We start from the raw sequence: 144,179 nt of genomic DNA, 5'->3' as shown, positions 1-144,179 counted from the left end.
TTCCTCAGTGACAAGGGGGTGAGAGAGAGAACGCCCCACTGACCCAGAGTCAAATCAGGGTTGAATCCAGGAGGGAAATCAGGCTTTTGTGTCAAGTTGCACAAGACTTGACTTTGGATCTAAGCTATGTACCTATTATCTGCTTACCTAAATGGAGCACCCTCTTTATTAGACTCTCTCGTGGTGACTGTGGATACTATTATTGTTTCTTTAAGAGGCAATCGAATCTTGAGAGACCTCTGGTTCTACAATCTTTATGAAAGAAGTCATTCAAGTGGAAGAGAATGAATATGATTTGTGCACCATGGCTGGGAGAAAGTGTGATTTCAATGGTTCCCTCTGCTAGAGAAATAGCAAGGAAAAAAAGAATAATAGCTCATATTCATATAATGTTTTAATGTTTGCAAAGCTTATTATACACACACATAATCTCATTTTCGAACTCCAAATAGCTCTGCCAGAAAGATTATTATCCCTACTTTAGACATGTCCAGGGTCACAAAGCAAGTAATACTACTATGTACCATTTATAGAACACTCTAAAATGTGCAAAGTATATCACAGATAATGAGGAGGAGGATAATAATAATAGTTAGCATTTTTATAGTATTTTGAGGTTTTCAAAGTGCTTTATCATAGTTCTCTCATTCGGCTCTCACAACAGCTCTGGGAGGTAGGCACTATTATTCTACCCATTTTATAGATGAGGAAACAAACTGAAAGGGGTTGTGATCTATCCAAGGTTATACCCAGAGGCATACAAGATGATCTCATTCGGGCCCATGTAGTTGATGGGGGGAACAACCTATCCTGTTTCTTGGAAGTAATGAAGTGAGAAGGTAGTGACTGGAAAGATTGGGCAAGCCCCTTCTTCATATGTCTTTGAATATATTTATGTAAAGCTTGTTTTCCTTAATGAGTAAATTAATCTGTACCAATAAGCAAAATTTACATGGTTCCTCAAAGTTTACAAAATGTACCACAGACATTGAGAGACAGTATAGGATGGTGGACAGATACAGGAAGACCTCAGAAATTTAATAGCTGATTCCTCAGACTTTAACTTCTACAGACCTCTGTCTTCTAGCTATAAACAGGGAAGTTTGGAGTCATTGTTTTTGTTTTTTTTTTGCTGAGGCAATTGGGGTTAAGTGACTTGCCCAGGGTCACACAGCCAGGAAGTGTTAAATGGCTGAAGCCAGATTTGAACTCAGGTCCTCCTGACTTCAGGGCTGGTGTTCTATCCACTGAGCTACCTAGCTGCCCCTGACTCATTGACTTCTAAGGCCCTTCCCAGATCAAATACTATGATCCTTTGATCTCATCTGAGATCTCATTTAAGACTAAACTAATCCCATGAAGGCAGTGCTACAAGTATTATTATACCCAGTTTCCAGATGAAGAAACTGAGGCTGAGAAAATTAAGTGATTCTTAATCACTTAATAAGGTCATAACAGGAAGAATTCACACCCATGTCTTCCTAAACACAAGTCCAATACTCTATGCCACATAATGGAGTAAACATAATCGTAAGCCAAAAGTTACTGGATAATTGATTTGTGACTCAGTACCTCCAACAAGTCTTCAGTGAGGATCCCTTTGTCCTCCCCCACAAAGAAGGCCCCATCTCTGAAAGTGAAGTTCTAGCAGCCTCCTGGGTCTACGAAGGATCGTCTCCCTCTGGGGTTCCTTTATCTCTGAAATTCTACGATCTGTGTAGTCCCTTCTTGGCGATCCTGTATGAAGATGGCCTCCACTGGATGCTGCTTTTATTCTGCCCTTCTCTGTGGCCCAGAGCCAAATGAGCAGCTCCATCTTCTTGTCTACAACATGGAGGTTACACAAGTAAAAAGATAAGTGAGAGAGTGTATGTATGTAAAGCACTCTGTAAACCTTAAAAAGGGGAAGAAGGTAATAAGCATTTAGTAAGCACCTACTGGGTGCCAAGTACTGTGTGAAGTGCTTTGCAAATAGGATCTCATTTGAACTTCTGTGACACAGAGGCATTTTACAGTTGTGGAAATTGAGGCTGATGAAGGAAAAAATGAATTGTCCAGGGAAGTATCTGGGACGAGACTTGAACTTTGGTCTTCCTGACTCCAGTCCCAGCAGCCTAGCTGCTACACCACCAGCTGCCTTTAAAATAAATACAATTCAATTTAAATGGTGATTGTGATTATTGTCGTTGTTGCTATTGTCTGCCCTCTTACCATGGTGCCTTGGATAGGATGATCACTGTGGCAATGTCATTGTAATCACCCCGATGAAACGCAAATGTTTCTGAGTCTAGGGAAGGGCTGCTGGGCCCATTAGAGGAATAAGGACCCTAGATCTGTGGACCCAGCCATTTTGTCCCACACTCTCAGAAACATCCCCAACCTAAAAGGACAGAGGCTTAGAGAGTAAAGAGATCAGAGATCACCTCTCAGAGGAACATCTTATTACATAATCCCCTCATCGCATGACTGGCCTCCAGTCCCTGGGGAGATGTGAGAAAAAAAAGGGAAAGCACCTAAGATACCCAGAAGAGGAGCATTTAAATATGATTCACCTTCCCAAGAATCAGTGTGCCAAAAGAGACTCACCGGAACTTGCCCATATTGGAGAAAGCTCCCTAGGAGCCCACCTGGATTTGGTAGCTCTCCAGGAGGCACGAATCTGCTAGAGGGCTACAAAGCAGCTCTTCCTCCTCCTTGAATCCTTCCCCTTATGCCATCTGCTGTCCCTAAGGCAGCACCATTTCACTGCTCAGCCACAAGGGGCTCTGCTCTATCTCTTGCCAGAACGCGACCCAGCTTCCTCCTTTCCCTTTTACTACTTCTGGCCAGGGTGCTGATGGCAGGATATGCTGCTGAGTAGTCCCTGGTTGCCCTTCCTCACTCCTTCCATTGCCTCTGCAGTGCTGATGATGTCGGAGAGACATGCAACGGCACGTGCTTGACTGTGACTTTTCCCTGTCACAGTTTCCTTTAAGAAATAGCTTCTGTGGAGCAGGTGGGTGGTGCAGTGGATAGAGAACCAGCCCTGAAGTCAGGAGGACCTGAGTTCAAATTTGACCTCAGACACTTAACACTTCCTAGCTAGGCAAGTCGCTTAACCCTAATTGCCTCAACAACAAAAAAAAAAAAAAAGTAAAAAAAAAGAAAAGAAAGAAAAAAGGAAGAAAGAAAGAAAGAAAAAAGAGAGAAAGAAATAGTTACTGTGCCTATTAAGTAGGGGGTTGTTAAACAAATTGCTGTAATAGAAAATTACTATATTGGAAGAATTCAGAATAATGATGGGAATCTCACCTGTTATGCAGGAGATTGGGGGAATAATGAAGACTTAGGGCAGCTAGTAATAGAGTGGATAAAGTGTTAGGTCTAAAGTTCAAATCTGGCTTCAGACACTTACTACCTGTGTGACTCTGAATAAGTCGCATCACTAGGTTTACCTCAGTTTCCTCATCTATAAAATAAGCTGGAGAAAGAAATGGTAAACCATTCTAGGATTTTTGTCTGAAAAATCCCAAATGGGGTCAGGAAGAATCAGACAAGACTTAAATGACTGAATGGCAATTACAAAAAGAATTCAGAGAAGGATGTGGGGATTTTCATGGAGAGAGAAGCAATATGAAATAGTGGGGAGAGGGCTGAATGTGGGCTCACCTCTTTTTTCAGACATTATCTAGGCACTAAGCACTAGATGTATGAAGAAAATAAAAAACAGTATCTGCTCTGACACTGATTAACTATGTGACCCTGCCAGGCACTGTTCTAAGCACTAGACATATGAAGAAAAAAAAAATAGCCTCTGCTCTCAAAGAGCTCATAATTTAATGGGGATTGTAACCTATATACAACTGTGTACAAAGAAGATATTTCAGTTATTTTTGCTTATTCAGTTTCATTCATGTGTTCATGAAAAACCACTTAGGATTTTCTTAGCAAAGATGCTGGAATAATTTGCCATTTCTTTCTCCGGCTCATTTGACAGATGAGGAAACTGAAGCAAACAGTGTCCAGGGTCATATAATTAATAATTAATGAGACTAGATTTGAATTCAGCATCTGCTGATTCCAGGCTCAGCACTCTACCCACTGTGCTACCTACCTATCACAAACAAGGTACAGGAAGGATAAATTGAAGATCATGAACCAGAGAGAAGGCACTAGTGTTAAGGAAGATTGGGAAAAAAAGTCTTACAGAATTTTAGGATTTTAACTGGGACTTGAAGAAAGCTAGGAGATATGGGGAGAGAGAGAAAGCAGGTATAAGGAACAACCATGAAAATGTCTGGGGCCAGGATATGGAGTGCGTTACTTGATGAACAGCACAGAGTGTCATTCCTTGCCATTGTCACTGGATCATAAAGTGTGTGGGAATGACCAAGGGTTAGGAAGGCTACTAAAGCAGGGAGAGTTAGTTTTTGCAGCTTTCAACAGCAGAGGAAATTTATACGTGATCCCAAAGATATTACCAAGAAACAACGGGACTTTTTTGAATAGAAGGGTTACATGATCTGATTTACTTTAGAAAGATCAATTTGATAGCTCCAGTGAGGAGAGACTTCAGACAGAGAGACCAACCAGCAAACTATATCAACAATCTGGGAGTAAGATCCCCAAATCATGGGGATTTGCACTAGAATAATGACCATGTCAGAGGAGAGAAGATCTGATAAATGTTACAAAAGTAAAATCGATAGAAATCAATAATAGATTAGATATGAGGAAGAAGGATAAGGGAGAATGAAATGTTCAAGATGACATTTTAGTTATAAGACTGGGTGGACTGAGACGTTGGGAGCATCTTGGACAGTAAAAAGAAACATCGGAAGAGTTATAGGTTTGAGGGGGAATGAGCTCATTTTTAGATATGTTGAGTTTAAGCTGTTAATAGGGAATAGAACATTCAAGACTAGAGTAGAGAAGAGAAATTAGGGCTAGATGAGTAGCATTTGGTGGCAGCTAGGTGGTATAGTAGATAGTGCATCAGGCCTAGAGTTAGTAAGATTTGAATTCAAATTCAACCTTAGACACTTAGTACTCTAGGCAAGTCACTTTACCCTGTGTGCCTCAATTTCCTCATCTGTTAAAAGAGAAGGAGAAGGAAATGGCAAACCAGTCTAGGATCTTTTCCAAGAAAACCCCAAATAGGGTGACAAAGAATTGAACATAAAGAAATGACACAACAACAGAGCAGATTTGAGAATAATTAGCAGAGAAATGATAAGTGAATCCATGGGAAATGATGATAACCAAACAAAAAAGAAGGAGAAGGAAATGGCAAACCAGTCTAGGATCTTTTCCAAGAAAACCCCAAATAGGGTGACAAAGAATTGAACATAAAGAAATGACACAACAACAGAGCAGATTTGAGAATAATTAGCAGAGAAATGATAAGTGAATCCATGGGAAATGATGATAACCAAACAAAAAAGTTTAAAGGGAGAAGAAAAGAGGGCCCAAAGAAAGACATGGATGATGGACATCCACCATTAGTAGACATGAGCTGGATAAAGATCCAACAAAGAAGACTGAGAAGGAGCATTCTAATAAGTAGAAGAAGAACAAAGAGAGAGCATGGTCATACCCAGAGAGGGAAATATTAAGAAGAGAGTGATCGATAAATATACTTAAGAATCAATTTCCAAAAACAGCCAGAAATTGCTGGATGATTTGTTTGCTTCAGCTAAAAGATTCAGCATCCATGGGATGAGCACCATCTGACTTTGTCATGATTGGAATTTTTATACTTGACAGGAATTCTGCCTCAAGTTGATGACATCAAAGAATCTCAAAGAATGAGAGGGAAAAAATTAGTCAAAGTGGATGTCCCTCAATTGGGGAATAATTGAGCAAATCATAGCACCTGGGTGCAATGGGGTGCTAGCTTACCATGAAAAAATGATTATGAAAAATTCAAAGAGACTTGAATTAGAATTAAGTGAAAAATCTGCACAATGGTCACAATGTTAAGGAAAACAAAGTGAAGAGACTTCAGAATTCAGATCGATAAAATGAAGAATTTTGATTCTAGATGAGAAATAATGAAATATATCTCTAACCCCTCAATAAAGAGATGATGGACTGCAAATGTGAAAGGAAGGAAGGAAGGAAGGAAAGAAGGAAGGAAGGAAGGAAGAAAGGAAGGAAGGAAGGAAGGAAGGAAGGAAGGAAGGAAGGAAGGAAGGAAGGAAGAACTAAGCACTTATAAGTTTCTATTATATGTCAGACACTGTGCTGAGTGTTTTACAAATAATATCTCATTTGATTCTCACAACACTGCAAAGTAATTGTTATTATCCCCCTTTTACAGTAGAGTAAACTGAGACAAACAGAGATTAAGTCGCTTCCCCAGAATCACACAACTAGAAAGTATCTGAAGCCATATTTGAGTTCAGGTCTTTCCGACTCCAGACTCATTCATTTCTTTATCCTGTACCATGAATCTGTTCCATACTGTAAAATGGTCTATGTTTGGTTAGACATTGTCAGTCACTGTACCAATTGGTTTTGCTTAACTGTTGTTGTACATTGTTGCAGGGAATGGTTCTTTTGAGGGAATCTTTATTGGAAGTGTGGAAATGATAACAACATTTTTTTTTTAATCCACATCTAGTACCCAGGATCCCCCTCTTCCATTTGTCCCCCAAAACACTACTCTTGACTCTAGGCAATTTGTAAGTCAATATCCTCTCCAAAAGAATATCTCATGAATCCCCACCAATGTGGTTAGTTTTGCTAACAATAAAGAAAATATACAGGTCCACAAAAAGGCATTTAAAGAAATCACATAGTAATTAAAATAACAATGGCACTATATAAACCTATAAACTTTAACTTACTCTCCCATGAATTTCCCCATTAAACTTTAAACTCACTCTCTCCACTCAATGAGAACAATAGATATGCTCAAGGATCACTCATGAGATTATAAGTACATACATACATGTTATATGTCTGTATAAATCCACACATATACTTACAGACACACATGTATACTTGTGTAGTTAGTAAGCCCTTTCTGGTAGGGAAAGACTACAGCTTTCTCAGTCAGGCAATAGCTAAAAAGTTTATCTCATAAATGAGACTGCAGTGAGAAGATAATAAATATCCAAACTAAGACACCTTTTCTCTTTTAAATCTGGTCTTTTTCTTCCTTCTTCTCTGATTCCTTCAGTTCTTATCTCATGAAACTTATGGCCAGAAATTTATTTAACTTCCTATTTTTTAAATTTCTTATCATACTAATAAGCTGAAGTGAATATGTCTAGTATCCTGCTTTCTTAAATAGAAAAGCAGAAACTGTATTGGGGAAACTAATTTCACATACACACATACACACACATATACACACACACATAAATGCACACATCATCATGATCATCATCACATTCTTCTGTTCTATAAAAAAGAAAGGTCTAGGATAGTGCGGATCTTTGTCTCACTTTATCCCAACAAATTATATCCTGGTTTTCTTATACATCAATTAAAACTAAGAAAATGCCTTCCCCCCCAAAAAGGACACCCCCTCAATTCTCTTGGTCTGACTTTTTGAGACCTTTCAAAACTAACCCATCATTACAGATAGTATTGGTTACACCTGGCAGCTACGTTATTATTCCATCCACCTCTATCAGAAGAAAGCCGAACCCCAGAACAACAATAAAGGAGACGAGGATATACAACTCCTCACTGTACCTTTTGGCCATGGGTCAGTACTACTATCAATGAATGGTAGTAGAAGTAATTAAGCCTATGACTCTTGTTCCTTGAAATCCCTAAATAGACTGTCATGGCAAAGGTTACATTTGTCCATTCTGCAGAAAAGCAAAGACATCACCACTTTCAATACATATGCTGTCATAGTAAAAAGGGAATTATAAAAACAGGAAGTCAGAATCCAAAACCAGTGTTCCCACAATAAAAGCACGTGTCCGCAGATGCGCAAACTTTTCAGTCTTATGTAGTCTTTGTTAGTCATTTTACACATAAAGGATCATGGAAAAATTCGCTTTGTTTGTGGAACGTTGTTGATTAGTCTTTAGTTCCCTACGCAACTTGTGATACAAAATGAGGGTGACAGGGAGAAGGAAATACTTGAAGACTAAGACCTGGAGATTCCCACAAACACTAATTTGTCCATCAGAAAACTGTATTTATATCATGCCATCATTGGTCATAGCTTTTTTCCGTGACTGGATAGGTCAGTTGGGTAGAGTATAATAACAATAGACCCAAGGCTGAGGATTAAATCCCATGTGCGTCAAAAAACTTGAGATAGTACTGCTCTCTGCTCCTGACTATGGCCAGAGCTCCATTCTGAGGACCCATTTTTTCCCTTACCTCTCAAGAGTAGGAGCCTAGGACAAGTTTAATTAGCCACCTCCCCTACTTTCATTCACTTATTTATCTTAATTAAATGTTGCATTAAAAACTTAATACTTAACAGCAATACATTGAATAAAACGTGCTAAGTAGCTGTTTCCCTTAATTAAATACAAGGTGTGACATTTCCAAAATTCTTTCCTTCCTCTAAATTAGGAGTTCTTAATTTTATGTGTCCTGGATTCCATCAGCAATCTGACGAAGCCTTTGGATCCCTTCTTACAAGAATGTTTTTAAATGCATAAAATCAAGTAATGAGATTACAAGGGAAATTACAATTACAAAATATTTTTGAAAATAAGTTTATGGAACCCAGGTTAAGAATCTTTGCAAAGTCCTCAACAGGATTTTCTTCTCTTTTTTTCTCATTAATTTTTCCTCATTACTCCAAAATAATAGTCTGAACTAACTCTTTTACCCTCTTTAAAAGTCGGTTGTTGAGGTGGTTAGAAGATGCAGTGAATAGACTAAGTTCTGGAGTCAGGAGGACTGAAGTTCAAATTTGACCTCAGCTACTTAATATTTATTTATTGGCTGTGTGACCTTGGAGAAGTCACTTAACTGTGTGATTGCTTCACAACACACCCCAAAAAACAGCCAATTATTTTTTTTTCACTTATTATTAGAAAAGTGAATAAAAAGAACAAGGGGAAAGATGGGACCTGTGGTTTCCCTGACCATGGAATTAGGTCAAGAACAAAAGGTGCTTGGTTGAGTCAACAGCTGTCTCCTCAAACTAACAATGATGCTAACAGAAGGAAGAAGTGTTTCATACTTCAGTTGATCAAAGGAGCTCTTGTAGTTACCTTTGATCAGTTAGAAAAAAGAATTCTTAAGGGCAGTGGATAAAGAGGGATTGATTAATTTAATTCTTTAATTCTTCAGTGTATACTGACATTTTAAAAGATTGAAATCTAAACTCTGAACTCTTGCTTAATCTTCATTGGAATTTTTCCTATTATTTGAGAATATTATAAATTGTGACTCCAAAATGGTTTATTTTAAAGAGATTTTTCAAAAGAATGGGCTAACTACCCACATCTGGACTTTTCTCTAAGCAAAAAACCTTAGAATTAGCTTAATCTAAATGAATAAAAATTACTTTTGGAATATTTATGTCTGAAATGAAGAGATTAGCTGTTGTGAGAAGTAAAAAATGCATGGAAGACTGGCTTGTCTAAGGAGGGACCAATCAGCCCAGGTCAGAAACAGAGTAAGTCAAAAGCTCCCTGCCAATCAATAGTGAGATTGGAGTAGTGAAAAGCCTCTGAACTTTCAGTTTAGATGAAATAAGTAAACTCAATCTTTAAATCAGAGCAATAAAAAACATTTTTTTAAAGATGGGTTCAAGCTTGTGTCTCAGAGGCAACTGGTTCAGGGCCTTTTCTGATAATTCATGTGCACCTATGAATCATTTGTGCCAATAATAATGGATCTTAACTATTCTCGTTTCCTTTGTACTAAAGATACACAAGCTTTCAGTTTCTTTTTTGTTCTTATTTCTATTTTTATTATGCTTAACTTCTTATGACCACATAGCTCTGACATTTTCCACCTCTTTCAATTTTGATTTCTTTTCTTCTTAAGCCTCTGTAGTGAATTCTCTTAAGATCAATATCAAATGGTTTATTTTGTTCTTACTACTTATTTTACCTTAAATTTTATTATTTTATTCCTAACTTTAATACCAAGATAGAGCATTTTCACAAACATTGTAGAACACAAAAGAGAATTATATATGAAACCACATATTCATTTTATATTTTTTGCTTTTTAAAAAGTATATAATAAATTCCAAAAGTTACTTTATAAACTTTCCTACTCACTTCTCTTTCTTTCTGAACTTCCTTTTGGTGTTTTTCCTTCCATACACTAAAAAATATCTATCTGCAGTGTCCCACTGTTTTTTACATCATTATTGCCAATCTCTCTCTTCCCTCCTAGATCCCTTCCAATTAAAAACCAAAAGAAAGAAAAGAAAATCCTTGTATAAACCTAGTCTTTCTTACATGAAATCTTTTAATCTATAATAATTTTTTATATTGGCCAATGCTTTCTTTGACTTATTCATCTTGCCAGGTTTAGTTTCTGAACTAAGATGTTGTACTAGGGTTAGGTTCTATTTCCCCTCCCCACCCTAATCCCTACAGCTCTTTTGGGTGGAATGGTAAGTTCTGTTTGGTCTTCTCTCAGATCTCTTGGGTTCCTATAATGAAACTGAACTCTGGTGTTAGACTTCCATGGGTTTTTGAGGTTTAGAGTACTGAATCTCCAGGGAAGTCTGTGACATCTCAGGACAGATTTGAGTAGGGACAATCAGCAGCTCTATGATGTCCCATCTCTACTTCTTAGATTCATAGAAATGATTTAATCACACTAGGTAGAGTATTTCCCAATCAATAGTATCAACAGAAATTGATTGGCTAATATTTTAGTATTTCTACAAATCTTTTAGAGCTTCCGTAGCAGATTCCATGAACATAGAATCCCCACTATACATGTGGCTGGAATTTTCTTTTCCAATGTTTCTATTTTCTCTCCTGTTTGGGTCCCTAATTTGGATAATAGGCTGAACTTTAAGGGGGCCTTCACCATTATCATTATCATCCTTATCACCAACACTTTGAGTCTTCATATTATATCATTTGACTTGCCCCTAAGTTTATATCCATAGACATCAATTTCTTGGAGTTAAAAATATGTTTATTTGTAAAAACAAACATTTGGAATTATTTCCTGATGCAATTCCTTAATTGTTATGACTAGATTATCTTGTCTACCAGTATCTCCATTCTAACTTTCGACTGACTATCACACAAATCGATTTCAGTGTTTCCAAAAAGGGCTTAAGAGAGACAATGTCAATATGCTCCATCAACTGAAAGGTACCACATTATTCTTGCATCTGTGATGGCTTAGAGAACAGAATCTTTGTGCTACTTTTTACATAAAAGCAAACATCTCAAAGTTGGCAAAGCTAACTAGGATTGGGGGCTGGAAGAGTAGATGGGAAAGTCTGGGGGTAGGGAGAAGCAGGACTCCATCCCTAGTTACCACACTGAGCAGTCATGGCAGAGGAGATTATACACTTCTCCAGATTGCTTCAGCCAATCTACACTTTTGAAAAACAACAGTTGCAGATTGAGATAAGTAAAGAGGAAGTGGTATACATACTCATCGACATCCAGACCTTTTGAAGGAGGCAATTTAAGAGAAGCAAAACCCAACTTCCACATAGAAATGCATGTGTCTCGATTCTGAAAAAACCTGACAGATTCAGATTACCCGTGTTAGTCATTCAATACACGAAAAAAATATTCTCATCTGGGAACATAAAAGGAAGTTTAGTTTCATAGTATGTCTAATAAAGAGATTCATTTCCAATCAACAAATTTCCAATCCATACAAAATAAGGCACTTATTAAATGCCTACTGTGAACAAGGCAATGTCCTTGGCACTGGAGATACAAAGACAAAAATAAAACAATCCCTCTCTTCAAGAAGTTTACATCCTAAATCATTCGTGTCACACTTAAATACAAATAGGTGCTGCTAAATTGTACATAAGGATCTCTGTGGACTATATGTTGATTTAGCATTAAAATATAACTATGATTATATTTTTATTTCATTAAATATTTCCCAATTATAATATATATTATATATAATATAATCCCAATACAATATTTACCAATTACTCTGGCTTGAGATGCATTAAGGAGTATGGTGGGCAGCATACAGCTTACAATCAGAGGGCTTGACACCTTTAATTGATGTGCCCGAAGATAATTAAATATAATGTGCATACAAAAGTAATAGCTAAGTATTATGGTGTACATACAAGGGATGTACAAGAGGATATATGAATGGAGAAACCAACCTGTCCTGATGGATATACAACTGGGGTTGGTGTCAGGAAGAGTGCAAGCCATATCGTTTACACATATTGACTGTGGGGCCCTAAGCAAATCACTAAAGACCTAGGTTCTCTAGGATCCAGATTCTTGAATTGGGGCTCACAGCCCCATGTGGGATCTCAGAACTGAATGTAGAGGTCACAAAATTATTATTTATTAAATCTTTGATTTGTATTCCTATTTTATATACTTATGTAACCAGAGTCTTGTAAAAATTTCTTGGGTGAAAAGGGGTTGTGAGTGGGAAAAGTTTCAGAAGCCCTGCTCTTGGGAACCCTCAAAGACTGTATACATTGCAAAACAGATACTAATCTGCATTAGTAAAGGGAGGTTCTATGCCTGGAAACTCCCAGATCAATAACATCATGGTCAAGGCTAAAAAGTAACGTTAAAAATGCAAAGTAATTTCATGACAAAGAGGGCATAAGGAAAGGATGGCACCTCAACAGTGTCTTAAAGGAAGCAAGGTATTCCAGGAGGCCAGCAGAGGGAGGAAATAAAACTTACTTATGGTGGACCAGGTGCAAAGCTAAGAAGAGAGAATATGAAATTCAGTGCCCAGAGAGATGGGAGAAGTATAAATAAAAATAGGTTCAAGATATGTTTAGCTAAATCCATGGGTGAAAGATTAAATAATAGATTGTTAAAGGAAGTAAGATGTATTTCTTTCTTTCTTTCTTAAAGGTATGTTTCTTTGAAAGACATTTTAAAATTTATTTGTCATTTACACAGTAAATTCTGTAAAATGTGTTAAAAAGATGAACACATTTAGGTGATTTAGTGGAGAGAATACCTAATCTAGGGTCAAGAAGACCTGAGTTTAAATTCAGCATCAGATACTTATTAATGTATGGACCTGGGAAAGACAATTTAGCTGCTCTTTGTCTCAATTTCCTCAAGTGTAAAAAAAAATAAGAATAGCATCTATCTTGCAAGGTTGCTGTGAGAATCAAATGAGATAACATTTGTAAAATGTTTTGCAAAACTGAAAAAGTTATGTAAATGCTATTAGCATTATTGTTTTTATTATTATTACCATCACAGTGCAACATAGAGTATGATATGCCCCCATGAGAAAGATTTGAACTAAATGCTTTGGGAACTGAAACGTTTCATGGAATAGGCTGCATTTGAACTACGTCTTGAAGGATACATAGATAGAAATACAGGCAGAAGAGCATGAGAAAAAATTTGGAGGCAGGAAATCATGTTCCGGGAATAATGTATCATTCATCATTGACTGGATTACAGGAATACATTTAGGAAGGTAAAGATGGAGAGGTGGGGTAGATCCAGATCATGGAGATTCTTATACATGAGTTTAATGAGTTTGGACCTTACTTTAGAGGCCCTGGTGAGCTATTGTGTGCTTCAGAGGAATAACGAGATCTGAGCTGTGCTCTAGGAAGATTAGTCTGGTAATGATGTGAAGCAATATAGAATGACAAAATGTCAAGACCAGAAGGGACTTCTGAGGTCATTTAATAAAGATGGGAAGTGTTCTGTTTTGAGAATCAAGGTCATCTGTCCGAGATTTAGGTATATCCTGATGAAGGATAGTTTTTGGTGAAGAGTTTATTTGCATAAAAACAGATCAAACAAAAAGTTGTTTTGTTTTTTTTTATTTCAAATATCTAGTGATTCCTGCCTGAATCAGGCCACCAGATTCCCTTTAGCAGAAACAGAAAGAGGAGGAGAAAGAGACAGACAGACAGATAGACAGAACAAGAAATAGATTTTCTACCAAAATTTAAACCACTGGGTGATATCTTTTATCTAAGATCCCGTGTCTGAACTGTTCCCCAAACAAAGAACTTAATTTCATATAAAAAGAACTGTTCTGAATAACAAGATGAAAGATACTCCAAGTAATTAATGACAGATGCAAATAAAAACAATCCTGAGATTTCACTGTACACCCAGCAAATTAGCAAAAAAAAAAAAAAAAAATTAGAAATACAGGTGGGAATAGTCAGTTTTGATAGGGTTTTTAAAAAGACATTATTGTATTGTAGAGTTATGAATTGGTACAATCATTCTGGAAAGGAATTTAGAATTATGAATATAATTTTTTGATCCAGAAATTCTACTATTGGAATATGCCCCAAGGGGGTCATGGACAAGAAAAAAGTCCCCAAATACACCAAAATATTTATAGCAGCCTTTGTTGTTGTAGCAAATAATTAGAAACACAGTAGACACCAAATGAACAGGGAATGGGCTAAGCAAATTGTGTTACATGAATCTAATGGAATAATGTTGTCTTGTAAGAAATTACAATTACAACAAATACTAAGAAACATGGAAAGGCTTACACAAACTGATACAGAGGCCCAAGAAACAATGTACAGGGTAATTACATGGATACAAGAACTGCAAAATGATACAAAATAATTGTTGCAAAATTAGAAGATTCCCTCAAGAGCAGGAAGACCATCAGGCAGCATAAAGTGGGATAAACTATGCCAGGTCATAAACAGAGCAGGTCAAAGCTTCTGTGCCAGCCATTAATGAGATTAGGTTCATGAAATGCTAAGATAGGGAGATCCAGCCTCAAAAAGCAAAATGAAACAAAAAGGAGTGCCAGAAACTAATCAAGATGTGAGGTCCCAGGTCCAGCTTTTTCTAATCTAATAGATACTGTAAAAGTCTCTGCTATTTTTGGCAATTTCAAGGAGCAAGGGTCTGATGGGGTGCAGCTTCTAGGGAAATGTCACAATAACCCAGAGGCCCCTTGAACTTAGAACAAACATTGCTGACAGTCAGATAAGCAATCTGTTGGTCAGTGATAACAAAGTTTCTGCATCAATAGACCACCCCTCAAACCTACATGTAAGCCATAAAATTAGCAAATAGCTAACATGAGGGTCCTAGTGTCTCTAATTTTTTCCTATTATTTTGTCATCTTGCTCCTGATTCTCTGCTAAATCCTTTTGGAACTTACTCTGATTCAACTGGAGTTACAATTGTAATAATTTGCTCTTTTACTTGCAGATGGGTTCCAGTGGGCAAATTCCTTTGAGACATCTCGTGATACCGGTCTAAAATCCCAACCTTTTGGGGTTTCCTTTGAACTCAACATTTGGTGGTCCATATAGGGTGAAGCCAGAGGGAGACTTCATCACTTCCTTCTCAAAGTAAGCCCCCCATTTTTTCTCCCTCGATCCTATAGTTGGGACACCCCAAGGCCCTGGGAAGGCTTATCTAGATCATCTTGAACTCCACACTCTAAGTAAACTTCCCTTGACTGGGGATACCTGGTCTTGGGAATTGCAATTTTTGATAAAGTTCCCTCCTAATTAGGCAACCTTTGCCACTTTTTCACCCTCCATGGGATGCTGGAGGAGATGACGCCCTATATGAATAGTAATTTTCTGGCTTTTGACAAAGATTGACAGTTCTCTTCTATGTCATTTTTATCTTTATCTACATTTCTGTGCAGAACATCCGTGTCATGTTTCATCAGTGAGCTAGATTTTGCTACTTGGAAATATTTAAAATTCAGCCAGCAAGGAAAAAAAAAAAAAAACTTCCATGCCATTGTTAGAATACTGGGAATGATTTCTTGACATTCTTGACTCCCACCTTAAAAAAGGACTTGACTTTTTTTCCTGTGGACCCCAGTTCTGGCCAAGCTGGAAGCTATAGAAATAAAGTTAGCTGATTAAAATCATAGAACCACTAAAATAACAGCTTAGCAGATTCTCAAGGTTTTGAGAGAGATGATTAGGGAGTTTATTAATTAATCATTTTTAAATTACAAGAAAAAAATTCTGAAACATTGGGGATAATTCCAGGAATTTATCCCATTCTGAAAGAAGAAAGAGAAAAAAGTAATTAGGTAAATAGCAGCTTTTTGCTAACCCTTCCTTAACTCCCGTATTGTCCAGAGTTCCCTTCTACTCCACTGGGAAAGGAAAATATGGTTCACTCTATCTAAAAATTAAAGTAGATGCTGAAAAGGGAAAGCCCCACAGAAAGTATTACAGGACCCTCTCCACTTCCTGATCACTCAGCATGTTCCTCTCCCCAGAGTTCTGAGTGTATTTCAGTTATGGGGATTGCTAACAAGATCAATATATCCCATGTCCCTATAGTAGCCTTTCTCATGTCAGATCCGATTAAGAAAAGAGAATGCTAAAGGAGTGTAGGGGAACTCAAATTCTGCCCACCTGTAGAAATGGGGGAAGTAGCAACAATAGTAGGGACCCACAAATTTGCCCAAGCACCTTCTCAGTCCAGCTTGGAGATATGGGGATATACTGGGAGTCGGGCCCCATGATCAGTATTCCCTGAGCCATGGCATCTGAAACTACCATCAAAGGTAAATCCTGGCACCAACCACCCCAACCTTCAGTGGATTCTGTCCATTAACTGCCTAAGAAGAATCCGAGTGCCCCTGGCAGCACCAAGCATGGCAATGTGAGAAAACCAGTCAGTCTGAATTTGGTAAGCCTACCATTCTCTGTTTCAGCTACAGAAATAATATATTAGCTATGTAATTTATGGCACATTATTTTATTTTTGCCTAGTTTTCTATTTGTAAAAAGAAATAATGATGGTTGTTCTAAGATCACTTGACTGCAAAAGTACTTAGCAAAAAGCAAATACTATATGAATGTTATATAATTGCTTCATATTTAATAACTTTATACGGATTTTTAAGACATGACCAACATACAATATCAATATTGAGATAAATGATTTTTATGTGTGTTATGAAGTCATTTGGAAGCAAATTCAACTAAATTAAGGTTACCATGTCTGGGGTCCCTAAGATTAGAAGGATAGTGTATAATAGAAAGAGAATATCTTTCTCTTTCTTCCCCCTTCCCTCCTTCCCTGATTGCAGCAGGAATACATGGGTGGAGGGATGAGAAGGAGAGGAAGAAAATATACTCAGTTCAGTGAAACTTGTTAATTGATGTATGATGGTAAAAAGCAGTTTTAAAGGAGTTTTAATCAAAGCCTACTAAAGGGATATGTAAATTGTAATCTATTTTCACTGACAGTGTTAACAGAACATTTAAGAGTCTGAGAACTTTAGAGAAACAGAAAAGCAATTTGCTGCTACTTTAAAAACTCTGGCAATAAGCAGACTGCTTTTGCATTATCTGAAGTCAAATTGGGGGTGGAGGGGGAGGGTTGCCAGTAAAAACTAGCACTTAACCCTTTCCTGGCTCACAAAAGAGAAACAAGTTGTGTGGATTGGAAAATGACCAAATGGCAATTCAGTTTGTCTGGAACATTTAATTATAACTTAGGGAATCTCCTAAAGTAAAGGTAAGTCAATTTTAAAATAACTTTTAAAATGGTGTGTATGTTAAAATTAGAAATTTAATTGTAAATTACATTGGACTCCTATTTATTTTTGCAATAGGTTCTATTCTGTCTCAGCTTTAAGGATTATCTTGTTTTCTCTCTAAAACAAAAGGGAAAGTTATTTAAGGATGGGGGAAGCTGGAATCCTCCCTGAGAACTTCCAAAGCTGCAACAGCTTGGGAAAGAATAAACTGAACAACAAAAGAAGGTGAAAAGTTTATTTGACCTTGCTAATCCCATTTTATTATATTTTATACATGTAATTTGGGGAATTAGGTAGTTTCACTTTTGCTAGAAAATTAAGAGGAAATTACAGCTAAGACTATCTGGCTATTAGCAAAATTCTAAAATTGTTAAATAAGATATTTGCAGTTATTGTCTTCATGTTAAACCTAAAATTGGTCATTTCTATTTGTGAAACAAGAGCGATGAGGGGAAAGCCTTCAAGTATGAGCAAGTACAGCACCTTTTTCTGCCTTTACAGAGTTGGGGGAGGAGTTATTAAGGAGGGTGCCATTCTGCACTGTCACAGGTCGTTTGTCTATCTGGACAAGAGCTGGGAGGATAACTTTAGCCTCTGCTCAAGGTCAGATTCTTCTGACTCAATATAGAATTGTTATTGCATGATTGGTTGTTAAAAAGAGCTAAGGATGCTTTATCCAATCATATATGTGCTCTTAGGCTGAAGCCTGAGAAACCTGTTTTGCATGCTATTACAATCATGTCCCTGCTTTTTCCTTTTATAGAAAAATTTTATAATCACAGCAAATGGTCAGAAGAAGCCATGACCATAATCCAAGTATGTAAGATCTAGCTGTTTTCAATCTGAAAACATGTAGTCATTATATCCTAAATAATTAAGTAAATGTCTAGATATACACCTGTATGAAATTAGGCCCCTAAATTAATACCCTATCTATGGGACCTAACTGTTATTCTATTGATTATTGAAACAAAATCTGAAACATCTTTGTTATGGTTTAGATCTTGTCATTCCTTGAACCTGCCTCAAAGAAACAACTGTGTACTTTCCTAAGCATGGCTATTCAAGGCCCTGACACATTTCCCTGCACTGAGGCTCTGATCAGGCTGAGGCTTTTATGACCCTAACAGCAAAACTAACCTCTGTGGGGCATTAGCCTTACCCCATTTAGAAAAGCCTTTTATTCTATATGTTGATGAAGAGCAGAACTAGGTTTTAGGGGTCTTGATTTGGTGCCTTGGACCCGATCCCAGGCCCCTCACTTACTTCTCAAAGCAGCTTAATCTGTGTCCTTGTATGACCCTCCTGTCTTTGAGCAGCAGCTGCGGTGGCCTTTCTAATTGAGGAAGCCTCCAGCTCACCCTTGGCCAACTACTGGAGGTTCTGACATCCCTCCGGGTTCAGAGGGTTTTGGAAGCCAAAGGGCACCAGTGGCTTGCTAGTGAGAGGCTTACTAGCTATCAGGCTCGCCTGTTAGTCACCCCCAACTTGACTCCCTGGGTGTGTCACACTCTCAGTCCCACCACCTCTGCTCTCTGTCATTATTCTCATCTGGGAGGAAGCTTGAGATTCCATCTACTCCAGGTCACTGACTTGAGGGATATTCCTCTCACAACCCAGATGTTGAATGGTTTGCTCTCGGTCCAGTTTTCTTCAGAATGGGAAAGGAAGGCAGGTTACTCTGTGGTGAGCCTCCATGGCACCTTGGGGGTTAAACCCCTGCCCCTTAGGATCTCTGCTCAGAGAACTCATTGCCCTCATCAGAGCTTTGGAATTGGGGAAGGGCCTCCAATCCCTTATGAAACCTATTTTCACTGGTCACAAGCTGGGAGAAATAATTATACTGGTTACTGTCTCTAATAACCCCCCATGCTAACTCCACTTTTGTTTATTCATTTTTTTTTTTTTTTACTCATTTTTGGCACCTCCATTTTAAATCTACTTGTGAAATTTGCTTCTTCAAGACTCTAAGCCATGAACGTCCAAATACTTGTTCAACCTGAATATTACCTGCTACCTGATTCTGGAACTCAGCACCCCCTGGATGCTGCTGCTGCCCCCTACAAGTCACTTGTCTCCCCTCCTCAGTCTGAACCCCATGAGGCGGGGTCAGCTCTTCGCCCCTGGTCAGCCTGAATCAGCTCCAGAAGATGAGACCTTTGTCTCTTTGACCTAAAGAATTTGGGTCTCAACTGCTCCAGGGGGAAATAATGGGGTACAGCTTCTAGGGAAATATCACAATAACCCTGAGACCCCTTGACCTTGGGACTAACACTGCTGACTTTCAGATAAACAATCTGTTTGTCAATAACCTTAAGGTCTCCTGGCCTTCGAATGTTATAGTAATATAGTTATATATTTCTTCTCCTAGCTTTTAGGGAAGATATAGAAATAACCCTGATGTCCTCCATCTTTAGGAGTACTATAGTCCTTCAAACATTGCTGACTGTCAGATAAACAATCTGTTGGTCAATGATAAAGTTCCTGAGACATTAGTGAATAGACCACCCCTCAAACCTACCTACAAGGCGTAAAGGCACCCCTATAATGGTTCCTTTATAATGAGTTCCTTCAGAAATGTATCTCCTTTTGCACAGCTATCAGTGGCTCCTCAAGTAGGAAGACTGGTCAATCTCCAGAATTCAGTCAGGTTCTGAGACCCAAGCTGTGTCATTCTGAGTAATAGCAGATCCCTAGTACTGTAGGGGAGAATAGAGACCAGGATACATGCAAGGCTATATATCTGTATTCTCATTACTTATTAGCATCCTCTTTGTCTCCTGGATCATTGGGTCAGAAATAAAGGGACATCTATTGTTACCTTTCATCAGTACTTCTCTGGGGGTATTTCACCGTGCTGCTTACTAGCTCTGAGGCACCCAGAGATGGGTTCCTAAAAAGGATGAGTCAATCCACTGCAAAATGTGACTAACTTGACCAAAATGCTCCGCCCTGACTACTTCTTTTTACTTATTAGGATACGAAATTCCTGGGGGGCAATGACTTATCTTTCTTTTTTCTATTTATGTCCCCAACACTCAATGCAGTACCTTATATGTAGTAAGTACTTATTATGGACTGATGAATGGATAAATTAAAGTATGCATAGAATGATTTTATACACACACATATTTGTATCTAATGGTAGCCATCTCTAAGGAGGAAGGGAAGGAAAAAAGAGAAATCCACACAATAATTTTATTATATATTACAAAGGAATAGCAAGTTATATATGAGAAGTATAATTTCATGAACAGTCATCTTTTTTATCATACTATATTATGGAAAAAATTAATAAAATAAATCTTTCTTTTTTCCTCCTTCCCTCCATCTTTCTTTTCTTCTTCCTTCCTTCCTTCTTCCCTCCTTCCCTTCCTTTCTTTCTTCCTCCCTGCCTCTCTTTTTTTTCTTTCCATCTCTCTGTCTCTATATGTCTTTGTCTTTGTCTCTCTATCTTTTTTGTATCTCTCTGTATGTCTTTGTCTCTGTCTCTGACTCTGCCTATCTTTCTCTCTCTGTGTGTGTATCTTCTCTTTTAGGAATCCTCAAAGTTTTACTAGAATTTAGGCAGGAAAGCCCTACAACCACCCACCAGAAGACTATGTTTAAGTAGAGTTGCCTAATGGCCCAAACATTTCCCAACCTGAATGATGACAAAGTACATCCTGACTTGTTAAATATAGTAACTGACACTGATATAGCATTTTCCCTACATTATTTCAATTGAGTTACATGGCAGCCTTTTGAGGTAGACACTATGTCTCATTTTATGGGAAACTAAGGATCACAGAGGTTAAGTGACTTGCCTATGGTCATACAACTAGTGAATCTTAGAGACAGAAACACATTTCTCTTTCTAACTTCCTGAAAAATCTTCAATTTCCCACTCTCCTTCACCTCACATATCCAGTCAATTGACAGATTTTGGCATTTCTTTCTCCATAAGATCTTTCCTATATTCCCTCCTCTCTCCACCACTCAGAGCATCAATACTCTCATTCAGGCCTTCATCACCTTTTGCTGGACTACTCATCAAATTTCTTCCTAATGCAATTATACCCTACATAACTTGCAAAGTGAGTTTACTAAAGCTCATCTCACTCTGTGTTTCTGTTTCTGTTTCTGTCTCTTTGTCTCGTCTCTGTTTCTTTGTCTCTTATCTGTATCTTTCTAGTTTCTACTTCTCTCTGTCTCTTTGTCTCTGTCTCTCTGTCTCTGTCTCTCTTTTTCTGTATCTATCGCTTCTCTATCTCTTTCTCTCTGTGTCTCTTCCTCCCTTTCTTCTTCCCCTTCCTCACATATCCACATACAGACCACTGAATAAATACCTACTTGCGGGATCAAATATAAAATCCTCTCTATGTATTTGGGATTTAAAGCTCTTCATAACCCAGCTTCTTCTTCCCCTTCCAAATTGCAGTCTTCTTACACATGTCTCCTCAACACATCCTGAAGAGTCTAACTATACGTAGTATCTTTCACATGATCCCCCCCCCTCCCATCAACATGCCTCCTCTACCTCTTAGAATATCTGGCTTCCTTCAAGACTTAGCTCAAAGACTACCTCCATAGAAAATCTTTCCCCCTACTCTAATAGCTTTCCCTTCTTGGATTATATCTTACCAAACCTGGATGTACCTTTGTATTCATACACACACACACACACACACACACACGTATGGATGGATTTATATGTTACCTCTCCCATTAGAATATAAGCTTCTTGAGGCCCCAGGGGCTGTTCAATCGTTGCCTTTATATCCCTAGGACTACAGTCCTTATTAATTGAGAGGCTGATTTCAGGCCTCTCAGCCCTTCAAACCACAATTCCATCCAGAGAGGGATCTGGACTAAAAAGTGGATGTCCAAGTTTTTTGAGACCCCGATAAAGCACCAAGTTTATAAAGGGAGGAAAAGAGAAGAAGCTCTCATTGTCAATTGGTATGCAAATTATTATTTGTAGGGCTGGGATCTTTGAGTGACATCCAACCATGAGAGCCTTCATTCCCACTAAAATGACACAAGAAGATTCTCCTAGAATGTTACCGTCCCTGTGAAGAATCACTAAAGTGAGTGGAAGTAAATGGTGTTGTCACGTTCCAGGATATTTAAGGTCTGCTATGAACTATTCCCCCCACACACACTTCCAATAAATGTACAACATATAAAATGCACACACAAAATATAGCACACATAACTCATACAACACACGCACACCACACACAGATTTATCATAAGCACTTTTCCCTCTAAATGCAATATCTTTTGCTCAGTTGTGTTTCAGGTGTGTTCACCCCCTCCCCCTTTTTTTCTTGTTTTGTTTTTTTTTTTTGGCAAAGATACTGAAATGGTTTGCCATTTCCTTCTCCAGTTCATTGAGACAAATAGGATTAAGTGACTTGCCTAGATCACATACCTAAGTAAGTTTCCAAGGCCAGGTTTGAACTCAGGAAGTGGTATGTTCCTAACTTAAGTCTGCAACTCTATCCACTGAGCCACATAGCTGTTCCCAAACTGTCATCTATCTGATACCCTAATCCTGCTTGGATTATGTGCTACTCATTCTTTCTCCCCTTCCCCCAAGGAAAGTTTTTACTCAGGTGAGAAAAAACCCAGGTTGTATTTAGATACAGCTCTAACTCATTCTTTTCTTTCATACATTCTCTCAACAAGTAATCAAACACTAGTATAATAAAAATGACAACACTACCTAATTAATTTTTTTTCAGTGTCATGTCAATCAAATGACACAGAATTGTTTTATAGAGCTAGAAAGCATAATAATAAAATTTATATGGAGCAATGAAAGGCCAAGAATCTCAAGGGAAGTAATGATAAGAAATGGGAAAGGGGCCTAGCAGCACCAGAGCTCAAACTATCCTACAAAGCAATGATTACTAAAATAATTTGGTTCTGGTTTGAAAAAAGAGTGTTTGGTCTTTAAAACAAGTTAGATACCCAACATACAGAATCAAACAAACTCAGGGGTTAATGTCTTATAAACCCAAAGACCTTAATTACGGGGAAAAGGACTTGCTATTTGGGGGGAAAAACTACTAGGAAAATAGTCTAACAGATATTAAGTATAGACTAATATCTCACATACCAATATGAATTACAAAATGATGTATAACTAGGCATAAAAGTTGACATCATAAGAAAATTAGAGAAGAAAGGAGGAATTTACCTTTCAGATCTATGTATATGAGAAGTTTTAATGAAAAACTAAAAGGAGTCACAGAAAGAAAAACAGACAATTTTGACCACATGAAATTTTAAAAATTTTGCATAAAAACTAAGGTAATTAAAATGAGAAGAAAAACAAGTTATTAGAAAAAATGCTCATAATAATTTTCTTGGATAATCATAGATTTAAACACGTATATATGTTTGTACATATATGTTTGTGTGTATGTGTATATGCTTATGTGGGCATATATTTAATTGATTCAAATTTATAAGAACAAGAGCCATTCCCCAGAGGTTAAATGCCCAAACAATTTTCAAGGAAAGCATTTTTCAAGAAAAAAATCCAAGCAATTCACAACTGAAGAAAATTAATATTGGATTTCCTTATTTAATAGCCAATATTTCTATATGATCCTTCCTCTTCTTCATTTTGACAGACTCCATATCTAGAGGAAGTCTGATTAAGGTGATTACTTCTAGTCCCTCAATGCATCCAGTTCTCAACTTGAGAGGGCCCTCTTGTTTCTGTTACCCTGTAAACAGAAGCCAATTTGAGTTAAAGCCAATAAATTTGTAAAAATTTAACATTTAAAAAATAACTAATCCACCAAAATAATGGTTCATGGCCCTAGCTAAACACTCACACAGAAGCAGTCACCAAGGGTCTACATTTGAATATAATTCTTTCCAGCCGAATACGGGCCCACCTGGAATCCAGGACAATGCCAGCATAAACATTTAGGGCTGCTTCCTCCCTGATTGCCCAACCCAAAGCTGGGTCCTTTAATTGGGCTCCACTCATAAGTGCCTCCCTTACCTCCACCAGGGATGTCAGGAAGTTATGTATGTGGAGACTGGCTTATGGATTTGGTGGTAAGGAGAGTTCCTATAGTACACATGAGGTCAGGAAGGCAAAAGGCCTAAAAATGGTATCCATGATATTTGGACTTAGGGTCCTTTTCTCTTTTATGTTTCTTTGCCTGCTTTTGTGTCCATTTGAGGATGTGACTCAGTGCCCACGTAAGAAATATAACAAAATTGGGAATGTGGGTGATGAGTAAGCTTCAGTCAGACCTAGCCCAGAGATGACAATTGTGTTCCCTCCTAACTCCCTACTCCTAGAGAAAAATATTGGAAATGGTAATATAGGGCATCTAATAACCCAAGGTAATATTACCTTTCAGGGAGAAAGAAAGGAGAAGAATCAATTAAAAATCTAAAAAAACTTTCATGGTATAAAGGACATACAGTACAGAACTATACATAGTGTGCTAGAATTACATCTGGAAGGACCATCTATTCCAATCCATTAATTTTTAATGCAGATAAAGAAATTGAAGAGTAGCAAAATTATACACAGATCAAACCCTGATCCTCTGACACCAAAGTCAGGCCTCTTTCCAATAAACCTTACTGTTTTACAGAGTGAGGTCTGAAATGTAGCTTATGAAGAGAAAACTTCACTTCCTATTAAATTATGGAGAAGCTCTTTTTTTTTTTTTTTTTTTTAAAGAAATACTAGTATCAATCCACTTAAAATTTTCTGCAAAAGTATTACAGTCTTTGGCCTGGAAGTAGTTGAGTCAATGGCAGGTATATTTATTTATTAATTATGACAATTAAAAAGGTTTGAGAAACATAGCTTTTTGGTAATTTAATCCATTTATTAATAAAATCACTATGTTATTAATAAAAGAAAGGTTATTTGTCCATCTCTCTCAGAACAAAAACAATAATGGAGAAAGGTTCCCAGTTCACATACCCTTCAAAAAGTAGGTATTCTGGAGGTAATCAACTCTAACTGGATAATGCAATGGAAGGTGATCTATATTAAAATAAAGGACTCGAGAGTGGCATTCTATAGCTTTGGACAAAGAAACTGTTTCTATACCAAACCACCCACAGCTTTGGGCTACCTAAGCCTGAGCAGAACATAATAGCTTCCACCAGAGTTGGGGTCTTCACCAAAAAAGTTAGTCCAATACTTGAAGTGACTGAAATTTTAAAAATCAGGACTTGGGAAGGAGGGGAAAGTTCTGAATCTCTCCCTAACTATTGGTTATTAATGATCCCTTCTCTAATAATATATTCAGTACCTTAAAATGGAATAAAATGGTCCATAATCTGTGTCTAGCAGAAAATTTGGGGTTCTCTAACTAAAGTGATACAATTCCCTTCAGATGTGATATTAGCTAGTCATGAAATCAGAGATATAGGTCCATTCTATTAAAAATTCAGGTATGCTATCTGTCTAGATAGCAAATGAAACCTCTCAGCAGATTTTTAAAATGTCCTAAATTCTAGACTTTCCAGTTTCACACAGACCACAGTTTTGTATAATTATATTTCTAAAAAGTTTCTGTTTAATTGGTGACATTAGTGAAACAGGGTGCTAGCCCTGATCGCCAACAATAATCTATGGCTTTTATCTTGAGACTATGTCAGCATCCTAAGCCATCCAGCTAAAGACTGGTTGGTCTTTAGGGAACAATCTCTGGTGAATCCCACTCTAAGATGTCACTCACACAACTCACAGCATGTCCCAGGTGGAAGGTAGCTCCGAGGCAGGCCATCTAGTCTTGGAGTTTAGAAGCTAAATCCCTCAAAATTATTGGCTGGTGTTGTGAGGTGTCTCAAAAGAATCTGTAGGCTTAGACCATCTCCAAATCAAGAGGAAAAGATTTTATTATTATGCCATTGTGTGGTAGAATAAATACCAAAAGAAATTAGTAAAGTAGTGGGGAGCAAACTGTATTTATAGAGGTAAAAGCTTTTTTGGGGAGAGGGCTTAAGATATTAGTTTTAAAATATGAATTTCTATGGTTTAAACTCACTAGTTATAAACTAAAATAATCTAAAGATAAAATATAATATTCCTAAAATAGACATCTTGGAGTCAAAAAGTATACACTTAAGACAATCTAAATGATCATTTAGTGTATAATCATACCAACTACAGAAGAATGTCTCAGTTTATGACCAGGATATTGGCTTTTTGCTCCAACTAATCTCTGTCGTAAAATTAGCTTATCAGTAGATATACTGGGACTGATCCATTAGCATGTCAAAAGCTTCCATAAAAATCAACATATGGAAGGTTTTCCTTGAAACTAGTGAGTTTAAACCATAATATTTTGGGGCCCTATTATTATCATAACCTTGCACAAGTAGTGAAAAGAACATTTCTTTCCCAGGCAAAGCCCATATCATGACTATCTTAGAGGTCATAGAGACATCCTTTCTCCGTTCTTTCTCAGTATCCTATTCCTATGTGTAGGTTCTGCATCCCAGGAACCACATTTTCCTACATAAGCTATCCTTTGGTCCCCCCATCCTTAGCCCGACCCTACATCTTTGCTCTCCTTGTAGACTCCCATGTTAGACCCTGTTAGACTCTACTAGACAGCCCTGCTAGACCTCCTTTGGTCATTAAATCTCTTCCTGGCTACAAGAATACCTCTGTGGTATTTTTCATATTCTGAACCACTCCCCAATCTAATGTTTCATCACCCCAGGAAAGTCACTTAACTGCTATCTGCCTCAGTTTCTCAAACTGTAAAATGGGGATCTTTATAACACACACCTCCCAGGGTATTGTGAGGATCAAGTGAGATAATATTGTAAACTACTTAGTGCCTGGAACATAGTAGGCACTTAATAAATGCTTATTTCCTTCCTTCCTTCCAGCTCTATCCTCTATGGTCAAATGGTCTTATTTCATGTTCAGAGACCTGAAACTGTCTATTATCTCACCTTTAATCTTCTCTTCTCCAGGATGCACCAGTCAGTTCATTAACAAGACACTGTAATCAAAGATAGCCCAGGCTTTAGTACCCTCCCTTTCCTGGCCACCCTTCTGTGGATGCACTTCAGTTATTCAATATCCTTCCCCAACACTGAGTAATAATCTAGATTCAGAAAGAGTGCAATTCAGTCCATCCCCTGTGCCTGTTTTGATAGCTCTTTTGGCAGCTCTTTTGACTACTTGTCATAAGTACAATTTGAGACTTTATCTGATCGACTCAGGCAATATTTAGAGGTAGTGATGGAGAGAACACCATAACTCCTCTAGGTATAAGCTTGAGTTCAAATCCAGCCTTAGACATTTAATATCAGAGATGACCAAGTCATTGAATCTTTCTGCCTGCCTCATTTCCTCATCTGCAAAATGTGGATACTAATGAGGGCACATATTTCCCAGGGTGGTTGTAAGGATAAAATTAGTCATTTGTAAAGTGCTTTGCTAGCATGAAAGAACTAAGTAAACATTCACTATTTTTTAAAAAATTGCCCTTGCCTTAGCTTTGAGGAAGTAGCTTTCTCCTTCCAAGCCTCCATTTTCTTATCTGTGAAAATGGGTTGGACCAGGTAATCTCAGAAGTTTCCTTTAGCTCTAAGATAGCACATTAGCTGCACAAAGGATTATACATATTGAGATCTGAAATCTCACAAGATATCTTGGGATTTATGGGCTAGATTTCTTTTTTAAGGGCCATGGCTTAAATTCAAATTACTCCAGCTCTCACTGTTTGACCAACAATAAGTCCCAGCCCAAGCCTCACTGGGTTTGAGTCCTGATGACTCAGAGTGAGTCAATAGCAATTGTTTGTTTTAGCCAAAAAATCAGAGGATCTTCCTCTTCCACGTTGATTTTTTGTTTTGTTTTTCACTAGGTAAAAGAGGCCATTCTCTGCGTCATTTCTTACTTAGCCTTAATCATTTAGTGGATTTTGCTTCTTGAGACCTGTTAAAGACCTGAGTTTAAAAAGGCCAAGGTCTCCCACTGCATCTAGGGCCATCTCCACTTGTCCTGATCTATATCTGGATCCAGATGGCTCAGGAGGGGAAAGTGAGGTGACCTTGTACAACTCTCTCTCACTTAAATCCAATTCATTTGCTTGTCAAGACACCACCTGCCCATATCAAGGTTCCCTTCAAGAATGAAGGACAAACAACTGATTAGATTCAATGATTCTACAGAGAAACAATATAGCAGAGAGAATAGAGGGCCAGTCTCAAAGTCAGAAAGATCTGAGTTCAAATGCTGCTTCTAACAGATTTTGTGACCTTGGCCAAATAGCCAAGTTTTAAGTTACAAATGGATTTCATTTGTATTGGCGGAGGTGGTTACTACAAAGTTCCCTATGCTGATGAAATCACTGGTCTAGACTGAAGGGGGCTGGGGGAAAGATTGTATAATGAAAGCAAGAGAATTAGAGGAATGCCCAAGTTCCTCATGATTTAATGGAAAGAAGATTCGATTTATAGTCAGGAAACCTGAGTTCAAATCTAGGCTTTGCCGCTTGATCACTGCTTAAGCTTAGAGAAGCCATTTCACATCTCTGGGCCTCAGTTTCCCCACTTGTAAAATGAGAAGATTGGACTCTTGGGTTCCTTTTGACCCTAACCTCGATGTTCTGACCTACAAAGAGGTCCTGACAACCTGGACTGCACAACCTTTGGATGACTTGAAGAAGGTGCTTCTCAGAAGGAAAGTTGCTCAATGATGTGTCTGCCCCTAAGTCCTGTGGTCCATTGGTGTCACTGATGATTTCCCCAATGACTCAATATGTGGTCTGAGTGTATGTGCATGTACAGCTGACACCTGATGGAGGACAAACATGGCCCTAAATTGGGGGGGAGGGGAGTTAGGGGGCAGGGAGAAGTTGTGTAGCCCCATGAGATTCTCCATAGCTCATGTAGCTAATCTCCTTCTATGCCTTTGTGTTGGCACCCTGAGGGTTCCAGTGGGGAGGAGCAGGACAAATAATATTTCCTGAGCCTCTAGATCAATGTCTTGGGGATCCAAGGCTTGGGAAGGCAGGCTTGGCTAGAACCGTCCACACCCTCAAACCAGCAAGACCCACATACATACACAAGGTCTCCTCCATCAGTCTTGTTTCTATGCCTTCCCAGGAGAAGGGAGAACATGACCTATTTCTGTTCACAAAGATAAAGGGAGGAAGTAGAAATGGCACTGGATTTAGAATGAGAAGAATGAATTCTGCGTAATCTTGAAGAAGTCACTTATCTTGTTATGTCTCAGTCTCCACATCTAAAAAAGTGAGGGGTTTAGACTATTTGACTCTTATAAATATCTAAATAAATTAACATATGAAGGAAGATATCTGCATCCAGAGAAAGAACTGATAAATAGAAATAAATATAGAATGATACATAGAGTGTGTGTGTGTGTGTGTGTGTGTGTGTGTGTGTGTGTAATGGTAAGGGCAGGAAGGAAGAAAAAAAAAAAGAAAAATAAGTAAAATGAGGAGTTTAGGCCAAGTGAACTCAGAGAGCCTTTCCAATTCCATATCTGTGATCCAATGATTCCAAAAGGAAAAAAAAAAAAACAGGCTGCCGTTCAGAGATGTGGGTAATTCTAGTCTCATATTATTGTTGCTTTCTTTTCCCAACAGCATCATCTCATCAACTTTCATGATGTAAATAAAGAGCTTTTGATGTGAAAACAGAAGACCTGCATTTAAATCCATGTTTTACCATTTAGTATCTATGGAGAATATTTGGATATGTCACCTCAATAACCTAGTCTCTCCATCTGTAAAATGAGAGGATATAAGCATGATCATCATGATGTCTTCTGGTTCTAAATGCTATGACCATCATCATCACAGTGAGCCTTTGTATAGCACCTACTGTCTGTCAGGTACTCTGCTAAGAGCTTTACCAACATTATTTCATTTTATCTCATGAGACCTCAGGAAGGTTTTTGATTGTTGTTCAGTTGTTACAGTCATATATGAATCTTCATGACCCCATATGGGATTTTCTTGGCAAAGATACTAGAGAAGTTTCTCATTTCTTTTTTCAGCTCATTTTATAGTGGAGAAAACTGAGGCAGATGTTGCATGTCTTGTCCAAGGTCACACAGCTAGATCTAAAGCTGTGGTCCTCCCGATTCCAGCTACCCTTACTAGCACTGTTTCTGTGTGTGTTCAGATATGAAAATTAAGTGAACCCAGTAGTGTGTGGTATGTGTCTCTTAGCTGTGTATAGGGAGGAGATGCCTTTACTTTAAAATTTTAAAACTTTGAACTTTAAAATTTTTAAATGAATTTTAAAACTTAAAAAAATGAGCTAGAATACAACTAATTCATAATATCAAAGATTTAAAACTAGGCAAGGCTTTCAATCTAATCCAGTCCCATCTTTTTACAAATGAGGAAGCTGAGGACCAGAGAAGGCAAGTGACCCATCCAAGATTACACAGACTAAATACTAGAGCCAAGAACTGAAATCAGAGCTTCTACCTCAAAGCCTAGCACTCTTTTTACTCTCTGGTTTGTCTTCCTAAATCTCAACTGAGCCTCCTAACAATTCTGTGAGGAAAGTACCAGAGATATGATTAATTTCTCTTTATGATTAGAAAGGTTAAGCCAAAATGACTTTGTACGTCCATAATTAAGGTGAGAAATAGTGTTCAAATCCACACCTTCTTAATTCCAAATCTAGCACACCGGTTAAAGCAGCAAGGTAGCGGAGAGGGCAGAGTAATAGACCTGAAATCAGGAAGATCTGTATTCAAATCCAATCTCACTCACACTTCCTATCCATGTGACCCTCTATTTGCCTCAGTTTCCTCAACTACAAAATAGTAATAACAACATAAAGTTGCTATGAGAATAAAGTGTGATATTGTAAAACTCTTAGTACAATACTGGACATTTGGGAATTGTTTCATTCCTTCCCTTTTCTACCACTACGCTCTTTCTCAGTTATCCCTTGAGAGTGAAGGTGACTGACTTCTAGTCCTCATCTCAGCCATAATTCACTGGCAGGACCTTGGTTTTAACATCTCTGTGCTTCCAATTATTCATATGTCAAATAAGAATAATAATTCCTCCCCACTTGCCTTCTAGAATTGTTGTCAGCAGGGATTCCTGCTCAAATATAATTTGGGTGGATGAGCTCTGAGACTCTTGTGGTTACAGCAAAGAATTGGAAATCTAAGAAGCTAAACTCATGGGCAAGATTCTCTTTTGGGATCCTTTGAGGGAAGAATGATTATCACAGAGCTCACAGGACAGCACTATTCTCTGCCTTTAACCCTGTTCAAATAATGGAAGTAAGATATTGTTTCATCCTTTATACATACATATATACATATAATATATATATATAATAGCCCATTAATAACCAGTCCCCTCCTGCCTTTCAGCCAATTTTTTTTATTTCTGAGTTATTACTCCCACATGATGCCCTCAGACTCAAAGCTTTAGCGATGGCCAGGACCTGGGAGACTATCTACTGCCACTCCATTATACAGATGGGGAAACTGAGGCTTTGAGAAGGAAGTAGTATGGGTCCAGCACAAATGTGGCTAATTAGGGATAGACTTTATTCAAAGAAAGAAAAGGAGTCAATGGTGAGAGGCATATAATGTTAAATAATAATAAGATATTCTTGACCTTTTATTTTTCCAGATGAATTTTGTTATTATTTTTCTAGCTCTATAAAATAACTTTTTTTGTAATTGTGATTGATATGACACTGAACAAGTAGGCTAATTTAGATAGAATTGCCATTTTTATTATTTAGCTAGACCTACCCATAAGCAATCGATATTTTCCCAGTTGTTTAGATCTGATTTTATTTGTATAAAAAGTGTTTTGTAATTGTGCTCATATAGTTTCTGGGTTTATCTTGTCAGGTAAATATCCAAATATTTTATTTTGTCTACAGTTATTTTAAATGGAATCTCTCATTCTATCTCTTGCTATTGGGCTTTGTTAATAATATATAAAAATTGTGATGATTTGTGTAGGTTTATTTTATATCCTGAAACTTTGCTAAACTGTTAATTGTTAGCAGATTTTTGGTTGATTTTCTAGGATTCTGTAAGTATACTATTATATCACCTGCAAAGAGTGATAGTTTTTTCTCCTCATTGTTTACTCTAATTCTTTTAATTTCTTTTTCTTTTCTTATTGCTAAAGTGACATTTCTAACACAATAACAAATAATAATGGTAATAATGGGCATACTTGTTTCACTCCTGATCTTATTGAGAATTTGTCTAGCTACTCCCCATTACAAATAATGCTTGCTCATGGTTTTAGATAGATGTTGCACTAATATGATATTAATAGAAAGAAATCTAAAAATGAAAGAAAAGAGATAGTATGGTGAGCATTTGGGCAAAGTTCAATGGAGACAGAAGCAAAAGGAAAATTGCCATGAAATCAAACCCAGATCACCTAGACAGAAGACAAAGATAAGATCCATCAGCTTCTCTCTGTCTTTCTGTCTGTGTCTCTGTCTCTATCTCTGTATGTCTCTGTCTCTATCTTTTTTCTCCATCTCTGTGAGTATGCAAGTCTCTGGCTTTATCTTTCTATCTCTAGCTTTCCTAACTCTTTCTTACTTTTGGTCTGTCTGTCTGTCTCTCTCTCTCTGCCAAAAACAAAGTAGCCAATAATTTTTTGAGTTGCTTTAGTGATAATTTCATCCTTCAAAAAGTCAAGCAACCAAAAAGGGGAAATTTCACACTGGATCTCATTCTCACCAACAGGAAGAAAATGGTTATTAGGATAAAAATTATGGTAACCTTGGAAGGATGAACTAGGAAGTGACTGTTGCTTCTATGATAGAGAAGAAAGCCAGGAATCCTCCCTAGATTTTGGGAGGACAGATTTTAGAGAGGGATCACTAGAAGCCACAGACTTAATTTGTACAGAAAAAGTTGGCATAAGCAGGTTGGCAAATCCTCAGGAGATGAATTTTCTCACTGTCTTTGCCTCCCTATGACCTATCAAAGTACTTTGCCCATAGAACATTCCTGATGGATCAAATTAGAAGAGAAAATTTAATGGGTGTATAATAGTTGCATTAATTATTTGAAGGACTAGTCACCTATGATAGTGTGTGAACTGCTTAAGATTAGCAATAATTTTGATGTGGTTTCAGACACTAGGCTGATCACAATCTAACTTTGACTAGACAAAATTGAATTCAGCAGACTTTCTCAACTAGTTAATTCTATGGCAGTTGAGTTTGGGTTTGCTCTCTCTCTCTCTCTCTCTCTCTCTCTCTCTCTCTCACACACACACACACACACACACACACACACACACACACAAACACACACACACACTTCATTATTCTCTCATATTTTTGATTCTGTGGTTATTAAGAATGGATGTTACTTCCAGGAAGCATGTAAAAGTCATCACTCTGAAAGGATACACTCCAATGACTGTTAGAAATACTGTAGTGGTTATTGGTGTGGGGAAATCAAGTGTGTCAAAATCACTAAAACCCACAATGAAACCAGATCATTCACCCAAAAACACAAAGGAAAATGAAGTCTAAAATAAATAAATAACCAAAAACTGACAAACTCTTTCTGCAAGACAGCGGAATTCAACTAGAAAACAAGTAGTTCCATTAGGGTAATATGGGTTGGGGGCAACGGTTTTAGGTGTAAATGGAGGAACCATATCCTGCTCATCTATAAAGGCTTGTTGCCAATTGCCTCAGTGGAAAGAAACTGGCTGGTCCCCAAGCACTGGTCCTTCATTATCTGCATCAGCCCTTGTGAGCCTCAGTGGGTTTCAGACAAGGACCATCTAAGATGTGTGCAGTATAACATCAAATTTGACATCATAACAAGAAAGTATCATTGATGTCACTGTGGTGATCAATTTCAGTGACAAATTTCAGCAGCAAGGAAGTCTATTTTTGCCAGGCAAAAGCGAGAAGGATCTGCTTCTGTATCTCAAAAAGATGGTTTTATGACAAATAATTTTAAATGCTCATTCATAAAGTTATCTTCTTTATTAATAGTAGTCACTTCAGAGAAATCCAAGGAGCTGACTTGTCTCCTTTTCAATAATCAATTATTCCTGCTTGTTCAGAGCCAAAGTCCTTATGCATTTGAGTAACTCAAATTTCAAGTCTTCAAATACTAACCAGGGATTCTTGGAGGAGGCAATATTCAAGCCACTGGAATGCATGAGAGTTGTCCTAAAAGTTTTAGGGCAATTTAGAGATTGAATAATTTCAGAAATATAAATGATACAAAGTTACCAAAAATAACACTTGAAAGGTTAGTTGTTAAAATTTTAAAATATCAATCTGTTTAGTGTATTCTTAACTGTAAAAAAAAATCATCAGTTAATGATCAGTAAACCAATTATATTTACAGCTCTATCCTTAAGATCATCCAATGAACAAAGTTTAAGATATTCATGACTGTTTTGATGTGACCCCCACAAGAAAAGAAGTCTGATGGAAATAGGTCAGGTGACTAAAGTGGTCAAGCAAGAGGATCTCCACTATTGATCCACCAGGAAAGTGACATTCAGAAATTGTGGTATTTGTAATGTTTAATGCTAAGATGCTCAATCTTGTTCAAATTAAAATTTAAAATTTACTATTAAAAGTTCCCCAAAATTAAGCATACAAAAATTTAAACATTTAAACTTTAAGTGATTTTTTTATGTGTGTAGCATTTATTTTTCTATAGTTATTAAATCTTAAAACTGAATTAAGGATATGGGGGACTTCTGCTCAAGATGTCAAAGGCTTAGTCAAGCTCACTACCAGTGAAGGTTCTGTTTGAAACAAACAACTATTAGTCACCTGCTTGATATCCATAAATAAAGCAATCCAACTCCTCTTTGAATCCTGGGACCAAAGATCTTGAAAGGGGGTTTCAGAAGCTTAAAACAAGATGCTTAGACCCACAGTCATATATTAGCTACAGTAGAGTTTCCCATATGTTCACAAGCAATTAATTCTAATAAGTACTGGGAAATGGAAGTAGTTGGGGGGGGGGGACAGTAAGAAATTTGCTGGTCAAATCCAATGTATTTAATTTATTTACTTTTATATTTACTTTATTTTATTTAAGTTTAACATCAACAATGAATATTAATTTAATTATAAATTAATATAAATTTAATTTATTCATTTTAACACCTTAAAAGTAACTTTACATTTGATTTTATATACTTTATTACATGGATAGTTGTTAATAGCTAATATTTATGTTATCTCACTTGAACTTCTACAACAACCCAGAGAAACAGGTACAATTAGTAATCCATTTTATAGCTAAGGAAACTGACGTTTCAAGTAAAATGATTTGCCTAACATCACACAGATAAGTAACTGGTCAGGATTTAAACTCAGGTCTTCCTGTCTGAACCTAACACTCTATTCACTATGTCACCTACTTATGTAGTACAAGCTGAAGAAGAATCTGTCAGTGGGATGCTAACAAATGTTTAACAATCAACTCTTTAAAAAAAAAACATATGCCCCCTCATTTTTAAGCTAATCTTCATTATGGACATTTTCTCTATCACTGTCTTAATCTAGGCAACTAACAAAACAATAAACCAAGTCTTGGTTTGTAGTCTTTGCCAATTTCTAAGGAATATGCTCACATTAAAAATTTTACAAGAGACTCTTTGGATTCCATTGAAGGTGGCACCAGAATACTTTTGAATCTGACTCACATACCTATCAACATAATAGTGTTTTAAAGCATAATCTATGTACTGTTTACAAAATCTATGTTGGATTTATTATAGAAAACTAATAGGCTTTTTTGCTGTCCCTCTCCTACCCCTCTCCTTTTCATTCTTCAACAGAAACTAGAGTTTGTTTATAGAAATAAATAACTCAGAATTTTTCTTTGTATTTAGACCTGATATATTCTGATTTTGAGCTATGTTTTTACTCTGTCATTAACTGGACCTGAATAAACTTTTTCAGTGGGAAAGTTTGTAGCTTTTGTGACTCAGAGCTTATATCTTTTATACTTTATACTTTTATACTTTTTCATCAGCATAATTATATAACACTTTATAAATTATTAAACTATTTAAAAACTATTTTGAAAATTTTAAATGAAAAATACATAAAAATATTCAGAGGGATGAGGAAGCTGAGGGAGGGGAGCAGTTAACTGATTCCCCTATAATATGGTATAGAGTTCTTGGAGTTGAAAGAACAATGAGAAGACCAGGGACCAAAAAAACAAAAACAAAAACAAAATCTCAGCAACCTAATTATTGCCATGAAGAAAAAAAAAATGCTTCTCATAGGCAAGGTAATACAAAGACTGCACCACTAAAAATTAGAAAATGATCGTTTTTACTGATGAAATTTTGAATGATGATAAAATGTGAATTTTTCATTCAAGGCTTAACCAAAAACAAAAATTAGAAAAAGTCAAGTATGTTTGTCTCCTCTAGATATCTTTATCAGAATGAAAAACATCACAAAAAATGTTGGGGTATTTTTCTTTTATTTCCATGTTCTTGAATGCCTTCCCATTGAGGCAATGATGAAATTTGATAAATATGTTGATATATTGACTAGAATCATTCTGAAATTTCAAAATTCCCAAATAAATGTGGAATTTTTCCATATGAATTAACACCAAAACACATATCAAAAAAGGTCAGGATATTTATACAAGAGATAGAGATAAACATGATTCAGTGTCCTGGGAATATGTCTGATTCAAATCCCATTAGAAGCCCATAGATTATATTTAATCAAAGCTAAAATTAATAGTAACAAACTGAATAATAATGATATTCATTTGAAATAAATGGGCTGTTTGCCCATTATAATCCCATTTTACAGATCATGACACATGAAAATTTTGAGAGAAATAGTTTCTAGGTAATTAATTATTTTATTAATCATGCTAGTAATAATTAATAAAAGGGTCAGTGATACTCTTAATTGCCAAAGACCCCTCATGGAACTCACTCAACATTTATATGTCCTTTCATCTCATTATCCATCCTGCCCTTCAGAGAACCAAGTTTTGTTCTAATCTCCAAATGTGGAAGGGAAAAAAAATCTTACTTAGATTTTATATCAGGGAGAACTTCCTAACAATTAAGAGCTTTCTAACAACTTAATGAAGCTACCTAAACTGGAATGGGCTTCCTGGAGAGGTAGTGACAATCCATTAGGTTGTATGCTCCTTGAGGACAAGTTATCCCCAGCACTTAATACAGCTACTAGCACAGAGTAGCTACTTTATAAATGCTGAATAAATGAATAAATACAGGGGCTTCATGTTCAGGCATGAGTATAAACCCGATAATCTTTGGGTTTCCCTCCAATTGTACAGTTCCATAAAATGCCTTGTCTGAGTTCACAGAGATCACCTGTAGTTAGCTGAGGCAAGAGTTAAACCCTAGGCCTCTAACTCTAAATTTAGAGTTCTTCCTCTAATCAGCATTGAAGAGAAGCTCAAAGATCCTTCCATACAGCTCTCCCACTCTTTACAAATGAGGAAACGGACCCAGAGAGGTGGTCTTGCCTGAGATCACACGGCCAGTTTCACCACAACAACCTAATGTCTCAGCCCTGTCTGGAAGTCCAGAGCCACTGTTGCTCCAGCCTATGTGCTTCCCCTCCAGCACAGAGGGGAAACCCAAAGCTTCCTACAAATTGGGGTTCCATTTCTAGTGTGCTGCTTATCTGAGGCACCTTCTTGGAATGGGGCCTCTGTCTTTACATTTCCCAAACTTTAGCTAATTCACTTGGTGTGACCCAATAGAAAGAGAGGGGTCCTTGGTTTACATTCTAGATTTGTCACTTACTGGCCACGTGACCTTGAATAAATCCTCACCCCTCTAACCTCAGTTCCCTCATTTGTAGAAAAGTATAAGCACACACTCACTAGATAACATCAAAGTCCCCAAATCGTCTGCTCAACATTTAACAAAGAATCATAAAATTAGAGTGGAAACTCCTTGGAGAAGGTCTGGTTCAATCCCCTTGTTTTAAAGATGACACCTAGAATGAAGAAGTCATTTGCCAAAGAGCATGCAACTGTTAAGTAAAAGGACTGAAATTTGAACCTTAGATATCTGACTTCAAATCCAATGTTCTTTTTTTTGACTACTGCAATTGGGGTTAAGTGACTTGCCTAGGATCACACAGCTAGTAAGTGTTAAGTGTCCAAGGCTGGATTTGAACTCAGGTAAGGGTCAGTGCTTTAATCACTGTGCCACATAGCTGTCCCCCAATGTTCTTTTTTTTTTTTTTAATAGCTTTTTATTTACAAAACATATGCATGGGTAATTTTTCAACACTGACCCTTGCAAAACCTTCTGTTCCAACTTTTCCCCTCCTTCCTCCTCTGCCTCCCCAGCTGCAGGTAGTCCTATACATGTTAAAGTATACGTTAAATACAATATATGTATACATATTTATACAGTTATCTTGCTGCACAAGAAAGATTGGATCTAGAAAGAAGGTTAAAAAAAAAAAAACCTAAAAGGAAAACAAAAATGGAAGCAAACAATAACAAAGAGTGAAAATGCTATGTTGTGATCCACACTCACTCCCCACAGTTCTCTCTCAGGGTGTAGCTGGTTCAGTTCATTACTGCTCTATTGGAACGGATTTGGTTCATCTCATTGTTGAAAAGAACCACATCCATCAGAACTGATCATCATATAGTATTGTTGTTGAAGTGTACGATGATCTCCTGGTCCTGCTCATTTCATTCAGCATCAGTTCATGTAAGTTTCTCCAGGCCTTTCTGAAATCATCCTGTCGGTCATTTCTTACAGAACAATAATATTTCATAATATTCATATACCACAATTTATTCAGCCATTCTCCCACTGATGGGCATCCCCTCAGTTTCCAGTTTCTGGCCACTACAAAGAGGGCTGCCACAAACACTTTTGCACATGTGGGTCCCTTTCCCTTCTTTAAGATCTCTTCCTCAATGTTCGTTTAGAAGACACATTGTCTTTTGGGAAAGAGAAATAGCTCTGAGATCAGAAGACTGGGGTTCAAATTCTGCTTCTAATATGTCCTGCCTATGTTGCCTAGATACATCATTTAATATCATTTGGCCTCAGTTTCTCTATGTGTAGAAATGATGGCATTGGAGTAAATAGCTTTTAAAACATCGTCTAGTTCTATAACTATGACCTATTAGCATGAAAATAAAAATAAAAACAATACACATGTCCCTATGCTCCATTCTGTTGCTATATCCCAAACAGTAAAACTATAGGAAGGATTCCCATGTTCACTGACCATTAAATTGTGAGCTTTTGGAAAGTAGGAACCATCTTTTGTCCTTTTACCCCCAATGCTTAGTACAGTGCTTTGTTCAATCATTTTTCACTTGTGTCTGACTCTTCTTGACCTCATTTGAGATTTTCTTGGCCAAGATACTAGAGGGATCTGTCATTTCCTTCTCCAGCTCATTTGACAGATAAGGAACCTAAAGCAAACAGGGTTAAGTAATTTGCCCTAGCTAGGAAGTGGCTGAGGTCAGATTTGAACTCAAGAAGATGTCTGAGGTAGATTTGAACTAAAGAAGGTGAATCTCCAGACCCATCACTCTACTCTTTGTGCCATCTCTCTGGCCCTCTTGAGCCGCAATAGTTGCTTAACTCTTATCCCCAATGCTTTGCCCAGTGCTTGACACAAACTAAGTTGTTATTGTCCTTTGTACCCAAAGAGAACCAAAATGACATCAGTGTGTCAGGTTCAACACACAGGGTGCCCAACTGTAGCTGATTAGACCAAGACGAGCTTGGAAGTCTCCATCACAGGTTGGGCACAAATAACTCATGCGAACATTTGTCTCCTAATTTGTGCACCTCAGGTTCTTTTGAGGTACTGAACTCTTTCTTTGCTCACAGAACACAGCAGCTCCTTTGAGGCAAGCTTGCTGTGCTGCATGGTCCTGTGCCAGCTCTCCCATGTCACACAATCAATTCCTAAGTTCTTCAGAGAGACCTTGAGAACATCCTTGTATTGATTTTTATGACTTCCACACAGACCCTTGTCTTGTGTGAGTTCCTTTTAGCCAAATGTGCACTTGCCATTTAGAGAATGGGGCCAGTCCATCAGAATTGTGTTCTTTGGAGAAGAGTTTGAATTCTTGGCAGTTCAACTGGAAAAAAGGACCTTATCTTGCCAGGTGATCTTTAGATCTTCCCAAGACAGTTCAAATAGAAATGATTCCATTTCCTGTCATGGGGCCGGTATATTGTCCAGATTTCACAGACATTGAATAATCAGGTCAACATAGCATCGTTGTGAATTTTCACTTTGGCAGAATTAATACCTTTTCTCCCCCACACTTTCCTTTGAAGCCTCCCAAACACTGAGCTCGCTCTTGCAATGCATGTGACAACCTCATCATTTATGTACCCATCCCTGGAAAGTATACTGCCAAGATAAGTGAATTTACCTTCAATATTTCTCCATTTGCTGTAGCTGATGTTTCCATGGTGCCAGGCGTCGGAGAACCTGTTTTCTTAGTATCATCAAATCAAAATTAGCTCCAAGGAGCAAGAGAATCTTTCCATATTCTTTTGCCTCTCAGTCTCAAAGGCTACATTGATTGAGTGCACAATCATCTGTGAATAAAAGTCTTGCACCAACACTCACTCCACTTTGGTCTTGGCTTGTAATCTTTTCAACTTAAATAATTTGCCTTTAGTGTAATGTATGGGACAAACTGCTGAAAACATGCTAAAATGCGTGGGAGCGAGCACACAGTCTTACCTCAAGGACTGGTGACTTGCAAAATGTGAGAGCATTGTCTGTTACCCAGAACCCCTGTAAGCATGCTGTCACAAAAATAGTAGGTGCTTAATAAATGCAAATTGACTGACTCCTGAATGCTGAAAGACTTAGAAGACCTTCTATAGAAATAATTTAAAATAAAGGATGCCATACCTTAGATGCAATAATAACCTGTCCATTTGTGTCATTGTGGTTTTTTCCCAAGGAAAGGGAATGAACTTTCACTAAGCTAAGGCATCCAACATGCATTTATCAAGCACCTACTATATATCAGGCATTGGGCTAAGCATTGAGTGTACAAAGATAAGAGAGAGTTTTTGACCTTGGGAAGCTCACAATCTAGTAGGGGAGAAAACATGAAAGTACTAGATGTACTTAATACAAGCTAGACAGAGGATAAATTGGAGAGAGTCTAGAATTAAAAAAAGATTGACTTCCCAAGAAAAAATTAAGACTTCCTGCTGAAGGTGGGATTTTTGCTAGGTCTGAAGGAAGCCAGAAAATCAGGAAGTGGGGATGAGGAGATAGAGCATTCCAGGCATTGGAGATGGTCAGAGAGAATGCTCAGAGCCAAGAGCTGGAGTGTCTTGTTCACGGAACAGCCAGGTGGGCAGTGTTACTAGCTCAAAGCGCACAAGATGTACGAAGATTGGAAAGGTAGGAAGGGGCTGAATCAGGAAGGACTTTGGATGACAAAGAGAGGATTTTGTAATTGATCTTGGAGGCAATAGGGAGCCACTGAAGTTTATTGAGTAGAGGGTGCCAGTCAGGAAATTTTTAGGAAAATCATTTAAATAGGTGAATAGAGAATGAATTGGAGCAGAGCATGACTTAAAGCTTGGAGACCCAGAAGCTGCTATTGTAATAGTCCAGGTGTGAGATGATGAGGATAGGAGCAGTGTCAGAGAAGAGAAAAACCTGAATTTGAGAGATGTTGAGAAGGTAAAAAGACAGGCTTTGGCAACAGCTTGTTTATGGAGAAATGAGAGAGGATGAGGAATCCAGGGTGACTTCTAGATTGTGAGCCTGAGAGCCCAGGAGAATTGTTGCCATCTGTAGTAATGGGACATGTAAGAGAGGGTAAGGTTTAAGGAGAAAAATAATAAAATTATTATTTTATGCTGCAGACATGTTGACTTTAAGATGTCCATTGGGCATCCAGTTCATGATGTCAGAAGGCAGTGAGAGATGGGAGATTGGAGGAGATCCTCAGAGAGACTGAGGCAGGAAAGGTAGATTTGAAAATCATCAGTGTAAACTCTAATGACTGTATTACCTAATTAAATTTGTTAGAGCTTCCTTTTTTCCACAGGGGAAACCAGGCAATGGACTAACACAACAACGAGCTAATCAGGAGGACTTCTGTAGCCCAGAATTGCTTGACGTACCAGTGATCCTTTGAGAGTAAGCTTTAGCTGACCCTGGAGATGCCAGAAAATCAGGCTTGGAAACCAGACTTGACCAGCTCAGAAAGAACAGCAAATATATTGCTTTCTGATTTATCTAAAGAACAACAAACATCCTGCTTCCCAAGGTAATGTTTTTATAAATGTCTTCTCCCTAGATCCCCACTTCCTACTTGACTTCCCGATGATATTTCTCCCTTAACCCTCCCTTAGCCATGAATATCTCAAATAGTCACAAATACCCCAAATATGTATGAACAACTCAATCTTTTCCCACTCCCCTTTGAGCAACTGAAAACTATGTCTCTGCTTCAGTCTGAAAGCTTCTTTTCGGGCAATGCATCTTTTTTATAATCTTCATAAAATACGATCAGAATCTGGCTCAGTTCAGAACCCCCTTTTGGACCCAGGGTTTCTTCTGTTTTATCAGTAAACAGGGGATCTTGTTTTATTTTCAAGATAGACATAGTATGCTCAAAGGGCTATCAAACTGTACAAACCCTTTGATCCAGCAGTGTCTTTACTGGGTCTGTATTCCAAAGAAATCATAAAAGAGGGAAAAGGACCAACATTTGCAAAAATGTTTGTAGCGGCCCTTTTTATAGGGGTAAGGAACTGGAAATTGAGTGGATGCCCATCAGACGAGGAATGGATGAATAAGTTATGGATTATTATTATTCTATAAGAAATGATCAGCAGAATGATTTCAAAAAGGTCTGGAGAAACTTAACATGAACTGATGCTAAGTGAAGTGAGTAGAAACAAGAGAATAATATACATAGCAACAAGAAGTTATGTGATGATCAATTCTGATCGACTTGGCTCTTTTCAACAATGAGGTGATTCAGGCCATTTCTAAAAGATTTGTGATAGAGAGAGCTATCTGTATCCAGAGAAAGGAGTGCCAGGACTAAATAGAGATCACAACACATTATTTTCATCTTGTTGTTGTTATTGTTTGCTTGCTTATTTTTTTCCTCATTCTTTTTTCCTTTTTGATCTGATGTTTTTTGTGGAAATATATTTAGAAGAATTGTACATTTAACCTAAAAAAAGATAGACATAGTAATTAAATTCATAGGAGTTTATGAGATCCCCAAGTGAAATATTATAAGAGGAAGAAGAGAAAAGAACCCAAGATAGATATTTTTGGGATAATACACACTCGAGTCTATCTCTTCTTATCATTGCCATAGAATTGTAAGGTTTAAGACTCATATGAAGTGTTGAAATAGAGCAAAATTTTCTCTTTCCCTTTAGTACTCTTTGTCTCTCTGGCCTGACTCTTTCTTTTTTCTTTTCTTTTCTTTCTTTCACACACACATACACACACACACACACACACACACACACACACCCAAACACAGCAGAAAAAGAGTCTGAACCTTGGCCTTGCTGAACTGTGACATATCCGGCACCCAGCAACTCATCAAGTCACAGAAAACAACCCAGGACAGATTGTTCTTCTATTCTTCTGTCTCTGTGGTTGCAGAATCCCCTGCCTGGTTCATGATGCAACCACAGGTTATAGACCCAACACTAAGCATCCTGGCAATGACTGTGAGCCAGGAGAGCATTTGGATCTCAGCCCTAGCCAGGCTTTCTGAACATACTCAGGCCACCTGGTCAGGGCCAGCCTACCTTTGTCCAGCTGACAAATGGAAGCCTAATTAACTGACTCGGGAGAATCTGGAATCTAGAGGTTCCCTAGTCTTATTTTACAGATAGAAAAGCTGAGGCCCAAGGAAGTTAAATGATTTACCTAATATTACATAGGATAGAGACAGAATCTGAATCCAGGACTTCTGATTCTAAATAATATGAGCAACAACAATCACTTGTGTATAGAGGATGGTCTGCAAAAAAGTTTACATATATTATCTCAGTCTTCATAACAACTGTATGTGACATAGGTGCTTTTATTACCCTATGCCATGTTACAGATATGGAAACTGAAATAGAGACATCTAATGACTTATCTAGGATCACACAGCTATCAAATAACTGTTCAAGATGAAATACAAACTCAGATATTCTTGAGTCAAAGTCTGGCTCCTATCCATTAGGGTATGTTTTTCCCCTAAAGCAGAAGGATTTAAGCAATTTGTCTATGCTCACAAAGTAAGTCCCAGGGGCTATTCTAGTCCAGATTTCTACCTAAGTCCAAGGCTGGAATTTTTCCATCATATCTCTCAGAGCTTGGCATTAGAGGTGAGGGTAGAGGTAGGGGTAGTATATAGAAAGGAGACAGTCTGGGAACATTTTCATGATGCTGAAAAAAACCAAAGTTTGTTGGCTAACTCTTCCAGTGACCTGATCTGCTGCTAGCCTGAGGATCAGGATTGGTATTTGGGGGGGTTAGATGAGATCTGCCTCCCTCCCTTCCTTTCCTCCTCCCTTCTTTCTCTCTTTCCTTTCCTCCTCCCTTCTTTCTCTTCTTCCTTCCCTCCTCCTTTCCTCCCTTCCTTCTCTTCTACCTTTTTCCCTACCTCCCCTTCCTTTCTTCCCTCCCTCCTTGCTTCCCTCCTTCCTTCTTTCCTTCCCTCCTTCCTTCCTTCCTTCCCTCCTTCCTTCCTTTCTTCTTTCCTCCCTTCCTTCCTTCCTTCCTTCCTTCCTTCCTTCCTTCCTTCCTTCCTTCCTTCCTTCCTTCCCCACATTTCCTTCCTCATTTCTTACTATGATATTAAAGCTGAATTTGCCATAGGAGCACAAGGTAGGGCTAAAGCACCCAGGTCATATATTCTGAACAGTCCCAGGAATTCTACATAGGACGAACTCCAAATTCTCTTTTGCCTCAGGGTCATTGAGGAAATGTGAGACTGACTTTAGTGTGTTCTGGGGTTGACTGGGTTTTATAAAGTACCTAACAGACTCCAAAACATGAGTCTAGGGATGTTATCACTCCTAGGATGAGTTTGATTTCCTGAGTTATAGAGAAGGGAACTAAGGCTCCAAAGGAGAAAGTGAGGAGAGAAGGAGGGAAGTTGTGTTCAGAAAACCTTTAGTAGTTCTTGGGTAAGGCAGAAAGCCTTAGCCAAGTATCCTGAGTGAATTGAATGACATCCCTGGAATGGAGCCCTGGGTGTTGACTGGGGTCCAGGACACACCCAGGGCTGGGCTGAGTAAAGAACACTCCCAGTGCCAGGCCTGACTGGCTCCCACCTGGAGCCTAGAAGTAAATTTGATCTTGGCATTCCCCTACCCAAGCCCTAAAATCCATTAGTGGCCCTTTGCCCACTGTTGACAAAGGAAAAATTCCTAAAGCCACTTTTCCCATGTGGCTTCCAACGTTTGGGCACTCTGGGGCTCAGCCAAACCGGAGGCCACTAAAGATCCCTCACTTCCTCCCACCTGGGCCCTTACTCACAGCGGAAGGCTAACTAGGAATTCTTGGTGGGGAGGCAGAAAATTGGGAGGAGGAGACTGGGAGATAGACAGCCCCCACCACAGGTGTAATGACGCCAAGAGAAGAGGCTGCCCATTCCCTAGAAAGTCTAACCACTACCTGGATTTGGGAAGAGAATGAGAGTTGAGGGACAAATGATGGGACTCTGAAGCAATCAGTCAATCAATCAGTCAACAAGGTTTTTGTTTTGTTTTGTTTTTTGCTGAGGCAAATGGAATTAAGTGAGTTTCCCAGAGTCACTTAGCTAGGAAGTGTTAAGTGTTATAGCTGAGACAGAAATATTTAGAGAGTTATCTAGGATCACTCAGCTACCAAGTCAGTGTTCAAGGTGAAATACAAACTCAGATATTCTTGATTCAAAGTCTGGCTCCTATCCATTAGGGTATGTTTTTCCCCTAAAGCAGAAAGGTTGAAGTGATTTGTCTATGCTCACAAAGTAAATCCCAGGAACTATTCTAGTCCAGATTTCTACCCAAGTCCAAGGCCAATTTTTTCCATCATGTCACCAGGGGTGGGAGTGATTTGGACTCAGGTCCTCCTGACTTCAGGACTGGTGCTCTATCCACTCCACCAACTGGCTGCCCCCTCAACAAGTATTTATTAGTCACTTACTGAATCCCAGGATCTTTGCTAAGTGCTGGGCTTACAAAGACAGAAGTGAAATAATCCTTATCCTCAAAGAGCTTATGGTCTCTCGGGGTTGACGTGAACATACAGAAAAACGAATGAATGAATGAATCTGTTTTGTTTATATATTCTATGCATATATTTGTTTATTCACATTGTTTATATATATAAATGTATACATATATATGTGGTATCTATGTGAACTTATATGTATGTAATATATATGAATCATATTCATCTATATGTGTATATGTGTATTGTGTGCATATTATATGTGAGTGTATAAATAATGAGCACACACATAGACAATAACACAAGGCCATTTGGGGAAAGCATTAGTAGTTAGATCAAGAAAGACCTCATGTAGACCTTATTACTCATGTAGAATATGACACTTGGCCTGAATCTTTCAGGAAAGAGTGGTGTGACCTGACAGAAGGGAGGATCTGGGAAAGGAATAATCACAGAGAAGAAATGTATCTTCCTCCCTTGGTTGTCGGCATCCTGAAAGTAAGCCCTGTTTGCTCCTCAGTAGTTGCAGTTCTGATTCCTGGAATTACCATTACCCCTTCTTCCCTCTCCACCCATATTGAATTCCTATTCATTATTTGTTTTGATTTTTTTCTTTTTTGGAATCAAACAGGGTTAAGTGACTTACCCAGGTTCACACAGCTAGTAAGGTTCTGCCGCTAGATTTGAACTCAGATCCTCTTGACTTCAGAACTGATGCTCTATCTCCTGTGCCACCTAACTGTCCCTTGTTAATTTTTTAAAAGCACAATTCACATGCCATTTTTGCCCACCCTGCTTCCCAGCCTCCCTAGATGATAATGGTTCCCCAGTTGTTTATACCTCTTAGACATATTTAGCATGTATTATTATTATTATTATGCTTTAGTTGTTTTCGTGTTTCATCTCCCTCTCCTAGACTTTAGGCTCCATGAAGACAGGAATTACATCTGATGTGCACTTTCTGATTCTCCTGCACCAAGGCCTGAGTTCTGGAAGCCTTGAGATGGGCAGGTATTTCTTTATCTTACAGGTGTTAAATAAACAAACATATATATGTATGCAAATGCATATATACATATATTATATATATGCACACACTCATATACACGAGGCCATATGGGATCTAGAGCTCTGATGTTGGAGTTAAAAAGGCCTGAGTTCAAATTCCACCTCTGATGCCTAAGAACCGGATGACCACCAGCAAATCATTAAACCTCTCTCTATCTCCGTTTGCTAATTGTCCAATAAGGAAAATGATAAAGTAGTTTCTACCTCATGGGGGTGTCGTGAATCAGTTAATTAGTCAATCAATCAACAGGCATTTATCAAGGGCTTCCTACTGTGTGCCAGACACTGTACTAAGAGGTGGAGATACAGAGAAAAGCAAAAACAGACCCTGCTCTTAAGAAGCTTATATTCTAATATGTATTTCTGTTCTAATTAGGCCCCTCTCAGATCTGCTCTGAGTAAATGAAAGATAATGTCACAAGGGAAGGTGGAAGGAGCAAGAAAGTTTCTGCCGAAAGAATGAGGTTCAAATGAAAGTAGTTTTTGTATTTCACAAAGTTGAAGGGCTACTCAGATGCCACTTATTTTCATTCATAACATGAATCGACACGTCATGATGTTTTGATCCCCATGCTCCTCTTCCCATGTCCTTGTTGGCCCAAGATTTCCTAAAATAATCTGAATCGGGGGAACTCTCCCCCAAGTGCCCTGAGTTGGAGCCAAAACTAGGTCCCTAGTGGATGCAGAGTTTGTTATCCTTCTCTTCCCCTTTAAAGGCCCCAAATTTCCAGATTTGCAAAATTCAGTTCCTGGTGAAATTCAGTTCCTCAGAAAGCTCCCAGGATTCTCTTAGGAGCCAGGTTTCTCAAAAATGCCCGGTGTCAAAGAGGCCCAAGATAAAAGGAAGTGATGGGTCTGTGGGAAGTCCCCTATTCATGAGGATGCTTTTCTTCCCAGAGCCTGGGCCTTTGTCTTCCTGCTCACAAGCTGAGAAAAGCAGCTCCCATTACAGGACTCAGGGGACATGGGAATAATGAGAGGGATAACGCCAAAGAATCTGTCTCATCTTAGAACAAGAGCTGGACTTTATTTATAATTATATATGTCTTTACCAGGAAGTATTAAATGCGACATAAGCTCTTTGGGCAAGCAGTACAGATGATCCGAGTGTCCTGACTCCCCCTATCTGCCCCATGTACACAGCTGTTTATTATGATAATATAGTATTCAGTATGTATACCTTCAGATTACATCATTCCATCATAGAGTATTCATTGCTGACAGGGATCACCTAAACGGCAGGATTTCAAGCACTCTCCAAACCTGGACTTCTCTAAGTGTCTGAAACATATGGTATCAAAATCATCTCACTGTTTCTAGCATTTCTCTGGGAAAGAAAGAAAAATGGAGCAACTAGGGAGCGCCATAGTGGATAAAGCACCAGGTCCAGAGTCACTTAACCCCTGTCTACCTACATTTCCTCATTTCTAAAAATGGGTATAGTGTTATCATACCATATCATGATAACAATACCTGCTTCCCAGAGTTATTGCAAGGATCCACTGAGATAATATTTTTAAAGCATATAAGTCTTTATATAAATTTCAGTCATTATTTTGGATGAGGAACTCAGGATCCTAGTTCTAGCATTGAAAGGGACTTTAGGCTTTATCTAGCTCAACACTCTCATTTTGGGGCCCCAAAACTTGCTGGAAGTTATAAAGTAGCAAGTATCAGAAGTGGAATTTAAACCCAGTTCTTTGGACTAGAGTCCTGTACTAGAAAGCTAAATTATCTTTTAGATGCAAATTTATGACCCTATACTTTTGAATTGAATGTGATTATTTGGTCCAATCCCTTCATTTTACCGGTCAGTCAATCGATTCATGAGCATTTATTTTGTTCCTGCTATGTACGAAGAACTATGTAAAGTTCTGGGGGAGACACACAGTCAAAAATGAAAAAAGATCCCTACCCTCAGGGAGCTTATATTCTACTGAATGAGGAAACTGAAACTCAGAGAGGCAAATTCACTTGCCCAAGGTCAAGAACTTGAAATGAGCAATGTCAAGATTTGAGTCCTAGTCCAATCTATAACCAGCTCATTTTCCTCAATGTCCTTCAATCTCTTCACCGGAAGAAACATACTGACATATCCATATCTATGAACATATCAGTGGTAGATTAGTTTCCTTAATTACCTGGAGCATGATCTTAAAAAGTTAGGACAGAAGAAGACCAAAGTCTCAGAAAGAAAGAAGAGAAGCTAAGGCCTAAGGAAAGTTGCTCTTGGATAGAGCAATGGACAGAGGACCGTCCTTGAGGAATCATGAGCTTGTCTGGAAGAGGACTAGGAGAATCAGTGGGAGGGAAGCCAAAGACCCCCAGTAGTTCAGTTTTACTGAGCCTTAACATTCTTGGGCTAATTCCTCATCAGAGAACTGCTTTTCTTCAGATAAGAACCAGTTGGGTTTCTATTTGGTCTGAGTCACCCAGAAAAGCCTGTCTTCTGAAGGATGGGTGGAGTGTAGCTCAGGCTCACAAGCCAACCACTGTGTTCTCTGGAAGGATAGAAAATGATATGATATTGCCCCTCCTCTTGTCCTCAGGTAAAAAAAAAGGTTCAGGTTAACAAAGAAGGGCCCAATTACTGGCACAAGGAGAGCTGCCTCACACATCCTACTCTCCACCAGGCTTGACTTCCCATCTGACGAGTAATCATAGCAACTCATTAAAGAAGTACTAGCACCTAGTGATCTTAGGTAAGTTCCATCCCCTCCTATTCCTTAGTTGTTGTTTTGTTCCTGGTCTGGAGATTGGGAAGGAGATGCCTTGCCAGTAGGTATTTGGAGCTGCTTAAGAGAGAGACTATAAGAAAAGATCAAATAGAAATTTGAGGATCAAGGAGGATTGATGGGCTCTTTTTCACTGGAGATCTTCAGGAAGAAGCTAGATGCCTTCTTCTTGGAGGTGCTGAGGGAGGAGTGGATTAGATGACTATGGAGGTAGCCTGAGTTTCTGTGAATCACAAATATTAGGGCCAGAAAGCATCCCAGAGCTTTTTCATGGAACCTCTTCTTTGTACAAAGAATTTGAGACCCAGAGAAGTATGGATTTAAATGAGGGCTCTGTCCATGGTCCCACCAACTGTAAGGAGCTGTTTCAAGGATTCAACCCCAGAACCCCTGGCTCCGAATCAAATAATCTCTGTCCTTCTCTACACTGACATCCCTTCTCTCTAATGTGCTCAGAAGCCCGAGCCTTGCTAGTTTACTAGCAGAAATCATGAAAAATATGACAGAGCCAGAATCATGATAGTTATCTTTCCATCAACAGGGCTTTTTAAATGATTGTACTTTGACTCAGATTTCAGGTGTGTTAACTATGTAGATAAGGGGTCTTAAAGTATGTCAAAACATGTAAGGAAAGAGAATGAGGGTTTCCCCCCAGAAGCCAAATAGTGTTTGCTATTAACAATACCCAAAAAAAAAAAAAACAAATGTGTGATTGTACTATAAAACTATGTTCTTTTTTGTTGACAATTCTTTTGAAAGGTCCAGCAGGGAAAGGGGGAAAGTTGTCTAAAGAAAGTAGATTTGAAAATTAAAAAAGAAAAACCCCAATAGGGATTCAGATTTGGAAGAGAGAGAAAAAAAACCTACTAGAAAGAGATTAAGATGTGTTTTATGTAAAAATAAATAAAGACTAGTTTATTATTTATTTATTATTTATTTATTTATTTTATTTATTTATTTATTTATTTAGTTTATTATTTATTTAAATACCAAACTCAGAAAGAGAAAGGAACTGAAATTGTGATTTCCAGGGTATCTTTTTCTCGATTGGAAGAAATCCTTGTGATGTTGAAGGATGGGGTGGAGACTAGAGATAACCTCTGGCATGTTCCTAAAATTCTAACCATTGTATTATGATACTCACTATTTTATAGTCAAAGTTCTGCAACTTGGCCTGGAACAACTTTGGGGTTGGCATTCCCATCACTGGCCTCATTTCTTTCATCAAGAAAATGAGACGGGGCAACTAGTTGGTGCAGTGATTAGAGCACCAGCCCTGAAATCAGGAGGACCTGAGTTCAAATCTGGTCTCAGACACTTAATACTTCCTAGCTGCGTAACCCTGGGCAAGTCACTGAACCCCAATTGATTCAGGAAGGAAAGGAAGGAAAGGAGAATATGAGAAGATTGAACTAAATTATAAGATCATAGATAGGGGTCTTAGAACTTGTTCACTCCACTCCTTTTATTTTATAGCTCTTAGTACCATGCTTGACATACAGTAGGTGCTTAACATGTTTTTTGATTGCTTAATTACAAACAAGGAAACTGAGGCTAAAGAAAGTAACTTGGGCTAAGGTCAAATGAGAATCAAAATGGTAGCACTAGGATTCAAACCTAAGTTCTCTGACTCAAATTCCTCCTGAAGGAAGGTGATTCCAGGACCAACAGACTAAAGCAAATAGATTATAGATTTTCATAATGGAAGTGAAGTCACAGGAATACGGAATGGTCAACCAAACAGATCCAAGATTCAGAGCCTAGAAAATAGGATTTTGGACTAAAAGTGAAATGATACCTTGAAAGCAGTATTTAATGTTCATGAGAGACTTGCTTTCCCCACCAGGCTGGATAAACTTTGTTCAAGGATTCAACCCCAGAATCCCTGGCCCCAAATCAAATAATCTCTGTCCTTCTCAACACTAACATCCCTTCTCTCTAATGTGCTCAGAAGCCAGAGCCTTGCTGTTTTACTAGCAGAAATCATGAAAAATATGACAGAGCCATAATCATGATACTTATCTTTATAATAGAAGGTTTGGGATAAGGACTTTTTGATTGCTTGCTTGATTACAGACAAGGAAACTGAGGCTAAAGAAAGTAACTTTCTTTAGTAACTTTAGAAAGGACTTTCTCTATCCCTCTGAAGACAAAAAGTGTGTTGTCCTGAAAGTTTTCTGAGGTATGGGATCCAGACAGGGTTCTTTCCCAAAATCTTGTGGAAGATGCAGGCCCCTTACATGCTTTTTTTGTTTTGTTTTTCAGTCATTTCAGTCACATCTGACTCTCCATTATCCCGTGATCTTCTTGGCAAAGAACCACTGAAGTGGTTTGCCATTTCCTTCTCCAGCTCATTTTACAGATAAGGAAACTGAGGCAAATAGAGTTAAGTGACTTGACATGGATCACACCAGCTAAGAAGTATCTTAGACCAGTTTTTGGTAGACCATGCCAAAACAATACATTTTCTTTCTTCAGCACATGTGATATTGAGTCCAATACAGTGGCTTCCAGATTTTTCAGCCACTTAGTTCACCAACTATGTCTATACCTGACCATCTGCTATCTCTAAAAACCCAACCCACCTTCTGAAGATAAAGATTCCTTATCACCAAGCACATGACAAATCACTACCTCATAAGGTACCCTCCAAGAAGAACAATGTTGGCATCCTGAGAATAAGTGAGAGGGCGTCCTCTTGACAATCTTTCTTGTAAGGGAACAACATTCATCTGAGTAGCCTCATCCTGGTTTGCTTGTTGAAGATAACCTGTCAACAAGATATAATAGAGAGAATGACTAGTCTAGAAGACCTGGATTTGAATTCTACCTCTAATACTACTAGGCAAATCTCAATTTCCTTGCCTTAAACCTATATCATTCATAATTGTATGCACACAGTGAATTGTGTGCTTTGAAATTCTCTATATAGAGAATTTCTACACAGAAGTGCTTTGAAAACTTTAAAGCAGCATTTCAAACAATCCATGTTGTAGTGAATAGAGCACTGTACTTGTCAGGAAGACAAATCCTACTTCAGACCCTTACAAGCTATGTGACCACTGCAGCCCTTTCTGCTTCAGTTTCCTCCTCTATAAAATGAATGACTTCAGTACAATATCAGTCCCTTCCAGCATTAAATCTATGATTTTAAATGTCTAGCAATGCTAGGGTTATAAAGATAAAACCAAATTGTTATGATACACGGGAGCCATCTGCCAGTGGCTGCTGGAGGTCTAACTCAGACCTGTAGAATGGATCTCTTCATATGAGAGGATGATGATGATACAAGGAGACTGAGAGGCAGTTGTTGTTCCCTGACCTCTCTCCTTAGAGGCAGTTGTGTAGTCTGTCCTATCTCCTCTTCCCTCTACCTCCAATTTATTTCATTCCCAGTCCACAAACAACATCTGTGTCACAAAGACTGCCCTGCAACTTCTTCAGGTGTTGTGATCCACAGTTGTGGGGCTCTTGGAGAATTGACCTGCCCCTTCACCTAGCCATGGTGAACAAATAATCCTTGTTCTCTAGGAACTTAATGGGAGAAGTATTGTGTATATGTGCTATACATATATACATTTTGTATATATTACATATGCCTTTTATAGGTAAAGATAAAGAGATAGATTGATGAATGGATGGATAGATGGATAGATAGATAGATAGATATTCAGGCAGGCAGACATAATATATACAAGGCAGCTGAGGGGATCAGAAAAAGCCTTCTATAAAGGTTACATAAGCTGAGGCTTGAAGGATGCCAGGGATCCCAAGAGAACGAAGGGCGGAGCAGTGTGCATTCCAGGTATGGTAGACTGATAATGCAAAGCTATAAAGATCAAAGATATTCTTAGGGGAGGAACTAGAAGATTCATTTGGCTGGACCATAGAATACACATTGGGGGTGGAGTAGATGTATAAGGCAGGAAACATAAGACCAAACCGGATTGTGAAAGGCTTTAAATACCAAATTAGGGAGGAGGGGAGGGATTTGATCCTGGAGTCAATAGGGAGCCTATGAATTTTTTGAGTGACAAAGTGCCATAGTCATAACTATGCTTTAGGGAACTCACTTTGGCAGTTATGTGGGAGATGAGATGAAACGGGAATAGATTTAAGGCAAGGAGATCAATTAATAAGACACTGAAATGATCTAGGCCATGGGTGGTGTGACAGTAAACTAGAATGAGAAATGTGGGCTATTGGGACAGTTAGTCTCACTGAGGCAGCCCGGGGGAGTGGAGAACATTGAGTTGTGAACCTCAGAGACCTAGATTCTAGCTCTTTCTCGGGTACCATCTAGCTCTGTGTCCTTATCCAATTCACCTAGCTGTTCCACTTAAAATAATGATGAAATAAGGCGTTAGAATCAATTATTTCAAGTTCCAAACCCCAATTTCTCTCTTTTCTCCCTTAAAGGCAGCCATTTATGATGACACTGGCACATTATTTTCCCTATTGAGGACTTGGTATTCCTGTCTAAAGAAGATCTCTTCCTTAGCTTCTTAGAACATTCAAATCAGAGAATTTTAAGGTTACATGAAATCTCAGAAACCATCTAGTCCAGTCCTCTACTTGACTTCAGGTCCATTCTACAGTGCTTTCAAGTGGTCATTTATCTTATGCTTGGAGATATCCATTGAGGAGAATCCATTGTCACAACAGGCAGCCCATTTCACTTTAGGATCATTCTTACAATAATCGTTTTTCCCACATCAAGCCTACATCTGTGTCCCTAAAGCTCTCCATCACGTTTCCCTCCAAGATTTTTCTCCTCCAGGTTGAAATGACTCAGTAACCTCAAAAGCAATCGTGAGGAATAGGGCATGGAATTCTAGACGTGAGTCAGGAATGTCTGAACTCAGCTAGTTTTGTGTGTCCCTTTCAGTGAGTTACTGAACCTGAAACTGAGTTTCTTCATCTGTAAACTAAGGATAATAGCACCTGTATTAACTACCTTGCAGACTTGTTATGGAATTCAAATCAGATAAGCTAATATGTATACATAATATTATGTAATGCATAATAATATGTATTAAATGCTTTTCAAAACTTAAAAATGCTAACTAAATGCAGTTAATTACTTTTAACTATTCCCTGTTTATATTACTATTTTTTACTATCATTATTATTTAGACTTACTGTTAGCAAAATGGGCAATTCAAATCCTGCCTCAAACACTTATTAACTATATCACCCTGAAGAAATCGTTTAATCTCTGGAGCCTCAGTTTCCTCATCAATACAATGGGGACAACAACCACACCTATTTCCCAGGTTATTGAGTCAAAGGAAATCACATATGTAAAGTGCTTCACAAATTGGAAGCACTATATGAGTTGTAATGATCATTAATTTAGTGGTGATATTATTACTTTTAATAGTAACATTATTATCTCTAATAATATTATTATTATTTTGTTTGCTCTCCTCATCCGGAGGATTCATAGCATAAAGCATGACATCCAAATCATCACTCAATTACTATGTATCTTTAGGCAAATGATCTCGCTTTGGGGACCCATTTCTTTCCCTATAAAATGAAAAGATTTGAACAAGATGGCACCTGAGATCCCTTCTAGTTTTACAATTTTTCCCAGAATTAGTGAGATTTTAGGATTTTATAGTTCGATCCCATTACAGATACTGTCTAGCAGAGGCACTATTATCCTGATTTTATGGATAAAGAAAGATAAACCGATAGAACTAGAGAAGGGAAGATGCTATTTATAACCGGAAAAGGAAGGGAATTCAGCAGCCACCTTCTCTAATTCATACCCCAAAGGAATTCCCACTGTACAGCCCCGACAAGCGGTGGTCATCGGGCCTATGGTTGTGGCTAATTTCGGAGCCCTGAGCCAGAAAGGCAAAACTTCCTCAGCCCCCGGACCTTTCCCCACAAGTCTGTCACTTTTTCAAAGGATGCAAATTGCCACCAGTCAACCTCATGAGTCAAGGGTTTCCCCAATCTTTGATCTGGAGCCAGAAGAAAAACTTCCATTTTTCTCCTAGAAATGGTCCTTTTCAGATGTTCCAAGCTCAGTTGCGGGATCTCCCCCGGGCAGCTAGAAAGGGGGAATGGAGTTCGGTTAGAGCCGATCGGGTCCAACTGAGTCCCAAAGGATCGCAAAGATGCTCGGGAAGGTGTTCGCTGTGCTGTTCTTCCAAGGGAATCCGTGAAGAGGAAACGGCTTCTTTTGGGGAAATTGCATTGTAGGGGGTTGTTACAACACCGATTGCGAAATCGGAGGCCAAAAAGTGACAACAATAGTTTTTTGGAAATTCTAATGCGTTTCCGGTTTCCAGTCCCCGACAGCGAGCGCCCTGATGAATTGGGTGGGTGGCGCTTTTCTTTATAAGGACTCGTATTGGGGTGCCAATGGGAGGTAGCTCGGTGGAGCCCGCGCCGGCCGAGGGATCAGGATGAATCTGGGCGTGTGTCTCGGGGCTTCCCTGATCGCTTTCCTCCTTTTCTCTTTCCATTCAGAAACGGCGTCCCTCCCCTTTAAGGAGATGGGCAGCAGGAAGCAGACGTACAGGTGAGTCGCTCCCCTGGGAGAGAGGGGCTGCGGGGATCCACGGGGAGGGAAGCAGCTTTCCCAGCGGAGGGGGAGCCTTGGCCGGCAGGAGCGCGGGGGGTACCTGCGGAGGAAGGAAAGCTCCATCTACCGTTCGCAAGAAAAAGGGGAAGCAGCTGCTCTTGGGGAAGTAGCCTGGAGGACCCGGCGGCAGCAGCCTTGCTGCTCCTTGGCTGCGTGACCCGGGGCCACGTCAAAACTGACGTCTCCGTAACGCGGGGAAAGTTTGCAAAATCCTCCGCCTGCCTTCTCTCACTTGAACTTCTCAACGTTTGGTGAATGAGTCCGGCTAGTTTTCTGTGTGTGCGTGTGTGTGTATTATATATATGTATATGTGTGTATATGTATATATGTGCATATATATGTATATATATTTTGTATATATATGTGTGTGTATATGTGTATATATTTCTATATGTGTGTGTATTATATACATGTATATGTATATATGTGCATATATATGTATATATATTTTGTATATATATATCTGTGTGTATATATGTATATATTTCTATATGTGTGTGTATTATATACATGTATATATGTGCATATATATGTATATATATTTTGTATATATACATGTGTGTATATATTTGTATATATACGTGTGTGTATTTGCTGAGGTAATTGGGGTTAAGTGACTTGTCCAAGAGCTAGGAGCTTGGCGGGATTTGTAGAGTTCTGGAGCTGCAGTTAGCAAAAGTGTGGACACAAATCTCTCTTGTCTTACTTACCTACCTGTGACTTAACCCCTCTGAAACCTCTTCCATAAAATAGAAACAATATTACTTGCTGGAGGGGCGGCTAGGATAGAGCGGATACACAGTGGATAGAGCACCAGTCCTGAAGGAAGGAGGACCTGAGTTCAAATGTGACCTCAGACATGTAACACGTTCTAGCTGTGTGACCCTAAGCAAGTATTACATTCTTTTTTTTTCCCTGAGGCAATTGGGGTTAAGTGACTTGCCTAGAGTCACAGAGACAGAGACAGACAGACAGAGAGACAATGCTCCCTCTAGCAAGTAATATTATTTCTATTTTATGGAAGAGGTTTCAGAGGGGTTGTCACAGAGTGGTTTAAGTAAGACAAGAGAGATTTGTGTCCACACTTTTGCTGACTGCAGCTCCAGCACTCTACAAACCCTGCCAAGCTCCTAACTCTTGGGAAATTCTCTTAACTGCTGTCAGTCTCAGTTTCCAGATCTAGAAAATGGGGATAATAACCCTTTTACTGGCTACTTCCCAGGGCTGCAACAAGGAAAGTGCTCTGTAGACCTTACAGGGCTATAGGAAGGGGAGCTGATAGGATTTTCCAAAACACCCAGCACTGAAAGATCAAATTCAATCAGTGTTTCAAAATTGCGCTGGACAGTTTCTTTTTCACCAGGACGGTGCTGCCTGGAGAGATCAGAATTCAGAAGCAAATTGTGCTCATGGGAGTTTTAATATCAGAAGTTCCCCGCAAATTTGTCGGTCTGGACGGGGAGGGCAGAGTTATATCAGTCATAGCCTGCAGTTACAGAGTAGCATATATACTGACCATCCCGTCCTGCCCCACACTTCTTTCCCTAGCCTATCTGCCGCTATCCCCAGCTCTATTTTTCTGCTGTGTATTTTGTAAGGAGAACTTGGCGAATGTTTTAGGAAAACCTCATCGTCCTGCTCCTTTTCAAAGCAACGGTGTTCTGCTTTTGGCAGAGATACTGGAGTGCTTGCCCATTTCCTTTCCCAGTTCATTTGTATAAATGAGGAAACTGAGGCGAACGGGGTTAAGAGACTTGCCCAGGGGCTCGAAACCAGATCCCGACTCCGGGCACGGCGCTAGGCACTATGGCGCCACCCAGTGGCCATTTTAGAGTTGTAATGAGCTTTTGATGCCTTTTCTACTTGAGCTAAAATACAGGTATAAGTGCACCTGTCTCAGGGTCAGGGTGCGATTAAATCGATCAGATGTAAACTGTGTTTCTCATGGCTCCAAGCCTGACTCGTACTGGGAGGGCTGGCCCTCTAAACCACGTGTCTGCTCTTTCAGAATCTGGGATGTCTACCAGAAGATTTTCTACATGAGGAACAAGGAACTGGTGGCAGGCTACCTGCAGGGTCAAAACACTAACCTGGAAGGTCAGTTGTGGGAGGAGAAGGGCGCGTGTGCAAATCTGTGAGTGTGTGTATGTGTGTGCATTTGTATGTGCGGGCACATTGAGCCTGGGGGTCTGGGGCATTGGGTTTCATCTTTTTAAGCTTTAATTTTAAAGCCGCATTTCTTTCCTTTTCTTTTTTGGAGTTCAAATTGGTGCTCAGACACTTAACACTGACTGTGTGGGCAAGTCACTTGCCTCACCAAAAAAATCTCTCTCTCTCTCTCTCTCTCTCTCTGTCTCTCTCTCTCTCTCTCCTCTCTGTCTCTTTCTGTGTTTCTTTGTCTTCTCCTTATAACATGGAAAGTCAAGAACTCCCGGTTCTCTCTTACTCTACAAACCTTTCTTTCTCCTTATATTACTTACTTAGCAAGGTTGCTGAGGCTAGAGACCCATTCCTGGCTCGGGTCTGTCTGCCCAGCTCTCCTTCCCTGACATCCCAGGTTCTCATTGTTTCCTCTGCTGTTCTCTTCCCAGAGAAAATTGACATGATTTCCATTGAGCCTCATTCCGTACTCTTGGGGATCCGAGATGGAACCCTGTGTCTGGCCTGTGTCAAAACTGGAAATACAGCCCATCTCCGGCTGGAGGTAAGAATCTCTGCCTACGCCATCATTCTATTAAGGCCATCTCTTCTCTTCTACTACGGTGCCTTCTCACAACCTTGTCTATTAAGTGTTAGCCTCCAACATTTCCCCATTTCCATCAGGACTTTCTTACTTCATGTCTTATTCCCTCATTTTACTGCTCTCAGCCAGGAAGGACTAAACTAACCTTTCCATATATTAAAAGATATTAATGATATCCTTTCCTTTATTTAGGTCTTGATTTTCTCATCTATAAAACTATGACTTTGGATTATCTGATCTCTAGCTTCCCTTCCAGGTTTTAGACCAGTGGTTCTCAAAGTATGGTCTAGAGAACCCTGGGGATCTCTGAAATCCCTTTAGAGGGTCTACAAATTCAAAAATAGTTTTTATTTCCAATATGGTAAATGTCTATAAATATAACCCAGATAAACAAAACGCTTTGGAGAGATCCTCAATCATTTTTAATAGGATAAAGATACTGAAAACAAAAGTTTGAGAACCACTGTTTTAGACACTAACAATCTATGATTTCATGTGCTAAGATATTGCCTTTCTTTTTTACATTCCCAATCTGGAATAATAAACATTTAACAAAGACTTGTTGACTGAATAACAGCAGCAACCACCTAGCTTGGGTGGATAATAAGACAGTAGAAGGTGATAGATACATAGATAGATAGACCGATGGATGGATGGATGAACGGATGGCTGGACAGAAAGGCAGACAGACTTACAGATACATGATAGAGGAATTAATAGATGATAGGTAAATGAAGATAAATGGATAGATGAGTAAATAGATAAGCAGATAATAGGTGGATACATGTGTGGATAGAGCATTTATTAAGCACTTTCTATGTTCCAAGCACTGTGCCATATGTATACCTTTGAGCTCATGGCTTGTAAAACAGAGTAAAATCATAAGTTAATATTATTGAGAAAGGGTGAAATTTAAAACTGTGTTAAGGCCTTGGTCAACACTAGTATATAATTAATCTGAAGGTTTCTTATTATTATTGTGCTGCCTTTCAAATAACTTTGATTATTAGAATGCACCATTTAAAAAATAAGTAAATAAATACTTTTAAAACCTAAAATAAAAAACACCCAGCACCTCAGTCTTCCTAAGCTGAACAGAATGTGATTTTCTTTCTTTTTTCTTTCTTTCTTTCTTTCTTTTTGATTTAAATATAAGTCAAAGAATCACCTCACATGGCTAAAAACCTTAGCCAACTGGGGATTGTTCCTAGAATCATAGAACTACACATTTTCAGAGATGCAAAGGATCTTGGAAATGAATTAATCTTACTCCCTCCTTTTTATAAAGGACAAAATACACACAAAGAAGGGAAGGTTTATCCCCAAGGTCACATGGCTCCTCATAGATCTCTTTGTAGAGTTGGTCCGATGGTCCATCTTCTCTCTAAAATTCATTCTTCCAGGACAGCCGCTACTTCCTCCTGGTTCCCTCCTGCTTCTCTAATGGTGCTTTCTCTATCTCTTTCACCATTCCATCTCCTTTTCCCTTTTCTCTACTCTTCCCTAACAAGTTCATTATTAAACTTTATTTATTTTTATTCCATTTTTATTAAGTCTTGTTTTTCTGCCTCTAGGAGGTGGACATCACAGACCTGGACAAAGATAGAAATAGGTCCAAACGTTTCACTTTTATCAAGACTGAAAATGGTTCCACCAGCAGCTTTGAGTCTGCTGCCTGTCCAGGCTGGTTCCTCTGCACCCAGATGGAGGCTGATCGGCCGGTAGGCCTTTCCAACACTCAAGAGGAGAATGTCATCACCAGATTCTACTTCCAGAGGGAATAGCTCCAAGAGGATTGCCTAACTCCACTCCTACCCTATACTGTTTCCATTCCTTGCTATCCTTCCCCAGCAAGGAAGACTTTCCCTACCACTGTGCCTAGAAAGCCCCATCTTTTTTCCATTGCTGGCCCTCTCAAGGTCGCAATGTCACAGTGGGTACTGTCATCTCTGAGCCAGCAGGTTGAGGAATGAGCACTAGACTGGAGATCAGGAGGCTTGGGGTCCTGCCTGGCCATTTTTTGCTTATGTGACTTTCAACAGGTGACTTCACTCTACTAAATCTTAGTTGCACCATCTATAAAATGACAGGGTTAAAGAAGTCTCTGGAAGCTCCAAAGTTTTTATGGTTCTAAGCTAAGCTAGCAGTATGTTACCTGATTTTCCTTTCTCTGATCTCAGGGTCCCCAAAAGTCCCTCGGGGAAAGCAAGCCCATCCCACCAACAAAAAGGGCTCCGGGGAAACTGTAGGAGATGCTAGAGGTTCAAATGTGTGAAGTGGGCGTTATTGTTTTTCTATATCTTGTGACCAACTACATCATGTTTCAATAAAACCTTGAAAAATAATTGCATTGGCTGCTCATATATGACTCTCTTCCTAGTCCTAGAGCAGTAAAGGCAAGAAGAAGGCACTGAGGTGGGCAGAACCTGATTCTCAAAACTCTTAGTGCCTTTCATATATTTCTGTCTTGCTCCAACCCTCAGTTTTTCCTAGACAAAAATCAGACTTAAAATTCTCCAGGGGAATTAAGTCAACTAACGCTTTCAGAGTCCCAGAGACAATGGAAAAACCATAGTCAATATTGCAGAACTAACATCATACTGAATGACTTCCACCCAACACATTCTACCTTGAGATAAAAGGGGAGACGAGAGAGGCTCTAAAGGTCAAGGGTTGGGTCAGTGTCTGCTTTTCGTTGGGCTTGAGGAGATATATTCGGATAAAGGCACTGTAGCCATGTTGAAGTCCTTGTCACAGGGTGGGCTCCAAGTCGTAAAGAAAGTACTTTATCAGTCCCATGGATTTCCACTCCCACTCCCACCACACCCCTAACTTTTATTTCTTTTTCTACTAATATGGATATTTTGTTTTTATTTTAGTCCATTGTACTTATTATAAAATAATATTTATTATAAAACAACTGTGTTTTTTGGTCAAGAGATTGATGAAAGGGGCAGCTAGGTGGTGCACTGGATAGAGCACTTGCCCTGAAGTCAGGAGAACCTGAGTTCAAATCTGGCCTCAGACACTTAACACTTCCTAGCTGTGTGACCCTGGGCAAGTCACTTAACACCAATTGCCTCAGGGGAAAAAAAGGAAAAAGATTGATGAAGATAGGGCTTTTCCACATGGTCCCCCCCCCAAAAAAAAATTAATTTAGACATTTTGGGCATAAAATTCAGGTCTCTCCAAAAGAAAAGTGAAGTAACTCTTTTAGCTAGGTTAACTTGAGAAAATTTCAACTCAGGCTTTTGAATGAATTTCAGAGCCTCTGAGAGGAGATGAAGTAATAAAACAAATGTCCACCAGAGGGCAGGCCTTCCTTGAGGAACAATTTCATAAACTCTGGATTGGTATTTACAATTCAGAAAAAATCAAAAGTTTTTAATCCTACAAGTCATGAGCTTTTTGGAGTCTGAGTCCACATGAGCCTATGGACTTCTTCTCAGAATAACTTTAAATGCATAAAATCAAATATAAACCATAACAAAAGAATCTAATGACAGTGAACAGTCAACTTAAAAACAAATTCATTGAGCAATCCTTTTTAGGGTTTTCTTGGCAAAGATACTGTGGTGATTTTCCATTTCCTTCTCCAGCTCATTTTACAGATGAGGAAACTGAGGCAAATAGGGTTGAGTGACTTGGCCAGGGTCACACCAGCTAATAAGTTTTGTTATCAGGAAGATGAGTTTTCTTGATTCCAAGCCCATGCTCTGTGCACTAGGGTACCACCTAGCTGCCAAGTATACACCCATATGTTTTATGTATATATGTATGTATATAATTATGTGTATATGTCTATATGCATATGTATGTGTGTATACATGAGTATGGGAGGGAGTGTGGGTGAGTGTGTATAATGACAATAGAAAATAGAATATAAGAAGTGAATAAAGGAGATACAAATACAACCTGAGAAAGGAAAAGTTATTTCTAATCAGAAAGGATGGAACCAGGGAAGGCTCCATGGAGAAGGTAGCATTTGAACTGGATCTTGAACGATTTATAGGATTTCAACAGATAGAATTAGTTCAGGGGAAGAAATGATAAAGGGGATTCTAGGTGGTATTAGACCATCAAAATATGATTCACAGAGTGAGGTATAAGTGATAAATTCCAAACCACTAATAAACACAAAAAAAATCCCAGAAATTCAAGTCAGATCAATGTGAACTTGGACCATGAGCTGGACTAAAAGCTTCATTTTGAAGGAGGATCTTGAATTGGATCTAGAAACTCTCTCTGTTGTGAACATTTGCAATATGGATTTACCTTGAATAACAATGATCTTAGTGTTGTCCATAGGATTCTATAATATCTAAGAATAGAAAAGGTAATGTGGTTCTCTGTGTCATTAAAAGTCATGGAGGGATAGCAAATAAAAGTGGATTGAAAAAATATGGTGAGTCAGGACACCCAGTGTATTTCCAGAAAAGATGTTTAATGGAGGTCCAAGAAGATACTCAAACCGGTGTGGAGGATCCCAGAATCACACATGGGTTGAAATGTAGCTCTGAGGCTGTCTTGTCCATCCTATCATTTAACAAGTAAAATCTGTTACTTGATTTAATCAGTCATATTAGTTAAAAAGGAAAGTTCTTGACTCTTCTGCATATATACAAAATCCATACAACACACATTTATATGTGTGTTTATGTGTAAAAACCTGTATATGCACATACATGTACACATATGTAAATTGGACAATGAGCTCCTTAACAGCTGACATAGTTGAGTGTATATATATGTGTGTGTGCGTGTGTGTTATACCATCAGCATTTATTCTGTGTAAAGGAAAGCTGACAAACAGAGAGAAATCTATACAGAAAGCCACAATTATTGCCAGATCTAGGCAAATCTAACAGAAAAAAAGAAATTAACATACTGAATAGATTATTAGAAAATTAGATAGATGCTATGGTAATTATTGCATGAGAATTATAGAGAACAAATTTATTTTTGAGCTTTAATTTGGTATTTTTATAAAAAAATGACTATAAGAAATGTATGCCTTTATACAAATGTATGTTTGTATAATCTTGTATAATTTGTATGTTGCATATTGTAAATTTGTATAATTTGTAAATATCTCTTTATAGACTATAATGCAATAAAAATTTCAATCAGGAAGAGAAATTTGAAGAAAGATTTCAGATTTAAATGATTATTAAATGATATAAATCTCAAAAACCTTCATTATGCCCTTCCTCCTTTCCTCTGATTAGAGAGCTCCTTCCAAATCTTCTATATAAGAAAGTTCCTCTGGGAAGTCATCACATCATTCCCCATGTGACTGCTCCCTTTTAGACTTAATTGTATCTTGGTCCCTAGATACTTGGGACCCTCTCCCTCAATCCCACCCCTACTTTTTAGCTTCTTTTTATGTGTTGTTTTCTCCCATCAGATTATGAGTTCTTTGGAAATAGGGCTTACCATTTGTTCTTTTTGTATATTTAGCATTTTACACAGTGCCAGATACATTGTAGGTGCTTAATAAATATTTATTGACTGTTTGAGTAAAGAATAAATAGGCTAAAGAACAAATCATAAAAAACATAAAGAAAACAAAAAAATCATAAAAACAAAAAAACTTAAAAGATGCAGCCAAAGCAACTCATAGTGAAATTTTATATCTGTAAACATTAATGTCAGCAAAAGTCCAAATGAAGAGTCCAGTAAATTGAATGTCAAACTGAAAAAATTAGAAATTCCCATAATAAAATAACAAATCCAAGAAGAACTGAACAAAATTAAAAACAGTACAACTATTGTTAAAAATGTTTTTAAGCTATTTATTTTTAACATTCTTTTCTTTTTTTAAAATTTTGAGTTTCAATTCTCTTTTTCCCTCACACCCCTGTTCACCCATTGAGAAGGCAAGAAATATGACATCAATTATACATGTGAAATCACACAAGATGCATTTTCATGTTCACCATTTTTTTAAAAAGCAAGAAAAATAAAGCAAGTGAGAAAATTATACTTTAATATGTACTCAGAGTTAATCATATCTTTCTGAAGATGGATAGCATTTTTTCATCTTGAGTCTTTTGGAATTGTCTTGCATTATTGTATTGATAAGAGCAGTCAATCGAGTCTTTCACAGTTGACCATCATAATGAAATTTTTTGTTACTGTACACAGTTCTTCTCACTTCACATTGCACCAGTTTATATAAGTCTTGCCACAAAACAGAGAACTGTGGATATTATAAAGACATTATATTATATTATAAAGAAAACTAAGCTATTTTCATAAGACCAATAAAAGTGCCAAACCACTAGCTAATTTAAAAAAAAGATAGAAAAACCAAATTATCAAAAAAAGAAGAAAAGGGAGAAAAAATAAAGTGAATTATTGATGATTGTTATGTCATTAAAACTAAAAATGTTAGTAAAATGGATATTTGCAAAAATATAAAAGCAACTAGCAAAGACAGAAAAAAAATAACATAAGTAACTTGATCTCAAAAACAGACATTAAAAAAGTCATAAAAGAATTCCTACAGAAAAAAAAAATCACTGGTTCCACTTGAACTCAAAAGTTTTATTCTTTTAGTTCTTTCTTATTAATTCTATCCATAGAATTCTATTAGTCATTTAGTGATTAACTTTCATATTATATAAGTTGTTTGCAAAAATAGAAATAGAAGACATCTTCTCAAAATCTATTTATAAGACAAATATGGTCATTATTAAAGAACCAAAAAGATAAGTCAGAGAAAGAAAACCACAAACTAATATCACTAGCAAATGTTGATATGAAATACTGGGAAAAAATAGCAAAAATGCTATAGTGATATACTAAAGACTATTATCACTAGTATGAATTTATGTTATAATTAAGAGATAGTTCAATATTAAGAAAATTATAAACATAATAGATCTGTTAATAGAATTATATGAATAGATACCTAAAAAACTTTCAAAAAAATATCACTGATTTATGTTAAAAGTTCTAAAAAGCAAAAGAATAAGTAGGCCTTTATCAGATATCATAAGGAATATCTATTTTAAATTCCCAAAATGGTATTATTTGGAAAGAATACTAGAAGACTTTCCAGTGAGATAAGGTGCAAAATAAGATCATTAGTGTTATCAAATAATGACATGTGATATAACATTAAAATACTACCTATAACAATAAGGGGCAGCTAGATAGCGCAGTGGATAGAGCACCAGCCCTGAAGTCAGGAGGACCTGAGTTCAAATTTGACCTCAGACACTTAACACTTCCTAGCTGTGTGATCCTTGGCAAGTCACTTAATCTCAATTGCCTCAGCAAAAAATTTATTTAATTAAAATAAGAAAATCTGTATGGTCATAGAGAAGACAAAATTATCTCCCCTCATGGTTGATATAAAGAATATATTTAGAAAATTTTTAGAAATTAAAACAATTTCATTACAGTTGTATATTATAAACAAATACAATATGTATGTATTTGAAATCATGTTCATTCTATATATATATACACATGTATATATGTATGTGTACATGTATATATATATATATATATATATATATAGCAAAAAACAAGTATTCTAGAGAGAAAATAAAATCTTATTCAAAACAACTGCAAAATGTAGTCTTAGGAGTGTGAGAAACTATTATTTTTCTTTTGTGTTTGATAACTATTCTATTAGGACCAAGACTTTTTCCCTTTTCTGCTTCCTTATCCAGAAACCAACCACTGTGCCAAATCTACCTTAATTTACCTAGGTCAAGATCTAGTAAAAGAAATTCTAAGTTTAGTGTAATAAGTGTGTTCCTGTTCATTGTGTTTGCTCAGGCAGGTCTGGGAAAATGTGGATCCTCCCTTTTGTCAGACAGATGATGTGGAAATCGCTAAGTCTCTTTGACCAAGATTTGAGTGTATTGGGGTACACTTATGGTTATGATTCAGGAGATGGACGATGAGCCAACAAAAGAAAGTGAGAAGGAATGATCAGACAATTAAAAAGAGAACACTTTTATGAAAGTTAAGAGAGGAAGAGGAGATGAGAGATAGCATCCAGAGTATACAGAGGACAAGTTCATGACGGTTAAGGGAGGACTATCAGATTTGGCATTTAGCACTGACTCTGGAGAAGGCAGTTTTTCAGTGACATCAGTAGATCAGTCACAGAATCCTAGATACAGGATCAGGAGACCATCTAGGCCAACCCCCTCATTTTATGGATGAGGAAAAAGAAGCTGGGGGAGAGCCATTGCCTTCTTCAAAGTCACACAGCAGAGGCTAAACCACCCAGTGCTTCCTTCATTGTATGGTCCTGAGTCAAAAGTTTGACTATATAGAGATTTGGGAAGTGATCCCTTGGTGAGAAGCTGGTAGCAATAAGGTCGGCTGAGTTCTTTTTTAGTGTTTCATTTGTGAAAGTAAGAAAAGTAGAAGAGAGGTTGACAGGTTGACAGGAACAAATGATGGGCTTTGGTTTTTATTTTTCTTAGGTTGGGAAAATCTAAGCTTGTTTGTGGGCAATAGGGAAGCATCTTTAGGAAAGGAGTAACTGAAATGCAAGAAAACAGGATTCTGGGAAAGGGAGGAGGACAAGGGATCAAAGGTACAAGTGGAGAGGATGGTCTGGGCAAGGAGAGAGAGTAGAGCAAAGAAATCTTGTGGAGTGATAGAAGCGGAGTTAAGGCATGAAAAAGGGGGCTCCTAAGGGATCTTCTCTATTTCTCAGTAAAAGAGAAACCAAGGTCTTCTGCTGAGCAGGAAAGAGAGAGGAAGCTTGGGAGAGTTACAAAGGGGAGCACGGCATTAGTCCTTACAATCAGGAAGACTGGATCCTCTGCCCCCAGTGGCTTGTTGTGACTCTGGCCAAGTGATTTAGCCTATCAGAGCTCTCCATCCTATTGAAATCATGGGTCTGGTAAAAAACCAACAACAAAAAAATCAGTCACAGAAGAATAAAAGGTTGCCACTTGTTAGTCCAAATCTAAGTGAAGTTAGACAATGTAAATTCAACATCGCCTCAGTTGGCCAGGTAATGTGGCTTTCTCCAGTGGCATTCTGGGCCACACAAATAATTATAAATGTATAATTGGCCAGATTAGAAACTCCTTGGGGTCTGGGACTGTTAAACTTTTGTCTTTGTAGTTCCAGAGTCTAGCACAGTGTCTGGCACATAATAAATATTTAATAAATGTTTATTGATCAATCAATTGATTGATAAGGATGATACTGGAGTTGAGGTGAGTGGTGATGGCAAGATGTCAGTACAGATAGAATAAGAAATTAAGGGAATGAATAATAGAGGTGAATGTACACTTGACCTGGTCACCTACACTCACAAGCAGTAGATGGGTAGCCCCTACGTCCTGTACCCATCTTGTCATTGTCTGTATAGAAGACTCGTACCAATAATCCTGAGAGCCTGCATTCCTTAAAATTACCCCAACCAAGCTATTCATAGCACTGGAGCAGGGTAGCCCATCCTCCCTTTAACCCCACCAGCCCCCTGACATTTTCATGGCTCCAGTTTCAGATGTCTGACGTCTCTAGTGACTATGTGACTGAATCTGCACGTCATCTACAACCTCTACTGTGAATCTTTCCAGTGGTCAATTCTCATGGCTCTACACTAGCTAAAAGAGTAAAACCAAACCAGACCAGCTTAGCCGTGAAACTCTGAAGGGAAAAAAGCCAGAACCATGGTGATGAATGGAGAGAATAAAAACAGCAAATGTTACCCAGGACTTTAAACACTTTGTTTCACACTGGGAGATTAATACTCTAGACATTGCTGTTTCCATTTTACAGATGAAAACAATAAGGTTTGCAGAGATAAATGACTTGCTGATGATAAGATAGCTAATAAAAGTCAGCTAGGACTCAACCACATGTCTTCTTGATCCCAAGACAAAGAGAGATTCCTAACTTTTTGTGATCTCCATATTCCTTGGCCTTTATTTAACCTTCCCATCCTCCTTCTTTGACATGAAAGGAAATAGATTCTAGCATTTACAATGTATGTAAGGAATAAAATGAAGGGATTAAGTGATTTTTCATAAAGAAACCTTTATCTGACATGTAATTTTTTTTAACTTACTCTTCTACTATGCTACTACTATCAAGTGGTATGATGGGTAGAACACTGGAAGTGGAATTGGGAAGACATCTTTCTGAATTCAAACCTGGCCTCAGATACTTTCTAGTTGTGTAACCCTGCGCAAATCACTTCATCCTCCTTGCTTTAATTTCCCCATCTATAAAGTGAGCTGGAGAAGGAAAAGGCAAACCACTCAGTATCTTTGCCAAGAAAACTCAAATGGGGTCACAGAGAGTCAGGCACAATTGAAATGGCTGAACAACTACTTATGTAATATTTTAATAGGATAAATTATTCATCATACCCTCTTGACAGCTCCTTGCACCCCTTTCACTGTACCAAGTGGCCTCTTGAGTAGAGGAACTGGAAGTTGTAGTAGGATTTAAAAATAGTTTTCAGAGGAATGGGTCAGAGAAGAACACTAAAGGCCAGAAGGTTGTGATGGGAGAGGGAGATTTCAGAATCAGAATCCAGGATAAAGAGCTGGCACAGTCCTGGATAATAGCGCTTAAGGTAGGACCATCTCTGGGGATAGCTTAAATGGAAGGAAGCTATGAGATGTTGAAGCTGAAGAGGTTGATGAATGGGGTCAAGGGAGTGAACATTTGAGTGAGCATTGATACACATATGGAAGTCCCTGGTTGATATGGGAGAGATTGGGATAGAGAAGAAAATTAGAAGATATGGAATTCCTGGAGAAAGGATGGAAAGTGACCTGAAGACACAGAAATGATTTGCAATAAGGACCAGGAAAAAGTAATATAGATGGATGAAGGGAATCCATCTACTCATCCATTTCTTCCAAAAGAAGAGAAATTACTGTGTGATCTTAGCTAAGAGATGGTCTAAAGCAGTGGTCCTCAAAGTGTAGCCCAAAGAATTGTTGGGGTCTCTGAAACCCTTTCAGAGGGTCTACAAATTCAAAATTATTTTTTTATTTCTAATATAGTAAATAGCTATAAATATAACCCATGTGAACAAAAACTCTTTGAACAGGTCCTCGATAGTTTTTTTTTAACAACATGAAGATACTGAGAACAAAGGTTTGAGAACCATGTCCAAGGTTGCAGAGAGGATCCCCTCTATCCCTCTTCATTATCTGTCTTCTCTCTCTGTCTCTTGCATCTACCTATTTATATTTGTTTTCTCCTTTAGAATATAAGCTCTGGGGCAGCTAATTGGTGTAATGGATAGAGCACCAGCCCTGAAGTCAGGAGGACCTGAATTCAAATTTGACCTCAGACACTTCATACTTCCTAGCTGTGTGACCAAGTCACTTAACCCCAATTGCCTCAGCAAAAAAAAAAAAAAAAAGAATGTAAGCTCCTTGAGGGCAAGAATCCTGGGTTTTTTTCCCTCCTTGTTTCAGTAATATGTAGCATGGACCCTGGCACATAGTGAATATTTAATAATAGCTACTTGTGGACAGAGGAATTCATACAGACACTATAATGATGTAAAGAAAAACAAAAAATTTAAGGACTTGAAAACTCTTATCGATTCATTGACCAACCCTGATTCCACAGGAGTAATGACAGGTCCTCCACCTGACTCAGAAGTAATTCATTCAGGGTGTAGATTATAACATATTTTTTAGACAAGACCAATGCAGGAATATATCTTGCCTATCTATGTATACTTCCTTAAAGTATTTTGTTTTATCTTTTGTTTTTTCTCAATAGGGAGGGGGGAGGTAGCAAAAATTGGCTTTTGTTCATTAAAAAATTAGATATAAATGATTGATTGACTGATATGGACACGCCCAGAAATGGAGGATGTTACCAAGCCTTATGAGAGTCAAGCTTCTCTGAAAACTTTTTTTCTGAAAAAAGTTTGAAGGGAAGAGATCTCAAATAAAAGACAGTTATAAATAAATACAAAAGACTATAGAACAAGCAGTTTCAGAAGATATAGTAGAAGGGAAGAGCAGAAAAGAATAAGGATTGGGAAGGATCAGCTGGAGAATGATGGGACTGTGGAAAATAGTAGCCATAGATAGAAGAGAAAGGAGGATTTGGTTTATCTAAATGAAGAGAATTATTCAAAAAAAAAAAAAAAAAAAAGGATATACAATAAAAGTTTACTGGCTTTAGTATGGAGAAGTATCAGTGGACCAGGAAAATTGCAGGGGCAGCTTTTGGTTCAACATGAAGGAAAATTTCCCAAGAACTAGAGCTATCCAAGAAGCCATGGGCAGCCCTGGAAGGTGATCTGCTTTTCCTCAGTTTACAAGCTTCGAATAAAGGCTATGAGAGCTTCCATGTCAGTGACATGGTCTCTCTTCCAACTCTGATATTCTGTAAAGGGATTGATTATAAATTTCCCTCTAGGGATTGTTTTGCATTAATGAGGCTAATTGAAGGAATAACAATAACAAAAAACAAAACTAATCACTGTATAATCAGAATTAGAAGCTTGACCTCAAAGAAAACATACAAGAATGCAGCTGCCTCCCTTCTCTGCAGAGGTGGGGCACTCTGGGTGTGGAATACGACATACATTATCATTCTAAGTTGATGTATTTGCCAGTTGTTGCTGAGCTGTTTTTCCTCCTCTTTTTTAGTTATTAGTAGAAGGATGGGAAAGGAATCTATTGACAAATGAAGATAATATGAAAGAAAATAACTAATATTTTAAAATTACTTTGTACTGTGTACTGTGTACTTTGCATTTACTTAGAGGGACTGAAAAGATAGAGAGCTGCCCTTGATATAGAGATTGTTATTGCCGAGGATCATGATGTGAGGGAGGTGATGCCGTGACATGCAAGTGAATTGGATTTAAGTGAGGGAGGGCTGTGCAAAATCACCAAACAAATCAACCAATCTTTCTCCTTCAGAGCCATGTCAAGAAGACAGGGATTCAAGCCCTGCCTCTCACACATACTGAGCAAGTTCTTTAACCTTTCAGTGATCCAGACAACTCCCAGAGATTATAAATTGCAGAACAGATGCTAATTTCTGCTTACTGAAAGGAGTTTCCTTTTGTGAGAGTCCCTTCTACCAATAAAATTAAAATCCTATCCCTGTTTTTTACACGAATATTTTAACCTCTCAGTAGGCTATAAGCCCTTTGAAGGCAGGGTTTGTTTTATTCTGGTCTTTGTATTACCAGTGACTAACATAGTGCCCTGCAATCAATCAAAAAGCATTTATGAAACCCCAGAGGGCAGCAAGGTGGCGCGGGTGACAGAGCACCAGTCCTGAAATCTGAAGGACCCGAGTTCAAATTTGTCCTCAAACATTTACCAGCTGTGGGACTTTGGACAAGTCATTTAACCCTACTTGCCTCAGTTTCCTCATCTGTACAATAATCTGAAGAAAGAAATGGCAAACCACTCTAGTATCTTTGTGGAGAAAACCCCAATTGGGGTCACCGAGAATTGGACAGGTTTGAAATGACCCAACAATGAAAATCACAGCAACATACATCTATTATATGTTAGGCACTGAGCTGAGCACTGAGAACACAAAGAAAGGCAAAAGACAGTCGCTCTCTACAATAAGTACTTAAAAAAAGTTTATTGAATTCTTATAGTAGTGAAATTATTCTGAAATGGAGAGAAGGAAAGCACTTTATATATGTTATCTTATTTGATCCTCACAACCACTTTGGTAGAAGAGTACTATTATTATCCCCATTTTACAGATCAGGATACTGAGACATCTCAGACAGCAATTAGGTGACTTATCCATAGTCATACAGCTAGTTTATGAGTTAGGACTGTTCTCAGGTCTTCCTGACTCCAAATCATACCCCCTTTCCACTGTTCTACTTAGCTGTCCTCAATAAGAGAGTTTGTATCTGGTTCTCTCAGTTTCCTCAGTATAAAATCACAGAGTCAGGATTTTGTTGATGGAAAGGACCTTAGAGATTGTCTGGACCTGGAATTCTTCACCTTTTGTCTCATGGACCACTCTGGAAATCTGGAGAAGCCCATGGACTCTTTCTTAGCATAAATGATGTTTCTTAAATGCATATAATAAAATACAGAGGATTGCAAAGGAAATAAGTAAAAGGAAATAGCTCTCAAGAGTTTTTTTAAAAAAAAAAAAAACAAATTCACAGATCCCAGATTAAGACTCCTTGCTATGGAAGACTGAAAACGCCGCTGCAAGAAAACAATTTAAATAGGAATAATATCACTATTATATAATCCCCTAGCCCAATCCTTCACCTGCCCACCTCTACCTGCCTTCATATCTACTCCTGCAGTCCAGCTGCCTACCCGTGATCTTCACCTGGATGGTTCTGAGGCATTTCAGACACAGCTGGTCCAAAACTCATTTAACAATTTAGGAAAAGAAACCTTAAAGGGAGAGAGAGGTGAATTTAGGTGTTCCAAGGTACAGGGCTTATTTATTATAAGTGGAAGGGTCAGAACTAAAAGCCAGCCCTTCTGATTCCAGGGAGAGATCGCTCTCTCCAGTCTCTCCCGAGATCTGTTTCTTCATCTAGAAAATGAGGGAATTGGGTTAGATGGGCGACTTCTCCCTCCCTTTCATCAAACTGCCTTCCTAAATTATTTGCCAGAATTGGGGTGTTCAGTAGATCAGGGGATGAAAGAAGGCATAGGAAATCATCATAATAAAGGTTAACATTTATATATTACCTACTATGTGCAAGGCATTTGCACTAAGTGCTTTACAAATATCACATTTGATCACAACAACCTGGGAGGTAGGGTATATTATTATTATCCCCATTTGACAGACAAGCCAACTAAGCTTGCCCAAGTTCATAGTGAGACCTCAGAAGTCACCCACTAGCCCAACCCCCTCATTTTACAGATGAAGAAACTGAGACCTGGGGAGATTATATGACCTGCCTAAAATTACCTAGGGAGCAGGGAGCAGAACAAGGCTTTGAACCCAGATCCTTTGACTGGAGAGAGTGATCTCCCCAAGGGGCCAGGATGCCTTCCAAGCTAAACAGCAGGGAGCTCCGACTTGGACTGTACAGATTTGGAGCTGAAAATGCCCCTAGGGGTCATCCAGTCCACTCTGTTTCATTGAGAAAGAAACTGAAAGCTCAAAACCTTTAAGCGCCAAAGTCATAGAATTATCAGATCATAGACAGAGGGTAGTCCTATTTCCCCGATTTACGTCAAAAGAGCTTAAATGACTTGGCCAACGTCACACAGGTACCAAGCGTCGGAGGTAGGGTGTGATCCCGGGTGCCCCTGTCTCCAAATAGAATTAACGACATTTATACAGCACTCGCTCTGCACCAGACACTGTGCTAAGCAATTTACAATTATCTCGTCTGATCTTCACAACAACCGTCCCTGAGAAGGAAGTGCTGTTATTATTATCCCCATTTTACAGAAAGGATAACTGAGGCGAGTAGAAATTAAAGGATTTGATTTAACGTGTATGGGACCACCTGCCCTCTAGGGGAAGGGGTGGGGGGAAGGAGGGGATAATTTGGAACAGAAAGCTTTGCAAGGGTCAATGTTGAAAAATTATCTGTGCTTATGTTTTAAAAATAAAAAGCTTTAAAATAAAAAAAATGCAAGAAAGAAAGAAAGAAAGAAAGAAAGGAAGAAAGGAAGAAAGGAAGAAAGAAAGAAAGAAAGAAAGAAAGAAAGAAAGAAAGAAAGAAAGAAAGAAAGAAAGAAAGAAAGAAAGAAAGAAAGAAAGAAAGAAAGAAAGAAAGAAAGAAAGAAAGGAAGGAAGGAAGGAAGGAAGGAGAGAGAGAGAGAGAGAGAAAGAAAGAAAGAAAGAAAGAAAGAAAGAAAGAAAGAAAGAAAGGAAGGAAGAGAGAGAGAGAGAGAGAGAGAGAGAGAGAGAGAAAGAAAGAAAGAAAGAAAGAAAGAAAGAAAGAAAGAAAGAAAGAAAGAAAGAAAGAAAGAAAGAAAGAAAGAAAGAAAGAAAGAAAAAGAAAGCAAGGGATTTGCCCAAGATCACACAGGCAGTGACTGAGGTCGGATTTGAACTCGGGCCCAGGACTTTAGAGACTACACCAAATCCAGTCACTGTGCCAACGGAACAGCTCCAGAGGTCTCGTCCAGAGTTTCCGAAAGTTTCTAACAGAAGTGGGGGGAGAGGTAGGGGGAGGGGTCCCCAGCCCCAACCCCGAGCTGGCCCTCCCGCCAGGCGTGCCTGCGGCCGTGGGCGCTTCCCCGGGCCGGCGGTGACCCGGGCACTCACCCCTCCCGAGGAGCGGCTTGGCACGGCAGTGCCCGCGGGAGGGCACGCCCCAGCCCCCTGCTCCCCGCCGATGACGGCACCGGTTTAACCGGTCCGACGAGCTCCAGCTGTTCTCCTGTCTCTTTGCGGCCCCGGCCGGTTCGGTCTTGCACTCGGTATGCTGGAAGCGAGTCTCCCGGGAGCCCCGGAGACTGCGGTGGGCAGAGGCCTGGCGGAGCCCCCTCCCTGAGCCCGAAGCTCTGCCCCCCTCCCGGGCCCACGGCTGGGCGCGGAGCCATGGTGGAGCGGCGGGGCTGCTACCTGCAGAAGAGGAGGAGCCTCCAGCCCAGCCCGGGAGCGGATGGGTAAGGGGACCGTGACCTGCCCCGCTGAGGTCTCAGGGAGAGGAGGGGAGGGCAGGGCAGGGCAGGACGGAGCCCTGGTCGGGAGCCGGGGGAGGGCTGAGCTGAGGGAAGGCTCGCTCTGAGCCTCGCTCTCCTCCCAGCCTCAGGCCACCCTCGCGAAATGAATGGAAGGAGCCGGCGGGGCTGTTTGCCGGGAGATGGGGGGCGGGTGGGGGAAGGGGGCACCCTTAAACAAGGTCAGCTTCAGGAATTACACAGGACTTGGGGGAGGGGGAAGCTGGGAGGGGGCGAGGCCACTGGAGTAGGGGTGGGAGACAGGAGGGCAAGCGGGCAAGAGTGGGAGCTCTCCAGCAAACCCACAGACCCCCCGAGGCCCAAATGGACAGTGGTAATGAGCCGTCGCAGCGCGCGGGGGCTTCTGGCTCTGCCCACTGAGGCAGATGGAGGTCACACGCGGCCAGGTCTCCCAGGGGACCGTGTAACTTCTCGGGGTCACCTCGTTTGTGCTGAATAGAGAGCGCACACCGGCACTGGGCATTAAAGGACTCGTCCAAGGTGACATGGGCAGGAAGCCCGGGTGGTTTCCGTCTGCATTCTGGGGAGGATTAAAATCAAGGCTGGATAAGAGAAGGGAGAAGGTGGGGAGGAGTAAAGGGAGGAACTGAGCTGAAGTTACTGAACTTTCCACGTGCAGCTATCTGGAGCCTTCAACTTCTCGTTTAGCGTCATTTGGCCGTTTAAAGGAAAGGAAAAAGGCGTTTATATAGCACCTACTGTGTGCGGTACTGTGCCAAGTGCTTTCCAAGTGAAAAGACTCCCCTTCTTTTCCTTCCCCCCCTCCTTTTATATAGTACCTACTGTGTGCGACACTGTCAAATGATTTCCAAATGAAAAGACTCCCCTTCTTTTCCTTCCCCCCTTCCCTTTATGGAACTGGCAGTCTAATAAGATAGATGAGCCATTTATACAAAAACAAAAATTCTCATAAGCTTATGGAATTCTAGAACTAGAAGGAAGTCTCAAAGCATCTCAGGACCCCTTTGTACACTTTCCCCCCCTGCGGCAATTGGGTCACACAGCTAGGAAGGGTGAAGTGTTAGGTGTCTGATGTTAGATTTGAACTTAGATCCTCCTGACTTCAGGGCTGGTGCTCTATCCTATGCCCACCTAATTGCTTCCCCTTTATACACTTAAGAATTGTTGCGAACCCCCCAAAGAGCTTTTCTTTAGGTAGGTGTTTATTGTTCAGTCAATTTATCCCTATGTCTGACTCTTTGTGACTCCATTGGGTAGAAAGGGTTTCTTGGCAAGGATATCTCATTTCATCTTCACAATCCTGGGAGTTAGGTGCCATTATCATCATTCTTACAGGTAAGGAAACAGACTCAGGGTCACAGACCTCTTAAGTGTCTGAATTAAGATTGAACTCAGCTCTTCCTGTTTTCAGCTCCATCTCTCTATCTATTGGGCCACCTTCCTGTCTCAATATCTACCATACAATCAAACTTCCAGAAAGAGCATTACATGATAATGTCTTGAACCGGGAGACTGAGCTAAGTCCCAAATCTGCCTCTTAGCAGCTATATGACTGTAGGCAAGTCATTAAAACTCATTTTCTTTTTGTTTTTCTCTAGGCATATCAATTAGGATCCTGTCATAGCCTTAAAATACTGCATACAAACAATGATTACTAACAGCACAGATAATATCAAGCCCGAGTTAACCCTTTACTCTCTGCTGGGGTAGCGCGTGAATTCCAGAGACAGAAAAAAAAAAAAATAGATTAAATCAGGGAACTGGGAAGCAATCTCCGGAGAGACACTTCCCTCCATAACCTCTCCCCCACCTGGATTCCTGCTTTTAAAAACTTTTTAAATCTTGTCCTAGTGAGCAACGTTGGCATTTCTAGGAAGGCGAGTATGTTCTCTTGATTGAGAAATCAGGATCATTTTGATGGGTGCTGTCAACTCTGAAATTCTAGCTAGGTGACAAGGTGGAGAGGGAATAGGATCTGGAGTCAGGAAGATCGAGGTTCAAATCAAAAATTTACTAGTTGTGTGACCCTAGGCTAGTCATTTAATCTAAAGGAATCTTAACTGTCTAGTCTGTTAAATGATGATAATAATAGTAGTGATTGTTGTAAGGATAAATAATTTGGTAAAGCTCTTTGCTAATCTTAAAACACTAGCTAAATACTAGCTTTTATGATGATGGGGGTGATTCTTAAGATTCTTAGTCTTTGTAGAGTTAGGATTGCAGATTTGGAGCTCTCAAAGGGGTCAGAGTCATCTCATCCCAATCCCACTGTTTTCTTCTTCAGCAATTTTTAGTCACATCCCCACTTGAAGTTTTTTTGGACAAATATTGGAGTTCTTTTTTCCAATTTTTCTCCAGTTCTTTTGACAGATGAGGAAAGTGAGGAAAGCAGGATAAAGTGTCTTGCTCAGGGTCACCCAGCTAGGAAGTGTCTGAGGGTAGATTTGAACTCATGAAGATTAGGCTTCATGACTTCTGACTCATTGCCTTCTTATCCATTGCCTCACCTAGCTGTCCTTTTTACAAATAAGTAAATAAGGCCCAGGAAGTCGAGGTATTTGCCCATGTTCCAGCAGATAGGAAATGTTAGAGGCAGAACCTGAACTCAGAGTTCATACCTTTTCCGGTCCGGTCCCCAGCTTCCAAGTCCTGGCAAGGTAATGTAAACATTGAGTGGTTTTTCTAGTTCGGGGGACGGAATCGCACCATATTCTATCAACATTCGCTGTGTTCTTTTGGCCAGTTCCACTTGTGACCGAAGGCATGACAGCTGGCCAAAATGAGGAACAAAGCACATGGAGGTGGGACAGAGAGCAGCCGGATGGTCCACTCAGGGAGCAGACCTGCGGCCTCCACCTCATTAGCCCAGTGCTTTAATCAGCAGAGGAAGCTAGCCCCAGAACTGATTGAATGTAATACATAATTAATTGAATGTCTTTGGGCCCCCATGATACCGTGGACACAGTTAAGAACATTTTGAGGATATGACCTCAGCCGCTGTCCTAATGTACCAGGGCAGGGGCAGGCTGGCCAGGTCCATTCATTTGTATAACAGAGCCAAGTCATTTTGTGCACAGTGCTGAGGGAAGTACTGAAAAGACATGACCCTTCCCTTTATGGAACTGACAATCTAGTAGGATAGATGAGCCATTTATACCCCCCCAAAAAAAATTCCCATAAGCTTTTGGAATTCTAGAACTAGAAGGAAGTCTCGGAGCATCTCAGGACCTCTTTATACACTTTAGAATCACTGCAAATCCCCCAAAGAGCTTTTGTTTATGTGGATTTTTATTGTTCAGTCAATTTAGCCATATCTGACTCTTTGTGACTGCATGGCGGGGTGGGGGTGTCTTGGCAAGGATACTGAAGTGGTTTGCCATTTCCTTCTCCAGCTCCTTTTACAGAAGGGGAAACTGAGGCAAACAGGGTTAAGTGACTTGCCCAGAATCACATAACTAATAAGTATCTAAGGCAGTATTTGAACTCAGGAAGATGAGTTTTCCTGATTCCAAGTCCAGTGGGTTTTTTTTTTTTAATGTGGTTTATATCTGTCAATACTGATAAAATATCTTAGTATTAGGATAAACATCGTTTTGACTGCAAACCTTGAAAAGGTCTCTTCCCAGGAGTACTCTTTGAAAATCACTGTCTTAGAGATCAAAGAATTGAAGAATTTCAGATTTGGAAGGAATTTCAGCAGCCATTTACTGAAAGCCAGAGCCAAAAAGGAATTTCCACTACCGCTCATCCAGCAGTCATTGAGTTTCTGCTGGAAAACCTCTGATAAGAAGATTTTACAATTTCCCTAGATGAAAGGCCTGTTTAACTTGTAAACATCTTTAATTAGTATTCTCTGATCTCAAGCAAAACTTTATCCTTGGCCACTTATACACATTTCTCCTCGTTCTGCCCTCTAGGAAAAAATCTTATCTCTCTACAAAATGTACTTTCAAATATTGGACCATATATCCCAGAGTGCTTTCTTCTCCAGGGTAAATATTTCCAGTTCTTTCAACACATCCTACGTGGCATAAACTTGAGGCCTTCCACCGCTCTGAATCCCTTCTTCCCCACATTCTCTAGCTTATCAGCATTTTTCTTAAAATGCAAAATCCATAACAGAACACAGTATTCTAAACATGGTCTGTCCAGAATAGCACAGAAAGACTCTCACCTTCACATTCCTGCATGTGTTGATCAAAATAGTTTTTGTGATTGCTACAGCACATTACTAACTCACTTCATTTTCTGTTTACTAAGACCCCCAAATCTTTTTCAGATAAGTTTCTGTTTACCCATATGTACTCCATCTTGCTCTTGTAAAGTCGTATTTTCAAAAAAACTAAAGGAAGACTTTAATTCATTCCAATTTAATTTCATCTTACTAGAGTCTACCCAAATTTCTAACCTGTTGAGCTTTGGTGGGGCGGGGGATCCTGATTTTGTCATCCAGAGTTATGAGTCCTTCTAGATTTATATAATTGTTATGTAACATTGGACAGGCCGAGTGTTATAGTGCATGGTGCATTGGGCTTTAAATCAGGAAGACTCATTTTCATGAGTTCAAGGACACCTGTAGATACTTATCATCTGTGTGACCTTGGGAAAGTCATTTTATTCTGTTTGCCTGAATTCTTCATCTATAAAATGAGCTGCAGGAAAAAATGACAACACTTTAATGTCTGTGTTAAGAAAACCCCAAATGGGGTCGTGAAGAGACAGACAAAACTGGAAAATGACTTAATAGTATATATCATTCCCTCTTGGTTACTTCGCATAAAATTCCTCACAGCCTGGGTTTCCAGAGTAGCAACTACCACCCCAGCACAAGGAACTCTGGATCCACACCCTTGAAATTACAGCTCCCTCCTTTGCCCAACATTATATGCATGTTTTAAAAGCATGTCATTGATACTTTGATCCAGATCATATATAAAAATTTTAAATATCATAAGACCAAATATAAATGCTGGAGTATTTCATCAGAGAGCTTCTAAATTGACACTGAACTCTTACTGCTTTCTTACTGACACTTACTGCTTTCTCTGTTAAGTCCAATCACTGAACCAGTTCTGAATCTGTCCCATGCCGCCATGACCTCATCCATGTTTCACCATCTTTTCAACAAGAATAATATGATACCTTTTATTCCAAGCTTGGCTGACATCTGGGTAAATGATATCTACTGCTTTTACCTGATCTACTTATAGTCGCTCTAAAAAAGGAAATACGATCAATCTGGAATGACTTGCTATTGCTGAAGCCCCACTGGCTCTCTGCAATCATGGCTTCCTTTTCTGGAGATCTGCTAACCATTTCTTTAATATCATGCTGTGAATTTGCCAGGAATCTGAGTTCACTAAACTATGTTGTTTGCAGACTAAATTCCCATGCCTTTCTTTGAATATTGGCAAGATTCAGTCATTTTCCCTTTTTTCTGGCACCCCTTTCCCCAAGATCTTTCAAATGTCATTGACATTAGCTCACCAATCATATCTACCAGATTTTTTTTCCCCCAGTACTTGAGGATATAGGTCATCTGGCCCATATGACTTGGATTTATCAAAGGCAGCTAGCTAGATGCTCTCTTTTTATATATTTATATTGGCAACCAGCTACCTATGAGCTGCTTTTGGTTTGTTCTTCCAGTGCAAAGGCCAGTCTCTCTGGCAAGAAACACAAAAAGCAATTGAAAATTCAATAATTCTGTCCCCTCTCTCTTGTGACTTAACAAGATTCTAGACATTGACCTCTGTTTGATTATTGTTTCCTCTCATATTGACAGAGCAAACATGTACACATAAAAAGATAGATTTCCTCCACATACACACACACCCCTTTTTTTTCGTTGTTGTTGTGGTTCTATAGCTTTCTTTACTAGCTGTAACTGGTAATATTCTTAGGGTACAGTCATCCTTATATATCCATTCCCCATTACCTACTTTTCCTTCCATTTCCCATTTGTATTTTTAAAATATTTCATCATTTTTATGGATGTCATTCATCACATGGTTTAACATGTTAGTTATTCTGTAATAAACATGGCTTTAATAGTAAATGTTTTCCATATTATTCAAAGTCACCACAGTTTATTTCAGCAAATATAAATATGTATATAAAATGTATATATGTATAATATGTATAAATATATAAATATGTATATAGTTGTTGCTCCAAACAAAAATGAATCAGAAACCCAATAAATTTGCTTCAAGACTTACCAATTTTATTTAAAGATTCTCTAAATTTGATTTAGATAACTATGAATAACAGGATTTACATAATAAAATCTTGAGGCAATACTAAACCAAAAAATCTTGACACATAAAATTAAAATTTCAAAATTGTATATTTATGTTATGCCAAAAAGTATGCACAAAACCAAAATTATATTTATATATGCTTCATAATAAAATAATGAAAAGATGAGACAAAGTGACAGAGCCAGAAGAATGAAGATATAGAAATAGCACACAATTATTCAGTGGAGAACTAGATCTAACAAGTCCTTATTATGGATCATTCTTTAATCTGTCTTCCTCTATTGGGAGTACACGATATATCCAACTCACTCATTTCACACAGACATGTATCTTTCAAAAATTTGGTTGCAAGGAAGCTAGATGGAATATGGGACTTGGAAAACCTAGATTTAAATCCAGTCTCAGACACTCACAAGCTTTATATGATCCTGGGCAAGTCATTTATCTTCTGCTGCCTCAGTTTCCTCATTTATAAAATAGGGATAATAATAGCATCTACCTCTCAGAGTTGTTATGAGGGTCAAATGAAATAATATATAAAGTGATTTACAAAACTTAAGGAGTTATAGAAATCCTTCTGAGTCCTCTATGGAATCATAAGGGTCTCCTAAAACAATCCTTTTTCCTTCTCACTAAAATTGTTTTCCTTTAGATCTTTATAATTTCATTCTTGAGTTTTTCACCTTTTGAGATCAATTTCCCCAGTAGTGTATGAAATCCTATCTATCCATCTCCAGAAGTTTTTGAAATCTCCTTTCCCCAAATGTAATGTGAATGTCTGACTTCCTTCTGTCACAAACTCTGAGAATCAATGATCCCATTCACACCCACATTACTTTTGTCCCAACAGCCAGTCTTCCCAATTTCTGAGAATCTAACAAAACGTTTTCTCCCAGTTGATTCTTCCATGATTACAAGGATGAAATTATTGTAAGACAAGTGAAGAAGTCATTAAATGCCCCGAGTTTGGCAGAGAGATGTGGCAACAGATGTGTGGATAATTCAAGTCTTCCATCACTACCATAACACACTTCTGTGTCTGACTTGTGATCTGTTTCAAAACAATCAACACAATTTAATTCTGCTATATATTTAACTAATCTCTAGTATACAATGACAAAATTGTCTCGTTCTTCCTCCATTGATCTTCACACAAGTGCTCTCCACAGTATTTTCCTCTACTAGTTTATGGATTTACTCCCATGAGTTTACCTTCTTAATATTCAATATTTACCTCTTTTATTTTCCTTTTTATTCCTGTCTTTGAAAAAGAAATGGTCTTTCTCCTCACCATGGTTAACCCTTCCATTCCTTCCAATATTCTCCAGCAGATTGCCTTTTACAATCCTTTCTTCTCTCTACAATCTTCAATGTCTCTCTATTTATAGTTTTCTTCCTTGGTGCCTACAATCACACCCAACTTTCCTCCTCTTTAAAAAACCCATAGTAATCCCTACCATCCTTTCCAAATATTATCCTTATCTGACCTCTCTTTCCCAGAAAATTCCTTGGAAAAACTATCTTTGTGGCCTCTACTCTCTACCTTCTCATTCATTTCCCAGCCTTTTACAATTTGGCTTCTGGCCTCATCACTTAACTGAAAATAGTAATTGCCAAATTATTGGTCTTTTCCTCAGTTCTCATCCTTCTTGATTCTTGAAGCATTTGATACTGTGGATCCATCTCTTTCTCTGAATTTTCAAGTCTTATTTTGTGATACTGTTCTCTTGATTCTTCTTCTACCTGCCTTGTTATTCCTCCGTCTCCTTTGCTGGAACATCATTCTTATCATGTCATCCAACTGTAAGTGTAAGCCATAGGTCTGTCCTGGGCCCTCTTAATATATACTCTCTCATTCATGATAAATGCTTGTGGATGGATTGATCAGTTAATGATCTCAATAACTTCTTGTTTTTGTTTATTAGTTTTCAGTCTTTGTGATCCTATTTGGGGTTTTCTTGGCAAAGATGCCAGAGTAGTTTTCCAATCCCTTCTCTGGATCATTTTACAGAAAAGGAAACTGAGAAAAACAAGGTGAAGTTACTTGCCTATGGCCACACAGCTAATAAGTGTCTGAGACCAGATTTGAACTTAGGAAGATGAGTCTTTCTGACTGCAAGCCTGGAACTCTCTCTATTGCAACACCCAGAAGCCCCATCTCAATGACTCCTAAAGGTTTAATTATCATCTTTATGCAGCTGGTTTCAACATCTACTTATCTAGATATTGTTTTTCTACTAGGCTCCAATCTCGTATCACCAACTGCTTCTAGACATTTTGAACTAGATGTCTCATGGGTACTTCAATCTCAACATGTCCAAAACAGAATTCATTATCTTTCCCCCCCAAAAAAAATATCCTCCCTTCTTCCAAATTTCCCTATACTATTGAGGGAACCACTATCCTTCCAATCAGTTAGCTTTGCAATCATCTTCCAATTCCTTCTCTCCTTCCCCTTATGTAGTCAGTCTTCAGGGCTTGTCATTTATGACTCAATTCTTGTATTTATTGCCTTCATCCTGACACACAGCCACCAGCCTATGTCATCACCATTCACTTGGACTATTAGAATAACCACCTCTCCTTGCCTCAACAGTCTTCACAGAGCTACCAAAATGACGTTTCTAAAGCATTTATATGGCCATATTGCTCCAGTATTCAATAAAATCCTCTAAACTACTTCTAAAATAAAGTTAGATTTAAAAATTACTATGTTTAGCATTTAAAGGTCTTCACAGTCAGAGCCCTTTCTAGCTGTATTATTATATGTTGGTCAAGATGTTCTCTTACAGAACCCTACATCTGCTATCACTGAGCTTTTATACTGTTCCTTTATACTTTTCCTAGAATAGACTCTCTCCTCATTTTTGCCTAGTTTTTTTCAAAATTCAGTTCAAGCTGCCTTGCTTCCCTTGATTCCATTCCTCCACAATATACCTATATCTATATCTTTATCTATCTATCTATCTGCTGTGTGTGTGTGTGTATACTGAGTCCTCTTATAGATTGTAATCTCCTTGAGAGTAGAGATTATTTAATTTTTGTCCTTGTGTTTCTAGCACCTAGTATAATTCCTGGCATATAATAATTGGTTATTAATGCTTGTTGATTGATCAACATTCTTCCTACTGTACCTCAACCACTCTTTGCCTTTGAATAAGGAAAACCTATATAGAACCACATGTCTCATCCCACCAAGTCTGAGTAATACTTATGAGGTCAAATATGTTTGCTCCCATTATGATAACTAGTTCATTTTACTTATTGTGCATTTTTGTACAGACTTTGGTTTTTGAAGAGACATTTGAGGTCATGGGTTTTACCACTGGCTCTTTCCTTGGATTTTGTATCTTGAAAACTCCTAGGAGTCTCAGCTGTAATTCTCCCCATTTATTAGCTGCTGCTCTCTGGGATGTCTAGCTAGCTGGTAAGAATAGATAGCCTTTTCCTTCTCTCTTTTAAGGGGAAAACCCTTTGGATTACATTTGCAAAACACCAAACTAATCTTTCTTTCCAACTTCAGTTAAATTCGCGCCATCTCTGTTTGGGAGACTGTCGCCCTCTGTCCTAATATGTGATTTAGAAATCCAAATTTCATTCCCAGATTTCACCTTCTTGGTGTCCATTAGGATAATGATCATAGATAAGATTTAGAACAGGAAGAGACCTTAGAGTTCATCGAGACAAAGCTTTTCATTTTACAGATGAGGAAGCTGAGCCCCAGAATAGTGTATTTAGTTGCTCAAGGTCACATAATAAGTGATTGGCAGACCAAGACTACAGCCAAGTCTCCTTCTGGTAGCTAGTACAATGGCCTTCCCACTAGGTTATGAGACTTTTAAACAACAATAATGATAGTTGACATTTATATAATACTTTGAGCCTTTCAAAGCCTTTTACATGCATTATCTCATTCAATCAAAACAGCCCAGTGAGTTATATGCCATTGTTAGCTCCATTTTATAGACGATGTTATTGGATATGTGTTTTGTGTGTATATGGAAGAGTATACCATCATTGTTCTTTAACAGGGAGTGACCTTGAAGGCCATCTAGTCCGATCTCTTCATTTTTACAGATGAGGAAGCAGAGACTTAGAGAGATTAAGTGAAAGAGTACGCAGCTAGAAACCACAAAAAGCAGGATTTAAACTTAGATCCTTTGACTCCAGAGTAAAGCAATTTTTTCTACTGAACTGGAGACAAGAAGATTTAAAAAGTTTTATTAAGGCATCTGGCTTTTATATCATAGTAAATTCCAAAAACATCTCTCAGCCTATCCCCCAAACCCTTCTTTGTAATAATAACAGCAAAATTAAACAAAAACAATCACTAGAATAACCATGTCTGCTATGGTATGAAACATTCTATTTCCATAGTTCCCCACAAGGAACTCTGAAAGAAAAAGGAAACACGCTTCTTTTGATGAAAGAAAGAAATCAGTATTAGTGTTTCCAAAAGCTTCAAATTAAATGCACAGTATTTAAGGACTTGATTTTTTTTCTCTTCAACTTCAAGGGATCTGTGGTTTTATCAACTTAAGTTTTCACCCTGTCACCCTTGTGACCCTTCCTCACCTTAGTGAGGGAATTCAGCCTAAAATGTGCTAATTTACCCCTTCCACCCCTCTTTCCTGGTTCTACCTTCTGGGACCAAGCAGAATAAAGCTAAGCCTCTGTTGTATGATGGTCCTTCAAAGACTATCATGAAAGCAGCCATTAGGCACTCCAAAATCTTCTCCAGACTAAACATACTTTCAGCCAGTTTTCACATAGCATGATTAAAGACCTCTCATCATCTTGCTTGCCATCCTTTAGATGGATTTCTCTGATTTATATGTAGCCCAGCTAGAACATGATGCCCAGGATGAAACCTGATGCTACAGAAGGAACCTGAACAAGGCTGAGTAGGAGCTATCATATTCTTAATTCTGCCTCCAGAGCTAGAACTAGGAATCTTTGTCCCAAGGGAGGCATCAAAAACCATTCCAGGCCAAACAGCACCTCATGCACCTTCAGCTGACAGAGCGTGGGACTAGCACAGGAATTTCTTTGTTATGGACCTCCATGGCAGTTGAGCAAAGACTATGGACCTGTCTAGGCAGCAGGTTGGCAGAGTAGAGATTGTAGGTCTTGGAATCAGGAAGACGAGAATTCAAATTTTGTTTTGGTCACTTACTAACTGGGTGATCTTTAGGAAGCCCAATTTCCTCATTTGTGAAATGGGGATAATAATAGGACCTACCTCATAGGGTTAGTGTTGTGTTTTTTTTTTTTTGAGGAGTCAGTGAAATTCCATATGTAAAGCACTTTGCAATGCCTTTTAAAGTACTATATAAATGGTAGCTATTGTAATTATGATGATGATAATAATTACCCTCAGAATAATGCTTTTAAATGCAAAAAATAAAATATGTAAGATTACAAAAAGAACCAATTATTCTCAAATATAATTATCAAAATATTTTAAAAACAGGTTCACGTATTCCAGATTAAAATTAGCAGGACAGGGTGGGAAAGGTCAATTCAGCCCATTATCTAGTAATTTCCTATTCTAGTTGATGAGTCTTAAGAAATAGGAACCAAGCTTTATTTTTGCTGTGCTGGAGAGTGACAAGGGATGCTGACATTCTCTAAATTTAACACTTTCTAAATTTCACACTCAGGAACAAAGCTCCATTTACTCCACTCTTATTATATTTCTGACTCTCCTTTTTTTAATGCAAGCTAGCAGCTAGCACATAATAAATGTCAGTGGATGTGAATGAAGGAATTGAATTGAATGTAAACTATGATCCCTGCCCTTAAAAATGATACTGCATCTGGGTGATGAAGATTGAGAAAACAATTAGATATTAATTAAAAAAAAGAAACTGCCCATAAGAATGAGAGGAGTTCAAAAAAGGGAGAAATCAGTAGTCTCTGGAGTGATTAAGGAGAGATTGAGGTTCGACTAGGCAGGAAGGAGTGGAGAGGTTTTGCCATGAATGGTGGGAAAGGGGAAGGTTCCCATGAAACCGGCTATTTGAATCCTGCACCATACCAAATAGCAAGAAGAGTATTCATGGTATTCTGCTAAATGCAGACTTTGCTGGCATCTATGATCAACCATTTGAAATTTTAGGATCCTCCTACAATGAGTCATTAGGGAGGAAGCTGACCCTGCATTCTTGATGTGAGAAACTGCAGTGTTCCGGGCTATGGTTTCTTCACTTATAAAATGAGGAGGTTGGACTAAATAAATTCTAAGGTCCCTCCTGCTTTAAATCTATTATCTACAATCTCAAACGCCCTTGTCTCACCATGAATCCTGTCATTTCATGAGATCTTGGCTAAATGATCTTTAGATTCTCTGCCAAGTCTAACATTCTGCAAATCTGTGTTTCTGCTTATATGTGTATGTGATTTAGACTATAAAGTCAATGAGGGCAAGATCATGTTTATTTTTTAGCATCTCACATGTAGTAGGCAGCAAGTAGGTCCAATGCATAGACCACTGAGCCTGAAGTCAAAAAGATCTGAGTTCAAATCTGGCCTCAGACAATGTGTGAGCGTATTTAACATAACCCCGTTTGCCTCAGTTTCCTCATCTGTAAAATCAACTAGAGAAGAAAATGGCAAACCACTCCAGTATCTCTACTAAGAAAATCCCAAATGAAGTCACAGTCAGACATAACTGAAAAATGCCTGAATAACAACAACAAATATAGTAGACATGCAATAAATATAGTCTTTGTGGAATTAATTAATCTGGCTGGCTTATGGTTTTTTTTTCCCCCAAGCCTTAGGCTAAGACCTGAGGTCATATCCTCAGTATATTTTTATAGTCTCCATGGCACCAAAGAAGGCCAAAGATATTTTAGTTCATTGCTCATTGAACTCAATCAAGTCTGGAGCTAGTTGACTCAGCTATTTAAAACACCAGATTAATGAGATCAAAGTCCCTGGGTAGATCAGTTGGCTTCCTGTGGTTTATCATACCAGACTATAAATTCCTTGAGAACCAGATTAAGAAGGGCCTTGAAAATGAGATAAAGTTCCTGCAAAGTGGCAGCTGTCAAGGACTATGGATGTCACCAAATCATAGAATCAAAATTTGATTGATAACAAGACCTCAGCAGCCATTGAGTCCAACCTAAGTCTGAGACAAAATCTTATAATCTGTTTATCTATCTATCTGTCTATCTGTCTGTCTGTCTGTCTGTCTATCATCTTTTCTATCTACCTGTTTGTCTATATATCTATCTCTCTGTGTGTTAGTCTCTGTCTATCTACCTGTCTGTTTAACTCTTGTTAATTTATCTTGTCTATCTGTCTGTTTGTCTGTCTATACATCTATCTCTGTCTGACTGTATCTATTTACCTACATACTTACCAATCTACCTACCTACTGGTTTGTCTATCTATTTATCAGTTTGTCTGCCTATCTATTTACCTACTTACCAACCTACCTACCTATCTATCTTTCTGTCTGTATGGTCTATCTATCTATCTATAAATCACTTATGCATCTACCTGTTTGTCTGTATATCTATCTGTCTGTAACACTCTGTTTGCCTATCTCTCTATCTATCTGTCTAGCTACCTGCTTGTCTGTCTACTTATCATTTTGTCTATCCACCTGTTTGTCTGCCTATTTCTCTATTTACCTACCTATCTCTCCATTCATCCATCCATCCATCTATCTATCTATCTATCTATCTACCCACCCACCTATCTATTTATTTCTACCCAGAAAATAGTGACTTAAAGTCCTCTGATGGCTAGAAAGCCATAAAAGGGACGATGGGGATCTAGATGTTCTGCAAGGTTATTCACAGCCCTAACTCTGTAATCTCAGGAGGTGTTCTAGGGCAAGTTGTCTGGTGTCACTGGAGGGGATGGATTCTGCCTTTTATTGTCATTGTTTATGTAAATGGAATCTCTCTTACTGAACTCTAGAGGGTCTTTACATCCCAGGATGATACCTTCTTCATGTTACATCATGGGAGATGTAGTAGGGTACACCCAACAAATGTTTGTGGAATAAATGAGCAGCCTCCTACCTGGTCTCCCTACCTCTGGCTTACATAACTGCAGAATCAGGGCATCAGGACCTAAGATTTCATTTGATATTTCTGAGTACTCTCTTGCCACACAGACCGCAGTCGGAAGGAGATGCCTAAGACTTAGAGAGCTTCTGGCTTGCTAAAGGTAGGTCATGATTCTAGGAAAACAGCAGAAGCAGCATTTTACTTTAATTCCAAATGGTCTTGCTACTATAGAAGAGAGAGGAGGATTCATCAATAGGTTTTAGTGACCAGGAGGTCGCTAGGAAACCTGGGAAGGGAAAATCATGTTAATAGCATGATAGGGATGCATAACAGATTACAAAGGATCAAATCACAATCTTAGAGCTGGTGGGGGGGGGGGGGAAGCTAGATAGGCCAGCCCATAAAATAATAACAGCCAGTATTTATGGAATGCTTAAAAGTTTGTGAAGTGCTTTGCAAGCATTATTTTATTTGATCTTCAAAACAACCTTGGCGGTAGATACTATTATTAGTTCTATTTTACAGATGAGGAGACTGAGGCAGTCAGAGATTAAATGACTTTATTTAGTGATGTTCATATAACTAGTGAGTGTTTTAGGCAGGATTGTAAATCAGGTTTTCCTGACTCCGACTCCAGTGCCCTGCCACGTGTGAATAAGCATTGGCTTTCTGCTCGCCCAATGAACGTTTGTCTTCCTTCTACTCTATGACTTCTAATGAGGGGAATATACCTTCTTCCCTACTTCCCAAGGCAGCCCATTCCAATTTTAGATTGTGGCGATTGTTAGGAAGTGTTTCTTTTTACTGAATCTGCCTCTCTGTGACTTCCATTGCTCCTAACTCTAGCCTGTGTGACCAAGCCAAACAAATGTGTTTCCTCTTCCACATGACAGCCCTTTAAAAGCTACCCCTTCCTCCCACCTGTATGGCCTTGAGAATAGCCATGGTCCCCCAAGTTTCTCTTCTCCAGGCTCATCCTCTTTTCCTCCTTCCACCAGTGTCTGAGCTTCTTCCTGCATTGATTGGCATCTTAACCCTGTGTTTGTCCGGCTCTTCTCTGAAATGTAGCTCCCCAAACTGAGCAGAGAGGTACCTTTATCCATGGCCCAATGTGGCACAACTATCACATCCTAATGGGAACCCTGAACCTTTCTCAGTGCAGCCCAGGGAGCATTGGGGATATTGGTTGCCATCTCATGCTGCTGACTCTTAGCTTAAAGCGTTCTGGCTTTTTCTTAGCAGCTTCCCAAGCTATGCCTCCTCCAGCCTGTATTTACATAGCTAAGTTGATTTTTTTAACCTATGTCTATTCTTCTATATTTATCCATGTTAAATTTAATATTCTCAGATTTGGTCCATTGCTCTAGCCTAGTGGGGGGGGGGTGGAGGGGTGGGACTGTGAGATCAAAATGCTAAGTCATTCTAGGGACTATTTGTGGAAAGTTATGTCTCACCAAATGGGATCTCTGAGCTAGAGCCAACCAGACAACGATTGAGCCTCACCAATGTGGAAGAGCAGCAGAGTGCTCTTTGTTGCAAATGAAGTCTTTGGCTTGGAGAGATAAGCAGAGAGATCAGCTTTTTCTAGGGAACTGGCTATCTCTGTAAGCCCCATGGAAAGCAGGTGAATAGATTCCCCAAATAAACCCCAGAAAGAGGACAACCCTCCAAAAAGGGAAGCATAGAGAAGCCATTCAACTAGGACCTTTATAAGTCCCAAAGCGAAAGGATAACTAGGGCTGCCCATCATGCATCGAGGACCTGGGACCAAATAGGGAATAAGCAAGTCCCCTTGGGAGGGAAAGAGATTTCTTTACACACATGCACACACACACACACACACACACACACACACACACACACATCCTCTCCCTCTTTCTCCATCTCCCTCTCCTTTTCTCTCTCCCTCTCCCTGTCCCCCCACCCCAACTATCTCTCTTTCTGTGTCTCTGTATCTCTCTCTGTCTCTCCCTCTCTTCCTCTCTCTCCCTATCTTTCTCTCTGTGCTCTCTCGCTCCCCCCTTCTTGAGCCTCTCCATCTCTCTTTCTCTGTCTGTCTCTTTCCTTTCTCCTTTTTTTCTTCTTCTCTTCTTCCTCCTTCTCCTCCTCATTTCTCTCTCTCTTTCCCTCTCTCCTTCCCCCGTTCTTGTACCTCTCCATCTCTCTTTCTCTGTCTCTTTCCCTTCTCCTTTTTCTTCTTCTTCTTCTTCTTCTTCTTCTTCTTCTTCTTCTTCTTCTTCTTCTTCTTCTTCTTCTTCTTCTTCTTCTTCTTCTTCTTTTCTTCCTCCTTCTTCTCATTTCTCTCTCTCTTTCCCTCTCTCCTTCCCCCATTCTTGTACCTCCCCAACTCTCTTTCTCTGTCTCTTTCCCTTCTCTTTTTTTCTTCTTCTCTTCTTCCTCCTTCTTCTCCTCATTTCTCTCTCTCCCTCTCTCCTTCCCCCATTCTTGTACCTCTCCATCTCTCTTTCTCTGTCTGTTTCTTTTTCTTCTTCTTCTTCTTCTCTTCCTCCTCCTCATTTCTCTTTCTCTGTATGTCTCTGTCTGTTTCCTCTCTCTCTCTCTCTCTCTCTCTCTCTCTCTCTCACACACACACACACACACACACACACACACACACACACCCCTAACCCCCCTAAGCTATCTGATCGAGAGAGGCAGCTGAGATTCAGGGCAAAGACTGTGACTCTGGCTTCAGGAGATTCCAGGCAGAGGCAGAAGGATAATTTGTCAGGTATGTTGTCAGAGGAATTCCTTTTGGACGTGGGTTGCACTAATGACTGCTCAGATCCCTTTGATATCCCAAATTCTGTGATTCTGCTTGGTCTTGAATCCTTGCTTTTCTTGAGACGGCACAATGTACTAGATTAAGTGACAAACTTGGAGTCAGGAGGATTTGGCTTCAAATCCCACCCAGAAGGTTTATTAGTTATTCCCTTAACCTCTCAATCTCGGTTTCCTTATCTATAAAATGGGAGGGAGATCAATAATGGCACCTACTTCATAGAGTTTCTGTGAGTAACAAGATAATGAATATAAAGCACTTTGTAAACTTGAAGGGTCTTGCATTTAGCAAGGACTCCACCACTATCACTATGTCCTTGGACAAATCATTTAACATGACAAGACTTCAGTTGTCAGCTAGAGGGTGCCATAGTGTAGAGAGTGGTAGGCCTGGAGTCAGGAAACTCATCTTCCCAAGTTCAAATCCAGCCTCCGACACTTACTAGCTGTGTGACTCTAGACGAGTGACTTAATCCTTTTTGCCTCAGTTTCCTCATCTGTACAATGTGCTGGAGAAGGAAATGGCAAACTGATCCAGTATCTCTAACAGAAAACCCCAAATGGGGTCATGAAGAGGCAGATATAACTGAGGAGGCAGCAGTTAAACTAGATGCTTTCTAGAGTCCTTTCCAGATCTATCCAGACATGATTCCAAATTAAAAATTAGCTGTTTGATCTTGGCAAATGACTTGCCCTTTCTGGGCCTCAGTTTCCTTCTTTGTTAAATGAGGAGATTGAAGTAGTTGAGTTCAAAGGTCTCTTCCTACTTGAAAAAAACCTAAAAGTGCCAATTTAAGCATGCTGAAATCCGAGGGTAAAGTGGAGAGCGCTGACTGCAGTCAGTCTCCTAGTTGGACAAATCTATTGATCACGACTGTCCTAATCACAAAAGGCGTCACTCCATCCTGGCACAAGAAGACTTAAAGAACAGGAGCGAGAGTTGGAAATCTGCCATTGCCCTAGTTTGACTTTTCCAGACTCAGTCCTGGGGCCTCTGTTGGCCAAATGTTATGCCCTTAAAACAGCAGGAAACACTAATTGATGCACTGGGGGCAGAGGGTAAGTGGAGCAACAGTTAAGTTTTAACACCAATTTGACAATATATTCTTTTAACAATCATTATAATTCACCTTTTTGCCATAATAATAGCATTTATATAGTGCTTAAAGGTTTACAAAGGGCTTTATAAATATTACCACATTTTTTCTCCCAATGACTTTTATTATTCCCACTTTACAAATGAAAAAACTGAGGCAGACAGAAGTTATGTGATTTGCTCAGGATCATGCAGCTAGTGAGTTTCTGGGGTGAGATTTGAACTCAAGTCTTGTTGATCCCAGGTCCAACTCTACATATTCCGAGCTAATTCATATATACAGCATAAATGCAAAGTAATTTTAGAGGGCAGGGCAGCAGCAACCGGAGGAATAAGAAAAGACCTCAAATAGACAGTTGTCCTGAAAACTAAAAAATCTTGGGTTCATTTCACCTCTGACTAGCTATGTGACTCTGGGAAACTCATTAAAACTTCATGCTCTAGGAAGTTCTCGAAAACTGTAAGTTTCCATTATACTTAATTTTTTTTTACACTTAGTTTTAGATTTTGAATTCTAAAATTTTCTTCTTCCCTGAAGCTCCTTTTCCATGCACTGAGAAGGCAATCAATAAGGTGTCAGTTATATGGGAAGCAAAATAAAATTTCAGAGAAGGTGCTAGCCTGCACTAGTAGATGGTATTTCTTCACCTGGGAGTTACTTATACTAATGAAGTCACAAGTCTAGTTCCTATTGTGTCAGTATGAATTATTTCTGTCTTACAGAAGAAATAAAATGATTGCCAGCCTTCTAGCCTTCAGTAACCAAGTGGGGGAAAAAGTCTTTTATACTCTGCCCTAATTAAGAGAAAAAAATAGAAAAAAGAAAAACCCTCATGTAGAAGGTGATGGCTGAACCAAAGAAATCAAGTTCCAGGCAGCGAAGAATACGTCATGCAAAGGTTAAGAAATGGTACATGGAATACTGATTAAGAGGAACAGTGATTGTGGGATTTCATTTCAGATTGAAAATAGAATTCTATCTGGTATGATTCACGATGCTCTCTGTGTGGGATGGGATGAGATTCTAAGGGTGAGTCAGGATGGGTTAAATATATCCCAAGAAAAGGGACCTGGGCCTGGCTCTGCCATACTAAGATGCCTTCCTCAAACAAAGACTTTTTTTTAATGATAAAACAAAACTTTATACAGCACTTATTATGGGCCCTGAAGTGGGAAGGTACCGAGGATAGAAACAGACAAAATTATCACTGCCTTCAAGGAGCTTACTTACAGGGTCAGGAGATGGGGGGGGGGGATATACTTTGGAGGGTGGAAGAAAAGGAGATGTTGGAAAAGGAGGTATTAAAAATCATGGAGAGAGAGCAAAGAGATGGGAGCAAAATCTCAGAAATGATGGGGTGCCCAGGGCAGCTAGAAGGAAAGCCATTACAGAAGAGAGATGGAATGATGAAATGTGGCAGCACTGATCAGAACGAGAAAGCCCATTCCTGCAGGACAGGAACATTTATCAGCATCTTCTTCCTCAAGTCCAGTGGAGCTGGTAGACTAAGCACCATGAACCTCATTTTATAGATGAAGAAAATGAATTTTAGAGATTGCTCATTGTCACTGAGTCAAGGAGATGGAGAGCTGGGGCTCCTTATAGAGCAATCGTTTCTTGTTCTGGCCAGAATCTCCAAGGGTCTTCCCCTCCCAGAGTGATAGTTTTGTGAAGATAAATCAGACCTTTTGTTTCAGTCGGGACCTAGTCCTTAGCCATTGAATGAGTGTTGCCTCAGACAAAGTGAGATTGGGGGATATACTCTCTTATTTAGCAAGATCAAAGTCATCCACTGCATTCTGGTCAATCTATTGCCAGTCTTCTTGACCTATGTCTCGCCACTGGGCTTGAATGACTGCAGGAGAGAGGGAGGTTGAGGACTTTGTCCAACTCTGTGTCTCTTAAATCCAGTTCACTCAGAAGTTAAGACATCACTCTTGTAATGTCATTAGCCCTCTCTGAGAATGAAAGATGAATGATAATTATTCTGTTTCCCTTATACCTGTTAAAGAAAAAAAAAAGATATAAGTCCATGTGTCTGAGTGTGTGCATAAATCTATTTTATATATATATATATATACACACACATATATCTGTACACATGTAAATCTATATTTTATATATGTATGTGATGTATATGTATGTGTATGACATATATACAAAATAAATATAAACATATACATGTATATAATAATAAATAATATAAAATTTAAAAGATGTATAGCTATAATATATACATAGTGTGTATACTATATATAAATATGTAACGTGTGTACATGCATATATACACACAATATATGTGTAAGGGTATCTTTGTGTCTATATAAGTAGATATGTGTGTATATAACCCTATCTTAACCAGGCTTAAAGGATAATGGCCACTTATGGGTCTAATCCCACTACTGACTGGCACAAAGTTTTGGTCTGTTTTGAGTTTTTTAAATTTTGCACCCTGGGCCAGTTAACTTTCTTTAGGTAGCCTACTCTCCACCCCCATTACTATATTGGTTCCAGACTTAGTGAAGACATCCTATCAGCTTAGTCAGGATCTCAGTGCATCCACCAGCCTCAGCCTCCCAGAAACCAGGGATAACATGCATGGACCAGCACTCCTGACCCAGGGGAGAAATTTTATATTATATATATATATATTTGGGCTAATACAATATGTGTTGATTTAGGCCTAAATCTACCAGAAATAATTTTAATTAATTGAACATTTATCTATTTCCAAGGTATTTCTGGCTTGTAGAGAAATCAATTGTATGGTCCCGCATACCCTCTGACATAATTTTCTTTCTCTAGGCAATTTCAGGTAATGTTTATTGGTATCTTAAACAAGGAAAAGATCACAATATGTAAAAAATACAGTTAAGATTAACATTCTAGAACTGTTGACATTCTTATTTCCTCCTGAACCACTCCCTTTACTCCTGGAATAAATAAAAGGAGCTGAGAAAGATATTAATATCCTTAATCAATGGAGAAGGCTAAGTCCTAACACCAATCACTTAAGATAGGTAGTGAGGCTATCCTTATCATCATCATTATTATTATTATTACTATTTTATAATTATTATTATTTATGTGGACTTTTTGGTTGCAAATATTATCTCATTTAATCTTCACAACTACCCTGGGAAGTAGTTTCTATTATTGTCCTCACTTTACAGATGAGGAAACTAAGGCAGACAGAGGTTAATTGACTTGACTAAGGTCACACGGATAGTAAGTGTCTGAATCTAGATTTGTATCCACCTTTCTGCTTGTAAACAAGGAAAGAGTTACTCTTTGTTAAAAAGAAAAGATAATTATCACTCATCCATTTCCCTATGAAAAAACCTTTTATGCTAGATCTACATCATTCATCTTTCCAAGGGGTTTTTAGAGCAGGGAAATAATTCTATTTCAGAGAAACTAAAAGGCCTCCCATATACTGGACTGCTTCTTATATGTATTGAAGGGAAAACATTGATGTTTTAGGATGTCCCCACCCTTCCCTTGTAAAGTACTAGGTACCAACATTGACTGAAGAGGAAAGGGAGGTGAGAAGAACTGGGAGCTTATGCAAAGAAAGGAAGCTTGGGATCCAGGACAAGAGAGCAGCCTGAGAAGGCACAGGACCGGGGTGTGGAACGGCTCCTGAGCAATCCTGAAGTCTAGGTTTACTGGTGTGAATTTGTGACAAACCAGCCTTCAGAACCATGCAGTGAGGAGAAAGTTGCAAAGGTACATAGCTCATACATGCATTTTGTCACAAAACAGATCTGTATTAATTACCTGTTTAAAAAAAAAACAAAACCAAAACTCTTGTTCAACAGTTCATGAGTGCATTGGAGAAGTAAAATCAAGTGCTATGTAAATTCTACAAGGGAAGGTCTGCCTTTACTTCACAAGATCAGAAAGGCTTCCTGGAGGAGGTAGCATTTGATTTGGCTTTTGAGGGATGAGTAGAAAAACTAGTCAATGCCATTAGATAGAGCTCCAAGACTGGAGTCAGGAAAACTCATCTTCCTAAATTCAAATCCAGCCTCAGACATTTACTAGCTGTGTGTTCCTAGGCAAGTCACTTCACTTTTTTGTCTCAGTTTCCTCCTCTGTAAAATGAGCGGAGAAGGAAATGGCAAATGATCCCAGAATCGTTGCCAAGTAAACTCCAAAATGGAATCATGTAAGAGTCAGACACAGCTGAAAAGCAACAGAAAATAAATAGATCTAGAATCCAGTCATGCTGGCTCACTCCTGTACTCTCAGCTGCTACAGAGTCTGAAGGTGACAGATCTCTTGAGGTTGGGATTTTGGGGTGACAAAGCTAATGGGGTATATGCGTCATATTCAGCATTAATATGGTGAGCCCTGGAAAGGGGGTGAGACATCATATTGCCTAAAGGAGAGGCAAATAGATCCAGGTCAAGCAGAGTAGGTCAAAATTCCTGGGCCAGTCACAGTGGACCCAGTCCTGTGAGGAACCACTATACTTTCTAATCTGGCTGAGACACAATCTTTAAAATAAATTTTTTAAAAATAAAATTAAAATAAATTTTTAAAAGGCATGGGAGAGGTATTTTAAAGTCCTATCCCTTTAAGACACAGTTCAGATGTGATCTTTTACATGAAATCTTTCCTGATCTTCCCAACTGCTAGTGCCCCCAATTTAACTATTTTGAATATGTTTATATTTATTCACTTTGTTTATGCTGTCTATAATCATACTTATTATCTGTCCCATCAGAACATTTGCTCTTTGCAAGTATAGATTGTTTAATTGTTGGTTTTTTTTTGTAATCCATAAAGCCTAGCACATAGTAGGTAATAAAAATTTGTTCATTGATTCCAAGCTGTGATCCAGGGTTAGGTTCTGTCAAAGGAGGCTTGGGGAAAGATTAGGGGTCAGGGTAAAAGATTGCTCAAAAGGCTACATTGAAAAAAAATCAAGCAGGGACTCTAGGGTAGGAAATGAATTAAAGGGTAGTTAATGGACAGGTTGAAGAGGGTGGGGTTAAGTGATGGAAGATGCTGATGAAGATGCAAAGCAGGTTTGGTGGGTAGGACAGGGATGTGGGAGAAATCAGGTTAAGGATGTCAGAAAGAGGCAGCTCAGGAACATGATGTCTTCAAATTAAAAAGTTACAGCAAGAGTTTGCCTCAGTTGGTATGTTTGTGATAAGACGGAAAGGAGAATGAAGTCAACCTTTAATGTCAAGGATGTGCATGAAGGAATAGATAAATCGTCTACATGAACACCGAAGAATAAAAGATGGAGGAGAGGTGGAAGGGTGGATAAAGTCATCTAGGAAAATGCAAATGGGTCTAAACTTTAATTATCTAATTATCTGCCTAGCTCAGCCCACTCCCTGGGCAAATGAGCTTAATTAATTCTTGAATTGCTAGAAACTAGATTCCTGCCTTGTTCCCCTCCAACCCAAGACACGGCCTGGTCCCTGGGCTTCGCATCTCCTCTTGTATCCATCCTGAGAATAATAGACTTTCATCGTGCTTCCAGGTCGATGTTCTTAACCTTCTCTCAGTCTTGAAGGTCTCCTATGATGCTAGCAAAATCCCCCATGACAGTGATACTTTCTTTCTGTTATTTAGCTCCAATTTATGCCATCCATAGCTTGTTTGGACATAGTTTGTTTTCATTTTGTCTCCTCCATTAGACTGTGAGTTTTTTTTAAACGAAGTATTGTTTACTGTTGTTTTTTGTTTGGGGTTTCTTTGTATTTCTAGTGTTTAACTCAGTGTCCGGCACAAAATAGGAGCTTCATATAAATGTTTATTAATTAATAAGTACTTTCTTTAAACTAATTTGGCAAAATGATAACAAACAATAATACAATAATGTCAAAATAAGATATAAAATAATATAACAATTAGAGATGTTGTTTATATAGCATTTTAAGATTTACAAAGCATTTAACTCTACCAGCTCATTTGATCTTCGTACAAACCCTTTCACATAGATACTCTTATTCTGTCCATTTTAAAGATAAAAAAAAAAAACTGAGGCAAGTGACATAATAAGTGACGGAGACAGCAATATGAACTCCTGTGTCCCTGGCTCTGAAGAATGTTACACTGTTAAACCCTCCTGCCTTTCTGTCTAACCTTCCTACATTCCAAGCCCTGGTTATATTACCAGTAAACAATGGCAGTTTTGATTTGGAGAATGATAGAGATGGATGGTGTGAACTATACATGATAAAACATAGAAGAAGATTCCTGGATTAACAGCCTAGATTATTGATCCCAGAAAGGAATCAAAGGCTCAGAGAGCCAGAATTGGAAGGGACCTCCAAGATCATCATCCTGTCCAACCATCTCATTAAACAGATAAGGAAACTGAAATCCAGAGAGCTGAAGCAACCTTAGACTATCTCATAATATCATAATATCTGATCTTCATGACATCAAGTCCAATATTGTTCCACTGTGCCATGTTATTGTTTGTCGTCGTTCAGTCATTTAATCACATCTAACCCTTTGTGATCCCATTTGGTGTTTTCTTGGCAAAGGCGCTGGGATGTTTTTACATTTCCTTTTCCAGCTGATTAACTTTTGTCAGGTAATCAGAGGTTAAGTGACACACACACAGCCAGGAAGTATCTGTGAGTGAATGTGAACTCAGTTCTTCCTGATTCCAAGTTCAGAGTTCTCTCCACTGAGCCACCAGAAGCTTCCACAATGCTTTTGCCCCCATCAAGTTGTGGAAATGGATCACTTAACCACCAAGTATCCACCAAGTATTTATTAAACATTTATTAAATATCAGAATATTTATTAATATATTGTTTCTAATAAATGAATTATATTTTATATATTATAAATTTCATAAATGAAACATTCTCTGCCCTCAGAAAGCTTACATTCTATAAGGAAAGACCATATTGCAGAGATAAGAATATAGGAAATCTAAACAGATCTTAACAGCTGTAGCTTTCCTGACTGTAAGTTCCTTGTCCACAAACCTGTGGGAATGCTATTGTGCTAGTTAGTAAACTGGGTTGATTGTAAAATGGTAAAATAAAATGAGTAGGGAAAGCCCATTGAAAGCTTTAAAGGGGCAGCACATCATCTCGGCAGGCATTTATTAAGCACTTATTGAATGCGGTTCTGATAAGCACTGGTGATATAAAGAAATGAGAAAATAGTCACTGCTTTCAAGGAGAGCATATTCCTGGAGGAAGGAGACAACTTGCAAAAGAAAATTGTATATTAATTATATATACAGGGCTGATGGGCAGTGAGACAAGCCCTAAAGGAAAGCCATAGTAATTGGGGGAAGGGAAAGGAGGGAATGAGAAGGTCTTCTATGAAAGGTGGGATGGGCTGAGTCTTGAAGGAAGTCAAGGAAGTTGGGAAGTGGAAATGAGCAAGGGTATTGAGGATGAGATCACTTCAGGGAGGCTGGTACCTAGACAGTAATTGTTATAGGGCAATGTCTTGACTTTCAGGTGAATTAGATTTAAATGAGTCGGAGTTGTACAAAATCATCACTTTCTCTTCCTGAGTCATCAAAGTCCAGTGATAGCACAAAAGTCAGGATGACCAGTGATGGCCCAGGAAACAGGGGATGACCTTGGTGTCTTTAATGGCTGACCAAGCTCTAAGCTCCCCACAGTGTCTTCTTCAGCCATTGGGACAAATGGTTCTCATCTGCCCATTCCGCTGGGGAAGTCTTCACATGCTTGGAGTAGACACCCCCTAATCCACCAAAGGTTTGAAGCCTGCAGGAGTTATGCTAGGATGTGGCCACTGCTCATGCTACGGCTTCTTGGAACCTCTGCTGGGAGCTGGGGGAATCAGGTGGACACCAAAAGTGGATGAACCCTGAAAAAGGCTCTGCAGCCCTCACAGCAGAGGTGCTGGTCCTTCTGGACACCCCATATCCCTCACAGAAGTAAGAAAGAAGCTCAGAAGGGGAGAGGATTTGGAGGAAAAGGTACTGAGTTCTGCTTGGATGTGTTGGAAAGGTGCTGGTGGGTTTGGGGAAGAACTCCTTGCGGAGGTGGGAATCTGGTTTGTGACTGGGCTGTCATAGGATTTAGAGTTTGGAACCAACCTTAAAGGCATCCACTCCCACTTTCTCATTTTACAGATAAAGGTGAAATAAGGCCCACGATGAGAAGTAGCAGACCCTGGGCCTCTGATTCCAAATCCTTGAACAGGAGAGTAAGAACTAGATCTTGGCATCAAAGGGCAGGCAAAGAGAAGTGAGAGTCTTTTTAGGCAGGGGGCAGTGATCTGAGCAAAAATGTGGAGGAAGGAAATTGCAAAATGTCTTTGAGGGACAGTAGGAAGAACATAGTGGAAGGAACCTCCTATTTTTCTTCTCCCCAAAGAAGGGTACATAACCCTCAGGCTATTCCTGTTTGGCGCCAGTGAGTCAGGCAGTTTCCTCATCAAAAAACTGAGAAAAACCATTCTTGGACTGCTTAGCTCATGGAGCTGATGGGAGGAAAGTGCTTTCTTTGTAAGCCTTCTGAACTCAGAAAGCTGTAGTTGGAGTCCGAATTCTGCCTCTCACATTTACTAGCAGTATGACCTTGGACAAAGTGCTTTATCTCTGAAATATGAGAGGGTTGAATAAATGGTCCCTATGGCCCCTTCAAGTTTTGGGACTCTGTGGTTCTATGATCATTTCTCCAAGAGCATCAAACAGGCCCTTCTGATATCCTACTCCTGAGCTCCCTCCCTGTCCTAGGCTCCGTGGGGCCCTCCCTACTACCCCCTTCACTAGCCTTTTCCACTCTCAATCCTGAAGAGCCACTAGAAAGTCCATGAGGTAATGGGCAGATTATTATGAAATTTGTTTTCAGGGTTCAAGTATCAGACCCTCCACAAATATCCCATTAAGATGGAGCTCAGTATTGTCCCTAGTGAATGTCCTGGGCATATCCTGCCTGCCCTGCCCCTAGCCTAAGTCTTCCACTTTCACTTGGACCTGTGTTCTCTAGTAGCCTCTCCTCATTCTTGTCATATTCTGAAATTTTTTTCCTTTTATTTTTCTCTCTAAACTTTATTTCTCTTTCCCTGAAAACCTCATTTTAGTCTTGGAAAGCTTATGGCTTCCTTCTCAGAATCATTTTTAAATGCATAAAATAAAATAAGAATACAAGGGAAAACAATTACACAGAAATAGCTACCAAAATTTTTTTATAAAACAAGTTTATGCATCTCATGTTAAGAACCCTTGTATCTGAATGTGAATAATTTAAGATAAGCTGTTAATGGCCAATAATGATCAATATATCAACATCTCAAGGAAATATTTGCATCCTTCAGCATTGTTCTTCCATGTTTTTAACCCTAAGGAGGGCTAGTGGTAGAAACAGTAGACACAGTAATAGTGCTGTGGTAAAAGAGACGTGTTTGAGCAGGGAAAAACTTGCATTTCCCTACAAATCCTGCTATAAACAGCTAACTCCTTCCCCCTAGGCATTAAACAGGCCTTCCCTTCTGTTCCTCTCCCAGAGTTTCAAAGATTTTGCTCTCTATCTACCCAAAATGAATGATATTGTTAGAATCCTAAGATTTTCTTATATCTTAATACCTATTATCTTACAGCACCTAACCTTCCTTGGTAGTTCCCTTACCCATCCTGCCCAAAGTCACCACTTACACCCTCCCCTCGGTGATGCTTGGGTACCAAGGAACAAAGCTATTCCATTCTTTTCCAGGCTGATAAAAAGAGCAAGAGAATTTAGAGCATGGATCTGAGAATGAATAGAAGGATTATGAAGAATAATGATAGCACCAATCTCCCAGGATTGTTGTAAGGCTCAAATAGGACAAATGAGGTAGAATTGGGAAGTGGGCAAATTTGTCCCCCTGCTCACCTTCTTCTTGGTACCCTTTCTGCCCTTCCCAGAATCCTTTCCAATGTTCTCACCTTTTTCAAATATTTATAAATGAATTCCCAATAAACTTCTTAGGGATATATTTATGCTTTCATTTATTTAATTTAAATTTTTATGGATGTCTTTTGATTTTACCTTTCCCTTTCCTCCCAAAAAGCTGTTCCTTTATAACCAAAAAAGAGGAAAAACTAATCAACCAAATTGACCTACATTTCCGCCAAGTTCAACAGTATAGTTATCCTTGTGTACTCATAGTATATTTTTTCTAGTAAATTTATTTATTTTTAATATACATTTCTTTATGAATCATTTTGGGAGAGAAAAATCAAAGTAAAAGGGAAAAACCATGGGAGAGATTAAAAAAAAAAAAACAGAAAAAAGAAGTGAACATAGCATGTGTTGATTTATATTCAGCCTCCTTAGTTCTTTTTCTGAATGCAGATGGCATTTTCTGTCCAAAATCTAGTAGGATTGCTTTGGACATATGTCTTCTATTTAAATTTTTTAAAATGATTAGGGAGCAAGCAATGATGACTTTAAGAAAGACAATAAGAGACAACCCTGCCTTTAACTTAAGACCTTTGAGGAAAAGTGATTATGGAATTGTTTTTCAGCTGTGTTTAACTCTTTGTGACCCATTTGTTTTGTTGGCAGTGGTACTTGGGCTCATTTTACAGATGAGGAAACTGAGGCAAGCAGAGTGAAGTGACTTGCCCAGAGTCACACAGAGTCACACACACTTGAAGTGTCTGAGGTTGGATTTGAACTCAGGATGATGAGAGAGTCTTCCTAACTCCAGACCTGGTTCTCGTGCACTACAGTGCTCCCTAGCTGCCCTTGAGTCAAGGTAAAAAATAACGATAGAAATGAATGACTAGGCCATGGAACCACTTCAGGTTTGTGAGGGATGCTTGCCGGATCCCCTAAAAGCATCACAGCTCCCGTGCTGCCTATTGATGCTGTTCATCCTTCATTTCAGAAGATGACCAATGACATTGCGCTGTGTGATGCATAATGGGCTATTTGTAGGTAGATTTAAGAAGTCCCTGTTTCCCCAAAGTTGTCTGTCAGGAGTACAGCAGGGAAACATTGGCTGAACAAGAGAAGGGCTTGACTTCTGAAACCATGAGAGATTAGTCAGATGACCATGTGCTCTCTTATGAGACAGACAGCCCCCTACTCTTCCTTTCCTTCTCCATCCTAGAGCTTCTTCCTCTTTTTCATCCTGTTGGAAAAGGAAGAGTTTCAGGAGAGAAAAAATAAAAATAAAAAGACCATGGAATGGTCTACATCAAGAACTCCATTGCTGTCCCTTCTTTCACGGACTTGTTTCAGAGCCCAGAGCATCTGCCCTCAACCTTCCTAGGACCCTCTCCCCCCGAGACTATAAATGTGCAGATAGGACAGGGAGCAGCACAGGGGCAAGCCTGGAGCCTGCTTATCCTCCCTGTCCCAAAGAGAGACGCACATGTAACAGTCCTGATCCACAGAGTTCTGTTTTCTTACCCATCCACAACCCTTCTCCCTTCTCTCACACACACACACACACACACACACACACACACACACTCAAACACACACTCGTGCTTACATATTTACATACATACATTCAAACATATGCATATCAAATATGCACATACACATACTAAAACACACTCACATCCACATATTCATTTATATACACTCAAATCCATATTCACATATACGTTAAAACACACTCATAGTCATTTATGCACACTCAAGCACATATACTTGTATATTCACATACACACTAAAACACATTCATTCTCACATATTCACATATACACACTCAAACAACTGACTTATTTACATGCACACAAATACACACACACACACACACACACACACACACACACGTACCTCCCCACCATAGCAGGATCATGGGGCTTTTCATTTTTAGAACCAGTTTTGTCAGCTCGGTGTCTGTGGTGAGGTAGACAGGAAGGAAGATGAAGAGATAAAGGGGCCCTGAACTGAGTCCCCTGTGTCTCTGGGCAGGTCCTTTCTCTCTCTGGTCCTCAGTTTCCCCTTGTGTAAAGGAGCAGGTAGGACACAACCTCTCCCGCCACATCTCCCCCTCACTCCCTCAGGTTCCTTTAAGCTCTTCACCTTGAACTCTGCAGGGCTCGATTTAGAAGCAGAGGATGTGGGTTCTGCTACTTACAGGATCACATGCCTAGAATTGGACCCAAGACCCAGCCTCTCCATTTATCAGATGAGAAAACTGAAGCCCAAAGAGTAACTGACCTAAGGACAGAGAGGCGGTAAATGGCAAAGTCAGCATTTGACCAAGTTCTCACAGCATATATCTTTCTAAAACTGGGCAGCACCATGGATAGAGTGCAGAAGTCTGGAATACTTGAGTTCAAATTCTGCTTCAGATCTTGGGGAAGAGCACTTAACCTCTTTCAGTCTCAGTTTCCTCTTCTGTAAAACTGGGAATAACAATAGCGTCAAACTCCCAGGGTTGTTGTGAGGACCAAATGGGATAATATTTGTAAAACACTTAGCAAATTTTAAAGTATTCTATGAATACTCAGTATAACATTGTTGCTGTTGTTGCTATTACTATTGTTATTGTTATTATTATTATTTTGTCTTGGAACATCCCAGAAAACAGAGAGCTCCATGTGGATGAAACTCTTGAGATTTTTAAGTTAGTGCACTTACTTCCAGCTATTGGGAATCCAGCCCAGGGGCTCCAAGCTCTATAAGTCTCTTGGGTAATCACTTCCTGCCCTTCCTGAGGGGCATGGGTGGGGTGAGGGAGAGGCTTGGGGTGTGCCTTCTCTCTGCCCTGCCTCTAAAGGGCGCTTTCCCAGCAGCTCAACACCTTCTCCAATTCAATCCAATTTTTAAAAAATACCAAGAATTAAAACCTAGCTTGGGAACATGTTACCTGTGTGACCTCAGGCAAAGCAGAGGATTCTCCTCTGTGGAATAACAGAGCTTAATTTAATTCATTTTAGCAAACATTTAATCCACGGTTAAATAACGCTTCATATTTGCACACAGGTCTCAATTCAGTTCAGCAAGCATTCATTAAACACCTGCTGTATGCCAGGCACTGTGCGAGAGACTGGGAAGATAGAGAAAAGATGTAACAGTCTCTGACCTCAAGAAGCTTACCTTCTGTTGAGAAGAAACAGCATGTACAGCATGCAGATTCTGTGCAATGTAAAGTCTATACCCAGCCCAGACTAAGTCATTTCTGGGGAGGTAAGGAGAAGACCAATCCCCGAGGGGGAATCAGGAAGGGCTTCCTGGAAGAAGTGACACCTGAGCTGAGCCTTGAGGAAATTAGGAATTCTAAGATGTAAAGTGAGGAGGGGGAGCATTCTAGGCGTCACGAATGGTCTGTGCCAAGCTGTAGAGGCTCGAAGGTGTAGATAAAATAATAAATCTTATGGTGTAGCTGGAGCATAAGAGTGCAGGAGAAGGAGCCTATGATGAAGGGCTTTACGTGCCAAACCCTGACATTCGTATTTCTGGAGGTCACAGGGAGCCACTGAAGGTTCTTAAGGAAGGGAAGTATTTATTACAATCAGATCTGATCCTTAGGAATATCATTTTGGCAGCTATATTCAGAATGCACTGAAGAGCAGAGATAAGGAAAAGAGAGCAATTAGAAAGCTATTTTAAGAGTACAAGTGAAAAGGAATAATAGTCTAAATAAGAGTTTTGTCCATGTGAATAAAGAAGAGGGGAGGAATACAAGAGATGTCAAGGAGGTAGAATTAATAATAGTTACCAATAATAGCTAACATTTATGTTCTGGGCACTGTGCAAAGCATTTTACAATTATTCTTATTTGATGTTCATAATAACCTTTGGAAGTAGGTGCTAGTATTAGCCTTACAAATGTTGAAACTGAGGCAGATAGAGATGAAATAACTTCCCCAAAGTCACATGGCTAGTCTGAAGCTGGATTTCAACTCAGGTCTTCCAGAATGTGAGTTTGAGATGGCTCTGGGAAATCCAGGCAGAAATTTCCAACAGTCAGTTGGAGATGTGGGAGTTAGTTCTGTAGCTATTGGGGTCTTCTACATACTGGGCACCTGAGAGCTGATGAGATCACTGAGAAAGAGAAAGACAGAGATGGAGTTAGACAGAGAGACAGAGACAGAGACAAACAAAGAGACAGAGAGACAGAAATAGAGAGAGAAACAAAGGTAGAGACAGAAACAGAGAACAGAGGTAGAGACCGAAACAGACATAGAAACAGAGACAAACAGAGACAGGGATAAACAGAGACAGAGACAGGTGAGGCAAATAGAGACTCAGAAACAGAGACAGAGACAGAAAAGACTGAGACAAAAAGAGAAACAGAGGCAGAGACAGAGAGACAGATATAGACAGACACAAAGACAGAGATAGAGATAGAGAGATAGAGACAGAAAGAGGCAGAAACAGACAGAGACAAATGGAGACAGAAAGACTGACACAGACAGAAAGAGACAAGCAAAGGAAGACAGAGATAAAGAGACAGACAAAAAGAAGCAGAAGCACAGAAACAGACAGAAAGACAAATGCAGACAGAGAGTTAAGACAGAGACAGAAAGAGGCAGAGACAGACACAGAGATAGAGAAACAGAGACAGAAGCAGAGAGACAGACAGATAAATGGAGACAGAAAGACAGACACAAAAGAAGACAAGCAGAGATAGACAGACAGGCAGGCAGAGAGAAAACATGGAAGAACAGAGCCCAAAAGTAGAGGAACATCCCTGGGACACAGATGATGACCCAGCACAGGAGACTGAGGAAGAGAGGTCAGAACTGATAGCAGGGGGGCTTATGCTCTCAGCCGAAGGAGTTTGGGGGGGGGGAGTTTTCCCTGCCTGCCTGGCCAGTTTCATGAAGGGGGAGAAATCTGACCACATGAGCAGGAGGAAAACCAGGCAGGTGAGTCTCTTTCCATGAACAGCTGGGGTCTTCTCAGAAATGACAAGTGCCCCAAAGGAAACAAATCTGGAGGTGCATTGGCCCAGGGCAGCCTAGAACCTGTTAGCCACAAGCCCTGCCTCATCACCCTAGCCAGCCTGTGGCAGGTGGTGAGCCGAGCTACTGGATAATACATCTGAGGAGGGCACTAGGACCTCTGGGCGCTGACCCCTGAGTTTCCCCTTACTCCCCAGGGCTCTGGAAGCGTATCTGATGGGGAGGGCAAAGAGCCGGAGGCCCCAGGGCAGAGCTTGGGAGCCTCCTGCCCGGGAGCTCCAATCCCTCCCTCCAGGGGAGCAGCTCTGTCAGGAGGTCAGGTCCCTTCCACCCTCCCCACCACCTGCCACCACCCAGCTTCCTCTTCAAGCAAACAGGAAGTAAGCTTGTGCTCCCAGAGAAAAGGCTTCTAAAGGGCTTTGCCCTACGACTGCCCGCCTGTCCACTCTGTGTATCGGGGGCAGACCGAGGCAGGTGGGTTAGACTCTGCACTGATGCAGGAAGGGAAAGCCAGGGACTGAGAACCTAAGGCTGGGGACGGCCATTCTTGCTCCCGGGGTGAATTCACCTGGGAGGAGCAGAAGGATGGCTGGTGGACAATCTGGCCAGCCAGTGGCTGATAGCCTGGAGTGAAGCAGACCATCCCCAGAGAGCCCTGGTCACCATGCTGGGTGGGGAAAGGTATTGGGCAAGCCTTGGGCCAAGGGAGGTGTTGAGAGAAGGGGATGACCGGGACAGGATCCTTGGGAGTAGTGGACAGGGGATAGGCAAGAAAGTGAGGTGTCCGGATCATGAGATGGCCCCTGAAAGGCACAGGGCTAGTAGGACAGACAATCACTGGCCCCTGGATATTGGTGCCCTGAAGCCAAGTCCAATTGCCTCACCCTAATCATACCTCACAGAATCACAGACTCGTCCATTTAGACTTGGAAGGGACATAGTCTGAGATGCTGTGCTGGTCAGCTCAGTCTTGGTTCTGGGGCCTGTGTGAAGGACAAGGAACTCTCTTCCTTCCCCTCTCCCCGTCTCCCCGCCCCCTCTGTCTCTTTCTCCCCCTCCTTGTGCAATGGGGTCTAACCTGACCTAGGTTCTAGAGATCTCTTCCCATTGTAGGTCAAAGAACATTTCCTCTCCTTGTCAGAGAAGAAGGGACTGGGGGCAGCTGTGGGGCTGATCTCAAGCCAAAGGCTTAAGGTCTCATTGCTTAATGCCCCTCCCTCCCATAGGCCATTGTACTTATTCCCCCAGCTAAACATAGAATAGATCAGGACTCCCAGCATGAGAGCAAGGGGCGAAGTTACTTCTCCCCTTTCAGGGTCCAACTCTGATAAATCGGGATAACTTGCTGGGATGTCACTTAGGCCCTGTTAGGCCCGTAAGAGGTGTGGAGATCACACGTATGTCTGAGTGTAGCATCCCACAGGGACATCCCTCAAGCGTACACATGCTGGGTAAAAAAAGTTGGAATTGTGAGAAAGCAGAGAATAGGGACTCTCACGCTCCTTCCATCAACCACCTGAGGTCCCCACAGAGACATGAGACAGAGGAACGGAGATGAGATAATGGTGATGGAGAGCCACAGGGCCGGGGAGGGAGGGTGCCCCAACCCCAACCCCTAGGAGAGCCAGGGGAGGCAAGGCCGGGCCCCAACTCTGAGCCTGGTGTGGACCTGACGAGCAGCCATTGGGCGGGGGGGGCGGGGGGGGCTGCAAAGAAGGAGAAAGGGGAAGAGGAGGCAGAGGGGGCCGCCTTGGAGAAAGCTACATTTTGTGGGCAGGAAGTGTGTGAGCGTGGAGCTCCTGGGGAACCATGGGGGAGGTGACTGGGGAGGAGGGCGGAAGGCGGAAGCTAGCTAGAGCTGCCCCATTTGCCAGGGGAGGACGGACCACAGCCGGAGCTGCTCCCTGGGGAGATCCAGGCCAATTATTCCTTCTTCCAGCCCTGGAGGGGTGAGTGATGTGGCTCCTCTTTGAGCAGTGAGAGGAGCTTGGGAAGGGGCAAGTCCTAGGCAAGATGTTCTTGAGACGGGTGGGAGGATAGTCCGCTGGCCTTGGAATCAGGGGGACCTGACTTGGACACTTACTACCTATGTCATCCTGGACAAATTACTTTGTGTCTCAGGGCCTCAGTTTAGCCATCTGTAAACAAAGGGCAGTACCAAATGATCTCTTAGGTCCCTCCCATTTCTAAATTTATAATCTTATGATAAAGTACAGCAAGAAGAGGATGAAGGGCTAATTATGGGATGGTTAAACAATCAATCAACTAGCAGGTATTTCTTGAGTGCACCCCTGATAACTAACCCTGAGCTAAGAGCATCCTGCCACATCCTCCCAGCCCTCACTCCACTTACCTCCCCTCTCCCCCCCCCACTCCTTCCGGCCTACATCACCAGCTCTCACCAAGAGGGCCCTTCTCAGTGCTCTCCCCGTGCTGGTTCCAGCCAAGCATCTGTGCCCGCCTTCCTCCTCACCACCATGACTCTCCTGCTCACAAACAGGCCGAAGTTCCCCCCTGACCGACCTTAGGACTTCCCCTCGCTCTACCTTCTGGGGCCCGCAAAGGAATCCAAGAAGGCAAAGAAAAGGTCAGGGAAGCAAAAGCAGAAGCTTGTCCCCCGCCCAGGGGCTTTCCCTTAGGCCCACCTTCAGCCCAGACTGCCAAGAACAGAACACTCAACAATGCAGAGGTGTAGGGTCAAGCCCCATGGGACTGAGTGAGTAACAGGAGACCCAGAGAAGGGGTCCCAGCCTCAGGAAGACCAAGGGAGTCCAACATCAGGGCAGGTTCCCGAGCAATCACGTCTGCATTTGAGACTCTGGTCTCCGTGGCTACTCAGGAAGTGACCCATGAGCAAACGGTATCATTGCATCGGGGAAACCCACCCACCCAGCATCCCTTCCTCAAACAACCAACATGCCCGGCTCTATTCCAAAGCTTCTTAAAATATGGGTCCCAACCCCTCGAGGGTCTCGTAACTAAATGTGGCTGTTGGGAAATTATGATTTATTATCAGAAAATGTTTGATTTGTATATCCCTATTTTACATACCCCTATACCAGGGGTTGCATAAATAGTCCTTAGGTGAAAAGGGATACCGAGTGGAAAAAGTTTAAGAAGCCCCCGTCTATTCAACAATAACAAAACTTAACCCATGTGCTAAGCGGCTGATGATGTGTCCAAGGAGACACAGCGAGCAGCAACCAAAGCCTGCATCCACATAAAGGTGCATGGGATAGGGAAGGAGGCGGGGATTGAGGGAGCAGAGCATGAAGCTTCTATATGCATCAATCAATCAGGTGATCACTAAATCCCACTTACATTGTGCATTGGGGGTACATGTCTGCCTTCAAGGAGCTTACGATCAATCTAACAGTCAAGAAAGACAGCAAGAGAAAATAGGGCTGTGTAAGATCCGTAGAGAGCGAAATGGAAGTGCAAGGGACCAGGGAAGTCAGGAAAGGCCTTCCAGACGTCAGTGTGACACAAGGTAATTGGAGGAAGGGGAACAGTGCTGCAGCTGGAGGAATCAGGGGGTTCCTGGGGAAATGGCACCTTAGTGATCGTTGATGGAAGTGTGACCAGGGTTGGGAAGGCAGAGTTGAGGAGGGGATTCTTCCCAGGCACAGGGGGCAAGCAAAAGGACACAAAGTTTGGGGAAACATGAGCCGTCCGGGTCAGATGGGCCAGGGAATGAATGAAGGGAAATAATGGATGATAAAGCTGGAAAGGTACGAAGGAACCTAATTGTAGAGCAGTACGAGCCAAGCTAAAGAAATTGTGTTTTGTCTCCAGGGCGGTAAAAAAACCAGCAAGGTCACAATCCTTAGAGGCAGCCAGTGACCTGATGGATAGAGCGCTGGTCCTGAAATCAAAAAACCTGAGTTCAAATCCAGCCTTAGATATTTACTGTGTGACCCCGGGGAGGCACTTGACTTCTGCTTACCTCATCTGGAAAATGGGGATGATGGCAGCATCTGCCTCCTAGAGTTATGAGGATCAGATGAGGTTCTGTTTATTATTAAAAATGTTTGGCCTGGTAGATGGCCTACAGGGTTCCACTCTCCTCCCCTTCCCCAGCCTGCAGCTTGGGAAGATTTTTGATAGAGACGTCTGAAGCAGGAAGACCCGTCAATGCCGTGATAAATAGCTCAGGTGAAAAGTACTTGGGGGATCAGAGTTAGGATAGAGCAGGGCTCTTTGCTCAGATACTTTGAACTTGTGTGTGTGTGTGTGTGTGTGTGTGTGTGTGTGTGTGTGTGTGTGAGAGAGAGAGAGAGAGAGAGAGAGAGAGAGAGACAGAGAGATGGAGAGGGAGAGGGAGAGAAAGAGAGAATGGGAGGGAGGGAGGGAGGGAGAGGGAGAGGGAGAGGGAGAGAAAGACAGAGAGACAGAGAGACAGAACATGTACTAAGATACATCTCATGGATATTAATGTGTAATATATATTGTATAAACACATACATATATAATATTATAGCACTAACACAAATCTCACATGGAACATGATATATGTGATCTATATAGACACATACATAACATATATAACACTAACATACAACATAACACATATAACATGACCGCATAAAATATAGACACATACATATACAACACTAGCATACATCTCATATGTAACATGATACATATAACACACATACAATATACATAACACTAACATTTACCTCACACACAACATGATACATGTAATATATTTCTAACACGTACATATATAACATACATCTCACATGTAACATGTTATATGTGATACATATTGTATAGACACATACATCTATGATGTTCTATGTCAGAATATATGTGTGTGGTATATACACGTATATCATATGTAATGAAATATCTCATATGTAATGATATATGTATGTGTATATACATACCTAATATTATATGTGAAATATGTATATATATATATACATATTTATATCACATGTTATATATTCATGTGCATGTGTATATATATATATATATATATATATATAAATAAAAGTATATAACAGTCAATTTAAGAATCCTATATACTGATAGGGTTCATGTATATGTGTGTGTGTGTGTGTGTGTGTGTGTGTGTACACACGCCTATTTTGATAACTGTATTTCGCCAGAATCGGCTCCCTTTCTAATCGCACGTATCACACTTCATTCATGGCTCAGCTGGGCAGCACAACACCGGCTCTGACTTTAGGAGGACCTGATTTCAAACGCTTCAGACACTTCCTAGCTCTGTGCCCCCAGGCAGTCATTCCCCCATTTGCCTCAGTTTCCTCATCTGTAAAATGGTCTGAAGAAGAGAATGGTAACTCCACTATCTTTGCCACAAAAACCCCCAAGGGATTCATGAAGAGTCAGATAGGAGTGAAATGACCCAAAAGCAACAACAACATTTTACGCATTTAAAAGCAGGATCCTAAGAAGGGGCCCCAAGTTCCACCAGGTTACCCGAGGTCAGGGCACAAAGAAAAGCATAAAAACCAAAAGCCAGACGTGGGGGAGATCGCTTGCTTTTTTCCATCATGACGTGAGATGTTCTGAGAGAGAAGGGAAAGGAAGGGGGAAGGGAGGCAGGGACGCGTCTGCACATAGTCCCAGGGAGCCAATGGAGTGAGAACGTCCTGAGCTCAAACCCCGCATTGTGCACTCACTAATATGTCACTCAATCTCCTCTGCCTCAGTTTCCTCATCTGTAAAGTGGCAGTAACAGGAGCATCTACCCCACAGGCTGCTGTGAGTTTCAGGCGAAATAATGTCTAACAGAGCCTAGTAAATCTTCAAGGACCACAGAAGTTGTTACTACGGTATTATTACTTAGGGACAGAGTGGTGGCGGGGGGGTTAAGGGTGGCAGCCCCCGGTGGGTGAGTGAGAACAAGGAGAGGAGGCTAGAAGCTTCTTCCCGGGGCCCAGCGGGGCTTGAGTCCAGTCTGGTTCAGACTCAGGGGTCCTGCTCAGTCTGCTTTTCCATGGAACATGGAGCCTGAGGGAAACTTGGGAAGGAGTGGAAAGTGCGGCAGCCCCAGGAGGACCGCTGGCCCAGCTGGCAGGGATGGCAGGAATATGGTGCTCTCCCCCCTCTCCCATCCCCCTTCTTGATCTTGGCTTCTGACCCTCAGACTTAGTGATCAGGGCTTTAAGGATGAGAACTCCCCTCCAAACATAACTAAGGAACTCTCCACCTCAAAGTCCTCTCTGTCTCTCTGTCTCTGTCTCTGTCTTTGTTTCTGTGTCTCTGTCTGTCTCTGTCTCTGTCTCTGTCTCTTTCTCTCTTGCTCTTGCTCTCGCTCTTTCTGTGTGTCTTTGTCTCTGTCTCTCTGTCTCTCTGTCTCTCTGTCTCTCTCTCTGTCTCTGTCTCTCTCTCCCTCTCTCTCAATGGCTGTATTTGCATGAATGACGGCCTCTCTTCCTTCCTGGCAGGATGTGGTGTCTCAGGGGAGACATCTCCCCCCCCCCCCCAGTGCAGAGGTCTGACCACCCCATGGTGTCTTCTTCCTTAATCTGTCCCCCCCGGGGGGGGCTGCCCATCCCCCTGACCTGCGGGCTCAGAGCCCCTCCCTCCCTCTCCGGACCTGCTGCTCATTTTCCTGGCCGCAATGGAAGGGCCACCCTGGGCTCCTGAGTCACCACTTGGCAGGCCCGCACTAATCAGGAACTTCTTTGTCCAAGGAAGTGGAAGTTTCCAGGATGGAGTGAATGGGGCCCTCAGGGCCGGGGAGGGTTCTCGGCAAAGGCAGAGGCCCCAGTGAGGCTCTGATCCGGGACGGAAGGGCTCTGTATGGGCCGGGTGAATGAACGCAGGGCAGGACTTGTTCATCTGCAGAATGGGCAGACTCCTAACTCCAGGGGATTGTTCTAAGGCTCAATAAGTTAATGTACAGATAGATTCTATCTAAGATCTGTGCTTCCATGAATGGCTCAGGCAGGACCAAACTCAGTCAGTCTGCCGAGGGCTGATGTCCATGATGCTTTGAGAGTTACCAAAGCTTATCATCCCAGGTGAGCTTCATCAACATCCCTGAGCGGCCAAGTGTTATTATGCCCATTTTACTGATAAGGAAACTGAGACTCAGGCTGGCTCAGGGAGTGGAACGGCTGGAAGTCCCTCCCTCTCCTTCTCTAGGTGAGGACCCACCCTCTGCCCTGGCCATCCCCTGCAGCCAGCTGGATCCGGGACCTGCTCCAGGTGTCGGCCTTTCCACTTAGCCTTTAAGCCAGGATGGATTGGACTTGGACCAGTTCCCTTAAATGAGGCTCCCTGAGCCGAGCACGTCCCCGCTATGCTGCCCCAAAGTCTGTCTCTCCCGGTTCTACCCTGAACTTTCTTCTCTTCCTCTGGCTTCTCTGCCAGAAGCCCTTCCGGCTTAACCTTATCATTCTCTGAACCTACAATGAGACGGCCAGTTCCAGAGCCCCATTCTATTTAGCTTTCTAAAGCTAAATGAGCACCATTGTCCCCATTTTACAGATGGGCAAACTGAGGCCCAGAAAATTTGAATGACTTCCCGAGGTCACACATCTGGCACCCCCACTTTCTGATGCTAAATCCAACGCTTTCTCTACCTACGGCAGGGAGACCCGGGCACACGTTCTAGGGCATCCGGGAGGAGGACAAGGGACGGGGCATTTCACCCCAAGGGGTCTCGACGTTGACTTTGCTCGGAATAGGGACCAAAGCAGACTCTTTTTCACCCCGCAAGGAGGCGCCTGGGATAGAGCTGGCGGCGGAGCCCGGGGGCTCGGGGACCTTAGCTGGGGGTCCTTCCACTTTGCTCAGCTCGGGTGCGGAATCAAAGGGCCTGGGTTAGAATCCCACCCCTTCCACTGACTGCGTGTGTGACCTCCTCAAGCCTCAGTTTCCTCAGCTGTAAAATGGCCAGAGTGAGTGAGATGCTGAGGAAAGTCTTCTCCAGCTCTGCTCTAGGATGTCTCCAGAAGCTCCCCTTTCCTGCTGGCCCAGCCTGGAGGGCTGCCCTCTCTGACTCCCGGCTGCCACCTGGTGGCCACCCCCAGAAGCGCCTCCTCCAAGCCTCCACTGGGAGGCCAAATTCTGCTCTGTTTTACTTGTGGATCGTGTGGGAAAAGCCGGGGTCCCTCCATTGGGGCTGCTTAGAGCGTTCGTGCTGATGAGGTACGGGGCCGCTGTGGAGGAGGCGAGTCCTTCTCGCAGGGACTAATAATGCAGCTCTGGACACAGGAGGAGGGGAGGAGGAGGAGGAGGAAGAGGAGGAAGAAGAAAAAAAGGAGGAGGAAGAGGAGTAGAAGAGAAAGAGGAGAAGGAAGGAAAGAGGAAGAAGAAAAGCAGGAGGAAGAAGGGGAAGAAGAAGAGGAGGGGAAAGAAGAGGGGGAAGAAAAGGAGTAGGGGAAAGAAAGAGGAAAAGGAGGGGAAAAGGAGGAGGAGGGGATGGGATGAAGAGGAAGAGGAAAAAGATGGAGAGAGGAGAAAAAGAAGGAAGAAAAAGAGCTAGGGTTTATATATCACTTTTCCATGTATTATCTCACCTTATCCTCACAGCAGTCCTATGAGGCGAGTGCTATTATTTAGCCCCATTTTATAGATGTGAAATCTGACATAGACATGCGGCAGGATCCACACTGGGGACTTTCTGCCTGAGTCCAGCTGTAGCTGCCTCCTAATGCATTATCTCTTCTTCTCCAAGGATCTCGAGGCCCGACTGAGGGTCCTGAAGAAACAGCCCCTTTTGCATTTGTGAAATTCTGATTCCTCCCACTCTATCCCCCATCCGACTATATCTGTCTTCTCTTTGTTTCCCCGACTGTTGGTAGGATCACTTGGGGTTAGAGCCAAAGCTAGAAGAGACCACCAAGGCCGTGGGGTTCTTTTCCTCATTTTACAGAGGAGGGACCGGGGAGGGGGGAGAGAATTACTTACCCAAAGTCACCCAGCCAGAAAGGGGGACAAGGGATTTCCAGGATGTAGGTACTCTCTCCACAGACACAGATCACAGCATCCTAGGATGAGAGTACCTACGTCTTGCTATCCTAATATGTTTATAGTATTACCTTTTATGTCCAAATTTTGTCCCATTTAGACCTTATTTTGGGATGAGGTTGTGAGATGGACGTCTAAATGCTGAGTTTCTGACAGATTATTTGGCAATTTTCCCAGCAATTTTGGTGAAACAGTGAGTTCTTATCCCAGGAGTTGGAGTTTGGGAGTTTACCAAATATTAGAGTGCTATAGTCACTGATTATTATGTCTCGTGATCCTAACCTATTGCACCGAGCCACCTCTCTGTTTCTCAGCCAGAACCCTGATGACCGCTGCTTTAGAAGAGTTTTAGGTCTGGTAGGGATTGATCATTTTCGAGGTCCCTTCTTATTCTCAGATTCTGATTCTATGAAACCAGCCAGTGAACGTTTATTAAGCACCTTCTTTGTGCCAGGTATTGTGCCAAGAGCTGAGGATACAAAGGAAGGTGAAAGAGCCCTAGGGAAGCTTCCACTCTGCTTGGGCCCCTCCTTACTGTTCTGTTTCCTGCTGAGCCCCCCAGAGATTGATTCCCCCTGGAAGCTACGCTGGATCTCACCCAGGGTTTACTAACTGGTGTTTGCTTTGGCTTTACAGGGTAGCGCTTCCCAGGGACGTCTCTGACCCACCCCACTCTTGGCAGATACAATGGGGTTGTAGGCGGAGAAGGCAGGACAACCTCAGCCTGCCACTGTGTTGTCTGGGATGATGGATGGCGAAGGCCTCCCCAGTCATCCCGAGTCCATGGGGTATCACCGAGCCCACTTGGGGGAGAATTTTCAGCAAGTCTCAGATCCGCCAAGGGGAGCATATGAGGCTTCAGAGGGTCCTGGACCTCACATGGACCAAACCTGGGGTTTTGACCCAGAGACCCAAGATACTCCCAGAATCCTGGGTGCCAACAAGAGCCCACAGGTGTTACCTCTTGCAGAACACTATGTGAGATCTGATAGGGAGGTCTCCCCCAGTTCTCCGAGAGAACGCCTCCGCTCGGGGAATAATTCCACCCAGGTCATGTTCTGGGCGGGCATCCTACAGGCCCAGATGTGTGTCCTCGACCTGGAAGAAGAGTTGGAAAAGACGGATGTGTTCCGAGAAGAGCTGAGGCGCTGCATCCCTTCCCCCATGGAGCTCCCAAACTTCTCCCCCAGTGGACGAGACTCCCAAGACCACAGTGCCGGCCCAAGGTCTTCGCACGTAGCGGATGACTCCGAGGAAGACAGCGGTGGGCCAGAAGAGGAGTACAGAACGTCTCCACGGGACGATCCCCTCAGTTCACCTGTGGAGTGGGGGGAAGAGGAGGAGAGCTTGTTCTTCGACAACCCCCTCTTCCTGGAAAGCCCTACCTCAGTCACCAGCACTCCCGATGAGAATTCTTGGAGTTTCCCAGTACCCCATGGGGAGGAGAGGACTGAGCAAGGGAGCCTTGAACCCGAGACTCACTGGACCCAGAGACCACTGCTTGAGGAAGGAGATAGTTCTTGGACCCTGGAAAATAAGCCCAATTCAGTGACTGAGGCGTCTGATCCTGATAGGGAGACCGACTCATTGTATCCGGTGCCCACCTACAAACTGCATTATCAGTCCTGGGCGAAACAGAATTGTCCCAATGTGCCCGCCTCCGTCTCCAGTCCTGTGATGGTAGAGGAGACCCTGTCGGTAAGGAATAAATCACTGTCCAGGAAAGAGTCTTGAGTCTGTCCATGAGGACGCAAGCTAAGCTGGGGGGCTGGGACCGAGGGAAACAGCATCAGGGAAATCAAGGCAGAAAGGACCTTAGAATCTCCCAATATAAGACCTTCATATTATATATGAAGACACTGATTTGCTTAAGGTTTTAGAGTTTAAAAGTTCAGATTTGAATATGGGTCCTCTGATTCTCCAGGTTCTTTCCACCACACTTTCTTAGACATTTCTTCCCAGAGTAGTTTCTTCCTTTTCCAGGAGCTTCGGCAGAAGCATTGGGATCATCCCTTTTGAAGGTATTTCGGGACCCTTGGAAACAGGAGGAGACAGAGAGTCTGGAGCTCTGGATTCTTTACTCCGTTCATGGTGTCCCTGATAAGATCCCTTCCCTCTGAGACTTGGAATATGTGTTTGAGGGAGGGGAGAGACTTCCTCCTCTTTGGAAGCCCACGGGCTCCTCTCTTAGTTTTCTAGTTACGCCATCTACTACGGATGCTCAATCAGAGGAGTATTGAGAGGTCTGGGAAGCAGATGAGAGACAAGACAAAGGTGTGCTCTAGACCCCTTAGAACTCACAGCTGAAAGATGTGGACCAGACACCCAAGATACAGATAGGAAGGGGGAGGTCCTTATCTTCCATTCCTAAGATCCCCATTGTTTATAATAAATATTATTATTTTTATTATAGTTATTTTATTATGTTATTTTTATTATTTTATTATTATATTATATTTTTTATTTTATTATTTTTCTTTTTTATATTATAACTTTATTTTCAAGATATATGCATTGGGTAATTTTTCAGCTTTGACAATTGCAAAACCTTTTGTTCCAATTTTTCCCCTCCTTCCCCCATCCCCTCCCCCAGATGGCGGGTTGACCAATATAGGATAAACATGTAGAACAAATACTATAATAGGGAAAGCTAGATGGGAGTAGATAGAGCACCAGCCCTGGAATCAAGATCTCCTCAGTTCAAATTCAGCCTCAACTGCTTCCTAGCTGTATGACCCTGGGCAAGTCACATAACACCAATTGTCTGAAAAAAAAAACCCAGTAATAATGTACCTCTCATTTATAAAGGCATTATATGAATAAGCTATTCAAATTATGTAGACATATTTGTGTGTGTACTATCCTAATATTTTATTTTAACCTCCCAACAATCTTCTCATAAGCCTCTCTATAATATTATGTTTCAGAATTTGAAGAATCCATTCTCCCTTCCCAACTTAAAAAAAATCAGTATTTATCTTTTCTAATTCTTATGACTTTTTTCTATTATCTACATTTTTCAAATATCATCTCTTAGCCTCAGTTTCTTTATCTGTAAAATGGGGATAAAATAGCATCTATTACATTGAATGAGAAAATATGTCAAGTGTGTTTTGCAAATCTTGAAGAGTTATATAAATCTTAGTGATTATCATTTTTTTGTTCACTTGATCACTAAATTATGAGATTTTTTGTTTTATTTGTTTAAAGTAATTAACTTTAAGGTTATAAAGTAGTAGTAGTATCCCAGGACTGAGAATGACAGAACAATGAAGTGTATTCTTGCCACTTCCCAATTTACCTGGGATGAGGCAGCTACAGGGATGGCCAGGATAGAGACCTGGATTTGAAGTAGGGATGAACTCAGTTCAAATCCTGCCCCAGACACTGGTTAGCTGTGTGATTTTATTCAAATCATTTCACAAATCTCTCCATTTCCAAATCTGTAAAATGGAGTAATAATAGCAACTGCTTGCTGGTTGTGGGGATCAAAATGGCAAGTTGTAAACAAAGCACTTTGCAAACTGTAATTTTCTCCGTAGGTAGATGCTAGCTATTCTGTTCCCAATTAACCTTCCCAGCTGAAGATCATCCTCCTTCTTAAAGAAGAGAGAAACAAGTCAGCAAATGTTTTTAGAACTTTTGCCGGGGGCCACCTTTCTGTGCTATGCACATTTGATTATTATTCCTTGGGATCCTCAACTCCCTCAGCCCCACAGTCTGCCTCTGGGCTGGGACTTGCTGCCCCAAAAGTCTCTGGGTGGGAGAAAAAAGTGGTCCCGCTGTAGCAGATCTCCTCCCCATTCCCAGTCAGTTGACTCTGCTTGACCACCAGATCTTCATTTGAGTTTCCAGAGAACCAGGTCTTAATTTTGCCTCCACCATGAACTTGCTGTGTGACTTGCCCTATGAATCCCAGTTGCCTCCCCTGTAATGAGGATGCTGGAGTAGATGGTCTCATAAATGACTTTTAAGGAACTGAACCTGAATGTTTTCCCTTAGTTTCAGGACACCCCCATTCACCAGTGGACCCCAGAGCTTCCCTCCAGTGTGAACAAGCAACTGTTCAGTCCTGAAGAGAGAGGTCCAGGTGAGTCCTAGTTCTAAAATTGACTTCAGGGAAAGGGCAGATGACACCTCCCGGACCAGGGAGGTTGGGGAGTTGATCACTTTGGGAAGATGGAGTGAGAACAACGCCAACACCCAAAGGTGGTTTGGGATTGAGGGGACACATCTGAAGGATCCCACTTCTCTACATAAGCTACCAAGTGGAGGGACAATCCTAGTCCCTGAATACCTTGTTGCTCCAGTTAAAGACAAGTTCTCCCCTCAAAGGTGGGGATTAAGGAGTTAGTGCTGACACTGCTCAGATGGAGAAGAAGGAAGAAGAAGGCAGGAAAGGAAGAGAGGGAGAGAGAAAGGAAGGGAAAGGGAGAAAGAAAGAGGAAGTAGCACAGAAGTAAGAAGGAAAAGGGGGGGAAGAGAAAAGTAAGGAAACTGAAGTGAAGAAGTAAAGACATGGAAAATAAGGATGAGAGAAAGTGAGGAAAAGGAAGATGGGAAAAATAGAGAAGAAATAAAGAAAAGAAGATGAGGGAAGGGAGGGAATTCAGGAGGGGGAAGTGAGGAGGAGGAGGTATGGGGGAAGAAGGAAGAGAAGAGGGAGAAGGGAAAGGAGAGAAGAAAAGAGAGAAAAGGGATGGGGAGGAGAAGATAAAGAGGAAGGAGATAGGTTAAATAATAGGAGGGAAATAAAGCAGAGCTAGAAAATAAGAGATATATACAAAGATAATAATAAAAATCTGGAGTAGAAATTATTAGAAAAAAGAGCAGGGTAGTAATCATGATCTCAGACAAAGTTAAAGCTAAAATAGCTTTCATCAAAAAGAGAAAAGTAGGGAAACTACACTATATGTCAACCATATTGATCATCATTTTAGACTACTGAAAACAACTAGATGGTATAAGGTTGCAATGTGGCTGTGGTAGGTAAAATGATGAATTGGTGGAGTTAGAAAAATATGGAGATTTGGACTTAAGAAGGAAGGTGCTAGCCACCTGCAGAGAAACAGGACAAATAAGTATAGTACGGTCTAATTAGATATATATGAGTATGCTTATAGATATCTGTATATGTATGAATATGCACATGCATATGATGTAATAAGGACTCTGTCTCCCTGATGTTTGTGGAGGGTGGGCCACCTGGCCTGGGGAAATTCCTAAAAATGATCCCCACCACCTGAATCTCCCACTTCCCAACTGATTTGGGAATCACTTTGGTCTGGGAAACAATCACCACTCTTTATTGATTTGAAAATTAGCCCCTAATTGCTCCCTAGCCCCAAACTCTAGAAGGCTAATAAAAGACAAGATTCTGTATCCAAACCTATGCCTATCAGAAACTGGCCCACTGAGTAGTTTCTCAGTGAACAAACCCATTTTTTGCTAAAAAAAATAAAAATAAATAAACAAACAAACAAAATACACTTTGCTTGGAGATCAGGACAGCGAATTCTTTCGCAAAAACCTGAGATACGGCCTGGGGACCCCATCGCTGTTAGGGTATCTCTCACCCCTCAATAACATATATGTATTTATATATAACATATATATGTGCATATATAAATACATATGTATATATCCATGTAGTCTGCTTGGGGGAGCTGAAGGGGAGGGAGGGGGGTGGGAAATAAAGTAAAAGTGCACAGCAGAGAATAAAAGAGAGCCTACAAAGAAGCAAAAAAAAAGTGGACAGCTCAAACATAATGTGTAGTATTTATTATATAGGTTTTCTTGAAATGGAAATTTATTGTTTCATATTTTGATTCCTCTCATATTCTGCTGTACACATGGCAATTTTTTTCTTTTTCCATTTTGTATTTAAGTTTTAAATGAATAATTTTTTAAAATAATGGGAAGGGGAAGCAGGTTAAGGAGAGAGAACAATGGAAAGGAAGAGAAAGAGCGAAGAGAGAAAGAGGAGGGGAAAGAGGAGAGGGGGAAAATAAAATAAGAGGGGAGGACAGTTAAGAGGGAAGCAGATTAAGGAAAGGGGGAAGAGGGAGGAGGAAGAGGAAAGAGGAAGAAAGAAGGGAAAGAAAGAAGGAGAGCAGAAGATGATTAAGGAGAGAGGAAGTAGATTGAGGAGAGGAAGAAGAGAGAAAAGGGAGGAGGGAGAGGGAAAAGTAAGAAAAAAGCAGATTAAGGAGAGGAAGAAGAGGGGGAAAAAGAGGAGGAGAGGGAAAAAGAAGAAGGAAGAGGAAGGGGGAGGGAGGAACATCTTCTAGATCAAAGTGGGTGAGTCATCCAAATCTTCTCCTTCTTCCCTAGGTGAGAGCACTGCTGAGGCTGCTTGCCTTCTGACTCCTTCTGACCCAGGCACCTGGGTATTATCTCCCTCATTTCAGGAGTCAGGCAGCCCAAGAGTTGGGGTCAGGGACCTCAGTCCTCGATCCAGCTCCAGCTCTATCCCAAGTCCCAGCCTTAGTTCCAGTTCAATCCCCAGCCCGGCACACCCTCTGGAGGGGAATTTTCACCCTGCCAAGGCCTTGCCTGAGTGGAGAATCCTGGCTGCCTCCTACCCTTCATCCTTGGAGAAGGAGGGAACAGATCCTGGTTTCCCGAATAAAACAACGGAGCCCCTTCCTCCAAGAAACACAGTGGAGCACCAAGGGGAAATCAAGACAGAAGTGGTTGAGGAGATACAGCCAGATATCAGCCCAGCACCCCCCAACATCAGAGAGTAAGTATGGTATGGGAGGGAAGTGTGGGAGTGAGAGTGACAAACAGGAATAATTATAACGTATATTATGTGTGTCATGTATGTTTATCCTGTTAGGAGTAATGGGGAGGGGAGCTGGGTGGAAAGGCTAGGGGTAGTCCTAACGAGCTGAGTTATAAAAGTGCCTCCCCAAAGACCCAGATGAGGAAGGACCAAGGCAAAAGGAGAATTTTTAGAAAGTTAAAAGGTACAAAATCATGAGAAATCAGAACACAGATCTCAGTAAGAACTGGGGAATAAATCTAATCAGGCAGGAAGGCCCTCTGGAAGGGAAACGGTACAGGTGCTGAGTGGAGTTTGGAAAAAACAGAACCCCTAAATAGGGGGTGTAGATGGCTGCAAAAATCATCAGCGGCCAGAAAAGGAAGCCTGAGTAGCCCAAAAATTGGGGCTAAAGTTATAGGTTTCTGGACTATAAGTCCTGAAATAATACTAATAATTTTAATAATAATATTAGCAATAACTAATAATAATAACATAGTATTTTAAGGTTTATGTGGCATTTTTACAAAGATCATCTTGTTTGATTTTCCTAACAATACTATGAAGTGCTATTATCATCCTCATTCTGCAGATGGGGAAACTGAGGCTGAGAGTGATTTAGTCACGTGTCCAAGGCAGGATTTGAATCTTCTTGACTTCAAGTCCAGCTTTGACATCCAGAGCAACAAGGGTTTTTAGAGCCCAATTAAGATGGTAACCTGCCTCAGATTAGGTTAAATAAGAAGTCTGTAGTTCTTGTTGACTGGCTTGTTCCTAAATGTGTACCCTGAGATCCTATGAAATGAAGTCAAGTTGTTTAGGCTTCTAAATTAGAGCTGACCTGGGTGGGGCTGAAAAGGGGGCTGAAACAGAAGTAGAGTAATAGGAGACCACAATCCCAAGAACTCAGTGTTCAATGGAAATCTCAGAAAGAAGAAAAGAAGCAAAAAAGAAAGAAAAAAGGGAAGGGGGAAAAAAGGATGAAGGAAAAAAAGAAGGGAAGAAACAACAAAGAGAATAAAGAAAGAAGGAAAGAAAGAAGCAAAGGAAAAAAGAAGGATGAAGGAAAGAAAGGGAAGGAAAGAAAGAAGGCATAAAGAAAAAAGAAAGAAGGAAAGAAACAAAAGATGAAAGAAAGGAAAGAAACAAAAGAAGGGATAAAGGAAAGAAAGAAGAAAAGGGAAAAGAATGAAGGAAAGGAAGGAAATAAATAGCAGAAAGAGTAAAGAAAAGGAAAGAAGAAAAGGAAAGGAAGTCAAGGGGAAAAAAGTATCTCCTCTATTCTTTCTCTTTCATTTTCCCTGGGATATTGATGATGCTTAAACCCATTTTGTTGCAGAAAATCAAACTGAAGCATCCTACATTAGTATGACCTTTCCCCTATCCCATTTGACACCAGTGGGTTTTGACTATATGTCCCCTATGCTCAGGCTACTAGCTTCAACCTCACTTCTTCAGGTTTGTAACCTCTTCCTGTGGTTAGATGGCCTCCAGAAACTAATATCCTCTCTTACGCTTCTCTTTTTCCCACCCCGCTACAATTAGAAGATCTACATTTGCAAGTCAAGTTACTTCTTTTTTTTTAAAAAGTGGTTTGTGATTCATGTATTTTCATCTTGATCTTAGTAACCATCATCAACAAAAATATTTAATCCACAAAGATTAAAATAAGTGACCACAAACATAACTTTATGTAAAATTTACATTTCCATTAGTAGCAGTTTTGTTAAAAGGAAATATAAAATTACAACCGTCCCGTGTGCTGAATTTTTTTTTCATCAGTGGATTTTTTTTTCTGGTCTTAGTTATCATGACAACCACTTTTATTTTTCAGTCTGTATTTACTTTTTGGTTCCACCTTCTTCACTTTGTATCATTTCTTATAAATTTCCCCACATTTCTTTGTAATAATAACCATAGCTAATGTTTATACAGTTTGTGAAGTGCTTTACATATGTTCTCATTTGATCATACTCTTCATATTTGTCATTTCTCATAAAATAATATTCCATAACATTTATATTTCTAGACATTCCTGCCCTTAAGGATTGTTTCTAGCCTTTTGCTATTGGAAACAGTGCTGCTAAAGGATGCTTGTATAAAAAGAACACTTTTTTCCCTGTATTTAAAATTCTTAGAACGCAACCCTTATAGTGGGATTACTGGATCAAAGGCTATGAAAAGTGTCTTTTATTGTACAATTCCATGTTGCTTTCCAAACAGATAACATCATTTCTCTGCTCTACAAATATGGCAGCAGCATACCTATTTCTCCACGGTCACACCAATACTGGATTTTATCATTTTTAATCATTTTGTTTTTATTGTCCTGTTCATCTATTCTGCTGTGGAAGGTGATGTGTCAGAGCTACTTTAATTTGCAAGTGTTAATAAGAAATTGACTAAACTTTCCCTTAATTATTAATGTAAGTTTTTTTTCTTTTGATAATTACCTGTTGACCATTTATTTGTTGAAGAATGGGTCTTACTCTTTCAAAAATGTGACATTTCCTTGTAGATTATCAGATTTTTATCAGTAGTGTTTCTAAGAAAGATTTTTTTTCTCATCTAATATATTTTTCTTTTTTTTATTATAATCAGCCAATTTTCTTGAAGGCAACAAAACTGACTATTATAGAGAACTAATGTTTAGTAAGAACATAAGTCCTACTGGTCCATCATTTTAAATAGATAGTACTGATAAGGTTTATGAAATTCCTAGTTTTTGACTCTAACTTTTCTCCCATCTTTCCTTCTTCTCATCTTTGACTGTCTGAAGCCCAGGCTGAATTGTCTTGATTCCTTCAATCTCTCTTTCTTGATCTTCTATTCCTCCTTCTGGTGGAGTCTGAGCCTAGTTCCCATAGCTATCAGCAAAATAAAACAGAATTTCTCCAGGAGTCCAACTTCCTCCAAACCATTTCCTCTAATTATACTTTGCCTCCTGCTCTCATACTAAATTTCCCTTTGATCATCTGCTCCTCAGGACCCAGGGCCATTTTCCTTCTCCTAGAGGAGCCAGAAAAGCATCTTTTGCTTCAGCAGAAACAATTAGCCCATAACCATTCACTGTAGTTATTTCATAGATACAAATAAAACATGTCTAATTATACCAAAGAGTCTCATGGAAAGGGAGACAGTTCTCTGTGTTTTCTACATCATTCCTCCTCCTGGGACTGTCCTTCTGCTATCATGCTTGTCCATATACTCCTGTGCTACTCACCCCAAAATTGGAGGCTTCTAGGGAATAATGAAGAGTTAGAACTAAGGGAAGAGGAAGAGGAGGAGGAGGAGGAGAAGGAGAAGGAGGAGAGCTGGAGGAGGAAAAGAAGGAAGAAGGAAAAAGAGAAATAAGAGGAGAGCTAGACTAGGAGGAGAAAAGGAGGAAAGGAGGAGGAGAAAGAGGAAGGAAAGAAGGAGGAACAGGAAGAGGAGGAAGAAGAGGAAAAGGAGAAAGAAGAGGAGAGGTGGAGGAGGAAAAGAAGGAAAAGGAGGAGGACAAAGAAGAAGAGGAAGAGAGCTGGAAGAGGAGGAAAAGAAAGAGGAGAAGAGGAGAAGAAAGAGGAAAGGGAAGAGAAGGAGGAGGAGAAGAAAGAGGAGGAGGAGAAGAAAGAAGAGGAAGAGGAGGGGAGCTGGAAGATGAAGAGAAGAAAGGGAAAAGGAGGCAAAGAAAAAGGAAGGAGAAGAGGAAGCAGAAGAGCAGGGGGAGGAGGAGTTCAAGTTGCAAAAATGAGAGCCGCCCAGATCTCTAGCTTTGAGCTTGTTTGCTTGTTTATTTTGTTTCCTGGGTGTCTCTGAGCCCACGCAGATGAAAATCATGAGCATTGACTGTCAGCCAAGGTTTGAGGGAGTAAAGCAGGCTAGATTTTATATCTGTTCAGATTCAATCCAGCTTTTTCCTAATCAGTTTTATATGTGACTCATGATCAAGTCACTTTTCTCAGTTTTCTCATCTGTAAAATGGGATTAACAGCACCTACTTCACAGGGTTCATGTGAGTATCAAATAAGACCATAATATGGGAAGATTATAAAAATGATGGTTATTATTATTAATTATTCAGACCCTAAAAAAGCTGAGTTCCCTTCATGAGATGAGAAGAATTATAGACTCCCTGCTGAAAGGCACCTTAGAACCCATCAAGTTCATTTTATGGATGAAGAAACCAAGGCCCTGAGAAGTTAATAATTATTATTATAATAGCTAATGCTTATATGGTGCTTACTATATGCCAAGCACTTTATAGTAGTAATTTCATTTGGATCAAAAGATATGAACAGACAATTTCAGATGAAGAAATTAAAGCCATTTCTAGTCATATAAGAAATGTTCTCAATCACTATTGATTAAAGAAATGCAAATTAAGACAACTCTGAGGTACCACCTCACACCTCTTAGATTGACTAAGATGACAGGAAGAGATAATGATAAATATTGGAGAGGATGTGGGAAAACTGGGTCACTAATACATTGTTGGTGGAGTGGTGAACTGATCCAACCATTCTGGAGAGCAATTTGGAACTATACCCAAAGGACTATCAAACTGTGCATATTTTTTGATCCAGCAGTGTCTCTACTGGGTCTGTATCCCAAAGAGATCATTAAAAAAGGAAAAGAATCCACATGTGCAAAATGTTTATAGCAGTTCATTTTGTAGTGGCAAGGAAATGGAAAATGGGTAGATGCCCATCAGTTGGAGAATGGCTGAATATTGAAATATGGAAATGGATTATTATTGTTCTATAAGAAATGACCCACAGGATGATTTCAGAAAGAGTTACATGAACTGATGTTGAGTGAAGTGAACAGAATCACAAGAAGATTGTCCACAGCAACAACAAGATTGTGTGATGATCAGCTGTGATGGACGTGGCTCTTTCTAACAATGAAGTGATTCAAGGCAATTCCAATAGACTTGGGATGGAGAGAATTATCTGATCCAGAGAGAGGACACTGGGAACTGAATGTGGACCCAACATAATATTTTCACCTTTTTTTTGTTGTTTGCATGCTTGTTTTTTTTCTTTCTCATTTTCCCCCTTTTTTGATCTGATTTCTCTTGTGCAACATGATAAATGCAGAAATATGTTTAGAAAAATTGCACTTGTTTAACCGATATAGGATTATTTTCTGTTTGTGAGAGAGAGGAGGAAGGGAGGGTGCAGAAAGCCAGGAGGTAACAATCCATTTCATGTTTTGAAACTTACAGTAGCTTGGCTCACCAATTTCCCTTTTCAATGTAAAAATAGCAGAGACAGACATTAATATATTGATAAAACTCCTGGCGACGGAAGCAAAATGCAAACTCAGCTATATAATAGATCAAAGACATGCCTTTGAACGTAGGACAGGAAAAGCAGCCCACGATGGAGACTAAAGGCATTTGGGAGAAAGGTACTTAAGGACATTGCTATAGTAATTTTGCTCTAATGTATATCAACTATTTACATCTCTGTTAAAGTAGCCAAAATCCAGGCTTAATTATTTCTATCTCAGTTGATTGAGCTTGTTAGAAAGGATACAGGAATATCAAGGAGTGTATTTTGTATTGATTTTATAAGCATTGGAGATATATAGATATCTGACCAATAAATGTGAAAATTTCATAATGAATTCTTTCACCTGGCCCCTGACTTAATACATCCTTATCACTAGACTTCAACAGGAAGGAAAAAAAATTGGAACACAAGGTGCAAGGGTGAATGTTGAAAATTACCTTTGCATATATTTTGAAAAACAAAAAGTTATTATTTTAAAGAATAATCGTATTGATCTTCACACCAACCCTGTAAGGTAGATGCTATCATTATCCCCATTTTACAGTTGAGTAAACTGAGGCAAACAGAAATGAACTGACTTGTCCAGAGTCACACAGCTAGTAGGTGTCTGAAGATGGATTTGAACTCAGCTCTTCCTGATTTTACATCTATTGCTCTAGCTGCTGCATTATCTAGGTGCTCTGGGGCTTGATCTAAATATGGGAAGTCATCTGTGCCTGAAGTTGTCTTCCCTGTGACAGCTGGCCTTGGGTCAGGCTCTTTCTCAGGGATTCCTCCTTAGGCCTGAGACTGGCCTCCAGACACTGGGCTTTCATTTACAGAATGGATATTGTGGTCAGAACTACATCCAGGCTGTGGTCTATCAGCTCTCAAAGTCTGCTCTTTTCCTCTCTTTTCAGATATACCAGAAGCACCGAGCCTCAAGCAGAGCCCCAGAAAGAAGAGCTGAGGCCGGAGGCTAAAGACAAAGTTGCCAATGGAGTCAACCCTGACCAAGTGGCCTGGAAACTGGCTTCGCGCCTCTACCATTTGGATGGCTTCCGCAAGTCCGAGGTGGCTGCTCACCTCCAGAAGAAGTGAGTGAGGGTCCAGGCTGGTGGGCTGGTGGGATCAGGCCAGAGGGCTGGCGACTGCTTCCATGCCCAGGGCACTGCCTTCCTGTGGTCGCCATCGTGGCCCTGTGTCTTTTCTCGTCCCTCATTCTCTTCTCTGCTCCATGCTCCATGTCTGCTTCCCCGAGCCTCCCCCTTGCTTCCATTCCCCTTCTCCCTCATCACTGAACAATCTCTGGCTGGTCTAGGATGAGGTTCCCGAGATGGCCCTGATATCTCTCCCTGCTCATCCCTGCCTCGTGTTGGGAGAGAATGGAGCCATCGTTACCTCCCCTCACTGGACGGGGAGCCCTCCTCCTTTCTGTCCCTCCAGCTGGGACTTGCAGGCAGCCGGGATAGTTCCCGGAGCCCCCTCTCTCCCTCTCCTTCTCTGCCTGGCTCCAAGATCCAGGTTCCTCACTCTTCCCGTGTCCTTTTTGGTTTGTAGCAATGACTTCAGCAAGGATGTGGCTGAGAAATACCTCTCCTTCTTCCAGTTTAAAGACAAGAGCTTGGACCAAGCCCTCCGGTAAGTTGCCTATAGGCTATTAACGGCAAAAAATGAATACAAGTAACCATAGAACCAGCCTGTCATCCTGTCATTTCAACCATGTCTAATGCTGACCCCATTTAGGATCTTCTTGGCAAAGATGCCAGAGGGGTTGGCCATTCCTTCTCCAGCTTTTTTTTTTTATAGATGAGGAAACTGAGGCAAACAGTTAAGGATTAAGTGACTTGCCCAGAGTCGCACAGCTAGGAAGTGTCTGAGGCCAGATTGAACTCGGGTCTTCCTGACTCCTAGCTTGACTCTGTATTCATTGTGTCCCTAGCTGCCCCTGTAAAACCAGCTAGCGTGTATTAAATCCTGAGTTCAAATCCCACTTTTAATGTCTACTACCATGACTTAAAGGTCAAGCCTTTTGACTTCTCTGGACCTCAGTTTCCTTACCTGAAAATGAAAGGGGTGTGGGTCCCTGAGGTCCCTTCCAGGTCTAGCTCAATATTTTCTAGAATAAGACACTTTGGGCCTCAGTTTCCTCAATGATTAAATGAGGGGGTTGGACTAGGTGAGCTCTTGGGCCCCTTCCAGGTCTGGACTATGATTCTATGAAGCATTTAAGAAGACAAATGAAGAGGAGTTGGGGGGGATAGAATCCATTCTCAGTGGGAGATGTTTTTCCAATGATTCCCCTTCCCTGACTTTCACCCTGCTATCCCCCCCCATGCCAGGGGCTTCCTCCAGGCTCTGGTATTAAGTGGGGAGACCCAAGAGCGAGAAAGAATCCTCTATCAATTTTCCAAGCGTTTCCACCACTGCAACCCTGGAGCCTTCCCATCAGCAGGTGAGAAAAGGAGGCTCATGGAGGGAGACAGGGCAGGGCAGATGGAGGGAAATGGGGCAGGGCAGATGGAGGGTCCTGGCTGGACAAATGGACCTGGGGGAAAACAGGGAGATTGCCCGTCACTGCTGGCTTGGGAATAGTTGGAAGACAGGGAGCAGCACACTTCCACTACATCCAAGTGCTGTGATTTCAGGGGTTGGCCATCCCCTGGTTACAGCCTCCCTTCCTTCCACTTATTAGGAAATGGTTTCACTTAATCATCAACACTCTGATGAGGCTCTTCCTGCCTCACTTGGCTGGTCCCTGAGTGAAAAATGGACCATCTCTTTCAGGGCTCATCCTCCAATGCTCAAGGAGGCAGTGTGGCCCAGTGGGGAATATATGATGGATTTGAAGTCAGAAGATCTGATTTCACATTCCAGTTAATGCTTGTGATCTCATTTTCAGCATCCGTAAAATGGGGTTTTTGGTGGTGGGGGTCATGACATTTTCTAAGGCCCTTTCAGCTTGAATCTATCTTCTTAACGGCTTCCATACCACGGCAAGGCACCTGAGGAAGATTTAAATAGAGACAGGAGACAGGAAAAAGAGAAAGACTTAATCAGATATCCTGAATGAGCCAGTGTCAATAGTAGAAGAGATCAGGAGGGTTAGCTTACCCCACATCAAGACCCCAGACATCCTGGTCTCTCTGTGCCACAGATGCTGTACACACCTTGACTTGTGCACTAATGCTCCTCAACACAGATTTGCATGGACAGGTAAGCAAGAATCGAGGGAGGTGGGAGCATCAGCGAGGAAGGGTGGGAGGCAGACTGCAGAAGAAACTGGAGTAGTTCCACCTATTAGTTTTCCTGGCATTTGAGACCAGTGGAGTTCATTTCTGGAACACTGGACTGCTCAGTCTAAGATGGTACTGGGGCAAGACACCCCCTATGCCACATGGGGCTACAGTCCTGGTGCCGTGAAAGTAACAAATAAGAGAGAGAAGATTGGCAGGAGCAATAGATTGGAGGTTGGCTTAATGAGTGGATGGCATTTGCATGGTATAGGACGAGTAAGGGGAGAGCTCAGGAAAGGAGGTAAAAGGGTGAGTGTTTAGGAGGTCTAGGCCAATAGGGAAAGCCTGGGGTGCCAGCTGACCAGATCTGAGGAGAGAGATTGAAGAGACTTCCAGCATCTGAGCAGGGATAGTTGGGGGATGAGGAGAGAGGGGGTGGTAATAATAACCCATGTCTGCTTTTCTCCATGGACACACGTGTGCCCACAGAACATCGGCAAGAGCATGAGCTGCCAGGAGTTTATAACCAACTTGAATGGCTTAAAGGATGGTGGGAACTTCCCCAAGGAGCAGCTGAAGGTTTGGAGGCCAACAAGATTGGGGGAAGGCTGGGAGCCCTCCTTAGAGCTTTAGGCACTGATGGGATTATACCCGTTCTCCCAAGTAGTGGGAAACCTTGAGGGTCATCTCATCACCCCCTTGTTTTAGAGGTGCCCAAACTGAAACTCAGAGATGCTCCACAATCACATAGACGACATTTGGCTCCAGTACCCTCTCCATTTCAGCCAAACCGAGACTCAAAGAGGGGAAATTATTTGCTATTCACTGACAATTAGTGCCCATTTGCCATGTGCTCATCACATGAGCCCTCAGAGGAAGACCATGTCATATAAGACTTAGTTCATTTCCTCTTTGGCTTGCTTTGGACTTTGGAACGAGGATGAAAGATACCCAGAGCACGTGGTTAGTGATCCACCATCCCTTTAGGAAAAATACTGGATATTGCTCTCCCAGGAGCCCAGAAAAAGAAGGGCTGGTAATGGAGCATGGGGTGGCAGGTGTAGGGAGGGAGACATCGTTTGCCACATGAGTTGGGCTTCAAAATTAGTTTCTGATGTTCCTGAGCTTGGATAAGTTAACTTCACTGAGCCTCAGTAGATCAACTTTTAGGGTGACTATGGTCTGTTTTTTCATCTTATGTTGTTCTCTCTTTCCAGACACTCTACTGGTCTATCCGCAGTGAGAAGCTTCAATGGGCAGTGTAAGTAATGACCCTTCTTCCCCTTCCTGCTGCATCCCCAAAGTCCCACTTCCTCCCAGGTTGCCCCCAGCCCCTCCCCATGTTGGCAGGACTTCTCCATGGCAGGCTGCAGGACCAGGCGGTTCTCCTGGGACCCAGGAATCACCTGCCACTTAAGCAGCCCCAGAGTCCGGCTCATGTTATACTCTCCATGAAGAGACTGGTCCATGCTACCAGTGGCAATGGGGAAGCCCCAAGCCATTGTGTTCCAACCAAGGAGTGGAAGAGAAGGGAAGCCCAGGTCATTTCTGTTCTATATATGGGACAGCTCAAAAAGATAGTGGGAAGTGAGAAGACTAGTTTTAAGAACAGAGAATCACTTGCTCATGGACAGTCTCTGGAAGCACAAAAATCTAGGAGACTGGGGCTGATCTTAGAAGGGCATAAAGCCTGTCCCAGATTTCTGGGGGGAAGAAATGGGCGTTCCATATCCATCCAGGCACACAGGAAGACTGCTCTGGGGCTGACCCCTTTGTGGCTCCATGCCTAATAATATAATAATAATTGCTTGAATTTATAGAAGAGGAGGGAGAAGAAAAGGAAAAAAAAAAGAAGGAAGAAAGTTACATGAGATAACATTATTATAAAATTTAAGAGGAATAGCAAGTTGAACATAATAGATTTGCAATTTATATGCAATCATCTTTTTTCTATTCTATTATGGAAATGCTTGTTTTATTTCTTCAATTCGGAATAAAATAACTTTTTAAAAAAGAATGTATAGAGAACTTGATCTAAGTTATATCATTTGATCCTCACGACAACCTTGTGAGGTGGGTACCATTGCTATCCTCATGTTACAGATGAGGAAACAGAAGCAGAGTTTGTGACTCGCCTAGGATTTTGCTGCTGCTGTCCAATGCGGGATTTAAACTCAGGTCTCTGTGGCTCCAAGTTCTCTCCCCTGTACCCTCAGAGCCGTTCCTTCCACCGTGTCTGCGCTTCTAAAGGATGTCTTCCCTCATAGCAATCAGCCCTTATACCCTCTGGCTCCTATCATACAGGGATGAAGAGGAGGAGGCAGCCATGATACCCATGAAGCCCAGGCTGTCCTTTTCAGGCAGCCAGAAGAGGCGCAACACCTTTGTCCAGATCACCCAGGACCCCACAGTGCCTACCTACAAGCAAGGGCTCCTCGCTCGAAAGATGCACGCGGATGTCGATGGGAAAAAGAGTGAGTGCTCAGGGCTCTGGGGGGTGTGAGAGAGAGAGAGTTGTACATTAATTGATCATGTTCCCTAAGTCATCAAACATGTCTTAAGCACCAACTGCATGCACAGAATTGTGGGGGATACACAAAATCCCCAAAGCACTTACGGTTTTGATGGGGAAGAGAGACGTATCGGAATAACCCTAATACAAAATAGACCGAGAAAAGACAGGACACCAAGGACTGGGAAGAACACACCATCGCAGCTCATGTTTATAGGGTGCTATCTCTATTATCTCATTGGAACCTCACAGCAGTAAGATGTGGTAGGTGCTGTTATCGCCCCCATTTTACAGATGAGGAAATGAAGACTGAAAAAGTGTGAGTTGCCCAGAGTCACACAAATAGGCAAGATTCAAACTCTGCTTTCCTGAACCAGATCCAATGTCTTCTCAACTGCACCAGCAAGGGGAAGAAATCTCTTCTGGTTGGGGGAATCAAAAAAAGCCACACAGAGGAAAAGGCATTAGAACTGGGCTATTTTTATTCTGTCTCTTCCCCAGGGTATGAAGTTTTATTTCCATGAGTGTGGGTCACATTGCCTCTGATGGAAAAACTGGGGGGAAGGGGGGAGGGTTTTACTCCTCAGTGACCAGGACTGTTGGGAATGGGGAGGGCAAGGAATCACTAAGGAAGAAGGGAAGGAAATAAGCCTTGGTATAGCACCTACTATGTGCCAGACAGGAAACTAAGTGATTTATAAATATCATCTAATTTGATCTTCACAACAAGTAGGTGATATAATTATCCCCATTTATACTTGGAAAAACAGAGATTAAACAGAGGCTAAGTGACCTACTGGGGTCACACAGCAAGGAAATGACTGAGGCCAGATTTGAATTCAGGCCAGACTAGTGCTCTATCCATCCTACTACCCAGCTTCTCCACTCTGATGTCTACAGGTGCAGGTGGGGGATTCTGGCCTGGGAACCTTTGTCCAATCTAACATTTCACCCAGAACTGCCTGAAGGCTGAGAAAATTACTCATGGAGTAAATGTGGGTGTTTAACTCCAGTTCCTAGAAGGTTGGGTGACTTGAAATGCCCCCTCTGCCCCCAAAATGTATGTAGAGGCCCCTCCAGCGGTTTTTATCTGGGAAAAGGCCGCTTATTCCAGCACCAACCTGATGGGCATTAGAAGGCTGCAACAGGGAAAAGTTTTCTCCCTGTGCCAAAGTGTCAGTGCCCCGGACTTAGTTAACTATGTGCCCACCAGCTTCTTTCCTCTCCTCCGGACAGCTCCCTGGGGGAAGCGTGGCTGGAAGATGTTCCACACCCTGCTTCGAGGGATGGTGCTCTACTTCCTGAAGGTAAGGGTGCCATCCACCCGGCGGGCGGCCTCCCCCTGGGAGCCCGGGCTCTAAGTCTCCTCTCCTGGCACAGGGCGAAGAGTCCTGTCCGGAGGACTGGCCGCGAGTGGGGCCCCTGCCAGAGGACGCGGTGGGGGTGCATCACGCCCTGGCCGTCCCGGCGGTCCATTACACCAAGAAACCTCACGTCTTTCAGCTGCGGACGGCGGACTGGCGCCTCTACCTCTTCCACGCCCCGTGAGTAGCTGGGCCGGGATGAGGCTCCAGGACCACTGGGAGCTGCTAGTTCTGGGGCTCCTCTCTCCTTCCCTCCGGGACTCCAGCCCTGACTGGCCCTGGGCTGTGGCAGGGGCCCAGATCAGTCCGCCATTGCTGTGTACCATGAAACCTAAGGGTGCGCTTTCTGCCTGGGGGTTGGAGTTGGGTCTGGATAATCCCCCTAGAAACAGAGACTAGTGGATAGATGGGGGACGGGAGGAAGGAAATGCGTTGAAGGTGAGACGCAGCTGTTCACGTTAGCATCTCTCCCATCTGGCCCTAGGACCGCCAAAGAGATGAGTTCTTGGATCGCCCGGATCAACTTGGCCGCGGCCACCCACTCCGCACCACCCTTCCCCGCCGCCGTGGGCTCTCAGCGCAAATTTGTCCGACCCATCCTCCCGACTGGCCCGGCGCGGAGCTCCCTGGTAGGCTGGCCTCTGGGAGGGGGAGAGAGGGAAGGAATCGGGACAAAGCCCAGAGAAGAGCCCGGAGTGCCAGGGTTCCAGGGGGTCCCAAGGCCAGGCTTCCGCCTCAGCCGAGACCCCTTTAAAACAGGAGGAGCAGCACAGGGCCCACGAGAGCTGTCTAGATGCGGCCTCCGATGACCTGATCGATCTGCAGAAGAGCCTGCCTGAGCAGAGGGGCCGGAGCCGGGGCCTGGAGGAGTACAGGCTCAGGAAGGAGTACCTGGAGTACGAGGTAAGGCCTTCTCGGTTTGAAATTTTGCCCCCTCACCGGCGGTCCTGGACTCTACAGTCTCACCTCCGCAGGTGCCCTTGGGGATATATGGCATTGCTAATCATAAAGCTCAGCTCCAGGATGCTCTCTGATCCCGGTCTAAGAATCATTTTTCTTTGGCCCACACCAAAGCAAAAAAGAATGCTACGAATATATTCAGTTTTTTTAACCCAAAACATTTTTCACTGGGCTTATTTTGTTTCCTTCCATAAAATTCAAAGGAAAAGAAAAAAAAAAAAAAGAAAAGAAGAAAAAAAGAAAAGAAATTCAAAGGAAAAAAAATCCCCAATTTTCCTGTCAGCCATAAATTTTTCCTAGATCTTTACATCTCTGAACATACCTAATATGGTTTTTATGGATTGCCTAAGTTTAGATAAAAAATATACTAATATTTTCAACTCGTGTAGCCAATAAATCTGGAAAGACCACTGACTTTTTTCCCCTTTTGTACAAATTAAGATTTGCCTCGGAATTTCCAACTTGTTTCTTGAAGCTTTTGTTTACAGACCTCTTACTAAAACTTCTTATATCTGGAGCAAATGGTTTTAAAAAATAATAAGGTGCCTGGGGGAAAAGTAATGAGTAAACCACAAGTCAACTTTTAAAGATGAGTTCAGTTGAGGGATAAGGATAGGGAGGGGCTCCCTGAAGGGGAGACAGACCCCCCCCCCATACCCTGGGCTGAGAATGAACTTGCCTGAGTGAGGCCTCCAGGAAAGGAAGCTGGCAGTATGGATTCATTAGTCCCAGAAATTAGGGAATCATCTTTCTTCTTAGCTAAAGGAGAGCAAGTACTGTCAGTGCCCCTTAAAAATCATCACCCTGAGGGAAAGGCCTAGTTCTGTGACCCTGGTTACATCTATGTGGATTTTTTTTTCTCCTATGGTTTTAACATTTCTATAAATTGTAAAGTCCTCATTCCTCCAACCGTTGGTTCTCAAATTCTCTTTAATTTTACATTAGATATATATGTGTGTGTGTGTGTATATGCATATATACATATAAATTTAAATAAATTAAACAGGATATCAATCAATGGCCTCTACAAACCAAAAGGACTTGTCAGCCTAAGACAGTGGTTCTCAAAGTATGGTCTAGAGAATCCTGGGGATCTCTGAAACCCTTTTAGAGGGTCTACAAATTCAAAAATAGTTTTTATTTCCAATATGGTAAATGTCTATAAATATAATCCAGATAAAAATGCTTTGGAGAGATCCTCAATAATTTTTAATAGGATAAAGATACTGAAAACAAAAGTTTGAGAACCACTGGCCTAAGACCATCTCAGCTAAATCCAGGCAGTCTCAGCAGCAGTCTCAGCATTAAGGTGTTTGTTGATGTCTTTTTTCTTCAAGCCCATATGTTAAGTCCTATGGGGCCTGCAGGCTTCCCTGGTTGGAGGGCCCATCCTGAGCAAGTCCGACCCTGACGTGACAATCTAGATTGCAAAACTGCCAACAGCCACAGGGGGGGATACTTTCTGGGTCTGGGCAACATGGGAGAAGCAGGCCCTGGTGACTGAGGGACTGGAAGTTTGTGGGAAAAATCAGACCCCTCTAACTACAGAACATGCAATACAGACCCCGGCAGGGAAGGGACTTCTCCCAGTGACCCGGCTCATCCCCATTAGGAGCTTTGGGGCCTCTGGGCTCATCCCTGAGCCCCCTCGTGCTGGCCAACTTTTATCCCCCTCCGCGCTTTGCCTTCCATGTCTATCTTATCCATCTACACACATACACACAAATACACAAACATATACATATATACATACTTATACACAAGTACACACATGTAACTGAAAAGTCTCCCCTATACCCACCGACTCGCTAAGCTCCCGTAGCCCTCCCATCCCTCCCAATCCCCCAGCTCTTGTGCAGGGTCCCAGCCTTATGCTGTGTCCCCGCATGAGTTCTCCTTCCCTCCCTCTCTTTTGCGGGGGCTCATCCTAAGACCAGGGGCTGAAGGGGCCTATGTGTGTTTCAGAAAATCCGCTACGAGACCTACATCCAGCTGCTGGTGGCCCGCCTGCGCTGCCCCTCCGAGGACTTGGACCTGTGGGAGAATCAGCTGGCGGAGGAGGCCGAGGGGGCCTGGAACCCCGAGCCCGGCCTCAAGAAGTCGCACTCCAGCCCCTCCCTGCACCAAGATGAAGCCCCCAGCACAGCCAAGGTGAAGCGGAACATTTCTGAGAGGAGAACCTACCGCAAGATCATCCCCAAGAGAAACCGAAACCAGCTGTGAGCCGGAGCTCCCCCACCGGGGAGCCACAGGGACAGGCTCTCCCCCAGAGCCAGGCCCAGGAATCAGTCTTACAGTGGAGAATCCTGAGAGGCCTCAGGCCTACTGGGAGGTTTACTCCTTTCAGGGATTTCAGCCTCTGGAGACTGGTGGAGGCAGCCCTGGACTCCTCCCTCACCCGGCTTTTGCTTCTGGCTGTTTTTTCTCCCCCTTCCTCCCCACCCCTTCCTCTGCCCCAATTCATTGAAGTAGCCCAATGTCCCCCAGCCCCAGCCTCCAGAGGGAGAGAGAAGGGAGGTGCTGAGATGAGCCCACTCCCACCTCCCCCATTCCCCCAAAAAGTCATGCTTGCTTTGAGGGGGGTATCAGGCTGAGACAGAGGAGAAACAGATATGTGATCACCCCTATTTCTAAAATCCAGCTGGACTAGAGCATCTCTCCTACGTTCCCTTCTAGTTCTGAACCCGAGAGGCGCAGAGTTAAGGCCTCAAAGCTGGAGCGACCAGGCTGCTGGCTTCAGAAGCCCCTGGGAAGGGTTGACATTGATGGTTCTAGGTTCCCCCATCCTGGAGAAGGTCAGGAACCCCCTAGGCTGTGGGTGTAGATTTACAGAGCTCGGGGGGTCAGCCTGGCAGACTCCCCTCACCCCACCCAGCTTGGTGGGAGCCGGGCCTCGGCAGGTGTCCCAGGCCTGAGGCTGGCAGGGCAACTTTTCCCCCAAAGGCCCATCCTCTCCTCCTCCTCACCGACCCTCCCCCTCCCCGGCCCTGGCAGCTGGGAGAGGCCCCTGGCTCGAACACCCATTCAGTGATCAGCCAAGCAGAGCCGAATGTCTGGAGTGGGGGCAGGAAGGGGGTGGAGGGACCTTCCGCTCTCCAGGGCTGAGGAGAGGGACCCGGAGCGCTGGAAACAAGTGGCCTTTGTTTCTTGAGGAGCAGGAAAAGGGGGTGTTGTGCTGGACTCTTCCTCCTACCCCACCCCCAGCCCCTAGAGCAGGTGGGGAGAAATACCCAGGGATGGTGACTAGTAGAAGGGGCAGCAGACAACAAGAGCTCCCTTCCAGCTTCCCAGGACCCAGGGACTCCAGCCCTCTAGTACATCTGCTCAGTCCCCCTGAACAGCCGGACAAAGGGGATGATGGCTGAGGAGGACACACAGGGCCTTCCCATTGCCCCCTCCCACTGTGCTCTTTACTGCCCTGACCCCCGTTCCCTCCCAGGATCCCCCGGAAAGGGGCTTACTCTCTCTCTAGCAGAAGTCCCCATGAGGGATGGATTCTGGCTCCGGCAGGCTCCAACAAGGTGTCCCCCAGAAATGGCCCTGGGTCCCCCGAGCCTCCCGGGCAGGTTTATTCTGGCCAGTGGTGCGCATACGTGGGAGACCGCGGGACAGAGGGAGGGGAGGGGAGGGGAGGGAGCGGCCCCCCATTGTCTCTGCTCAGCCAAGTGAGCCGCGGCCATGGGGAAGACTCGGCCTCCGACTCCAGCCCCCCCGTGGCCTCTCCGTTTTGTTCTATTCTCCCCACCCCAGAGCGCAAGCCTCCAAAGGGCAGGGGCCGCTTCCTCAGCGCATCTTCTGACTCCTCCCGGCTCCAGGGAGGAGCGCCGTCGTGCACCCAATGGGTGCTCAGTAAATAGTCAATGAGAGCTGGATCTCTGTGTGATTTGGGGGCCGCAGCGCAGTCCTGCTGGCGGGCGGGCCCCTGGGGGGCCCGGGGTCTCTGCTTTCCCACAGCGGGCGACCTCTCGAGCCCGTGTCTGTCTGTCTCCGGGTGCGCGCGGGGCCGGAGAACCGACTCAGCCCCGGGGGTCTCTGGGCCCGCTCGCGGGGACTGGCCACAGCCCGGCCATTGCGCAGGAAGATGCGCGCGGTTATTGGGCCTCTGAGGGCCGAGGGGGCCGCTCCAAGCCCAGGCAGATGGGGCGGCCAGAGCTTATGCTCCCTCCCTCCGCAGGTGCTCCCGGGCTGGGACTGGCGGAGGGGCACAAGGAAGCCCTGACTCCCAGCGGGAAAATGTCCCCCCGTGGGCCCGGCCTAGAGGCTGGCGGTCGTTCGCAGAGGGGCCAGAGAGCCCCGAGCAAGTCAGGGTGGGGAGTCATAAAAAGAAGTCCGGGTTCGCAACCGTTGCCATGGCCCTTTGTGGGAGACTCCTGGCAAGTCGCTTCGGTTCCCCAGCCTCAGTTGCCTCATCTGTAGAATGGGTAAGGGAGGGGGTAGGGACTGGATCTCCATGTGCCCCTCTGATCCAGAGTGTGGCAAACGGTGTGGAAGGGACCCAGGAAGGCTCATGGCCAGGCAGGCTGTAGTTGCCACCTTGGTCCACTAGAGGGAGGCATCGATCCGCCCTGTGCTCCACTGCTTGAGCCGGCTGAGCAAGGCTGGGCTCCCTCAGAGCCGGGATCGTTGGTCAGTGCTCTGGAGCACTCACCTTACGTCAGCCGAAGATGAAGTGGGGTGTGCTGGCTAATCCTCCCAGGCAAAGATGGTGCCGTGAGATCATGTGCAGAGGGAGAGACAGACAGAGAGAGACGGGACAGAGACAGATGAGACAGAGAGGGAGACAGAGAAATAGAGACAGGGAGAGATGGGACAGAGAGGGAGACAGAGAGACAGACAGAGAGATAGAGACAGGGAGAGATGGGACAGAGAGGGAGACAGAGAGACAGACAGAGAGATAGAGACGGAACAGAGACAGACTGAGACAGAGACAGAGAGGGAGACAGAGAGACAGACAGAAAGAGGGAGAGACAGAGAGGCAGAGAAAGAGACAGAGAGAGACAGGACAGAGAGATATGAGACAGGGAGAGACGGGACAGAGAGACAGACTGAGACAGAGAGACAGACAGAGAGATAGAGACAGGGAGAGACGGGACAGAGAGACAGACAGACAGAGACAGAGAGAGAGACAGAGAGAGAGACAGACAGAAAGAGGGAGAGACAGGCAGAGAAAGAGACAGAGAGAGACAGGACAGAGAGATAGAGACAGGGAGAGATGGGACAGAGAGGGAGACTTGGAGAAGAGAAGACAGAGATAGAGACAGGGAGAGACGGGACAGAGAGACAGACTGAGACAGAGACAGAGAGAGACAGAGATAGAGACAGACAGAAAGAGGGAGAGACAGGCAGAGAAAGAGACAGAGAGAGACAGGACAGAGAGATAGAGACAGGGAGAGACGGGACAGAGAGACAGACTGAGACAGAGAGACAGACAGAGAGATAGAGACAGGGAGAGATGGGACAGAGAGGGAGACAGAGAGACAGACAGAGAGATAGAGACGGAACAGAGACAGACTGAGACAGAGACAGAGAGGGAGACAGAGAGACAGACAGAGAGATAGAGACGGAACAGAGACAGACTGAGACAGAGACAGAGAGGGAGACAGAGA

The 144,179-nt window shown here is 41.1% G+C and overlaps 2 protein-coding genes across 5 annotated transcripts; both read left to right on the top strand.

Moving 5' to 3' along the window:
* Positions 1-50,441: 50,441 nt before the first annotated feature.
* On the top strand, positions 50,442-62,286 carry LOC100923652 (interleukin-1 receptor antagonist protein). 3 transcript variants are annotated; one of them, XM_031949890.1, is made up of 5 exons: positions 50,442-50,564; positions 57,084-57,135; positions 59,207-59,295; positions 59,790-59,902; positions 61,516-62,286. In XM_031949890.1, exons 2-5 carry the CDS (start codon positions 57,110-57,112, stop codon positions 61,723-61,725), a joined length of 438 nt encoding a protein of 145 aa, XP_031805750.1. In that variant the 5' UTR covers positions 50,442-50,564; positions 57,084-57,109; the 3' UTR covers positions 61,726-62,286. The 3 variants fall into 3 exon arrangements, with proteins under 3 accessions (XP_031805750.1, XP_031805749.1, XP_003758665.1); XM_031949889.1 differs by lacking the exon at positions 50,442-50,564 and adding an exon at positions 56,859-56,932; XM_003758617.4 differs by lacking the exon at positions 50,442-50,564 and having other exon boundaries at positions 56,968-57,135.
* Positions 62,287-76,156: 13,870 nt separating this feature from the next.
* Positions 76,157-142,280, top strand: PSD4 (pleckstrin and Sec7 domain containing 4). 2 transcript variants are annotated; one of them, XM_031949888.1, is made up of 16 exons: positions 76,157-76,494; positions 119,114-120,175; positions 122,480-122,567; positions 124,811-125,222; positions 131,422-131,598; positions 132,062-132,142; positions 132,844-132,956; positions 133,659-133,717; positions 134,227-134,316; positions 134,955-134,998; positions 136,042-136,211; positions 137,486-137,556; positions 137,630-137,793; positions 138,098-138,242; positions 138,373-138,516; positions 140,539-142,280. In XM_031949888.1, the coding sequence occupies exons 2-16, from the start codon at positions 119,222-119,224 to the stop codon at positions 140,794-140,796; spliced, it is 2,970 nt and encodes a 989-aa protein (XP_031805748.1). In that variant the 5' UTR covers positions 76,157-76,494; positions 119,114-119,221; the 3' UTR covers positions 140,797-142,280. The 2 variants fall into 2 exon arrangements, with proteins under 2 accessions (XP_031805748.1, XP_012395938.1); XM_012540484.3 differs by lacking the exon at positions 76,157-76,494 and adding an exon at positions 111,364-111,471.
* Positions 142,281-144,179: the final 1,899 nt, after the last annotated feature.

This window comes from Sarcophilus harrisii, chromosome 2 (genome assembly GCF_902635505.1).
Source record: "Sarcophilus harrisii chromosome 2, mSarHar1.11, whole genome shotgun sequence".
NCBI lineage: Eukaryota > Metazoa > Chordata > Mammalia > Dasyuromorphia > Dasyuridae > Sarcophilus > Sarcophilus harrisii.
Note: the sequence above shows the minus strand (reverse complement) of the source record. Positions and strands in the feature narration are given on the sequence as shown.

Bases quoted from the DNA above. Each gene is read 5' to 3' on its own strand.
- LOC100923652 (XM_003758617.4), top strand. From the start codon at position 57,020: ATGAATCTGGGCGTGTGTCTCGGGGCTTCCCTGATCGCTTTCCTCCTT. The intron at 57,136-59,206 runs GTGAGTCGCTCC...CTGCTCTTTCAG, and splicing joins AGCAGGAAGCAGACGTACAG to AATCTGGGATGTCTACCAGA. The intron at 59,296-59,789 runs GTCAGTTGTGGG...TTCTCTTCCCAG, and splicing joins TCAAAACACTAACCTGGAAG to AGAAAATTGACATGATTTCC.
- PSD4 (XM_031949888.1), top strand. From the start codon at position 119,222: ATGATGGATGGCGAAGGCCTCCCCAGTCATCCCGAGTCCATGGGGTAT. The intron at 131,599-132,061 runs GTGAGTGAGGGT...TTTGGTTTGTAG, and splicing joins GCTGCTCACCTCCAGAAGAA to CAATGACTTCAGCAAGGATG. The intron at 137,557-137,629 runs GTAAGGGTGCCA...CTCCTGGCACAG, and splicing joins TGGTGCTCTACTTCCTGAAG to GGCGAAGAGTCCTGTCCGGA.